Raw genomic sequence first — 144,179 nt, 5'->3', positions numbered from 1 at the left:
TAAAAACGCCGGACGCACCGGTACTAAAACAAAAAAAGGTCGTTATACAGTCCTCTGCTTCCAAGGGGCATTACCAGGATAAAGAAATCCACACCCAGCGTCGCAGTCTTCGTCTCGCGGCCAAGAAGAAGGAGGAGAAGAAAGCACATTAAACCAACATGTAGGAAGAATCCATACGACGACGAGTTGGCCGATGTGTGCATCGTTTGACTGCCATTGACGTTATTGCTTCGTCTCGTCAAGGGACTTTGAAACTGAGATTTTTTAAAATAAAGATTCCCAGAATTGTTTCCAATCAGACACCGTTCATTCGATGTGATCGGGTCGTGCACCAACCAACCTAGCGTCGGGTGTATGTGTTGCTTCCCGGTTGTTCCGGTTCCCGATTCCCCATCGGGGGAATAATTTTACAGAGCAATTGAAATCAAAAGGAAATCAGAATCCAATTCTCATGAACAGGATTATCGATATAAGATGGTCTTACCAGGGCTGATACTGTAACAGCATTCAAAGGTGGATTTCATCACATTAAGGAAGCGTTGAATCTTATAGGTAGGCTGACCAAAATGAAAAAAGGGGACAATTCAGGAAGCAAGCATTGTTAAAAAAATGTCTCAATTTGAAATTTGCTTAATAGCCATAATCTGGATTAGAAATTGCAAAAAATTAAGATATCTAATAAGTGGACATATTACCAATGACTGCAAAAATAAGTTGGCCTGTTCAAAATGCGATGATAAAATTTTTCCTTTCCGAAAAAAAACGCTTTCCTCACGGAAAGCCAGATTTTTGTGAATTTCGGAGCTGAATTCTGTCCTGCTTTTACCGACTACTCAGGAGCTCTATTTAATATTTGACTCAACAGTATTGCCCAGCGGATCAGTATTGCAGGCTCCAGGATTTTACTCTACGCTGATGAACTTAAAATGTGTCTACATTGACAACGTTTCGTCCTGTGAGTAGTGAAAGTGAAACTCGTGAGGTTTACAATCGTTCACAATGGTCTAACTATTAGTCTTATCCCCCCTAACAGACAAGTTCTCTTCTGTTTGGTTTGGAGACACTGGCCAATAGTCGTTACACCCAATGTATATATGAGCACAAGCTAATTTGCATTTATATACATTGCCTTGTCTTACTGGATACGTTAGATGTGTATGCCATAACGCGAGACCTTAGGTCCGGAGCCTTGTGTTGGATCCCGAAGAACTGGCCACTTACTGATAACTTACTGTTTTCAGCTGATGTGGGTGCCTGCTATCCATCGAGGACAATGTGCATCGACGGTCGGACACTTCGACCGGGAAGCGCGATCGTATCGGGCACGGACGAGCCGCGCGTGACGTCCGTTTGAGTTCAGTTGATCCCGTTTGAAAGACCAGTTAAAGAAGAAAAAAAAGATAGACTAATCGGCAGTGAAACAGTTTTTAGTCACGAAAAAAAAGGCTACTGAGGGAGTGTTCTTTAAGAAAGTGAGGAAGACGGAACGATGGGGTGCACGACCCCGGCGGTGGATTGTGAATGAAAGTGAAAGTGACAGAACACCCCACGCCGTCGTGAAAGGCACCGTAAGATGCTTTGATGTACAACATCTGACCGAACAGGAAATCCTCGAAGGTTTAAGAGAACAAAAAGCGTGGCAGGTAACCATCATAAAACTAAAAGACAGTGAGGGGAAGATCGTTAACACGAAAATGGCAATAATAACGTTTAAGGCCTCCAGACTACCAAAATCAATTGACTTTGGGTGGTATCCTCTACAAGTAGAACTTCTTTTTCTTCTTCTTCTTCTTCTTCTTGGCGTAACGACCTCTTGGTCATGTCTGCCGTTTAAGGGCTTACGAGACTTGTTTCCCTGTTGTACATGGATAGTCAGTCCTCTCGTACAGGGGAGGATCCGGTCTCGGTTGGGATTCGAACCCACGCCGTCGAGGTGGTGAGCCCCGGCGCTCATGGGCCGATTTTCTAACCGGCGCTACCGCTCGGCTGTCGCGGACCCGCGTACGACAGTAGAAAAAGTTAAACTGATGGTTCTAGTTAACGAAACACATATCACGGAAGTTGAAGCTTTTGATCAGTTTCACATACCAGGATACCGTGTCGAATCTTGTTTGTCAAACTCGCGACATACTGGAGGAGTTACAATATATGCCAGAGACCCGGTTGTATTCAATGTTTTATCCCCTTTAAGGGGACGGGAAACGAAGCGTAATCGTGGTATTCTGCTGGTCAATCTGTCAAAAAGAATTTTGGCTCACCTACCCTATAATCGCATGCGTAATCTTGTCAGAACGTAAACAAACGAATCAATAGTTCATTCATCCGTGATTAGTTATCAAATTTCTATGATTATTTAGCGTAGTTTTTGTATTTATTACAATAAACAACAAAATAATAGCAGTAGCTTCAACAAATGTTGCCATTTTTACCAAATCGCAAAACATAAACAAAGCAAAGATGACGCTTGGCCTGAATATCGACGATACACGAGAGACCAGCGATTACGCTTCGTTTACCGTGCCCTTTAAATGAAATGAAAGAAGGCAACTGGTTTTTTGGTATTGCGGTTGCTCGCAGTGTGACAGCGGCGAACTATGGAGTTGTTTATCATTCACCTAGTTCTAGTGACTCTGGGTTCGTAGGTGTTTTGGACGGGTGGCTGAACAGATTCATCGATTTCAATAAACGTAATATTGTGGTTGGTGACTTAAATATCGATTGGTTGAACACTGAAAAGTCGGTTCCCTTAACACTAGAATCCAAATTGGGGTCATTTTGACCCCAACGCAATTTTCGATTTTAATATCTCGAAAACGGCTGAATATTTTTACAAAAAAAAAACAAGGCTTTCATAAAATCCAAAATTATATCTAAAACAAAAATTTCAGATTTTTCTGTTCGACCAGTTCCGAGAACCAACTTGACTATACCTAGAATGCTTTTTAGGGGTCATTTTGGCCCCTACTTGTAAAACGCTATAACTTCACTATTTTTGAAGATTTTTCAAATCCGTAAACTGTCACTTTTTAGTATATTTGTTGATTATCTTTTGGCGTTTTTGGTTTTTCGATGCATTTCTTCATAATTCCGCAAGCTCGGTGTATAGCAAAAACGGTCGAAATTGCGTTTTTTTCAGCTTTTATTCAACCAAAATCTTTGAATTAAATCTAGAAAAAAAAGTGTGCGCTAGAAAGTTAGTATGTTGAGCAACATTTAAAAAATAAAATCATATTTTTGCCATTACAAATGACTCCATAAATTGGCCGCAAAGATTAAAAATAACGCCAATTCCCATAGTAACGCATCACGCATAACGCTTCGAAACGCTCGCGTACGGAATAACGAAACAAAGCGCAGAACGGAAACTTCCTATGGAAAATGTTAAAATCCACATCTTTGAGATCAAGTTGTGGCGTTATTTGTTAACTAAAAAATATGATATTATTTTTCAAAGGTGGCCTAATATATCAACATCATAGCGCACACTTTTTTTTCTAAATTTACATGATACATTTTGAAAGAATAAAAGTTGAAAAGGATTAAAATTCGACTCATATCGATCTTTTTTGCTATACACCGAGCCAGCGGAATGGTGAAGTGGTACATCAAAAAACTAAAAACGCCAAAAGATAGTCAACAAATATACTAAAACGTAATAGTTTACGGATTTGAAAAATCTTCAAAAATAGTGAAGTTATAGCGTTTTCAAAAAAGGGCTCAAATGACCCTTTAAAAAGCATTCGGGCAAGTTTCCAAAGCAATGTATTCTAGTGTTAAAAAGAGCAATGGAAGCAGTCAACTTGAAACAACTGGTTAACCAGCCGAATCGCATCACGAGGCTGAGTAGAACCCTGATTGATCTGTGTACTGCAATTTTGAGTCTTTGTCAGTTGCTACGGTGTCGGCTCTCAAGATAACTGACCACGAGACTCTAGGGTTGAGCCTTCGTAATGAGCATTCCAACATAGTCCAAAAACGTATTTCTTATTTGACCGGATAGTCCAAACCATCTCTTTGTAATTTCGTTAGAGAGGGTTTGCAGAGTACAATTTCTGGTTTTAACGAAACGGCTAAAGTATTGTGGGTTACTCTGGAAAACGCCATGAAAACCTTTACAGTGGATCGAACTATGGCCTTTAGGGATTCAAACAAGTGGTATAACACAGATCTAGCAATGCTTAGGAGCAGGAGGGACTGTGCCTATGCAAAGTTCTTAAGGACAAACATTTCTCAGCAGTGGTGGGAATACACCGCTTTGAGGAATGAATATACACAACGTCTGAAAGAAACAAGGCAACAGTTTTTTAGCAACCAGATCAGGAACCACCAAGGTAATAGCAGGGGACTGTGGAAAGTCCTCAAGTCTATGATAAAGCCAGAGGATAAGCCTGGTTTAAGTGTAACATTTGAAGGATGTGCCATTTTTGAGGAAAACACCATTGCTGAAAGATTTAACACTTTTTTTGTTGATAGTGTCAACTCTATTCATCAAAGTATTCCTTCCGTGGCTGAACCTTTGACATTGAGACCAAATAGTAACCCAAGACAACAATTCAAGTTCGAACCAATATCGATTGAAAAGCTCAAATGGATTTGTTTTAGCTTAGAGAACAAGGCTGGAATTAGCAAAGTGAATGCTCAGGTACTGCGTGACTGTTTCCATTTCCATGGATTTAGATGCCTTAGATGGTTGGTTAAAATACAAGAAATTGGCCTTAAACATCAAGAAGACCAAATTCATGGTATTGTCTTCGAGACAAATTACTGACCAATCAGCTATTGTCATCAATCAGGAACCAATCGACAGAGTCTCCCAGATAAAATATCTGGGAGTTATATTAGACGAAAAACTGTCTTTTGGGCCTCATATTGACAATGTTACCTCAAAAGTGGCAAAAAAGTGTGGTGTGATTAGTAGATTGGGCAACAATCTGAATTTTTTCGGAAAAGTTCAGCTCTACAAATCGTTAATAGCACCACACTTTGATTTCTGTGCATCAATTTTATTTCTCGGCAATCAAACACAGTTACAGAGACTGCAGAGGTTCCAAAACAGAGTCATGCGAATGATTTTGAGTTGCGGCTGGTATACTCCTTCGGTTGTTATGCTCGACGTCGTACAGTGGATGTCGGTCAAGCAGCGGATAGTTTTCCAAACTGTAGTCTTTGTGTACAAAATTTTGAAAGGCCTGGTACCAACGTATTTGGGGGAAAGGGTAGTGGTTGGGTCTGACGTGCATCGGTATCATACTCGTAATGCCGGTGAGCCAAGACTTCCCAGCTATCTGTCTGGCAACGCCCGAAATTCGTTGTTTTTTAAAGGAGTACAATGGTACAATAGGATGCCGAGAGAGATTAAACAAGCGAGAAATCTAAGGGAGTTCAAACCCTATGCGCCGTATACGTGAAGCAGGTAGTTTGACGCTGTGCTTGTAATATATTTAGTAAATGTTGTCATAAAAATAGGTTTTAACTATTTACGTGTTCCCTGTTCATATAAATTCACATTTTTTTTTGCCGATTTTTCGACGTGCCATTATTCTAAGGTTGTCTTACAGTGGTACAGGGCCAATAAGATATATTTTGTACCAAAACCAATTTTTTCAGAATTTCGTCCCTATGAAAAATACTGGGCAATCACAAAACTTTGTCTTAGGCAAAGTGGTGTAACAGTTAGAGATGTTCTTGGCAAGAGGAAGTGAACGGAAGTTGCGAAAACGGTGTACCCTTCCACGATACAGGCGCTAATGCAAAACCAAAAACAAAATACGTTAATTTAGAAGAACAGCCACCAAAGAAACATACCTTTCATTTTTTTGTTTTTTTTTTAATGGGTTCCCGGTCTATTCAATTTGCTCAGTTGTCTTCTTGCTAGAGTATTTTGTGCGGATCATTTTTGGTCGTTCAATTTCCATTATACGGCATTTAGCGAAAAACAATAGTACAGGTTTCTCACTTTCACAACTTCATTGTTACTATTTACTAATACTACTAAAAATATTTGTTTTTGGCTGACGCCACTAGAGGCGCCACAGTAGCGCGCTTTCTTTGACTCAATTTACTATGGGACAGGCTTTAAGTGAACTTTTCGTACTAGAGAATGCTTATTATGAACCAAATCAACTAATAAAAGTGTACGAATTGCAACATTAATCGACATGAGCGCCACAACATCCACGAAGCAAGAGATGGGCCCATAAATGGAATCCACGAAAAAAGGCAAACCGCCGCAAGAAAACTCCGGCGTCCAGTTAAAAACGCCGGACGCACCGGTACTAAAACAAAAAAAGGTCATTATACAGTCTTCTGCTTCCAAGGGGCATTACCAGGATAAAGAAATCCACACCCAGCGTCGCAGTCTTCGTCTCGCGGCCAAGAAGAAGGAGGAGAAGAAAGCACATTAAACCAACATGTAGGAAGAATCCATACGACGACGAGTTGGCCGATGTGTGCATCGTTTGACTGCCATTGACGTTATTGCTTCGTCTCGTCAAGGGACTTTGAAACTGAGATTTTTTAAAATAAAGATTCCCAGAATTGTTTCCAATCAGACACCGTTCATTCGATGTGATCGGGTCGTGCACCAACCAACCTAGCGTCGGGTGTATGTGTTGCTTCCCGGTTGTTCCGGTTCCCGATTCCCCATCGGGGGAATAATTTTACAGAGCAATTGAAATCAAAAGGAAATCAGAATCCAATTCTCATGAACAGGATTATCGATATAAGATAGTCTTACCAGGGCTGATACTGTAACAGCATTCAAAGGTGGATTTCATCACATTAAGGAAGCGTTGAATCTTATAGGTAGGATGACCAAAATGAAAAAAGGGGACAATTCAGGAAGCAAGCATTGTTAAAAAAATGTCTCAATTTGAAATTTGCTTAATAGCCATAATCTGGATTAGAAATTGCAAAAAATTAAGATATCTAATAAGTGGACATATTACCAATGACTGCAAAAATAAGTTGGCCTGTTCAAAATGCGGTGATAAATTTTTTCCTTTCCGTAAAAAAACGCTTTCCTTACGGAAAGCCAGATTTTTGTGAATTTCGGAGCTGAATTCTGTCCTGCTTTTACCGACTACTCAGGAGCTCTATTTAATATTTGACTCAACAGTATTGCCCAGCGGATCAGTATTGCAGGCTCCAGGATTTTACTCTACGCTGATGAACTTAAAATGTGTCTACATTGACAACGTTTCGTCCTGTGAGTAGTGAAAGTGAAACTCGTGAGGTTTACAATCGTTCACAATGGTCTAAGTATTAGTCTTATCCCCCCTAACAGACAAGTTCTCTTCTGTTTGGTTTGGAGACACTGGCCAATAGTAGTTACACCCAATGTATATATGAGCACAAGCTAATTTGCATTTATATACATTGCCTTGTCTTACTGGATACGTTAGATGTGTATGCCATAACGCGAGACCTTAGGTCCGGAGCCTTGTGTTGGATCCCGAAGAACTGGCCACTTACTGATAACTTACTGTTTTCAGCTGATGTGGGTGCCTGCTATCCATCGAGGACAATGTGTATCATTCGACGGTCGGACACTTCGACCGGGAAGCGCGATCGTATCGGGCACGGACGAGCCGCGCGTGACGTCCGTTTGCGTAAGGCAGTTTGTACCGTTTAGTTTAAGGTAAAAAATCGGAGTTTTAATGTGTACGTGTTCGTCAAAGAAATATAGTTTGCAAATAGAAGATAATTATGTGTGCCCACTAAAAGCAGCAGTTATGCGAAAGAACATAAAACATATAATGGTTTAGGAAACCTAGTGGACTTCAGTTCATCGGTTCGTAAAGTAAGTGCACTTCCAAGAAATTTTTCCCGTTTTAGTTATGACAGATATGGATAGTAATTGTGATTATCTTAGAGCGGGTTAGTTTTAAATTTAAAAAATCCGCATATACAGGCCAACTTGGAGGGATAAATTAAATAAAATATGTTAATGTACTACACAACAACCTTTTACAGATCAGAAAAAATTCAAAACTGACGCGATAGCGGCTTGGAAAAGAGCGATCAGATCTACTGCTCCAAAGCAGCGTATTCTAGAGTTAAATACATTTTACAAACTAATTACGACGTTTCTTCAAGTACAAGTACTTCATTTCATGGTATATGAATTTAAAGTGACAGTAAATAATTAAATTGTAATATGTATATGCGGACATAACTGCTTCGAAAACAAATGCAGCAATTCGTCTCACATGACAAATAGTAGCAATCGGGAGGAGGATACTCACCATACTTGAAACGATCGATTGCTAAAAAACTCCCATCAACAGTTGTTTTCATCTTCAAAACCATGCAAAACATGCATACTTACTTAGTAACAGAAGAAGCTTAAACTTTGAGACTGACCAAAAGTAGCTCACGACACTTTGTTAGCTCCTTTTCATCTTTGTTTCCTCACAAACATCACTTAAATACACTGAAATGGATAAACGGATACATAAATAAATTAGAAAACTATCTATACAATCATATATACAACAACATTAAAAATTATGAATAAACGCTTATGAGTGCCTTCAATTATCTTTACAACTTTATATAACAGGCATGGGAGATTAATTGTCACTTGTTGACAAAATTGATCAATTGTATAATACTTACTTCCAATTAATCAGAAGACTTATTTAGCATTATGTTCAAACAGATTAACTGTACACAACATACCACACTATGCATTCTTTCTGGAGTATTCAAATGTTCACAAAATACAGCTCCTTTTAATGTTTTCATCATATAGGCACTGCCATCGTGCAGTGGGAATGGAGTAGGTTTTGAAGTATTCATTTTCGCAAATATCTCCATTTTATCTTTTATGCTTTTCACTCTGCGCCAACAATCTCTCTACGCTAGAAATAGAAGGAAAAATATATAATTGAGAATGATTTGTTCACTCACATAGAACTAACTTCTACTGCAAGTTGCTGCATCACTTAATCTCATTCATTCGTTGTTTTTACATGCCATACAGAGGAGTCATACAGTGAACGGGAATAGATCTACGTACCATGGTTTGTCTCATTCTCGATGCGGCAGATTTATTACGGTTTTAATCAACGGCATTCCAGCACTTTGCTTTATAGAAAAAAATTGTTTCACGAAACCGAAAAATGTATCCGGACAAGCTCGCATTTCTTCCCTAGTACGACCAATTGGCGTCTGTTTCACAACCGGAAAGCATCTAAGCTAACTACTTGACAGCTCTCACGGATTCTATTCCTAATGTGACATTTATTTTCATGAAATGGCGTTACACAAATGAACAATCTGACATGCGGTTGTAGAGTTCTGTACTAAAATCACATTCGAACTGCACCTACAACCTGTGGTCACAGCTTTCCGCAACCATGCATATGGTTGCGTTTTTGATCTGTCAAACGAGCACAATTTTTTGGCAAAAATAATACTTTAATGTTTGAATATACCACTTATATGAGCATACAATCTCATTAAAGTCTACTAGGTACAATATTTACTGTTGACATATAAAAACGCAAGAGTCTGCGGCAAGAATCAAACTCGTTTGATTTTTTAGTACAGAAACCGCAAGGTCTTGCGTCTGCGGTGACAGCCCATGACAGCTCCTATCTCTCCCATGGGAAAAAACGCAACCGCATGCGGTTGCGCGAAGCTGCGACCAGGGGTTTACTCTTTTTCGGAGCCGACCGTCGAGCTCCGACAGGTATTTTCGAACGAGTTTAGTTGATCCCGAAGAAATCCTCGAAGGTTTAAGAGAACAAAAAGCGTGGCAGGTAACCATCATAAAACGAAAAGACAGTGAGGAGAAGATCGTTAACACGAAAATGGCAATAATAACGTTTAAGGCCTCCAGACTACCAAAATCAATTGACTTTGGGTGGTATCCTCTACAAGTAGAACTTCTTCTTCTTCTTCTTCTTCTTCTTCTTCTTCTTCTTGGCGTAACGACCTCTTGGTCATGCCTGCCGTTTAAGGGCTTACGAGACTTGTTTCCCTGTTGTACATGGATAGTCAGTCCTCTCGTACAGGGGAGGATCCGGTCTCGGTTGGGATTCGAACCCACGCCGTCGAGGTGTTGAGCCCCGGCGCTCATGGGCCGATTTTCTAACCGGCGCTACCGCTCGGCTTTCGCGGACCCGCGTACGACAGTAGAAAAAGTTAAACTGATGGTTCTAGTTAACGAAACACATATCACGGAAGTTGAAGTTTCACATACCAGGATACCGTGTCGAATCTTGTTTGTCAAACTCGCGACATACTGGAGGAGTTACAATATATGCCAGAGACCCGGTTGTATTCAATGTTTTATCCCCTTAAAGGGGACGGGAAACGAAGCGTAATCGCTAGCGTCATCGTGGTATTCTGCTGGTCAATCTGTCAAAAAGAATTTTGGCTCACCTACCCTATAATCGCATGCGTAATCTTGTCAGAACGTAAACAAACGAATCAATAGTTCATTCATCCGTGATTAGTTATCAAATTTCTATGATTATTTAGCGTAGTTTTTGTATTTATTACAATAAACAACAAAATAATAGCAGTAGCTTCAACAAATGTTGCCATTTTTACCAAATCGCAAAACATAAACAAAGCAAAGATGACGCTTGGCCTGAATATCGACGATACACGAGAGACCAGCGATTACGCTTCGTTTACCGTGCCCTTTAAATGAAATGAAAGAAGGCAACTGGTTTTTTGGTATTGCGGTAGCTCGCAGTGTGACAGCGGCGAACTATGGAGTTGTTTATCATTCACCTAGTTCTAGTGACTCTGGGTTCGTAGGTGTTTTGGACGGGTGGCTGAACAGATTCATCGATTTCAATAAACGTAATATTGTGGTTGGTGACTTAACACGTTGCGTACCAAGCGTTTTAGCACAATTTTTAGTACAATTTTTCTAATTACAATTTGTTTATAATATTTGTTAAACCGATTGTTTTCGAAGGCCAAGCAAAAACTTAGCTTCCCAAAATATTTATATAAAATATTACAATAATTTTTATGTTGCATTTTCATTTATTTATAGGTCAAAAACTTTTTTGTACTAAAACTGCCGTCACCCATATTTGGGTGACGCGGTACGCAACGTGTTAAATATCGATTGGTTGAACACTGAAAAGTCGGTTCCCTTAACACTAGAATCCAAATTGGGATCATTTTGACCCCAACGCAATTTTCGATTTTAATATCTCGTAAACGGCTGAATATTTTTACAAAAAAAAAACAAGGCTTTCATAAAATCCAAAATTATATCTAAAACAAAAATTTCAGATTTTTCTGTTCGACCAGTTCCGAGAACCAACTTGACTATACCTAGAATGCTTTTTAGGGGTCATTTTGACCCCTACTTGTAAAACGCTATAACTTCACTATTTTTGAAGATTTTTCAAATCCGTAAACTGTCACTTTTTAGTATATTTGTTGATTATCTTTTGGCGTTTTTGGTTTTTCGATGCATTTCTTCATAATTCCGCAAGCTCGGTGTATAGCAAAAACGGTCGAAATTGCGTTTTTTTCAGCTTTTATTCAATCAAAATCTTTGAATTAAACCTAGAAAAAAAAGTGTGCGCTAGAAAGTTAGTATGGTGAGCAACATTTAAAAAATAAAATCATATTTTTGCCATTACAAATGACTCCATAAATTGGCCGCAAAGATTAAAAATAACGCCAATTCCCATAGTAACGCATCACGCATAACGCTTCGAAACGCTCGCATACGGAATAACGGAACAAAGCGCAGAACGGAAACTTCCTATGGAAAATGTTAAAATCCACATCTTTAAGATCAAGTTGTGGCGTTATTTGTTAACTAAAAAATATGATATTATTTTTCAAAGGTGGCCTAATATATCAACATCATAGCGCACACTTTGTTTTCTAAATTTACATTATACATTTTGAAAGAATAAAAATTGAAAAGGATTAAAATTCGACTCATATCGATCTTTTTTGCTATACACCGAGCCAGCGGAATGGTGAAGTGGTACATCAAAAAACTAAAAACGCCCAAAGATAGTCAATAAATATACTAAAACGTAACAGTTTACGGATTTGAAAAATCTTCAAAAATAGTGAAGTTATAGCGTTTTCAAAATAGGGCTCAAATGACCCCTAAAAAGCATTCGGGCAAGTTTCCAAAGCAATGTATTCTAGTGTTAAAAAGAGCAATGGAAGCAGTCAACTTGAAACAACTGGTTAACCAGCCGAATCGCATCACGAGGCTGAGTAGAACCCTGATTGATCTGTGTACTGCAATGTTGAGTCTTTGTCAGTTGCTACGGTGTCGGCTCTCAAGATAACTGACCACGAGACTCTAGGGTTGAGCCTTCGTAATGAGCATTCCAACATAGTCCAAAAACGTATTTCTTATTTGACCGGATACTCCAAACCATCTCTTTGTAATTTCGTTAGAGAGGGTTTGCAGAGTACAATTTCTGGTTTTAACGAAACGGCTAAAGCAGTGATGTCAAACTCGTTTCACCTCGCGGGCCGCATTTCCTGCCAAAATAGGTTCGCGGGCCACATTTCCTCCCAAAACAGGTTCGCGGGCCAAACCATATAATTGATTGGATTGATGAAAATATGTTCTTATCAATGTGGTTTTATCTTAACTGTCAATCATGTTTTACATTTTCAATTTTTTTCATATTATATTACTTCTTATAAAATTTACAAATTTTGAGTAAAAGAGAGGGTTTGTCGCTCAATCGTTTGCCAAATTTTAACGAATTCAAATCAAGTTTATTGAAATATATGTTGCACTTCAACACTATTGTGTATTTGTAAAGATTTTAGAAAAGTTAAGGTATATAATTACCATGGCTTATTGATCCGCATCTGTTATTTTGTTTGGAATGGTCTTGTAGTTCATCACATTTGTTTCCTATAAGCACTATTTATCCACTTGCCTAGAAAAATCTGTGTAAAACCTTTGCTGTTGTCAACCGCTACATGTCGGCGTGAAGTGGATCAAAGTTGCTTATAACTTTCTTATTGAAATTGTTTAAATTGACATTCGTTCATTTCTTTTGCAATTCGAAGTTCGTGAAACGATTTACATTAAATAATTTGCTATTGAAAGGAAAGCCAATACTCAAGGATCTAAACTTTCGATGTATTGTTTCAAAGGGGTCGCGGGCCGCACCCAATGTTCTCGCGGGCCGCATGTTTGACATCCCTGGGCTAAAGTATTGTGGGTTACTCTGGAAAACGCCATGAAAACCTTTACAGTGGATCGAACTATGGCCTTTAGGGATTCAAACAAGTGGTATAACACAGATCTAGCAATGCTTAGGAGCAGGAGGGACTGTGCCTATGCAAAGTTCTTAAGGACAAACATTTCTCAGCAGTAGTGGGAATACACCGCTTTGAGGAATGAATATACACAACGTCTGAAAGAAACAAGGCAACAGTTTTTTAGCAACCAGATCAGGGACCACCAAGGTAATAGCAGGGGACTGTGGAAAGTCCTCAAGTCTATGATAAAGCCAGAGGATAAGCCTGGTTTAAGTGTAACATTTGAAGGATGTGCCATTTTTGAGGAAAACACCATTGCTGAAACATTTAACACTTTTTTTGTTGATAGTGTCAACTCTATTCATCAAAGTATTCCTTCCGTGGCTGAACCTTTGACATTGAGACCAAATAGTAACCCAGGACAACAATTCAAGTTCGAACCAATATCGATTGAAAAGCTCAAATCGATTTGTTTTAGCTTAGAGAACAAGGCTGGAATTAGCAAAGTGAATGCTCAGGTACTGCGTGACTGTTTCCATTTCCATGGGGGGGTCCTTCTTTCACTGATCAACCAATTATTGGAGGAGGGTATTTTTCCTGACTCGTGGAGGGAGTCTCCAGTAGTGCCAATTCCTAAAGTGTCAGGAGCCACCAATGCGGAGGAGTTTCGTCCGATTAACATGCTTCATATACTTGAAAAGGTGTTGGAACTTGTTGTCAAACAACAACTTGTCCAGTATCTTGACAGGAATAACATGCTGGTGGAGGAACAGTCGGGAATAGAGAAGGACATTCTTGTGAATGAATGCGCTGTACCTTTTATTAGCTAAGTGGAAGGAGTTAATGGAGCGAAAACAACCGATTGTTGCAGTGTTCTTGGATTTGAAACGGGCGTTTGAAACGATATCGCGACCTTTGTTATTGGAAACAATCAAAAGGTTCGGTATCGATGGAGTTGAGTTCGAATGGTTCGCATCTTATCTCAGTGGAAGAACGCAACGAACAATTTTCATGAACTGTTGTTCAAACCCTATCGAAAACATCCTTAGGGTTCCACAAGGAAGTGTTCTTGGGCCAGTGTTGTTTATTATGTATATAAACGACATGAAAAAGGTGTTACAGTCATGCGAAATCAATCTTTTTGCGGACGATACAGTCTTGTTTGTCTCGCGGAAAGATTTAAAACAGGCCAAGGAACTTTTGAATGTCGATTTAGATGGTTGGTTAAAATACAAGAAATTGGCCTTAAACATCAAGAAGACCAATTCATGGTATTGTCTTCGAGACAAATTACTGATCAATCAGCTATTGTCATCAATTAGGAACCAATCGACAGAATCTCCCAGATAAAATATCTAGGAAAAAAAAATTGACAATGTCACCTCAAAAGTGGCAAAAAAGTGTGGTGTGATTAGTAGATTGGGCAACAATCTTATTTTTTTCGGAACATTTCAGCTCTACAAATCGTTAATAGCACCACACTTTGATTTCTGTGCATTAATTTTATTTCTCGGCAATCAAACACAGTTACAGAGACTGCAGAGGTTCCAAAACAGAGTCATGCGAATGATTTTGAGTTGCGGCTGGTATACTCCTTCGGTTGTTATGCTCGACGTCGTACAGTGGATGTCGGTCAAGCAGCGGATAGTGTTCCAAACTGTAGTCTTTGTGTACAAAATTTTGAAAGGCCTGGTACCAACGTATTTGGGGGAAAGGGTAGTGGTTGGGTCTGACGTGCATCGGTATCATACTCGTAATGCCGGTGAGCCAAGACTTCCCAGCTATCTGTCTGGCAACGCCCGAAATTCGTTGTTTTTTAAAGGAGTACAATGGTACAATAGGATGCCGAGAGAGATTAAACAAGCGAGAAATCTAAGGGAGTTCAAACCCTATGCGCCGTATACGTGAAGCAGGTAGTTTGACGCTGTGCTTGTAATATATTTAGTAAATGTTGTCATAAAAATAGGTTTTAACTATTTACGTGTTCCCTGTTCATATAAATTCACATTTTTTTTTTGCCGATTTTTCGACGTGCCATTATTCTAAGGTTGTCTTACAGTGGTACAGGGCCAATAAGATATATTTTGTACCAAAACCAAATTTTTCAGAATTTCGTCCCTATGAAAAATACTGGGCAATCACAAAACTTTGTCTTAGGCAAAGTGGTGTAACAGTTAGAGATGTTCTTGGCAAGAGGAAGTGAACGGAAGTTGCGAAAACGGTGTACCCTTCCACGATACAGGCGCTAATGCAAAACCAAAAACAAAATACGTTAATTTAGAAGAACAGCCACCAAAGAAACATACTTTTCATTTTTTTGTTTTTTTTTAATGGGTTCCCGGTCTATTCAATTTGCTCAGTTGTCTTGGTGCTAGAGTATTTTGTGCGGATCATTTTTGGTCGTTCAATTTCCATTATACGGCATTTAGCGAAAAACAATAGTACAGGTTTCTCACTTTCACAACTTCATTGTTACTATTTACTAATACTACTAAAAATATTTGTTTTTGGCTGACGCCACTAGAGGCGCCACAGTAGCGCGCTTTCTTTGACTCAATTTACTATGGGACAGGCTTTAAGTGATTTTTTCTTACTAGAGAATGCTTATTATGAACCAAATCAACTAATAAAAGTGTACGAATTGCAACATTAATCGACATGAGCGCCACAACATCCACGAAGCAAGAGATGGGCCCATAAATGGAAAAAAGCCAACCGCCGCAAGAAAACTCCGGCGTCCAGTTAAAAACGCCGGACGCACCGGTACTAAAACAAAAAAAGGTCGTTACAGTCCTCTGCTTCCAAGGGGCATTACCAGGATAAAGAAATCCACACCCAGCGTCGCAGTCTTCGTCTCGCGGCCAAGAAGAAGGAGGAGAAGAAAGCACATTAAACCAACATGTAGGAAGAATCCATACGACGACGAGTTGGCCGATGTGTGCATCGTTTGACTGCCATTGACGTTATTGCTTCGTCTCGTCAAGGGACTTTGAAACTGAGATTTTTTAAAATAAAGATTCCCAGAATTGTTTCCAATCAGACACCGCGTTCATTCGATGTGATCGGGTCGTGCACCAACCAACCTAGCGTCGGGTGTATGCGTTGCTTCCCGGTTGTTCCGGTTCCCGATTCCCCATCGGGGGAATAATTTTACAGAGCAATTGAAATCAAAAGGAAATCAGAATCCAATTCTCATGAACAGGATTATCGATATAAGATGGTCTTACCAGGGCTGATACTGTAACAGCATTCAAAGGTGGATTTCATCACATTAAGGAAGCGTTGAATCTTATAGGTAGGCTGACCAAAATGAAAAAAGGGGACAATTCAGGAAGCAAGCATTGTTAAAAAAATGTCTCAATTTGAAATTTGCTTAATCGCCATAATCTGGATTAGAAATTGCAAAAAATTAAGATATCTAATAAGTGGACATATTACCAATGACTGCAAAAATAAGTTGGCCTGTTCAAAACGCGGTGATAAAATTTTTCCTTTCCGTAAAAAAACGCCAGATTTTTGTGAATTTCGGAGCTGAATTCTGTCCTGCTCTTACCGACTACTCAGGAGCTCTATTTAATATTTGACTCAACAGTATTGCCCAGCGGATCGGCTCCAGGATTTTACTCTACGCTGATGAACTTAAAATGTGTCTACATTGACAACGTTTCGTCCTGTGAGTAGTGAAAGTGAAACTCGTGAGGTTTACAATAGTTCACAATGGTCTAACTATTAGTCTTATCCCCCCTAACAGACAAGTTCTCTTCTGTTTGGTTTGGAGACACCGGCCAATAGTCGTTACACCCAATGTATATATGAGCACAAGCTAATTTGCATTTATATACATTGCCTTGTCTTACTGGATACGTTAGATGTGTATGCCATAACGCGAGACCTTAGGTCCGAAGCCTTGTGTTGGATCCCGAAGAACTGGCCACTGACTGATAACTTACTGTTTTCAGCTGATGTGGGTGCCTGCTATCCATCGAGGACAATGTGTATCATTCGACGGTCGGACACTTCGACCGGGAAGCGCGATCGTATCGGGCACGGACGAGCCGCGCGTGGCGTCCGTTTGCGTAAGGCAGTTTGTACCGTTTAGTTTAAGGTAAATCGGAGTTTTAATGTGTACGTGTTCGTCAAAGAAATATAGTTTGCAATTTTTTTTTTTTTTTTATGTGCCACGACATCCCCTAGTGGGACAAGGCCTCTCTCCGAAGAGAGTTTGTGTGACCGAAAGACGGCATATTATAGATCGGTGGTCAGCCGTTCGTAATACCGGAGGGTGCCAGACTTGAGATTCGATCCCACACCTGTGGTGTGGTGTTTCTTCGCGCTACCGCTGCGCCATGGGCAGTTTGCAAATAGAAGAATAGAAGAATTATGTGTGCCCACTAAAAGCAGCAGTTATGCAAAAGAACATAAAACATATAATGGTTTAGGAAACCTAGTGGACTTCAGTTCCTCGGTTCGTAAAGTAAGTGCACTTCCAAGAAATTTTTCCCATTTTAGTTATGACAGTTATGGATAGTAATTGTGATTATCTTAATGCGGGTTAGTTTTAAATTTAAAAAATCTGCATATACAGGCCAACTTGGAGTGATAAATTAAATAAAATATGTTAATGTACTACACAACAACCTTTTACAGATCAGAATAAATTCAAAACTGACGCGATAGCGGCTTGGAAAAGAGCGATCAGATCTACTGCTCCAAAGCAGCGTATTCTAGAGTTAAATACATTTTACAAACTAATTACGACGTTTCTTCAAGTACAAGTACTTCATTTCATGATATATGAATTTAAAGTGACAGTAAATAATTAAATTGTAATATGTATATGCGGACATAACTGCTTCGAAAACAAATGCAGCAATTCGTCTCACATGACAAATAGTAGCAATCAGCAATCACTCACCATACTTGAAACGATCGATTGCTAAAGAACTCCCATCAACAGTTGTTTTCATCTTCAAAACCATGCAAAACATGCATACTTCCTTAGTAACAGAAGAAGCTTAAACTTTGAGACTGACCAAAAGTAGCTCACGACACTTTGTTATCTCCTTTTCATCTTTGTTTCCTCACAAACATCACTTAAATACACTGAAATGGATCAACGGATACATAAATAAATTAGAAAACTATCTATACAATCATATGTATACAATAACATTAAAAATTATGAATAAACGCTTATGAGTGCCTTCAGTTATCTTTACAACTTTACACTGTTTTCAGGGCCAATTCGTCGGCATCAAGCTGCTCTTTGTTGGTAGTAGGCAGTCAATTGCACGCGCACGGTTTTCGTTTGGCATCGTTAGGAACCAGTTTGGGCTTATTAAGTTTAACTTTACCGTTATCGGTAGCAACATTGGCGCGACGAGAAAAGGTCGCGTTGTTGTCGCGGCACCGGTAAAATAAAACGAAGGTAAAGTAAAACGAAGTGGAAAGAAAGAAACGAAGTGAGTGCATCAAAATGAAGCACACTGGAGGACCGACACTGGCGGACCGACACTCGCGGACCGACACTGGCGGACCGACACTGGCGGACCGACACTGGTGGACCGACGCGACTCATGAATTCGTCAATCCATAGGGGTCAACGTGGCGTGAAGGGAAACTTCACCGTCACTCTGGTCGTCCATGGGACTGATATGGCGGTTAACGTGTTAAGATGTATTCTGGAGTTGTTTGAGATCCGTGACGAAGCCTGAGTAAGCAGTAATCTTTGAGGAAATACATTCATTAATGGTTCCCACCCGAGCAAGCGAAAGAAAGTACTGAAAAGGGATTGAACTGTATGCACTTCCTGTTGGAACATGCATTTGATTCGGATTCCCGCTGAGTCTTGTTCGAATCTCTTATTTGGAAAAATCATCCTTATAAACTACCAAAATTTAGCTCAGGGATAAAATGTGTATGTGTAACAAGCAGAAATTACCAGTAAGTCTGTCCCATATTTTGTTTATGTTTGTTTTATTTCCATAATTACTTGTTCATTTCTTTAAGTGCCATGTCGTTACGAAATACAACAACCTGACATATAAATCAATCGTACCGTTAAAATAGACATCTCTTCCGCTTTTAACTGTAATTTTCTCTCATATGAAATTGCCTTCCAAATATGTCGAATATGCTGCTGGGTTTTACTCGACTTACGTTTATGTATTCTAAATTTTGCAAATATTATTTCTCTTTTTCCTCTCCTTCTCTCCCTGGCTCTCTTTCTTTCTCTTTATCCACTTATCTAACTATCTACCTTGTAAGTCTCATTTGCTGGCACAGTTGGTATTTCGACACGTGCCGCTTTTTTCGCATTGGCCGATGATTTTATTTTGATTTGTTTTGCGTTATTCCGTACATGCTGGTGACCCTGAATTGTCCGGCCGTCTTTGCGTCAGCCGAGACGAGAACAGGGGGTGCCAAAGAAAACGTCCTAACGGGAAGACTTCATTCGTTCATTAAAAAAAAAAAACCACGCCAGTACCCCGACTAACGTCCGCCCCGCGCCAACCAAACCCCACCAAACAAATAGCTACCAAATCCTAAATCGTTCCACCCGGGGTTCGTATACGCGGGAAAGTTAAGCCTAAAGATTAGTTGTTATTGAGAAATGGGCTAAGACACGTGTAGAAAATGTCGGAATTTAGTGTGAAAGGATTTGCGGATGAATCGTGCACGTGTGCGGGGGTGTGTGTGTGCTGGTGGGATAAACAATTGTTATATGCTTCTAAATAATGTAACCATACTGCTCTTTTAAGCTCTGTTCATCAAGCTAACGCTTGCGGCGATGGAAACCGCGGCAGTTTGCTCGGTTGCGAGCTGAAATAGCTCCCCGGATACACTTAGTAAAATATAATAAAAGCAATCGATAAACGGCATTGTTGCTCGTCGTCATCTCGTGAACTAAGAGTGAATATAGTGGTGGAACATGCCAATGTAACAACAGTACATATATTATTCGTTCGTATCACTATAGAAAGGGACCGGGAAGATGGTCGTTGTAAGCGACGAGTGGAAAGGATCTGTTGCTTTCAGCTCAACAGTTGGCTTGCATTCTTAAACATAAGTTACTTGTACCAATTTACGTACCTCGCGAGCTTATATACAAACGTAGAAAAAGCTCTCCAGCTCGGCTTTGCACTACTGGCTGTGGCTACCGGAACTAGGTACGTGCGGAAATGAATCTTAATACCGTCCATGCTGAACATCAGAACAAACACAACCATGGAGGGTGCACTCCAACCAGCCTAGCCAAAACAATATACATTGGGTGTCACTGCTTCGGGGTTTGCCCCCGTAGCGCATGCCACTTTATCGAGTTATTCTACCCATCCATATAATTATAAACTGGTATAAGTAGCCTATGGTTAGTAAACTAATTGTCGTTACTGGCAACAATGCCACGCGCGGCGAAGCTAGCTGGGACATCGACAGACCACGATCGGCCCTTTTTGATTCGAACCTCCGAGCGAGCAGGTCCAGTTAAGCGATTTATTATTCAAAGTTAGATTAAGTTTAGTTTAGGTTAGGTTTAATGAGAGTATAATAAATTTATAACGTTTTTTGAAAACATAATTATATATTAAGATACATTTATGTAGTATTAAAGTTTAATGAAGATGATATTTTACATATAGTATGTACATGACGATCGCTGCGTTATATACATACCACATACATATCGTAGAAAATGTAATGTGTCTATGTCAAAATTGTTTTCTATCGTTTAAAAAATCAGGGGTCACAAATACTTCTCACCTCGCCAGAACGCATTCTGGTCCGATCAATTGCTTTCACCTCACTGCTTCCAATGCGCATAAAAGCAACGGTGATCCGTCCTCCGTCCTATCCTCGATTCTCAGTATCGCAATATATTCGTGCTGTCCCACGCAATTCTTGGCAATGTTTCCTGTCCGGACGGAACTCGGCAAGGGAGGGACACATCCGTCCGCACCCGTTCCCCTGCAGCGTACGAGAGCGGCTTAAGCTTTCACACGCTCTCGGACGCTATCTTCGTCGGCAGCTCGTTGGTGGTGTTGGTGGCGACGAAAAATTGGCGTGTTGGAAACCGGGCGTACTGCGAGAGCCGCTCGAGCACGCAGGAAGATGACAGCCGGGCCTCGGCATCGTGATCCCAGCAGTCCTCCATCGTTTCACAGATTGCATTCAGGCCCTGTGAATTGTGGTACGCGAGATTGAAGGCGTTGATACATAGAATTGAAATGGTATTGCATTGAATTTTACTCACCGCATGGTTTCGCCAGGGATCAAAGATGCTCGGGCGCAATTTCTTCGTCACCACGTTTTCCTGCATTTCCTCCAGCGTCGGGTGGGGGCCAAGCTCGGTTTCGAATGGCAATCGGTACTCGTCGACTGGGCCGCCGTGAACGGTGCAGCGTGATACCAGCTCCCACAGGACGAGCCCACACGCGTACACGTCGATGCGCAGGAATGCGTCCCGGGTGAAATTGATCGCTCCCTCGAGCACCTCCGGTGCCATGTAGCGGCGCGTACCGACCTGTCCGTGCGTATCACCGCACGATTTTCCTACGGGCGACAAATGTTAGAGGAGTAACATGGAGGGGAAAAAGCGTTGAGAACAAACGAAAATATCCAATCCAAGGATTTAAAACATGGCACAAGTTTAAAGTGAAGCGAAAACCGACCACAACGATTCAAACGAGGTTTTGATTGACGTTGGAGATGCAAACACAATAAGGCTTCTTGACCCGAGCTCCGGAAGTGTTTATCATGGAAGTAGTGCAAGGATTGTAAAGGAAATTTAACTAACCTGGTGTGAATACTAGGGCCAAGCCGAAATCAGCGATGCACGCAGTAAGATCCGCCTTGAGCAGCACGTTTTTGCTCTTGAAATCACGGTGGGCTATCGAGGGTTTGAGACCGTCGGTGCGCGTACCCTGTACCTCCTCGTGCAGGTGCGTAAGACCACGCGCCATCGTACTGGCAATCTTGCATAGGTCTGTCCAGCTGACGGTGTGTGCCTTCAGAAAATCACACAACGACCCATTTTCACAGTAGGCCGTGATGAGCCAGAAGTCCGTGCTGGCCATGTCGACACGCTTTTCGCAGCCGATAAACTCCAGAATGTTGGGGTGGTTCATACGAGGCAGCTAGAAACGGGGTGAGGATGCCAATGGCGTTAGCGTGCGTGCGTTTAGGAAAGGTACTGTCCTGAATGATGAAGCTACCTTGAAAATGTCCTGCTCGGTGATCCACGACTGGCGCTCCTGCATGGGGAAAATCTTAACCGCCACCTCCTGGTTACCCAGCTGTGCGCGCCATACCACACCGAATCGTCCACGGGCTTTGATGTCCTTGAGGTCAATCGGCCGGTTGGAAATGTTGGTGGACGAGCTCGAAATGTCCGGTTCAACCTATGTGTGGGAGGGGAAAAGAAAGCGTTAGAAAACGAAAACGGACCATGACGAGATACCAACCGTTGGAATTTCGTTGAACATAGCTTGCTTCTGATGGGTGAAATAGTAGGCCCACAGCAAGATCAGCGCAATCACAAAGGACGTGAGTGAGATGACGGTAATGATTGGCCAGTTGGCCTCCGCGGCAACCGACTCAGCCAACTCCGGTGCCTTCGTTGAGATCGGGACCCATTTTTGCTCCTTGTTGCATAGGTTACCGCGACAGCAGCAGAAGTTGAGATTTTTCCTCATATCGGTTGACGTGTCGACGCACTCGGTATGATTGCAGTCGGTCGGGTGCGTAAAGCAACCTTTCATCGTTACGTTGATCTCGTCTAAAATGATGCAGGTCGAATACAGATTATGGAAACGGTAAATCAAATTAGATCGATCTATGAGCTTAAAGCAGCTCCATAACTTACTGGTCACATTGTTCGTCATCCACACGACGAAACACCCTCCGCACCGTTCGGGCTTCGTCTCGTCACAAACTTCCTCTCCTTCCATGCACTCTCCATCCTTGCACGCGTACGTTACGCACCGAAGTTCATCTGCAAGGCGTGCCCGACTCAGCGAACCCTTTATAACCATCAGCACTGGAAACCGAGAGCACGAGAGGCCCAAGAGGAAAGAAACACATTATGAAACATGTGTATTGCACTATTTTTGGCATACACTTCTATATATGATCGGAGCGATCCGCTCTGCCTCTCCTAGCCCGTGCACGCCTGCCACTATCTGCTTAAAATACAGTCGACTCTCGATAATTCAAACGTTCGATAATTCGAAACTCTCGATAATTCGAAGTATATTAGTAGTCCCTTGGAAAACTCTTACTATTTCGAATAAAAACAATACGATTTGGTACACTCGATAATTCGAAGTAAAATTCAAAGCTAGTTTGCTCTCTTCACGCGGTAATTCGAAGCTGTACCCACTCAACTCGCAACAATTCGAAGTTCTGAGCAAGTTGAAACGTGGTAGAACGCGTCACATTGTGGGTGCCCTGTAACACTCTGTTGAATGGATACGAAAATGTTCGTCCGAATTAGACTACATGGTGTAGACGGGCGGACGGACATATTTGGGGCACAACTGCTTTGTAGGAAGGTGCACAAAGAAAAGTGAAGAAAAAACAGTTAGCGAAAACCGTAGCTGCTTATTTCCTACCACTCTTGATAATTCGAACTCTCGATAAATCGAACTTTTTTCTGGGTCCCTCCAACTTCGAATTATCGAGAGTCGACTGTAATAATATGCGTGAGCAATCGCTTCGTAGACGCAACGGGTAGGCGAACGAAATGCACTCGGTGAATAGAAAAGAATGTTTACTTACGGGAGAGGTAGAAAAGAAAATGCACCAAGCCACACATTGTGCCCTTATGCCTCTGTGGCTTGAGTTTGGAAAAGTTATGCGCAACGATTACGCTTACACGATACACACTGCACTATTGAATATTGGCTTATTGCATGTTAGAGAGGTAAGAGATACCGATCGGTATGTCAAGCCTTTCGCGATAGGTACCAATTGTAGAAGAGATTCTATTCTATTTATTCTTTTCCGCTCCTCAAATAATTTAGTATTGGCAGAATCGGGATTCGGAAGATTTGATCCCTAGACGGATTCTAAAGACTCGGATCCCATCCGACAGATTCTACACATTTGGATCCCATTTGGCGGGCTCCAACTGCCGATAGGTTGGAGTGGTGCCGTTTGATGTTTCTCGGCGTCTTTCTCGATGTAATCGCTGAAGTGCAGGTGGCGGTGACGTAGCGCAGGATAGATTTAACTTAACTTTCACTGTTTTTAACTGTACTGCCACTTCACTATCCGAATGTCCAATCTATTCGGGCGCCAGTTAACGTTCCTGGATTTCGGGGGTGAAATCAATAACAACCAGGTTCTTTGAGTTCTGCGTCTTTACGACGTTTATTATTCGACTGGTGTACTGAGAGTGATCCATACATTGCTTGACTAGCTTTTATATTATTCTATAAGGTATAGTTCATGAATGTGGTAATTAAGCATAAGACATATCGGCTTACCCACCTCATTTATAGGGGCAATGATGCTGTATCACACATACAGAGCATACTACCCATAACAACATTAAGCATACTGCAGATTTTGGCAGTATATACCTGATTGGTAATTAAGCATAAGACATATCGGCTTACCCTCTTTCTCTTCAACAGCTACCACCAATGTAATCACGACCACTGTTAACCACGACCGTGACAGTAAAAAAAAAAAGAAAGAATATCGAATCAAGTGTGCATTACAGGTAGTGGCTAGGTGAGGGAAGAGGAAAGATAGCGGAATGAGGAGGGAAAACAGACCTAGAGTGGATATTATTTTTGAACCTAGATGGATAATTTTTTTCGAACCCACTATTTTGAATTTGAACCCACCATCAAATTTGAATCTGACAGCCCGTCAACATCGCTGTCAAATCGGGTCGAAATTTACTGCGCATCGTGCCCTGGACCGACCCGTTTTCGCCCGACCCGTACGTCAAAATCTTTGCGGTTCGTGTAGCCGCGTTTTGTGGTACCAATTCAGTGAGCCACGCTACACGAGCCGCAAACTCAAAAACTTTGCGGCGCAAAGAGGTTTTTGTTTTTGATTTTTCAGTTAACTCAAAAATCTTCCTTCAAAGCAAACAAGATCTTATTTCAATTCACACAAAAAGTAAAAGATGGATAATCTGTTGATGAGTGAAGTGTGGCTAACTACCCTATCGCGGGTCATCGAGTTGAGTACCCAAAACTTGCAACAACGCAACAGGCGTATTGTGCTGAGGCAAGAAGATGGCAACCGTTTGCTGGACAATACTGTAGCAGAGCAAGCACATGAAAATATAATTAACTTTCTTTGCTTCAAGAAGGAAGATTTTGATGTTCTCAAGTTACATAAAAAGTGGTAGGATAAAATATTTTAATCTTTATCATTAAACTTTTTGAAACTTTTGGATAAAATCAGTTGATGGGCCGGACTTTGCCGACCCCTGATCTATGATGAAGTTATAATTGATATTCTAGCTATAAAATGACAAAATATTACCTTCTTCTTCTTCTTTCGCTATGCGAGTCGGGGTATATCCTCCTACGCTAAGTCGAACGTTTGTTCCCTTACTCGTAATCAGAGGCGTACCGACTCTGTCCGAACTCCTATGAAGGGGCTCGTCCTTTAGGACCGGCTAATAATAGCCATATGTCCACCCGCCGGCCACGGGAGGGATAATTCCTTCCGTTGTCAGGACACAAGAACTCGTGGTCCGCTTGATTGACTCAAACAGAACGAGATGTGCGGCAGCTAGGATTTTTCTGACCTGAGCTCCAGCTCGGGGTGACCACGCGGTCGTGCCGTAACCTTACTTTTCCGCTAACCCTTTCAGGAAACTTATGCACTGCTAACATCCGCTCTGATGCACTACCGAACTGGAACTGAAAAAATATTACCGTAACTACAAAAGAAACACGTAAATTTATCACCATATGTTCGTTTATTTTGTTTTTGAGATTTGTTATGTTTACATTTATTTCTTTTTCGTTTTCTTCTTCTGACGCATTTGAGTTTGCGGTTAGCTGCCAAAAACTTCGCGAGTGCAGTTTTCAGCTCACGGAGCTGAAAAGTTTTTGACGCAAACTTTTCGGTTGTTCCCCTCTTCGCGCCGCAAAGTTTTTGAGTTTGCGGGTCGTGTAGCGGGGCTCTTATTTCGCTCTTGTTAACGTTAAATTCGTTAGTAGCGGATTTACTCGTATCGATTTCATTGGGTTTAATTCGAGATAGAGCATCCGCTACTACGTTTTCCTTTCCCGGTTTGTAGATAATCTCTATGTTATCGTTTGAATTGTTTCTAACTGCTACTATAGCTCTACCTTCCTTACTGTTATAAATGCCGGGAAGGATTGGCAATTCCTTAAGATTTATTTCATCGTTTACAATGAAGTCGCCTTCCGTTTCTGACAGTATTGGAATAAGGTGACTTTCTTGGGCGTTAAGAGTGCATGTTTCTTGTGAGAGGTGCTTTTTCTCGAGATGCAATATTTTCCTTCCTATTTTGATTTATCCTTCCTTTCCTTATATCCAGTGAAGTATGTCTCGTAAAGTTTCATACCCTATTAGGCCGTCAAAAAAAATTATGAAAATCGAAAATATTGAATTTAATCTTCTTATTTATATTGAATACGTCGAAAGATGCTAACTTTGTAATGATGTGTTTGCCTTTGGCGTTTGTCACGAATATATCTTTTTCAGTTTTGCAGTTCTGTAGATTCACGTGAGCAGTTGATATATAATTTTTGTTGGCGCATGTATCAATAAAAAATTTAAGGACTTCCTTAGTTGTGAATATTTCTAAATAGGGAATAAAATTATTGTTTATCAAAGTTCTTCCTTTTTTTCTGATTCATGAGAAAATTTAGCTCATCCAGTTCAGTATCATTTGTGTTTGTAAATTGTTCTATATCATTATTATTTATCTGCATTTTAGAATTCACGGTTCTCATTGAGGCATCACTAGCCGTAATCTGTAGGGGCTCGTACTTTCCAGATAAAGGCTTTGGACTTTGTCCTATCTTACGCGATCCGTACGACGTTGACGGTAGCTCGTATGTATCCGGTTTTTTTTTGTCGATCCTGTATCGGTAAGCGTTCTAACTTTTTTCGGTATGCAGCGTTCGTTTATATATTTTGCGGATATGGAATACGCTTCGTCTATATTTTTCGGTTTGCTACCCCTAACGTATGAGGATAACGATCCCTCAAGGACATCGATGAAGCGTGTGATTGTGATAACTCCAATCAAATTATGGACCCCTTCAATAAAATTTTTATATTCTTCGGTCACTGCGGTGATTGCCCTTATTTTAGATGAAACGCTTTTTAGGTTGTTATAATATTCTAGCAGGGTCTTATTTCCCTGCTTTTCGTAGAAAAGGATTTGTAAATGGGAAGTTCAATCCCTTTTATCGTCAAAGAAGTTTTGCAATACTTCCTTTATCTCGGGCCACGTGCTAACATTCCCGGCGACAATTATTGCTTCTCTAGCTTCCCCGATTATTTTGTTTTTCACTGCCCTAACTATTTGGTCGTAAATTGCACTATTCTTATACTAGTCAAAGAGTTGAAGCGCTCACTCTCTACGTCCTCGATCCACACGCGAGTTTCGTGTTTTTTTTCCTTCGTAGGTGGGTAGGTAGCGGATGATGTCCGGCGTTCTAAAATGTATGATAGACTCGCTTGACCACGCTTTCAGGCTATTCATTTCCCTGACGAGTTCGTTTTGCGCGTTAGTGAGTTGCCGAATGTGTTCCATCAACTCTTCCTGTGTATAGTTTGGTTCCATTGTTTCCACTAAACACACTTTACTCACGGCCAGAATATTTTCTCTGCTTCCTTTGGTGCTGCAGCGCGTGCTCTGGAGCGTTCTGAGTATTACAGCCTTTTACGATGGATAGCATAAGTTGAAACGCGTTGAACGCCTTTGTAAACTCCGTTATCGCATCTGGAAACTGGAATATGACATCTTGCAATCCTTCATCGCGTTTGTCACCTTCATTAATGATTCTTTGAACTCGAATATGACATCCTTAAACTTCATTATCGCCCTGTCAGCTTGCAGGCCAGTTTGTTTTGGGTTTCATAGATGCAAATTGTGTACACATACATATATGGTTAACCATTCGAAAAAGATCATCTCCCACAATTGTGATATCATCTGCCACGATTGTTGTATACATGCCTCACTTGGCTTGTTATCTGTCACGTTTGTGAAATCATCTACTGAGTTTGTGATATCATCTGATTATTTTGTCTAATCAAATGGTAAACCCTGTAAGTAGGTTGAAGCCTTTGCAATGGGTCACAACCTTCATCGCGCCGAAACGATCCTCCACGACCTGTTCCGCTTGCATGTGGAGTGGGTCGTCAAAGAGCAGCAGCAGCAGCAACCCGTCTTTGGAACCCGCCACAAGCTCACCATCGCGCTGCGCACAAATCATTGATAATGACCCCGCATATGCCTGCTTCATGAAGCGGCCGATAACGTTGGAGCACATGGGTTTGCTCTCTTGCGCGAACGAGATCGCCGCCTACGACTTTTCGCTGCCCTCGAACACATCCATTCGCTTGTACTGCATGCCGTGATGTTTCAGCGACCGGAATGTGATATGGTTAATCCCGATCGTGATGATCTGCCCTTCCTCGATCGGATGGAACGTCTCGATGATCTTTCGTTCCCTCTCCGCCGTCTGCTCGTCCCAAGTAGAGATCTTATCCGCAAGTCGTCGATCACAGCCCGAACGTTTCCGCTGTCCGAGCAACTAAACGACAGGCAGCTGATCGTCCCGGTAAACTCCCCGCAACCGATCTGGTTAAGCATGACGTGCGCCACCGAGTTCGAGACGAGAATGTGGGGTAGAGAGTCGTGGCGATCGTTGCCACCGTATTGGCCGCTCGCTTCTAGCAGCTTGACATCGTACGTCTGCCCAAGGTCGGCAGTGCTCGCGATCGGCCGGGCGTTGATGCACATATCGTCGTTTGTGATGCACACATTATGGTTTTTGCGCTGAACGTCGATCAGCCGCACCAAATCCCGATCAACCATCGTCGTTTCCTGGGTGCATGATGACATCGTGATCTCGTCAGTTTCGTTTTTCTGCGATACCTCCAAAGTGCATGTGGTTTCCAGAGTGTGTGCTGTTTCGAAAACAAGTGAGGTTCTAACCTTCATGGGCTCCGTTGGTGGCGCGTCACTCCTCGGTCTCCAGGACGGCAAAGATTTCTTTGTAGGCAATTTTTCCCCGTCAACTCCTGTGCCGTACTCCTCCGCGTGGGCAAACATCCAAGGTTGATGATCTCTCCTTTCAACCTCCACTCTTCTCGCGTCGGCAATTTGCAGATCCAGCATCGCCAAATCAAGGAGCATTTTCCGTCTCCATTCTTCTATACGAGCCATTCGACTCGTCTCACTGCGCGTCGTTGCTTCGGCGGATGTGTCGCTTGACGACAATGTGAAGGATGTTGATGAAACTTGCCAACTGGGCCCCGAACTCGCAGGTTTCGCATCACGCAACGTAATGCATCCGGCGTTGCCCTTTGGAGGCATTACTCCTTCCGCAGCCGAATAAGATGGTCCCGGGCCGAACGGTTTGCTGTGGACGCCATCGCGTTCTGTCGTTGGGCTCCTCGCGTGTGAAACAATGTAACACCTCACTACCTCACTTATTCCCTGCACCGGAGTATTAATTTTCATCTTCACTCCGCTGTACTCGCGAACTTAACGTCGGCTTACTTATAACGCACGCTATCACGAAAAAATGATTCGTCGATATGCAGATTTCTACGCGCACGTACCCGTTTCACGGACGAATTTACGGCGCGAAAGCTCCGACAGAAACTCCCAGAATGTTAGTTCCAGACAGGATTTTTTGAAATGTTAAAGACAGATTGTCTTTAACGGGCTCTACGTGGACCGAAAATAGAAATTACCCAGCTTTTCTTGCCTTTGTGAAAAGATCTTTTTTATTGTAATAGCAATAGCCAAAAAAATCGTCTGGCTTTCTCATTTACGTTCGAAGAGAACGAAGGCGCATCCTTCGATCTCTTTTATACATTTACAAAAATATCGCCGTCGCGGCGACGTTTCCGTTCGGCCAGCTTCGTTGGACCGATACATTACAGCGGTTCCAACAGTCCCCAAATAATTTGTTAATTACATATTTGAATACTGAAAAAGATCTTTCACCTCTAGCAGTAGGAATTGGTATCTATTCTACAGTGACCGGCAGGAAAAAGTGCCCACTTCGAATTTTGTTGATTTTCGCTCAATATTTTTTTCTCAATCCAACTAAATATACTGCAAGTATTTTTCGTATATTGATTAACATATTTCATATAAGATCAGCTAATGAGTAAGCGAAAACAAACATATTTTGATTTTGAGAAAAAATTAATAAAAAAAAGTATCTAAAAAAACAGTGACAAGAAAAAGTGCCGCGACTAGGTAAGACTATTTGCTCAATATACATTTTCCCCTCCAATCCTTCCATCCCCCCGCAAATCACCCTACAAAGTGCAATTAGTGCGACTTAGTCCCCAAATTGGGTGGTCATCCATTAATATCGCCGTGTTCTTTCATGCAAACCTATTCAAACTTAACGTGTTTCAGAGAATTTCGGATTTCTTAAATGATGAATGATCTTGATTTCAATTTCATCAATTTTGTTTTGAAGTTTTTGATGTCAATAATTAAAATTCTTATAAACAGCGGGAACTTCTCGCATCTTAAAATAATGAAGCTTAATTGAAAATTTAACTTAAAAAGGGGTGCGCTTTGTTGCCTGCTTTTTGAAAATGGTAAAAATCGCTTCGAAGGTATTAAAGAAGTTTTAATTAAAATGATTGAATATAAAATAAATGGTATAACATGCCTTAAATATAAAATAGATAGCACTAAACTGTTAGTTTCTAAAAAGGCCTTTTAATATTGATAAATTTACATGGTCTTTGAGTAATAATTAAAAAATACAAAGTGCGGCATTCAACGTTTTCTAATTTTGAAGGAATTCCTCAATCGCCGCTTTGCACTCGCTGGAATGCTCTGCTTCATGCTCTTCAGGTTTCCCAAAAAAAGGTATTTTTTGTGGAATTCGGCAATTTCTCTAGAAAACATTGAAAAAAGTATAGTTTGTAGTTAAATTCACGTTATTTTCAAAAACCTGTGAATTAATTAAACCTACGTTGGTGTAATTTTTCGCTTCGCCAAAACTCCTGATTGTCGTTTTACGCGAGATGTTGATTGTTCGCTTTCCCTACGAAGAAAAATAGAAAGAATCTTAAATGTTATTGTCATTTAAAAAATTATTTATATAACTGAAACATTCTAACTAAACAAATAGAAACATTAGGGCCTATTCCGAACGGAGACGTCAAAGGTAAACGATCGTTAAGCCAAACATAACCCGAGTAACAAAAATAGTCATGTTGCGCTATGAAAAGGGCGCTTTTCATGGTATCATCAGGATCCTGCCCGACAAACAAAGTTGCCCGACGGCGAGGTTAGGTGCAACTTTTTCCATACAAAACGCCCGGGCGATGAAAGGGCTACCCCAGTGCTCCTCTCCGCGAGTCTATACTTGCAAGCGGTAGCACAACCTCGCGAACAAAACACCGCGACGAAGCGATGCATCAGGAGGAATTTCCTCGTCCCACCCCTGATCGACCCATACTTGCAGATGGCACTGCAACACGGACAGGTTCGGACCAAGGCGTGTTAAACAGGGTAGGTTTGGTAAATGTCGTTGAACTTTTCAAACCATAAAAACCCTGCGGTTGAATCGGAAAATTGATTTATTTCATAACTTAGCCATGGCTCAAAAAAAAAATCGATGAAAAAACTCACAAAATGAGTTATATTAAATACCAATGAAATCAGTTTTCTTAAATGCCAGTACTTTCTATGTATTGCTGCGTTAAACGCGGTAAGGGACTTTCTCTCGCGCGTCTCAGGCGACATCACACTTCGCAGGAAGTTCTTGAACTTCTTGCTTCAGCGTATATACTCGATCAATAGGTTAGCAAAAAATTAGCACTGCACTTGTTTTATCTTGAGCAGTTGGGAGAGTAAGAACGATCGCTCGCACAGCCACCTATCGATAACGTAACGCTATGATGTTCTTTGTGTACGGCTGGTCAAAATTATAGTTCATTGATTACTGCGAATGCGAAAAACCAAAACAATCGCTATACATCTCTCATACCATGATTCATCATGATTCATAATGTAAAGAAACAAAATAATATGTCAAAAACATGGGTCTTCTATCGAGCTATTACTTTCAGTCGAAGAAGTGTAGCGGAGAATTAAAAAACACTTTTTTAAGTGACTGAAAGCGAAATAAGTGAACCAGATCCAAATATTGCGCAAAATAGAATCAATGTGTTCAGCTTTATATCAATCATCACTTCAAACATTGCTCATAATTACCAAGCGATGAAGAAAAATAAAATATCATTTTGACAATTAATTATGAATTTGAACCAAATGTCAACAAGACAACGTAAACCAGCCTACAGCTCTATAAGCCTTAGGCAGTTTTGCCTGCTGTCAGCAGAGTTGTTTTGATCTTGCCACCGCTCGCAGAGTAAAATTGCAGTTCACCAAAAATTTGAAGAAAATAGTCATAAAGCGGCAGTTTTCGTTAATAGTCGGTAAGTAAACGTTATTGAGATAAATAAGAATCAGAAAGAATCCAAACTGAGTTAATTTTTGTGCATTTTTTCTTCCAAAGTTCGACGCAAGCAGCAGCGGCGCCAGAAGATCAAGCGCGGTGTCATCGGTGGAATGAAAGTTTGCTGCAAGGAGATGGCTTATTTTTGCGGTCTCAAGATTGCGGCTCCAAGTGAACAAACGGTTTGTAAAGTGGTTAATTATATTTGAATAAAAAATGTTCTTTTAATATAAAATTACGACTCGGGAATTTTCCTTTGTATGTGATGACAATATATTGAAAACATCGCCTCCATTAAAACACCACGCATTATATAAAAAACATCGCGTCACGTCGTTTTTGTCACGCAACCTACATATTTCACGGGTAGCTACCCATACTGGCGAATTTTGTCTCGTTATCATATCGTTATCATCTCATTTGTTAATTTTCGATCTCCATAACGAGACAAAGTGTTGCACCAAAAAAGGGGTGGGCATGCAACATTCAATCGGTTATTTTGTGGTGGTGTTAGTGCCAAACAGAGGTTACGATAATGGCACGCACACAACTATATAATCCATTTCGGATGTCAAATGAGACGAAGAAGACGGTGTTGTATTCTGCTCGAGCCGCCAACGCGGAAATTTTTATTTTTCGTCGAACTCCTCCGCTTCTTCAACATTCTGCTCTCCCAAGGGCGGCTTCTTCCTCCGGTGTTATTTCTATTGAACGAAACAAACCAAGGAATAGAATTAGTGAATCGCTGTTATAAATGGTTATGATTTTGCACTACCACTTTGTTTACTTACCGATTCTAACACATGAGCTGACACTGTTCTCGACTTGTTGATGGATCCTATTAGTTTCCGTTTAGGCGCCATGAACATTGAAAATTCAACACACTTTTGCGGAAGGTACAACACTTAACATTTTTTCACTTTGGAAAAACACTTTACACTTTTCAACACGACTGTTCTGGCGCTGGATGTTTCGAAGACTGAAAACTTCATCGCGTCGCGATTGACAGTTGGTGCGTGATGGCATTCATACAGACGACCTTTTTTATTCTCTACATGATTTGTCCCTGTCGTGGAGTAATAATTGTAAGACACACTGTAACCCACTGAATTAGTTCCTAAGTTAGTTTCGTTAAGCTAGATAGGGAGTACCCGAGCGGGGCACTCACGTTAGGATATTATTTAAGTGCGCATACAGTGGGTTTCCGGCCTCTTTGGCTCTTTGCCTCTTGGCCAATAAGGCTCGTTCACGTACAACAAATAAAAGCACAGTTTGTAACAAACATAACATGGCGATCCTGCCAGGAGCCCTCTTATCAGTAGAGGAACCGCACCGGTGCTAAACCAAAGAAAAAAAAAAGGAGACCAGGAGAAGAGGCAAGTGTTGTAAAAAGCGCAAAACGTCACCATCGCGCTGAGACGAAGTGATCCGGATGCACCGTAACCGATGAAGAGGAGTGAAGACCACATCAACGCGCCGAGCGATACTATCGCGCATTGTCGTCAAGCTGAACCACGATCCTGTTAAACCGCTGCTGAGAAGGAGCAAACCATCGCATCGACCGTCGCCATCGCGAGTCCAGAGCCACAGATCGGAAGAAGAAGAAAGTGCAAGCCGCACCCCACGCATAGCGTCATCATCAAGCTGAGTACGTAGATCCAGCAGCCCTACTACAAAAAAAAAAGGTACGTGAAACCCACCATACACTGATAAATGCGCAAAGAAAGAAACATAAACCGAAAAAACGTGTGTGAAATGAAAGCTAGATAGGAATTAGTTTGTAAGCGTGAAATTTTTTTTAATTTACTGACAGTGAAAATTTTTAAATTGTGTGTCAAATCAAGTGATAGTGAAACGGAATAGTATTACCTCAAACCAAAAAAAAAAAAATTTTAGAATAGAGGCAAAAATCAAGCATCATTCTTGGCCGTGTGTACCCGTGTATTGTGTTTGATAGTGCGTTGATGCCTCGTGTGCGCATCGATAAATAATACTTTCGCGCGACCATAATCGGTCCGACCGGTCATTTGCTTTTTTAAGTGTCAATCAACTCGCTTAAACGTGCAATATTCAGGACAAATAATTCTCAAGTAAAAAAAAAAAAATTAAAATAAAAAAAAAAAAATAAAAAAAATGTTCCATCTATTCGTACATTTACATACATACTAAAAAAAAAAAAAAAAATTATTACCACATTCGTTGAAAAAGATTAATGATTAATTTAAAGTGTCTTTTAGCTATAATTATTTTCTGTTCCTTTAAATTGAATAACTAAAGCCAAAATCATCTGCTCTCTACTTAATTTTCTAAATGATAACTAGACTCCACTCCACTAGAGCTCAAAATACTACTACACATAACGTACCAAAAAACATGGCTACCACTGACCCGGCAAACACCAAGTCAGCTAGGCTAGATATTAATCTGGCATTAAAGCTAGTTAAACCCTTTGATGGAGCAAACACCCTTTTAACGGCATACATCGAAAGTGTTGAACTGCTGTTAGATTATGCTGAAGGCGTCTCAGAAAAAGACATAATAAAATTTTTGAAAACCACCTTGACTGGTACGGCTCATGGTGTGATAGACCCAGCAAATACCATCAAAGAGGCTTACAGCCTACTTCGTACCCGTTTCAGTGTTCATTTAACACCGTTAGCGGTAGAAAAAGAATTAACAGCATTAAAGCAAGGCACTAAATCGATTACCGAATTCGGGCATGAGATGGAAAAAATGGCTACCAAATTAGCTGCAGCACATGTTTCGTCCGGAAATTTTACTACGGAATTTGCCGCACATAACATAGTAAATCCAATAGTAGTGCGAGCATTTATTCAAGGGTTAAACGAGGCCAATACGAGATTTTTCTTACAAGCACGCAATCCGCTTACGTTGAATAAGGCAATATCCGATGCTTTGGAATGTGAACCCATTGAGGATAGGTCAACGGCCCTTTGGTATCAAGCACCTCAACAACCACGTTATCATAACTCGTATTACCCAAGGCAACAATTTAACCAATCGTATAGAACAAGAACATTCCAACGACACCCAAATAATCAAAGGGATAATAACCAGCAACGGCATTTTGTTAACAATAATAGCCAACGTGGAAATAATGGCAGAAATTATACCAATAACCGCTCTGAACATCGTTCGTCGAGCGAAACATACACTAGTCGGAATAATAATAACACTAGAGTGCATTTGGGAAATGTTGATTTGAATGAGGAATGTAACGAACCGGAAACCCCACCAAATGAGGAACATAATGAAATAGTTAATTTATTTCGTTAACTTACAATTTGATACAGGCGTCAAAGCCAAATTTAATTTATTTGGAACTTATCGCGACCTTGTCATTGATACAGGAGCTACCTGTTGCGTGTTAAATGTAAACTACGTCCCTAAAGAAGCAGTCATAGATAAAACTAAAATACTAAATATTCATGGAATTAATGGCAATACTAAATCTTTAGGATGCATTGAAACAAACATTTCAGCTAATACACAAAGTTTTACAATCGTGTTCCATATCATAGACACATTACCCTCACACATTGTAGGATTGTTGGGTTCAAACTTTCTTAGAAAACATAAAGCTATTCTAAACTTTGAAAATATGAATTTGACTTGTGACACCGCTCACAAGCCAACATGTTTAGTAATCCCAGCTAGAACAGAATTCATTACCTACATCGATACTTCACAAACTGATACCTGTGTTGTTCTTAATGAAATTCTACAACCTAATGTGTACATAGCAAATACAATAGCTAATCCACAAAATGGTAAAATACCAATACGTATAGTAAATTTTCAGAATAGAACAGTATCTATTCCACAACTACAACCTACTATTAAACCGGCCGCAGATTTTAATATAATCCAAATCGAAACACCACCACACGATAGCGATCATGCAACCCAATTATTAAAAGAACTTGATTTATCGCATTTACCCGATGATGATAAAGCTGTCATTTCCAAAATTTGTGTCAAATATAATGACATATTTTGTTTACAAAACGACAAACTAAGCACAACTAAAATTTATGAAGCTTCTCTAAAAATTAAAAATAATACCATGCCTATATATTCAAAATCATACAGACTACCATATGCACAAAAAGAAGAGGTGGATAATCAAATCCGCAAAATGCTACAAAATAAAACCATTGAAGAAACACAATCGGAATGGAACAGTCCCATATTATTGGTTCCCAAGAAGACTTGTACTGATAAAAAGAAATGGAGACTTGTAATCGACTATCGCAAGGTAAACACAATACTGCAGGATGATAAATTCCCTCTACCGAATATCGATGAAGTCATAGATACCTTGTCTGGATCGAAATATTTTTCACATCTAGACTTGTCACAAGGGTACTACCAGTGCAAATTAAGAAACAAAGATCGACCTATTACCGCTTTTACCACACCAACTGGTCAATACCAAATGACGAGATTGCCCATGGGACTTAAAATAAGCCCATCTACTTTTTCAAGAATGATGACAGTGGCAATGTCAGGCTTAAACGCAGAACAATGTCTTGTCTACTTAGATGATATTGTCGTGTTTGGTAAAAACATGCAGGAGCATAACAAAAACTTAATGAATGTGTTCGAACGATTACGACAAGTTAACCTCAAATTGAATCCGGAAAAATGCAACTTTTTAAAAAAAGAATTGATTTATTTAGGACATTATATTTCCGCAGAAGGCATAAAACCAGATCCACAAAAACTTAATTGCATTAACAATTGGCAACCGCCAAAATCCGCAGATGAAGTTAAACGTTTTGTTGCTTTTGCAAATTATTACAGAAAACATATACAAAATTTTGCTGAAACATGTATGCCCTTAAACCGTCTAACAAGAAAAGGAATTCCATTTGAATGGACACCCACTTGTCAAGCTGCATTTGATAAACTTAAACAACACTTTGTTAAACCTCCAGTTTTAGATTTTCCCGATTTTAGTAAAAATAATACCTTCATTTTACACACTGACGCCTCTCAGCATGCCCTAGGAGCAGTTCTTAGTAACCAAAACGGGAAATCAATTTCATTTGCAAGTAGAGCCCTCAACAAAGCCGAACTAAATTATGCAACAATTGAGAAAGAATTATTAGCCATTGTTTGGTCTGTCAAACATTATCGCCCATATTTATATGGAAGACATTTTAATATTTTTACCGATCATCGGCCTCTAGTGTATCTGTTCACTATGAACGATCCTTCGAGCCGTTTAACTAAATTTCGACTTGCACTAGAAGAATACAACTTTACTGTGTGCTATAAAAAAGGAACTGAAAATGTAGTAGCTGACACCTTATCAAGATTACCATTATCTGAACTAAAAGCAATGAATGCACAAGAGGAAGTGCTAATATCTACAAGATCCAAAACTGATAGCAACGATACTTGCCAAAATGATAGTAATTCAGCAGTATCTAAAGTAAACTATATTTCGCTGCAGTTTTGTCCTAATATAAAAGATCTTGTTATTTCAAAAGATAAAATCATGTTGCCACAATCCAATACTATTGTTTACTTACGAGGAATAATAGTGAGGATAAAAGCTTATATTAAATCATTAAAAGAAAAAATATTTTTGGTAATAAAGAAACGTGATGAGGCAACCAAAACATTTATGAAACAATTAAAAACCCTCAATGAGAAGGGAATGCCAGAGATAATTGTCCTCGATGAGCATGTAAAAGTGATAGACGACCATGAACAAGCAAAGAAACTAATCATAATGAACGACTATCATACCTTACCGACTGCGGGACACGCAGGTTTTCATCGTACTGTCAATACAATCAAACAAAAGTATACATGGCCAGGAATCGATAAAGACGTTAAAGAAATGATAAGAAAATGCAAACAATGCCAATTGAATAAACCAAATAGACCGCTAAAAATACCCTTAAAAAGAACAGACACAGCAAAAACATGTATGGACAAAATATTCATAGATTTAGTAGGACCTTTAGTCAATTCTCAAGGCTTTGAATATATTTTGACAACCCAATGTGACTTAACCAAGTTTGTAACAGCCACGCCATTAGAAAACAAAAGAACCGAAACTGTCGCAAAAGCATTCGTAGAAAGAGTCATTCTAAAATACGGAGTGCCAGAAACAATTTGTACGGACAGAGGCACCGAATTTTTATCAACATTGTTCACCGAAATATGTAAATTATTAAATATTCAAAAACTACAATCCACCGCTTATCATCACGAAACTATAGGAGCCCTCGAAAACTCACATAAGCAATTGGGCAACTTCTTAAGAATATATAGTGACAAAAAGGCATTAGATTGGAATAAATGGGTAAACTACTATGAGTTCGCTTATAATAATACCGTACACACTGCTACAGGATATACACCGTTTTACCTGATGTACGGGAGACATGCAAATATACCATCTAACATTGTACATGAAAAAATTGATAGAGTGCATTACGATCTTGATAATTATGCAACCATTTTAAAGATAAAATTGAACATAGCGCATGAGGAAGTTAGAAACCGTCTAATGCAAAATAAGTCCAAAAGCAAAGAATATTATGACAGCAGAACGAAACAAAAAGTACTTCAACCCGGCAAGCAAATATTAGTAAGAGAAGAAAACGTAAAGAAATTAGATGCACCATACAGCGGTCCTTTTAAAGTATTAGAAGATAAGGAAGAAAATGTAGTAATTGAAGAAAAGGGTAAACCAGACTTGATACATAAAAATAGAATAAAAGAATGGCACGAATGAAAAAAAAAAAAAAAAAAAAAGATTGGGCGTGTCGTGGAGTAATAATTGTAAGACACACTGTAACTCACTGAATTAGTTCCTAAGTTAGTTTCGTTAAGCTAGATAGGGAGTACCCGAGCGGGGCACTCACGTTAGGATATTATTTAAGTGCGCATACGGTGGGTTTCCGGCCTCTTTGGCTCTTTGCCTCTTGGCCAATAAGGCTCGTTCACGTACAACAAATAAAAGCACAGTTTGTAACAAACATAACAGACCGACATAAAGTGCACCAACACACATTCGGGTTGCTGTGCAGTGTGGGAATGCTACACGATCGGCTCCGCTATTGCAATGTGTCAGACTGAAAGAGAAGATGTGAAAGGGCAGATGTGACTTCTCCCCTAGCACACCGGTTCATCATTAGAACGAGAAGGAAGACAAAGTGTGCAAGAGAAAGCTGACAGTTCTGGACACGCGGGGGTAGGAATCTGTGGAAACGGAGCAATGTTGCATGTCGCCGTCAGTTGGGTAAAGATTAGCCAAAATGTGTTGCGTTGCAAGGCAACCCAACTGACGGTGACATGCAACATTGCCCCGTTTCCCCACATTCCAACCCCCATAAGTCCAGTTCTGTCAGCTTTCTCTTGCACACTTTGTCTTCCCACTCGTTCTAATGATGAACCGGTGTGCTAGGGGGGAAGTCACATCTGCCCTTTCACATCTTCCCTTTCAGTCTGACACATTGCAATAGCGGAGCCGATCGTGTAGCATTCCCATACTGCACAGTAACCCGTGTGTGTGTTGGTGCACTTCATGTCGGTCAATCATGTACAGAATAAAAAAGGGCGTTTGTATGAATGCCATCACGCACCGACTGTCAATCGCGACGCGGTGAAGTTTTCAGTCTTCAAAACAACTAGCGCCAGAACAGTCGTGTTGAAAAGTGTAAAGTGTTTTTCCAAAGTTCATGGTGCCCAATAGGAAACTTAAAGGAGAAAAAGTGCATCCATCAACAATTCCGCGACGGCGTCAGCTCATGGACGATCTGGTCCGTCAAACGGATGAGAAGTTTGATCGTTTGGAAGGATCTTGGAATCGGTGAGTAAACAGTGTGATAGAGCAACATCATGACCGTTAAAACAGCGATTTGTTTGTTTCGTTGATATTTCCTTTGTTTGTTTCGTTCAACAGAAATAACACCGGAGGAAGAAGCCGCCCTTAGTGTTCCGGGAGAGGAGAGTGTAGAAGAAGAGTCCGACTTTAATGAAGAATAGAAATTTCCGCGTCGACGGATTGCGCAGAACACAACACTGTTTTCTCATTTGATATCCGAAACGCATTATATAAATTTGTGCATGCCAGTATGGTGAAATAACACGCACACCTTCATAACCCCCTGTTTGACACTAACACCACCACAAAATAACCGATTGCATGTTGCACCCCACTCCCTTTTTTGGTGCAACACTTTGTCTTGTTATCCATCAAAAAAATTAACTAACAACATTGTTGCAAATGCAACGTGAGTGAGAAAAACAAAGGAATTCTTTAAGAATTTCGCTAGTGGAATAAACTAAAAAATTAGTCCTTTATTGCTATTGCATTTTTTCACACTGAGTCTGCCACGTCTGTGGCCCCCCCCAGGAGGCAGAAAATGTCACGCGTGACATAAAAATGTTGTATACCCCGCGCAATTAGCGCGCAATTGGCGCGCAATGTAACAGCTAATTGCGCGGGTCTGAGTTACCCTCGGGAGCGATTTTGCGCATGCGCATGGATTAGAAATGGCGGCCCCCGAGTACCCTGTATAGTGATGGTCATCATGCAAACATAAGTCCTCCAGTTCCGTAATATTTTTATCAACATATATATTTATTTCGGTTTATTTTTAATTACCTACACCGCTTAAGACTATTCTTAGTCATAAATTTCACTACATATCACTGCACTACACACAACACTTGTACACTAGAGAATATCTTCGGATTCGCATCCGAGCAGCGGAATCCAAAACAAGATTCCGACGAAAGATGCTCTAGAAATGAAAATAGATAGGAAATCAATTACTATTGATGTTTATACACAATCAATGATGGAATACTCATCTTTTTTTGTTTTTTATCGATTAATTCTGCGAGAACGGATCGGACGCCAGCAGCAGCAGTACCTCTCCGTGCGGAAGAGTAGCGATGTAAACAACACTATCTATCGATTAAATATGTCGTTTTCGGGCTGAATATGAGCAGCAAAGCAAGCCCACACACAATTTCTTCACTCTTATCGATAAAGATCACTAAATAACACAGAAAACACCACTAATTTACCCACTTTATTTTCACTGCGCTCGACGCACTCCAAGCCGGTCCCGGCGGCTGCCATCACTGAACGCTCCCTTGACAGCTTGACTGTGAGCGTGGGTTTGAGACTATGGTGGCTAAAAATAAGTGTGATCGTTGAACAAAAATCGCGTGTGACGAAAGTTTATCTGTCCTAAATTTTTTTAAATTTGATAATGTTTTTTTGTACATGGTTGAGGTTTCGCCTATTCAACAATTGCATGAAAAATCGGTGATAAAAATAATTTATCCACCCGCAATAAACTTTGTCCACAGGACAACCAAATCCCACAATAATGTAGGCGGTTTCGCTTGGCATTGAGTGATTGAAAATCTGGTCGAAGTGTGAATTTGATTTTCATTGTTATTTTCAAATACATGGACGTAAATCATATTGAAAATGATGGAATCGAACGCATAATCTCTTTTCTATGTTTATATCCGTTGTAAAATGTGCTGGAATCATTTGAAGTGTATTATGGACATGCTTTTTAACTTTTTTATTCTGTATAGTTACGTACAAAAGTACAAATACTTTTGGAATTTGACAAATTTGTTGATCATTAATCAAATCGACGTTATTTATTTAAGTTTTGCAAAAATGAAAAAGGTTTGAAAAATTGACTAAGTCCCAAAAGAGCGAGTACGAAAATTCGGGGTCGAAGGTGAGAGAAGGATGGCCTGCTGATTGTAGCAATTGACCGTTGACGATGTTGCACATCGTTTGAAAAGTGTGGGCCAATGAGGGGTGGAAACGGGTGGAGACGGGAGAGACGTAGACGTGACACGGAATTTTGAGTTACCGCTGCCAGCAGGGCCCTTTATATCCTTTTGCCCGTGAGTTCCACGGGCAAAATAATCCGTTGGTACTCAGCCCGTTACGTTAAGCTGCTATCGTTACAGGGTTTCTACAAACCATTTGTAACAAACATGATAACAATATGTTAACAAGATAAAATCCGCCAGTTGGGAAATGATGCGCAACAATGCCCGCTGGGGTATACGTTGAAGGTCAACATTCGGTTCCGGGAATGCTGTAGGCTTGCGAAAAGACAGCAGATCGTCTCTTTTTTCGAGCGTCCTATTTTACTTGCAGCAGACTGTAGAGAGATAGCCGACCTTTGAAACCAGTTTTGCCAGTTAATCAACCCACGCAAGAGTCACGATGTTTCTTCTTTTCTCCCAAGATGGCAATAGAAGCTTGGAAATAACATTATAAGCTGTGGGGGACTTTTTGTAAGCTTAAAGATCAACGCTATATCAGTCATAAGTTTGATTTCGACTTGTGCAGATTCGTGTTTAGTGCCAATAAAGAGAGTGAATATTGTGAAAAATGTCGCGTTTTAAAATATCATCGTGCAGCAATTTCAAATTGCTAAACACTCCTGCCTCTTGGAGGCATATTTTATTTGTCATCCTGACACTATGTGCTCGTGTGTTTGAAACTCAAGGCGGTATTGTTCCGCTTATTCATAACGGCGTGGAAGCAAAACCGGGGAAATGGCCGTGGCATGCCACGTTGTTCATCAGAGATGCAATATGTGGAGGAACTTTCGTTGACAACAACACAATCCTGACTGGTAAATAAAAAATATACGGTGGTAAATAAACAGTGGCAGGCAGTCAAAGCCCTGCTTTGACCTCAAAATGGACCAAGCTTTACATTTTTGAAACATTTTTGAGAATAAACATTCTTAACACACTAAAATGTCGCAACACCTCACAAACTCGTTCTTCGTTTGAGAGGATTTTCGCCAGAGTTTCCTATGAGTGCCCCTGGTACCCAAGCAGCTATAAGTTGGAGGCCCCAAAAACATGCAATATTTTCATCATTTAATTCTATATCCCAAAATATATAAAATTTTAAATTAGAATAAACCACATATTTTTAATGAGGAGTCGAATTTATTCTGACATTTTCATATTCTTAATTTACTTTCATTCAAAAGTAAATTCATAACCTCATCACGCATTTGCTAAACAAGCAACTTTGTTGTAAAAGAATAAAAATAATTCCAAAGTTGAAATAAAAAAAAATGAGTCTAAACGACGGGGCCTTTCGAAAGCTCGGGGCCCCAAGCAACAGCTTAGTTTGCTTACCCTATGATCCGCCTCTGTGTATGGACTTCTCGGGTAGTCTGGTTGGACGTTTACGTAGGTAAATTTGGTTGAACGGGTGAAGGTTAAATAGTTGCGCGTGGAGCGTCTAAAATATGAAGAGTTGTCGTTCATAATCGCAAGCGCTCAGTATCATGTTTTGCTCGGAAAAGAGCCACCCCTCGCGCTCCTAGCGAGTTATAGATGATTTTTTCGAACAACTATTCTGGAAATTCAGATAAGAGGAAAGATTGAAGAACTCCAGAGAAGGTAGGTGTCGTTAGCAACTCCGATGATAAAGATAACTTGACTCACAGTAAAACTATTGTCCGATGGTTGAGCGCCCGACTTTGATTACCTGCCACTGTACATTCAGGAACACACCGATCTTATATTATTCATAACTGTTTCAATTCTCAGCCGCTCATTGTGTTGTTAACGGTGATAGTATAAGAAGTAAATATGATATAGAAGTGTACGGTGGCCGTAAATATAGAGATGCAATAACTGAAAACCTACAAGAACTAGATGTGGCAAAAATTATTGTACATCCTGGGTATAACTACTTAGATCTTGTGAACGATATTACAATTCTAAAGTTAACGTCTGATATTAACATTACGAACTTCGTACGACCAGTGTCTACTTGGAATGTGGATAATGACGAAAATCAAATATTTGGATCGCTAGGAACCGTGATTGGATTCGGTTTGAACGAAGATGATGAACCATCTGATACACTTCAAGAGGCAACGATACCTGTATTGGACACACCAACGTGCCTTGCGTGGGACAATGAAACGTACGGAAAGCACTTAACAACTCAAATGTACTGTGCTGGTGGAAAAGACGATGTCAGCGCATGCAACGGAGATAGTGGAGGAGGCATGTTCTTCAAGATTAGTGAAACGTGGTACTTGAGAGGTATTGTGTCATTCAGTCCAATTCGACCGAATGAGACTGAAGATCTATGCGACAGTTCCAAACCTACGGTATTTACGGATGTTACCAAATACCGCAAATGGATTTGGCGGTACACGAACACTACAAAGTGGATAAACGATCTGAAGCCTTGTAAAGACGGTACGATTGAAATAGACACTGAATGCAACGCTGCGACTCGTTTTGATAACGGTTTCTTGTTGTTGGTATTACAATCGGAAGTTAAAAATGTAACCGTCAAGCGCATTTCGTTAAGTGACGAACTAGCCTTCAATGGTCGTGAAATTCTAGGTGTTAATAGTTTATACGGGATAGATAAAGATTGTGTTGAGGGTCGGTTTTACTGGACTGAAAATGAGTCGATTTTTAGTGCAAAGTATGATGGGACGAATAGGAAAGCTGTCATCACTAAGGATCTAGATCCATCAGAATGTGCAGTGGACTGGATCTCGCGTCGTCTATATTGGGTTGATTATGAAAAAGAAACTATCGAGGTTGCCAGTATGGACAATCCGGACTTGCGGACAACGGTGATGCTCAATGTTGAAGGTAACAGTAGAATCGCTGTTGATCCGTTGCAAGGTAAACTATACAGAACAGTTGGGAATCGAGGGATTGGATGGTCCAATCTCGATGGATCAGAATCAGAACTGTTGTTAGAATCTTCAGGGATCAATAGTATAACAGCTTCCATAGCCACCGGAGAACTTTGTTACGTAAACCAACACACATCCGCGATCGAGTGTATTGATACTCGCAGCAAGCGGACCCGTACGATCGTCAGCAATGTTACCGACACCTTCTACTTATCCGCAACCTATGACATAATGTATTGGTCGCATTACAAAACGTAAGTATTATTATGGTTTGTGCACCAACAAACTTTCTAACATTCTTCTGTTCATTTCATAGTGGTACGATCGAAAGCATTAACCAGCAAGGGGTGCGTCAAAAGCCCTTGTCGAACAATGTAACGGAATTAGGAAGTGCCCCAGTGATCCCAGTATCCGATGTCTGCCCAATGCTCTACAGTCCATGTGCCGTGAAAAACGGTGGCTGTACAGAAAACACAATCTGCCTTCCTAGTCCACGTACGCGATTGGGTAAAATCTGCAAAAGCACCATTTTTCATATTGATGACCTACCGGACCCACCAACAATTATACAATCCAAACCTATTAAGTCTATTAGTCATGGCGACGGAAAACAAAGGAAATGGCCATGGCATGTCACGATATATAGTCCGCTGATAAAGAATACTGGCTATTTGTGTGGAGGATCCATCGTTAACGAGAACACTGTAATCACTGGTAACTCTTTACTGTGTACTATATAAACACTATCCCAACATATGCATTAGTCTTATATTTCTTTTATGGTTTCAATTTCAGCTGCTCATTGTTTTTATTATAATACTACTGAGGGTTATCGCGTAATACGTCAAAATGAATTATCTGTTCGCGTTGGAACTGATTATGTTGATGGAATCACTGCCGTTACCCAATTATTGAATGTGGCACAAATTTTAATTCATCCTGATTTTAACCACTCGAGTGTTGTAAACGATATTGCAATCCTGAAACTATCTACCGATATCAAAATAACTAACTCCGTACGACCCGCAAGTATTTGGAATGCAGATAGTGAACAGGATCAACTTGTTGGTATGAATGGAACCGTAATTGGATTCGGTTCGGACAAAGACGGTGAGCCATCTGATAAACTTCGAGAAGCCAACTTAAGCGTAATTGATGCACAGACATGCCTAGCTTACGATAATGCAACGACCAGAAACCGCTTAACAAGTCATAAGTACTGTGCGGATGGAAGTAATAGAAATAATGTTTGCAACAGGGATGGTGGAGTAGGCATGTATTTCAACGTAAATGACACATGGTATTTGCGAGGAATCGTGTCGTTGAACACAATGAGACCCAATGTCAATCCTCTGACATGCGATAGTTTCAAACCTATGGTGTTTACAGATGTTACCAAATACCGCAAATGGATTTTGCGCTACACGGACACGACAGAGTGGTTAAAAGCACTAGAACCTTGCAAGGATGGTGCGATTGGAAAAGACACTGAATGTAATGCTGCGAATCGTTCTGACTCTGGGTTCCTGCTTGCTATACAAAAGGGAAGCATCTTTCGAGTACCAGTGAATGGTGAACCATCATTTAGCATAAGTGAGGGAAACATGGTGTATAACCTGGATTATGATTGTGTTGAGGGCCGTCTTTATTGGGCTGATTTTTCAGTTAAATCGATTTTTAGCGCCAAGTACGATGGGACGGATAAGACAAATTTCATCACGGAGGATCTCGCACATCCAGCGTATGTTTCAGTAGACTGGATCTCACGTCGTCTTTATTGGCTTGACTATGGAAAGGAAACCATTGAGGTGGCGAGCTTGGATTACCCGGACTTGCGGACAACGGTGCACGTTAATGCTGCTCTAACTTATGGCATCGCCATTGACCCCTTACAAGGAAAGCTGTACAGATTACGTGGAGCTAACGCGATCGCGTCGTACAATCTCGATGGATCTGAACAAGAAGCTTTGTCAAAGTTAACCAAATTAAACGACTCGTACACAGATATTAAGATTTTCATGCCCAATGGAGAAGTCTGCTATGCTGACACCTATTTAAGAATTAGTTGTATAGAACCTCGCAGCAAGCGGATCCGCACAGTCGTCGGCAACCTTACCAACACACGTCGTTTAGCCGTGACGGATGATTTTTTTTATTGGACGCAAGAAAAGTGAGTATTTTTCTATTTAAATTATTCTCGCAACAATTCATCTACTTTTTTTTTCTTTTATTATAATTTCATAGCATCATCGAAAGTATTAATTATCAAGCGGTGCGTCAAAAACCTTTAACACTGTTTGATACGACGAGTGACATTAATTTCATCACAGCTGTGACCAATGTGTGCCCCGTATTCTACAGTCCGTGTGCCATCAACAACGGCGATTGCCCGTTGAATACACTCTGCCTTCTAAAGCCAAGCGTCGCGTCGGGCAAGATCTGCAAATGTATTAAAAATTGCACTGAAACACTGTCTGAGGACTAAAACCGTCGAACAATAGAAATAATAATCTTGATTTTGAAATGCTACATCGTTTTCATAATTTATCCCGATTCGATGCTGTGTTATCACACTAAACACCAATGCCAACATGGCGAAATCAAACTGAACTTTCAAAAATGAATCTGAAGAAAGTCTAGTTTTATCAATTTGATCAAACTACTTTTCGTGATACACCAATAAACTATAAAAATAGCAATCCTGTCAAAATTATGACTTGGAATAGGTCATCTTAAACTACTTAAACCTTAATAAACTTAAATGAGTATATGGGGACCGCGACAGCCGAGCAGTAGCGCCAGTTTGCAAATCGGCCCATGAAGCTCACCACCTCGTCGGCGTTATGACAGATATTGTTGATATAAATATAATATTCCAAGACTAAGATTTTTGCGTCATTAACTATACTCACTATGAGCTATAAATAACACAAAAGTTACTATTCTAAATCATCTATCTGAGTCTCTAGTTTGAAATGTAATAACAGATTTGAACAAAATAATATAGAATGTTATGTTACAAACATTTATACAGCACAAATCGGTAGCAAAACTGTAATAGGCAGAAATTTGATTAGAGATATGCAATAAAGTAAGTAAAATCTGTTGCCAGGCATCAACAAACAGTCATAAAAAATTTAAAACTTCTAAAAATAGTTGAGAAAAACAAGTATTAAATATAAAAATTAAGTGTTCTAATTTACGTTTGGCTAACAAAATTGTGACTTTTTGCATTTTCGATCATTGTGCCGCTTGGTGACCAATTTTTAAGTTCTAGTTTTGCACATGCTTCGTAGAAGCATGAAACCACAAGCATCACAAAGAAGATGTGATAAGCGAAATTCACTGTTATCAGTTCAAAGTGTTTTTAAATTGACCTCAAAGGCAGACAAGTATTCATTTCTAAGTGCCCCTCTTACCGATTTGTATTCTGTATAATCGTTCTGTATTTTAGTTCTTAATTGCTGAAAACCATATGAAGCGAAACAAAATCAGCCCCAGTACGGACTTCGATCGAATGAATCCGAGGTATCAATTTTTATATAATACATATTGCGTCAAAGGGTACTCGATTTGATCGAATTCATTCAAACGAAGTCCGTGCTGAGGCTGAGTGAAATAAACTCTCACTCCACCTACCACTCCGTTGGGTGATGGGTCATCTAACGGAATCTTATAATAAATCTTCTTCTGTAAACTGATGTAAAATAATATTAACCACTTTTTTCATATTATACGTCTTATTTGAACAAAACATAGTTGAACACGATGCAACCAGCATTTTTCTAATGAAATTTCTTCGGGATGAAACCACCTTGTCTGATACTCCACATTGAGCGCAACTAGTATGCAGCGTAGGTTGATCTGGCCCCGGTGGCAAAATCATCATGCTTTCTCGTTCTGTTGGTATCAATTGTCAATTGGACAGAACGAGAGAGCATGCTGATTTTGCCACCAGGGGCCAACGTTTTCCTCGCAACGAACGTCCCACGTTAAACGACATTACAAAAAATACCGTTATACGTATGCAACAATTGTCATCGTCGTGTTTTGTTCGACTAGAAGAAGTTTTGATATAGTAAATTAATTTACTTGCGTACTAATTCATGTTTTAGCATTGTGTTCAGATGAAAGAATGAAAATAATAATTTGTATTTGTATTTGTATTTAATGTAGTTACCGTAGAGCATTTTTTGGGGAATAATAATTACATTTTTCGATATGTCCGTTATCGATAAAAAATAAATTCTTTAAGTAAATTTTGTTACTTCAATAGTCAATGGGGGGTGCCCATGGCGCAGCGGTAGCGCGAGGAAACACCACGCCACAGGTGTGGGATCGAATCTCGAGTCTGGCACCCTCCGGTATTACGAACGGCTGACCACCGATCTATAATATACCGTCTTTCGGTCACACAAACTCTCTTCGGATAGAGGCCTTGTCCCACTAGGGGATGTCGTGCCACATAAAAAAAAAATAGTCAATGAGCCTCAGAAAATGTTTCTTCATTAATGGTCCAGGGAGATTGGTTCTGTTCATATGCTATCAACGTAGTTCCCTATCGGTGTGATAGTGGGGTTTCCCTCCTCGTCAGTTGTTTTGAATCCGTGCTGGGCGAGTTAATCAGGCAGTTGATAAGCCGTTCGACTGCCAGCAGCTCGCAGCATCCCCTGTATATTGACCATTGGTGCTTGTGAATCGCGTAGTGGTGTCTCGGGAAGCTTGGTGCCAAACTTTAAGCCTTCATCATGAAACTGTGCATAGTGCTCGCTGGGGGACTGGCGTTCTTGTTGCACGCCTTAACCTTTGTCGATTGTAACGTCCCCAGAACGGCCCAGGGTAAGGTTTCAAGCAAGCAGACTGAAATGAACTGTGCCCGCCACTGAACAATCTCACACTGATTGATTTGCAGAAATGCTGACCCAGAACTTGTGCATCTGTCCTTGCGGCAATCCGAAAGGGGGAAAACTTTACCAAGTTTCGTATGATGTGGTGGTAAGTATATTCAATGTTTCGGAATTGGTAGGATCCTCTCATCGACATCGTTCTTCTTGCCACTCCTCACCGGACCGAACCTCACGAATGTAGGAGAACTGGTACGATGCCGTGGCGCACTGTAACGCGTTGGGAATGTCGATTGCGTCGATCGAGGACGCTAGTCAGCACGTGCAACTTCAGCAATACTTGTTCACACACCGCTACAACCGCAACGTGCAGTACTGGATCGGTGCAAACAACCTGGTCTCGGGTCGCAAGCTCCGGTGGGGTCTCACCGACCGGGAGGTGCATAACGCAAACTGGGTCGGCGCCAGGGAACCGCGTTTCGGTCCTTCGCATGCGCTTTGTGCCACCATCAATGGATATAGCATGTTATGGTCCGGATCGGACTGTGAAGCGAAATCAAGGCAGGTGATTTGTGAATATTGAACAAAGCAATAAAATAGAATAAATGTGTGGCTGCTGATTCTTTATTCGTTCGATCTATTTTGGAAGGCGCGTAGTGTATCGTGCTCGTCCATGCTCCTACCAATCGTTCCGAAACCGTTGGCAAACGAATCTCTTTTCCTGTTTGCACAAGAAGTCGTTCCACTCGAGGGTACTCTTTTCAACTGCAACGCATCTCTCCATGGGTCCGTCCTCCCCTTCTACGCGCGCATTGTTCGGTTCCCCGGAGGCCCAGTTTGTGTAGGTAACGGTACGTGTTGTCAGAGACCAGTCGTACCGTCCTGGCTGGACGAGATCGTTTGCACCGATCCAGTAGAATTCCAAATCGGAATCGGAGTCCTCTTCAGCAAGCGTTTCGCGCAGCAGTTCCGCCTCAGCCTCGTTCAACACTTCGGCCATTTCCATCTCGGACGAACGGCAGTAGGACACCGCTCCAAACCAGTCGCTTGTCTGCAAATGTAAACATTCCACCAGTTCAAAGGAAGCCCACTAGACCCTGGCGTGATAACAATATACTCACACGGCTAATCGGGATGTAATATTCCTTAACAGAAAACGGTTTGCATGGACAGAGGCATTTATTCGACATAAGGATATCTATAAACAATTGGGAGAACAGTTTAAGAATAACTTCCGTTTTAATTTAAAAACAATGTCCTAAAATGCTTCCAAATACCTACCGTTTACGTTTCGTGGGCCAGAACTTTGGCCGCACACAAGGGCGATCAGTAGAGCAGGAATCAGTAAAACACTTGTCGAAGCCATTGCACTTGACTCTGATTGGCGTGGTTAAGAACAACTGCTGCCTACTGTAATAAACTAAGTAACGCAAATTGTATGTGATTCGTAGCAATGTCGTGAAGGATCTGCCCTCGGGACTTTTCTGTGTGATTGCGCGGAATGATTGAATGGTAAGAATGGTGATAATGGAACGTAGATGTTCGGCATACGCTCGAGTGGTCAGCCTACCTTCATTCGTAGATAACGATTCCAGAGTGTGCTTTTTTGCCAGTAATATTAAAATATTCTTCCGTTTCAGTGAAAGATAGGAAGAAAACTTTTGAAATCACGCACGAAGCAAAAATTAAAATTATATTTCATTTTTCTATTTGCAATTTGTACCTAAGCACAAAGCTACTATCAAAATCTTTATTGCGTTAACTAAAACCCAAATCCTAAAAAAATATTCAGTTTTTTTAATCGTATTTAATAAAAAAATTTCAGGTTTTTGTATTGTATTTAGTTATTTTTATTGTTTTTTTTTCTTTTAAATACTTCTTTTTTAGATAATTAATTAATAACATAGTAGAAATACAGTTTATGTTGTTTAAGAGTTCAGTTACTGTTCATCTCCACATAGCGAACTGTCCTCCGACGAACTGTCGAACTCAGTTCCCGCAACAGCTGGGAAACTCGTAGGAAACTGGTAGGAAACTCTTGACAGCACTAGCAAAGCCCCTCGTTCTGACGTTTAATAACTGACGGATTAAGAAGAAGCGAAGAAGACCGAAACAAATGCGTGTCCACTTAGCGCACTCGGGAAACTCGAAACTCCATACAACTTTGACAGGAGTTTCACCAGAGTTTCCTATGAGTTCGCTATGTGGAGATGAACAGTAACTGTTACGGAATAAAATAAAACTTGGAGCATGTAACATTTTATGCAACGTTTCCGCTATTGCTTATATTTGAAATTAAACGATTTCTTTAAGAACAATGACAATAGATTTCTTTCACGTTATAGCTTTGTATGTACCCATCAATATTACCCGGTGGATTGATTTTTTTATGAGTATGACAATTTATTCGTATATAATTAATCTACACATTTCTGGCCAGCAATGCGCAACCTTATTTACACATACTCCATTGAACACGATAGTAGAACACGACACAGCGATAAGGGAGATAAACCTAACCGTGGCATGAGGGAAAGATTCCGCGGATGAAAAATAACAAACTAGCTGTGAATGTAAATAGCGTCAAGAAATAGTCTACTAACAACACAAAACTTATCGTACGTACGAGTGATCTTAGCTCGCTAGGTGTAGTTGTGCTTCAGTATTTGTCTGTTTGCTTGTTTTCCACGCCCTCGGACGGATCCAGACGATTGAATCCGCATGTTGTATGTTTGAACTACATATTATAAATACTACACGATAGAAGGGAAAGAAGTTGCATCGAGAAAGTGGGAAGCAGGGAGTGAAACAGTGGGAACAGATGGGATGAGCGGATGAGGGTGCTTCACTCTCATTCTGATGACACGGATTTGATGAACACGTGGTCGGTAGAACGCCGATGTCCGCTGGTACGGAACTGTCCGGCGGATAACGGCAAAAGATCTGCAGGATTGAGTTTGGCATTCGGAAGAAACGCTGCTTCCTTCAACGACTGCTGTTCATACTCATCTACACCTCGCAGATGAAATACGTCTCGAAACTACACGGTGTGTCGTTCCACTTCAAGCCCTTGCCGTCCCGATTCCACAGCTCCAGGCAGTGCTCCTCTTCGCCATTTTCGTAGCGGAAGTTGTTCGGCTCACCGGCGTTCCAGTTGGTGAATGAAAGTGGCCGCCCGTTCGAGACCCAAAAGAAGCTTCCCTCCTCGGCTAAATCAGTACCGGACGTCCAGAAGTGTTCCGTTGCCAACCCTAAAGCGAAATGGAATCGTTAGAAGGGACCATTACTCGCCTTAGGCGCAAATGTTTTTTTACCGTAATCCTTCACGTATTTTTCCAGTCGATCGTTTTCCTCTTGTGTCTGTATGCTGGCTAGCTGCATTCCATGGAACCGGCAGTACTGTAGAGCCTTGAACCAATTTGCCTGCGATGTAACGTATTTCCAAAAAGAATTAATCATATTAATTGATTCAGACAACACAAATGGCATACCTTGAAAAAAATGCTAAGGTAGTAACGCTTTTCTCCAAGTTTTAGCAACGGCATCGTCCACCGTGTCGGTGCAGAGGACTCTTCGACGCAGTTCGGGCAATCTATAATTTAAAAAAAAAATGGGTAATTAGAATATTTGTTAGGAAATTGAAAACCATACTCGAAGTCAACACAAGCAAACGATTTCTGTTTTTGTCTAATTGATTCGTACTATCCGTATGTACTATCTATCTTTGTTGAAGGAACACGAATAAAACCTTATGCGATGAGGAGTCTGTCCATGAATACAAAAAGCTCCAAAAACAAATAGTATACTGTATACAAACATTATTGATTCCTTTAATTTCATACAAACGTATCCGTGCTAGGCCATAGTGTCTTCAAATCTCAGGTAAATAATTTGGTTCTTTATTTAATTTCTCTTCCGTTTTACGTTTTTAATGGTCTATGGTTTTTTTTTATTTTTTGAGAAAAGAATACAAATATATATTCAAAATATGTATCGTTTAGACAACGTTAATTTAATGTATTTCTTTTTTACATTTCCTTTTGAACTATTCCACACATGCGGCTCTAAGTCCCTCTAATTAGGACGTTAAGTTTATTGTTGGTTCTCCATCCAGGCGATAGAAAAGGCTACGAAATGTCGATCTGAAGCTAACGAATGCCATGGCAAAGAAACCTCGAACGAAGCAGTAATTTAAGACCATGAAAAAGAAAAGGTAAAAAAAAAACAAAAAGTAGCTAATCTGAGCACAAAATTTGAATAGAATTCCTATAATTTGGCATTATATCTCGAGAGATACGAGGCTAAATTCGTGCGCTGGAATGTGTTGCAAGCGCGCGTGCGCTCCAAAAACCAGAATCCCAACTAGCGAATTATTTAAAAAGTGCCATCAAGATGGAGGATACTGCCACGGAATTTACGACCAAGAGCCTGTCATCTGTGGATCCTCTGAAAGATCAAGTGAATGTGATCGATGATCATGACACTTTGTGCCACTTGGATGTCAGAACTAACCAGTGGTCAATCAGAGACATGAAGCATGCAAAGAGCGGGAGATAGAAGACAGATTAAAGAGACTTCTGCATTGAACACGCAGGTGCATTAAGGTTAAGGTCACTAGCATTCCTGCGAACTGACGTGAAGGAAGAAGTTCCTGTGATGGTTGGAGAATATCGACATGCTTTAATGAAATGATTTCTTGAAGCAACCATGCGGGAAAGGAAGCTGGACAAATCAGCATGAACCAGCGTTCATTTGCCTTCGGAGCAATAAAACCGAAGAAACAAAGCTGTTCACTGTTGTTACTTGCTCGTTTCAAGCCAATCAGCGGCGATCATGACAAGTTTTGATTTATAACCTTGCGACGGAGATTTATTAAGGTTTCAAAATTTTACGTCTTATACCTTTTAATAATAATTATGAATACTATTTCATAACGCTTCAGATGTCAAATAATTCACGTCTAAATTAAAATCTGGTAGAAACGTTATTAAATATTAAGTAATGTTTTTTTAAATAGAGGTTATATTAAAATACGGTCTATTAATGGAACTTCCTCTAATTTTCCGTTGTTATTTTGTTCTGAATAGGAATGTATCCAACAAATGTAATTACAGTATAAGGTAAAACTTGTAAAAACTATTTAAAAATTTGATTATAATATATTCTGCATCCCTTAAGGCCATATTTATTCTACTGGTTGAGGCTCAAATTCAAATCCTGGCAATTTATATGTTCAACCCAGGATTTGCAAGTATCGCAAGATAAATTGACTTAATATCCCGAGGATGAGCTCAATATTTTTGTTTCTTTTCTGCGTTGCGTCCAGATAGAGCCGAGCATGCTGCACCCTCTTTGGGTTCGTGTTTTCCGTCCATAAAAGCAACCAACCGCCCTTATGTAAGCAGGGTTCGTACCAAGGCGTCGGATCGCCGGAATGGACACCTCGTAACGCCAGCCACCGACGAAAGCGCTTGCGCAACGCGTCGCGGTATGGAGATAATTCAATTTTGACATCTTCTCGCGAGGACGGAACCCTGCGCAGCATGTGATGGTAATCGTGGTGCGAGTGTCGCTCATTTAATGTTCAGGTATATTTTGTCAATTTTAATCGTACCTTCTTCTCCCCCCCACGATGGCCTCCGCGACAGCATGATGGCTTCTGGCGACGCGCTGCATCCTCCGCCGATTTTCGGTGGCTTTTAATGCAAGATTAATTATGTGGTAACGCCTTGACATTCATTCCGTACCCCGAAAGTGCCACTCATCACCTACCGCTGCAATGCTCAAACCGGCCTTGGGTTCGGCGTCGGCAATTGCGGAGAGTAAAACGCTTCTGCGAAACGTATGTAAACACCGACAAGTGCGCATCCCGAGTCAACAAAATCGAGGATGCGACACGTTGGGTTGAGAAGGCTTCACCCGGTGCTTTTACTTCTCAGGGATCGCCTTGACACAAACAAAGAAAAAAGTTTGAAATGTTGGTAAAGACTCGTTTTAGGGTGTGTTCAAAATTATCGGATTAAGAGATGTCATTAGGTGGTGCTTTAGTGTACACATCTTAACTAAGGTTCTAATTAAATGCTGCTTGTCTAACTTAAGTTTATAATGAGCCAGAAAATTATTTTAAATAGAACTTATATTGACATTACTATAAAGGAATGCAAAAATTGACTGAGAGAAATTAGATGTTTGTTTTGACTCAAACAGGTACTACTTAGAATAAAATATTTTGAAGTTCATTTGAAAATGATGTGTATGCTGCAACGGAAATACGGGAAAATTTTGAAAACTACACCTGGTTTTCCAATCCAATTTACTTTTTTTGTTGTTTGGCAGTCTTGTTGTGGCAGTCTGTGTGAAGTTTAATTTTTCTCTGACTGCGGTACAAAGCTTGATACTAAAAACAGTAAATGATAGCTCACAAAAAAAAACATACCAGCTTGCGATCTTTAGTGCCAAAGCTTTAGTGCTTGTAGTGGCAAACTACAATCTACGTCGAAAACCGGAGGCCGAACATCTAATGACCGTAGTAAAGAAGATCTATCATCGTCACCGCGGTAGCTTTCAGATGGCTTTCCGACTACATTTCCCACATTGTGTTCCCCTCTCCAGAAACAGCCGTGGTAATCCGTCCCATCTCGGTTGCCTTGCCCGCGGGCAGAAGCAATGACGACCGTGAAGCATCGGTTTTGATTTCATGGGTCTTTTCATCGGGCCAGCTGGAAAATTGTCGGCGGTCCCCGATTGCACCAAAGGAGGACCGCGAAAGATGTTTATCAAACAACCCTCTTAGCGTTTGTCTCTGTTCGATCTTGAGCTAAAGGGGCTTGAGGTCGACTCGACTCGGTCAAGAATGTGCAAGCGTTGCAAGCGAGAGAAACGTATCGGTCACTATAAAACGAAAGCACTGCTAGAGATCTGATGAACCGTCCGACGCATGATGACTTTTTGAAGACTCAAGCTGATGAAAAACAACAAAAACACGGATCGAAATGTCATTTAATTCACATGGACGCACCGAAAGAGGAGAAGGTTAGTTCCTAGGGAAAAATTAACTTTAAACCCTGACCCAACCTTTGGCGGCCTGCGGATCGACTCGGCGTGAAGTTTTTCGTAATTCGTGCATTCGAGGCCCGAGAAGCGAGAAGCGAAAAGAAAAACCAAACCAAAGCAAAAGTACCAGCGGGGGCCGGAGGAAGAAATCAAACGAAACAATCGTCGTCCATTTGTCAATGGATCGGCTGGGACTTCATGATCTTGGGCTGGCAGGCTTGATCGTTTCGAAACAATTGTGTACCCGATTGGTCACATGTCTTCCGCCAGCGTTGTGCTCGTTTGGCATCCATTGGAAACATCATTATGATCACCTTCGAATGCCTCAATTGAAACACGTGTCTTGCTTGGTAAGAATGCGGTCCGGTTTCCTCGTGCAGCCTCCACCGTGCGTGCGTGCAATGGGGCAATGGCGGTGGTGCGTGTTAAGTGATGGCTGAGCACGAGATTCCGCACGCACACGCGTACCGAGTTCGCTGCAGCTGGTTCGATTTGAATACAATCCATCGTTAACGCTACCCCTTATGAGCTGCAACGCCGGCATGCGAGTGCTGAAGTGTCACAATGTGCACAATATGAAGTGTAACGCGCAGCGTGTGATTTATTCGAAACATTTCTGGTTCATTTAAAGCCACGCGACTGAGCTTGGCTCAGAGCCGAGGGAAGGACGCATTCATTCTGCGCTAGAGTGAACTGCCAAAAATGGACCTGCTGCTTGATGGAACCATGACACGAGAGGCTGTGATAGATTCGTGCCTTGGGTGTGATTGATTTGAGTAAACATCATTACCCCCGAAATAGGACCGAACCCCCGATTGGAAACGTACGTGAAGTATGGTCACAATTTCGAATCGAATCATCGCCTTTCTAGGCTGGCTTAAGCTGCATGGTATTTAGATTTAGGGAAGTGAAAGGTTAAACCAATTTATTTGCAATCACGCTGCTATTGATGAGTTTCGTTAACTTGATTGGGTAGATGACGTTTGCCTGTTTCTTCTAGTTTTATTCCATCCAACAGCAAATGTCAATCGTAAAACTCTTCCCATACGATCCAGGTCGAATTAATGAGGAACATTATTCATCCTGAGATGATGAATAGCTTTCACAGTCTTTACATCCTTTAACTTGATAGTTGTTATACACCAAAACATCTACAAGTACGTTTTAAATCAATCTCATCGTACCATTTTTTCCATTTTACTGTTGTCTATTCAGTTCAATAGAAGTGACAACTTATTTTCTTAATTTTTAGGAGTGCTTGTGGAAAGAGATTAAATATATTTGGCATAATTATTCGGTTTCGTCTCACGAACAACAAATCTCGAATTTTGATTGCATATAGAAGAATGCAACAATCTCGTGTTAATCTTACGTTTTTAACACGTTTCCTGCTACGTCCCTCATTAACTGCTTTGCTCTTTGCTTTCTTAAAACGTTGGTTTATTAAATGTTATGAAATGTTCTAAAACAGTGTTTAGTAGCAAAACTAAATCAAGTAAATAAAAATTGTTGCAATCTTAAATTTAAAACTTTTTGACAAACTTTTTGAAACCGAATTTGTTATGAAAGCTAGACTATAATAAGACATATAATAAGATTGTGTATTCTTACATAAGTTGGTAAAACCAAATTATGGATAGTATATGAAAATGTAATTTAAGAAAAAGCAATAATTCGGGATGATAGCAATACAGTGCCTTACTCATTAATACTAAATACAGGTTATGCATGAATATTGTTTAAGTTGAAGATAGAATTCATACCAAATAATTATTAGCGGGACGTTGGAGAAATCCGAAACACAGACGAACTATCATTGCCATGAATGAATTAGCTAAATGATTTGCCAGCAAATTCGTATACTTTATAGCAGGCAAATTCATCCAAGCACCCTCCCTCCGAAGCGCCTTTGTTGGCCTACGAAAGGGCCCGCGTTTTCCGATGGTGAAAATCTCCATCTCAACGCACCGGCGCCAATCAAACCGGAAGCTTACGACATACGCGTCGCACGGTTTACTTCACGCGCCGTGAAGCCGTTAAAGGCACGCACGCCGTATCGATCGCAGCTGGTGCGAGGGAGACACTGAAAACAGAAACGAAACCCCAAACCCGAATGCGTTTTACGTGAGGCTAAGGTGAGAAAAAATCGCTGCACCATGGAAGTCATTGCGCGATCGGGTTTCTAGTGTGTACGTATTTGTTGACTGGATCTCTCTCTATCGCCTCGTGCTGGCACGCATGTGTGTGCGTATATAATTAAGGTCATTATTGCGAAAGGACATGTAAGCGAAGTAGCATAACATTGAATCGATCTCGTCCATTGATGGATGGATCAACCGTCTCCGGCCGCTCGGTAACGTAATCTGCACCGTAATCCTGGAGCTTGTTTCGGCTTGGCACTGGAAACGAGGGGCCGGGAAAGGCTTCACCCCTCTTGCCATCCCCAAAGCAAACCGGGTCCAAAAGTCAGTCGAACCGAAAGGGTTACTTTCTTCGGGCGCAATTATGCTAATCGAGCGATTCCCTTTCGTCCCGCGTTCATCCCTCTTATCCTGGCCGTAAGTTCATCTGTTATGTGGTACGCACCAGGAGAAAGGTCCAGTTTTGCCTACGAGTTTAGCATTAAATAATTTTGGGAGGCATTTCGTCTGCATACAGAAATTGTTGTACCTATTTTTGGAATTTTATGAAACATCATTGTCAGTAATATTTATTTTGTTCTAATTTCCAATCGTTTGCATTTCATTGGTGGTACGAAGTATTTGATGTTTCAATGTGAGAATATTTCCATTGAAAAGGAACGAGAACCACTAAACTGAAAACGATTTTATATGAAAATCACAAACACCGTGCAAAGAAGATAAATAATTACAAACAGTAAACTAAAACTGCATTTAAAAAAGGTTTAAGATACAATACAACAAGGAGCAAGCATTTTTACACTAGAACAGTCATTACTAGTACCGTGGGAGTTGCCTGCGAGAGCCTTTGGGGTCGCGCATCGAACAACACTTTCACTGAATATCACGAGCAGCACGGCCAGGATGAACCCCATTCGGTTCCACTGAGCGCCGGGAAGCAGCTTCTGTTGCACCATCGTGCCTTAGGTTTGATTTCAATCGCAAATTGCCCCTTCCGAATCCAGAACACCGATCGTCCGAGGGACGAAAGCTCAAAAGGAACAATGCACTTCAGGACAGGGATGCTCGGATCCCACGCACGCATGCGAATATAAACCCACTGGGAGGCGGACGACTATTAGGAAAAATACACTGCACGATCACACACGGGGAAAATCGGATGGAAAAGAAAAAGAAACACTCTGCACTCGCGAGCTTCGTGACGTGACGACTGCCAAACCGCAACTAAACACGCACGCGCTCGGCCAAAGACGCGCGCGACCGGTCGGTGCATGTGCGAGCCTTTCCCCCACCAAACGCCGCGACCGACAACAAAGCCACCCCCGGGCGAAAGGAAGGGGTTGAAGAAGTGATTGAGAAGGGGGCATTGGGGAGAGAAAAAATACCCGACAACTGGGTCTTTACCGCGTTGAAAACGATCCACAGCAAAGGCGAGCGTCTTCGGTCACCTTCCTCGAGGTTCGTCGCTTCGATCGAGCGCGGTTGAAGTCTTTCGTTTTGTTTGCGCGCCCCCAAAGCGGCGGACGGGTGACGGCAAATGGTGCGACGGAAAATCGAACCACGAACGCGAAACAAGCTTTAACTAGCCAATCCGCCGAGGATCTCCCCGCGCGCGCGCGCCGTTATGCTAATCGGTTTTGCCGTCGAAGGATTTGCAACAACACAAACAAAACCAGGGGGTCTTAGAACCGAATGGCCTTGGAGTGGGCAAGGTGTCTGCGGTCGCTACCGTTCGAGGCTGGGCATGAGGATGGGTGAGCAGAGGGCGAGATCCACCGGGCACTAGGAATGCAGTTTCGGTTTCACCATCGCGTCAGAAAGCGCGAGCGGATTCTATGCTCCCCAACAAGTTGGCCCCGCGCGAAGGACACGTCGGGCGTCAAAATTGAATAACGTTGTCGTGCAAACTGTAAACATCTCCTGTGAGCAGCCTGAGGCCGGTTGACGTTGTTTGGGATGTGCCTTTCGTAGCGACATTTCACTCTGGTTTTGGTTCGTGCGTAACCGCGCGATCCCTTTTATGGGTGGGAAGTAAGGGAGGGAGAGAAATCTGGACCTCGAAGAAACGGATAAAAAAAAGCTCACCAGGTGACTTTACATCATCACAGCCGTCGATTTGGGGAGGTGGCGCTTTCGGGTTGTACGTAACGTTGGAGTGATCGTGCGCATCGTTCCTGGAAATGTGGCGCATGTTAACATATCGTGGCCAGACCTGGCGTCTCCAATCCGGTCGATCTGGGGCTGCACAAACATACAGAAATATTACGAGCCTAACGTCCAGCAAAGGAGTTCCAGTCAAGTTCGCATATTGCTCGCCAATCCCATCTGAAAATCAACGTTTTCTTTGATCGAATGATTTCCATCTGACCGCTGTTGTTGGAAACGCTGCAATATTATCAGTTTTGAAAGACATTTTTCTGACTATGAACTGCTGCTGATCTTTGCATTGTTAGTTTCTTTAGTTAATTTCCATGTATCGAAAAGTAAAACTATTAGCCTGTGCCATAGAAAACAAATACTTTAAACGCTATTCAAAAATAAGCTTATTTTATATTTTAATGATTAAAAATTACGCCAATAATTGAGTTCAAAGTGGCGAATTCCACAATCGTCCATAGTTTGTTTCCGTTTAATGGTTTGCTCCATAATTTCGTACGCAAGCGTCTCAATGCGTGATGTGGGATGCGGTACTATGTTAATTTGTATATCTTTTGATCTTTGACGACTATTCAAGGCGCAATTATTCATCTTAAATATATTGAACTAGTTTTGGACTAGTGGTTTTTTCAAATATTGTTTTATTATTGGTGCTTTAAAGAGAACTTTTTTTCTGGGTTAATATTTATTCTATAAAAAAAAAGATTGAAAACATGTTTTTAAATGTTGAGACCCGATTGTATCCCTATATTGATCCCTGAAAAGCATATGGACATGCCGCAATTTCAAAACTTGACTGCTTTCGTTGTCTAGCGTTAAAGAAAGGAAAGAACAGAAAAAAGAAAACTTTACAGACTAACCAAAGATGCACGTGTTGCCAAATAAAACATTGTTATGGAATTTGCTAAGTGCATCCTCAAATAGCGAAAAATATGGAATTGTTACGCAATCTCCATGTAGGGTATGTTTGACAAATTCATAAGATATTTTTCTCTCAGTACGAGTTGATAATTTGTTCGATCGCTTTTTCTCTCTAGTACAAACAATACGTTGGTGCGAATTTTGGGCGTCAATTCAGTCACCCAATCGTCATGGCGTTCCGCTGTTTTTGGTATGGAAAGAATGTTTACCGAGCGCCAAGCCGTGATTGGCCCATAAGTCACTCTTACTCCTTCCGTGCGACTGCCAGTTGTCCTCGAACAGCTAAATGTTATTGCATATAAAATACCGCACCGGTTGTCCGATAATGGACTGCAAACGCTGCTACGTACGTACGGAAAGCAAAAGCCGCGCGTTATGTACGATGCGAGGGGTCATTTTGAGGTTTTCTCCCCTCGTGGCTTTAGTTTTCTTTCGCCAAATTTCTGGCCGATTGGGGACAGCCTTGGGACTTGTTTTGAGACCACGACATGCGGAGGTTAGTTGGGTAGTCGGTTTGATTGGTCCTGATTAAAATTTTTGTTCAACAACACCGGTCAGACAGCCGGCCTTACAGCAGGTGAATGGGTTGAGGTTTCATTCAGTCGGACTCGAAAGAGAGTAAAATGGTAGCATTCGGGTTTTACTTTCTACGTTCGGTGGAATGATTTTGCTCGGTGACAGTCTCCCTGTACCATTTATTCGAAAGAATAAGTATCTAGAAGAGAAAGACAAAATTCAATTAAAGCTTGTGCTATTTTACTCCGTCTGGAATTCAACAACGAATGGATTTACTTATTTTTTTTTTCTTTATGCGTTGATTTTAGTACGCCTTCAAGCACACCGACTTTTATACTTCGCTTTGTTTCGCGCTTCTTGATGTCAAATGAATATCATTTGCCCATTGCACTCACTTGTTTATACTACCCAATCCAGGTTAATTAATTTCGATTTTGATGTGGATCCACATGTGAAAATATACTTTTCAAGTTAACTTAAAAATTGCTCAACCTATTTCGTCTGGATCCAAATAGGAATGACTTCTATTGCGTGTTACACAACCAAAAATACAAAATCTGAGTGATCGAAGTCTTTGGCACGCGCTTCGAGCGTAAACAATAATTAATCCTAATTAATTGGCACCTTCTTGGCACGTTACATAACCACCGGAGCATTCTTGGGCTTGTTTAATAGAGCAATATGCATACACAATTCACTTGTCCACTCTGTACGGCGCGAACCAGATCATAACAATTAGAGGATATGGATTATTCATAAAGCAATCATCGGATCAGCATTCTGTACGGTTTTACGATAGCTTTGCTATATGTTCTACTCTGTTATGTTTTCTATAGACCATCCAGCTTGACATGCACTAATTGAAATTCCTTCGAAATGGAATTTAGGAGGCATCTAGTGCTACGAGGTAACGATATTGTTGGTTTGCAGAATTGTTTGGGCTCGAGAGGAGCTGTAAATGAGTTCGACATTCCGGTTTCGGAACGTGGCGATCCGTTTTCTGTTTGTTTTTTTTTTTGTCTTTTTCCCATTCTAGTCTAAAGTTGCAACTGATGAAAGGTGACGACGTCCGGTTGTTGTGTTGTTTTGTGCTGGGGTTCTCCCCCTTCTTTAATTCTTGTATATTCTAGAACCTCAACCGCCATGGCGTGTGGAGATAAAAATAGCGTTCAGCCTTGCGATGGTAATTGAGAAGTGGGCTCGCGCGCCTGGTCTGCCGCTCGCCGGTAATTCTAGAGCGCCTGCGGCTGGAACCATTCCGGTCGATCTGATTCGCGACGCATCGACGATCAGCGCCGGGCGCGGAGGTCAATGTGTTCTGGTGGCATTTCGAAACCGGTAGAGGCGGTAGGTGCGGTTCGGGTTTCCGCTTCGAATCGACTTCGCGTGATTTGGTGCGAAGATACGCAAAATTTACATATTAGTCTCAGCACAGTCGGGAAGACAAGTAGAAGCGACCGCGGTGACGGTCAGAATTTAACAGGAATTATTCATTTCAGTTTATTTTTTCACCACAGTTTGAAGTGTGAAAGTTCAAACAGCACCGGGAGGATTTGTTGGAGCACAATGAATTCCGGAGCATCTTCGTAGTTTTTTTTACATACCCTAAATTGGCTGTTAGCAACGAATGTAAAATGTTTGGTATCATTCTATCTGCTTCGCAACCAAATGTCATCCGGGAGAGCGTTTGATCTTTAAAAGGATCTTTGCAATAAATTACTCTGCGGCATTTGGGAAAGAACTAAAGAGCATCCTGTTCATCGGTTTCCTCTCGACAACACGAGTAGGACATTATCCTGGTTTGAAGTTTACGACCGTGGTATTCTAAATTGTACATAATGCATAATTTCACTTGAAAATTTAATTTAAAATACAGAAGATGTTAAGATTTTAAATCAGGGATTTTCACGAAGTAAAAAGTATTCAGGAACAAAGGGATGAAAAAGAAGGTGGAGGTTTAATAGGTGAAGTAAAATGAGTCCATGAAGCATAGATGTGCATTTAGTTTTGATTTATCAAATTCTTATCATGCTCTAACTATTGCCATTTACGCTTTGGTGTTCCAATATATCTGACGATTAGCTTTAAATTCACCCTCGTTCATCCGGCGTACTTTTTGAATGGTTTGTTCAAGAGCAAGGCCAAATACTTGTAACGGAAAATACTTTATCATTTATTCATTTCAATAAAAACAAAACAAATCATAATCGTAAAATTCGTACACGTGAGCAACATATTCTTGTCCTAAATTTAAACACCAATATTTTTCTCAAAAGAACGGTTATGTAAAACAAAGAGTTTACAGAGAATTGATTAAAATGGAATGATTATAACATATTACCTGGCAAAAAATGAATGGAATTCAAAAGATTAAAAGAATGTTCTTCAGAATAGTAGTAACGCCACCAGGAACTCTAATATACACACTCTCCAACAACATAGCCTCAAAGCTAATCCCAACTAAATCTACAAGCGCAAACAAAACACCCGAAGCAAAACTGGTTAGCACGATCGATTAAACGAAGAGAAGTGGTTTAGAGTGAGGAATTACCTTCTTACTAGGTTCCGCTCATCAGCGCTACCTCCGCAGATCTCCACTGTGTCCAATACTCACCTTCGACGAGTTTTCCAAACCACCGGAACGCCAACGAACAGGCCGCAGAGACACCTGGCGGTCAACACAGCGCTACTACTAAAGACCTACAAAGGAAACCAACTTCCATTCCATCTTCACAGATTTCACTTGTTTTATTTATTACAAAAAAACGGCACACCAGGTAATACTTGTGTGTGCATGTGTGTTTACCATCTACTCAACATTCGATCTCGGCCTGTTTTTGAAAGTCATCTTGGGTACCGAGTATGGTTCGTGTCGATTTACAAAACTAAAACTAGCTCGTAGGGTGGGACTCTCAATAAACAATCTCCCTTGGAATAGTGGAAAACAAAGTCAACGATGGCGTGGTGGTGTTGATGGGAACTACCTTCAGTGGTCGTCGGTGCGTCGGGGCGGGTGATAGTTTGGTTCGCGGTCCAAAGTTAGTCTACTTTAATCTGGAATAGTAAACGAAAAGTGCGGGGAGTAGTAACACCGGGAACTCTTCGTTTGCTGGGCCAGGAAGAGGTTACCCTAAGGGTTTGAATGATGCTAAGTACTGGTGTGCGGGGAGTGGACTCGCACCACTACGTGCTGAAGATGGTGGTGAACGATACACTGAACTCGCCGGGATGCTGCCCAGAGACGTACACCTTCGACACGGCACTGGTGGCGGTTGGCGTTGGAGCTATGGTTGGGGGCGTCGTGGAGACGAGCGGTAGGGAGGGCTCGATGGCGGACAGTAGTCGGTTCTGGCGTTCGCGTTCCTCGAGCAGTGGCAACAGGAGGCTCAGCTTGTTGGACAGATCATCCGCAGGGTTTGCCGTGGGCTGGACACGAATGGTGGAGGTGGTCGGAATGGTCAACGTTTCGGTGATGAAGGATGTGATGACGGTGCTGGTGACATCACTTTCGTATACGGTCGTAAGTATCTCGCGCCCCTGGAAGGTGATAGGCAGCACGATCGACTTGGTTTGAGTGAGCGTCTGGACGACTTCTTTAACGTGCGTCCGGTAGTCGGTGGCAGTCGTCACCACGAGCTGGTAGCGGTTCGGGTCCGGAAGGAGCTCTGTCGGGCGTGGGATATAGTTCGGTTCCGGACCGACGCCCAGATTTCCGAGGAGCAGCTGCGACAGGAGGATATTCGCCAGTGGAGCATTAGATAGCACGGAGTTCGGATCGGCGGCCGGTTTGCCACGCGTCTGCACGAAAGGCGTAGCCTCGTAGATGGTGGTGGAGATGGTAGCCGAATAGGCGGTGGAGCGACCACGGAACGTGTTCTGTGACACCGAGACGGTCGTGGTCGGTGTGGAGCTCAAGATGAACTTGGTGATCTCGAATAGGCCGTCGTTATTGAAGGACGTGATCTCCTTATTGAGCACATGCACTGGAAGTCCATTGGGACCCTGGGTTAGGGAGAAGCAGGAGGTGCAGATCTCCTCGATACTCGTCGTGGTCGTTTTGATAAGGCTGATCTCGGTCTTGGAGTTCGCCACCACCGACACGGTCGTGTCCGTGGGCAGGAAGAATGTCACCGTGAGGGCGGCCGTACTTGGTTGAATGTTCGAACTGCCCATGCTCACCGTCTTCCGACGCCAGTCCTGTGCCGTCGCGCCCGCCTGTCCGAAGCGGTTCCACTTGCGGCCCTGCGGTGCCTGCTGCTGCTCTTCCTCGTCTTTATAGCTGCCCCGGGAATTTCCGGTACGGCGTGTAGTTCCCGGTCGAGTCGGTCCCTTATTGTAGGCGGACAGTGTGAACGTCGTCCGGCGGCTGTTGGCATTGTACACGTTCGGTTTGTAGGCGAGCGACTTCAGTGTGTTGCGATTGCGAGATCGAGCTGCGTTCCGCGCCAGAGTGGTCTGCGTCGAGGTGGGACGTGGCCGGCTCGGTTTGACCGGCTCATTCACCGAGGCACGGCTCTTTGAGAGCAACCGATACTCGGAGTAGTTGTCCCGGAGATTCTTGTTCAGTCGTGGTGTCGTCGGGTAGTCGACATAGTCGTCCGACGTGTAATATCGAGCATCGACCCGATTAGTGATGGTCGGTGTTTCGCGGAACGTGACGCGCCCTCGGCGGGACGTGCGACTGTTGACGGCTTGTCGCTTCACTCTGCCACCGTCGGCATGCCCCTTTGCTGCCTCCTGTCGCAGCCGGATCTCGTTGGTGATCTCACTCAACACACTCAACTCCGGATAGTCCTCGAAGTCTTCGTCTAGGGCGTTCTCGTCAAACTCACCCGAATCGGGCACTAGGTCCGCCAGAATCACCAGCAATCATCAGCACGGAATGTGATCATGCACACGTTCGCGACCATATTAGACATCGCGTGCCCAAGAAGGCACAGGAAAAAGGAAGAAAAGGAAGAGAGAGAGAGAGAAAGAAAGAGAAAAGAGAAAAGAAAACACATAATTAGGCTAAAGATGACCACCAACGGAGCGAGTGTGCGGCGGATGGCGTGTAGTGACGGTGTTGTTCTAGATCGGTGTACGAGTCGAGTCCGTGTGGGTGGTGGTGCTGCACGCATAGGGTCTGTTGTATGTCTCTGGTGTAAGTTTGAAAATGTCAAAAAACCCGTGCCAGTGGTTCCGAGAGCGCGAGCAGTGGAACGTGACCAACCGAATGTATATACAAAAATCCCAATATATATTCCCAACGTCCTTGCTGTACATATGAGTTAGCTTCAACCAATCAATCGTACTGGGTAAAGGATGGCGTGAGGTAGTGTGGTAATGTGGGTTGGAGTAGTGTGTTAAATGTGTGAATTACCATTATTCTAAACATATAAATACAAAAACAGGTTGAAATCATAACAATTACATAAACAAGGTTGTTGGATTTTGGATATGGCATGCGGGAGGGAGAGGATTTGAACAAAGGAAAATGGTAGAGTTAGTCAACAACACAATTCGGAGAAAGGAAATCATCTGAGAAATTTAAACGGTAGAACATTACAGGAACTAAAATAATCCGTTGATATTTTATTACACTTACAAGGGTGCAATCGAATGTGAAAAATTAATATCTAAATTACTATAAGAAAATAGTTTGAACTAATTTAAAGTTTGTGGGTTGATTACCATTGGATAATCTAATTAATTAGTTATTAATCTGAATGACTCTCTACTTTGATTTTGAGATTTACGAATCATTGAATGAGAGATTCATGCATCCCAAATATTCATGATTCATTAAACATTCATTGAACAGATCAATGAAGCCGAAAAGTCACTAAAATGGAAAGAGAAGACCCCCTTCTTCATTCCCTCGATCCACACTCTCGCTTATCACTTAGGTTTGTACAATTCGAGAACGAAGCAAGGCATTTGTTGGAGTGAGAAATTTTGCCAAAATCCACGAACATTTGTCATAAGAAGGATAATGAATTATATAATGATCGAAAATACGACGGGCCTGGTTTGAGGTTAAATTAACAATTTATTAATGATCTTACTTGTCCTGCCTCTACTAAAAAAGGTTTCTCAACAAGAGTAAGAGATCCCTCCTTCCTGTTTGGCGTACTCATTTAGGCTAGACTTTTTCTATTTGCGTGCGAGTATCCTCACCTCTCTTGTACTGGGGTCATAATAATATGAAATCAATATAATTTACTTCTCGTCTGGTATGTGATTTTTCGTCGATGCCTTTTCAATTAAGAGAGTGGTCCTTGATTGACCCTGATTTTAACATCTGATAATACTGTGTTGGCATGTATAATCGCAAAATAAGTGAAAAATAACAACACCTTTTGGAAGTTTTCCATTCTCAGCGGTAATGTTTTTGAAAACGCTCATAATCGGATGTCAAGCGGTGCTAATGATACTCACGCGCCATTATTGACCTTCTTTTTAACGGTTCAAGTACGGCTGCTCTATAATCGGTGTCGTAAACTGGTTCTAGTTATCGGACACGCGGCAAGTAACCGGTAATATCGTACGTCCTTGAACTTGATAAGCGTATGCATTTCCTTCCTGTTCGTGAAAAACGAGACCCCAGGTGCCGGAACAGGGAAACAGTAAATGAACGCGAGCTCCAATTAGAGGCCGCTGAGGAAAACTTGATCCTAACCGTGAGGGTATTGCTGTGGAAATCCGGAATTGCAACGGAACAAGTACGATGTCAGCCAACGGTGCCCCCTATGGGCGTCGTATTATTTTTATGTCGTCATTTACTCCCCACTGAGGATCGGCAAAGTCCGGGGACTAGTATGGGACGAGTTGAGTAAAATAAGTAAAACATCTTAAACCCGTCCTCAGCCCAGCCAACCAGTTCGGACGACCTTTAAGTCGACGAAGCATTCCGCGACTCCGGTTCCGAGCGCCCGGGTCGATTGCAGACGCCCGGAGAAGTGATGTCTGCCAGAGGCTAATTGGCGCGGAATGATAATTGCGATCTCCCGTCGGGGATGTCGCTCTACGTACTAGCGCTCTGAAGGCGTCGCCTGTCGATCATCGATGCGTCCAGCCTCGAAAGGCCGCCACACCGGCCGACTATGTAAACGTAGCGATAGGTTCGAAAGGAACTCATCGGCGACACCGTGTACCACTCGTGTGAAGAGGGATGCAAATGTCAAGGACATATTGTAGGTTTACCATCCGGCGAATCTGCTTCGAGAGATGTTTGCTTTTAGCCTCGGAGACGTACCTTCTGGAATCCGACCAATTTATTAGAGGCAACCAAGTGGCGCAACCTAACCATTACCGATAGGGCGCTTCCGTCCGTAGACCACAGAAGGTTGTAAAAAGTCCAACCACTACGGACGTCTTTGGCTAATGAAGTCACCCTTGAAGAGTAATTTCCGACCGAAACAGGTGGATAAGGGCGGATTGATAGCTTCACAAATTAATGAAGAAGCCTTGAATGGTCTTTTGGGCAACTGTTTGAACCAGTGAGACCAGTAAAGGGTCATACTCCGATTGATGTGAACTAAAAGACCACTGTTTTTTAGCGCTTTGATTATTCAATGGCAATTCATTGCAATCTGGCATATATTCAGCGTGATGGATTCAAGAGACGGAAATAAAATTTCGAATTTTATGTCTCCAGACCAATTGGTTTCTGTTCTGTTGAACTTACGAACCAAAAGCATAAGAATCCCTACCTGAATGCTATTTACGTGAGACAATCGTAAAACAGAGTAAAACGCTGTTCACAACTAAAGCCATAGTCAAGAATTGAACTCGTAATCAAGATTTGGGCTGATCGAGACGATGCTGTGATCATACTAAATAGCATATATAATATCTGATGTGATAAAGTACAATTAAATATAATTCTATAAGATAATAAACAACTCTTCTCGCTAACGAACCTGCTCGCTAAGTGATGAAAATAAAATTGAACCCAAGCGAATTCTATAAACTTGATTGAAGGTTGAACTAAATCTTGCATAACTCTTTGAGAAAACGTTAGATTTTCTTCGCGTGCCAATCGGTACACCTTTCACGTGCAATTACCAATTAGTCTTGTGTTGCATAAAACTATTCAAAAACAGGTGGCTAAATCTAAGCGGTACCGTTTTGCTAAATTGATCCTCTCCGAACAATCCACTTAGTAGTTACTACTTATGCTTCGGAAAATGGTAGACCACGGCATGATACTGCAGCAAACCCATAACCTGCAACCATTGTGCGGGGTTAACTATGCAGCACAGTGGCTTCTAATCATAGCGTCTCATCATCTGCCCATCCCCTCCCCCTCGCCGATACTCCCACGAAACTGGAGGGCCATTATCCGGTGGTTGGAAATGTTCAGGAAGCCAACACTCAATTAGCCTGGGAACTCGAGCGATTGCGGCCTTCAGCCTTGGATTTCATAGCGTCTGCGCCACGGTGGTGGTTTCGATCGATGCCTCAACCGATCTGATGGATCAAGTACCTTCTCCCATTTCTCCCACCTAGCGGCTGCAACGCGTGCCGAACGCAGGCATCTTGAGCAGAGATCTCCGGCGACGTCTCGACTCATCGCTGCAAGAGGCTACACGCTTGCCAAAGCGGGCTTAAAGGTTAATTACTGTTTTGTTAACGGCTGTGATGTTGTTCGCACCATGTACTCTTATTTCGGAGAGTGTGTGTATGTGGGGATCACTTGCGGGGATGATTTTGGGGTTTGATGCTTTATTTTTTTCACAACGGTTGTACCATTCGAAGTTTTCTTCTCTTCTTCGCGTAGCACGTCCGTATTTCTTGAAGGCTCTTAAGAAGTCATACTTTCTTTAAAAAACTATCTAGCGGTGTTCAATGAAAAAGAGCTGAACCGTGTAAGCATATTTCAACGCACCCCGCAGTGGCTCAATCAAAACCGCACAAGGCTCCCATGAAAAACGAGTCTCGGCAATGCAGGCAAAACGCATTAAATACCGGCCGACGGGCTGCGGCATTCGCGGAGAAGGCGTTCCGGATGCATGCAGGAGATGCTCGTAAAATAAAATTGTGCCCTCCAAAGGTCACGTCCGAGCGGTGGCGAGCTTTCTCTGTTGCGAGAAGAAGTTTGAGGTTCATTCCACAACCACGTTATGCAAACGAGTGAATCTCGTAGTAAAAAATATATGCATAATTTAAAACGCATCCTACAATGGTGTGGAAGGTAGTAATTTTCTGACATTACTCGACGACAACTACCCCTTCAGATTAAAGTATTTTTGTTTTTCAATTTCAATTTGTGCACCACTAGAAGCTCCCAAATAATGGGCTTCGGTGCCGGGTGAAGGAGCTCTTGAACTTTACACGTGTTTTGTTGGTGCGATTCTGCGTACGCGTAGATAATGTCACAACGTGGTAAGCGGATCGGGGCTTTACTTGTCGTTGAGATACACTTGAAGTTCACCCGTGGGTTGCTTCACGGTGACGTTATCCTTAGCGGCGATCAAGGATGCCTAAAGTTCACTTTTGATCAAAGGTTACGGTGGAACATTGCCTTTCTTAGAAGACTAACCAAAAATAATGTGCGGCTTTCCTTAGTCTTCAATCGTAGTGACGTTCGATTTGGAAGTAAATTTTGCATTGTTCGAAATAAAAAGAGTGTAATTTAGGTAAATTTGAAGAAAATGTTTTCATAAAAAATTCATCGCAACGTTCATCGATCGATCGCTCGAAGCCATAATTCTTATTCATTTGCACAAATGCTGTGAAAAACGGATCAAAATGAATACTAAAAATAAAAGAAAACCATGATAGTGGTAGAATTAATTTAAAACAGAAAACATTTGCCTGCATTTACAAACAATCTTCATTTCTACGTACCCGAGAGCTGGGAAGCTGTAAAGAGAGGTAAAGCAAGAGAAAGAAACATTGTAGTTGCGAAGAGTTTTCCGTGTAGAAGAAAATTTGTAAAAATAAACCTCAAAGTAACAAAGTAAAAATAAAATTCTGCATTAACCTACCCCGTTAGTGTGCAATTGTTAGGACACTTTCTTCCATACAAGCAAATATGACCTAAATTTCGCTTCCATTCCCGTTGCGGTTAGGTGCTACAAAGTAGCGAGCGCTGCTAGAGATAGCCTGCCGGTCCCAAAATGCATTAGTCCTTCTCCCCGTAAGCAGCTACTAATTGTTGCCCCGGTTTGCTGTCGTCGCCGGTCCATCATTGCCTTTTCGAACGCTTTGCGCGAACCACCATTGCGTAACTGATCATTAGCGCCTATCAGCTGCCACTTATCTTGTGCACTCTCCGCTGTCGCGTTCCTGTGGGGAGGTGGCAGGCGACGAAACTGTTTCACCCAACACCGACATGCTATATTTGATTAGTTGTCAAACTTTTCATCCATCAAATCATAACCCCCGTCCGCTGGTGGTAAAATGGTGAACGAATGCATTCCGAACTGTTGCGTCGCCCGAAGCTGCGAATGGAGTGCGATCGGTTTCGTCGCTACATTCCTGGTGCAATTGGCAAACGATCCTGCCGTCTGGGACAACTTCGGAGGCACAGATCTGTACAAGACACGCCGCAGCAGTGACTATAATTACCTCCATCTATCGATCGTTCGGTTGTTGGACCAACGCTCCAACGGACCGGTGGGTGAACCGGCGGAAATGGCGATGAAAAGATCGCAAAAGAGCATTCAGCAAAATTGACTCACTTCGAGCTGGTCGATAAATAATGTCTAATCGAAAAGCTTAACTGCCCAGGATCGTACAAATGAACACTTGCTGCAATCGGTTCGCTCGTAGGCTCGTCACTAAAGCTCCCCGGGAGTGGGTACAACGAATCGGGAAGGCTTTAAACTTGCGGAAGTCAGCACATTTCCTGGTTGCCAGATGGATAATATAATTTTTCACTGTTGTAATTGCATTATGTTACATCAAAACGTTCCTTGGCTGTTCCTTGGCTGTTCCTTGCATTGCATATTACACGGACTTGACACGGAAAATATTAATGTTACTTTTTTCCAAGTCTCGTATAAATAACCAATTGTAGCTGATTTAAATGTTATTTTGTTATACCAAACAAACATGAAATATTCAAGTTCATCTTAATTAGTTTTACAGATGAAAACTTTTATAATTCAAACTTAATAATTTATAGTAGCATAAAAATTTAATCTTTATAGCTTTTTTAAGCTTTTTTAACAGTAAACATCACCCGTTTAACTGGTAACAGAAGCATCCCTTTGCACTAATAAAGTAGTTCAGTTATGCAGAAGTAAGCTACAGTAATCACACACAAATATTCTTTAGAACGCTTAGTTTCCCAAAAAGAGTTTTTATTAAAAATTTCAACCAAATTTCGTCAAAAATGATTGTAATAAAAAACTGTACTATAATAGGTTGGCAGTTAACAAATTAATGTCATGGTCCGTAATTTTTCCGGACTTACAATATTATAATGAGTTGTTTAGGCTTAAAAAGCACATATTTTTGTATAAGCTGATTTTTGTCTTTCAGCTTCGCTTTTATTTTGCTTATTTATTTTGTTTATAAAAACTAAAACAGTGTCCATCAGCTGCTGGGCATTGTATATGTCAATATTTTTACACAAGATTTTCCACCACGATTCCCATGCCGAAACTAATAAAATCATTTGCATCTCTCATCGCTTGTTTCTTATTCGTGGAAGATAGACAAATCACTGAAGATTCGACCTAACCTCGTAACTTGTCTCGCTAACCTTCTCGGGACGTAACCGATCGTTAAGCTCGACTCTCATTTCCTGTTTATGTTTTAATTTATCGATCATTCACCGATGGCCGGTCTGGGTTGCGTTTGGTCTACGAGATTTCGTACGTCGCGTTCGTGGGGACAGTTTCGTTTAACGCATCTCGAAGCAAGATGTTAAACTTTTAACCGTTCACGCCAATCTGTTCGCCACGGATTCGGTGGTGGACATGAAACTTTCACATCATGCTTCTTCTCCACCTGCTATTGTTGGCTTCATGCTGGGCCAAAGTATACCAGCCGCATCGAAACGGGTGACTTAGAGTTGAATGCACCTGGAATGGGTGATCGGGCTCTTCGATACATCGTTTGCATAATCAGTACACTTTTTGTGGCAAGATTTTCTACTCCCACCTGACCTGACTGATCGAAAAAGTTGAAATTGATTTTAATTCTATTGCAATGGCATTGTGACAAGTTCCTATCAACACCTAAGAGATCAGATCTCCGTTCACCTTAACATTCGTCTAACATGTTCCAGACCTCCGGCGACTCGTTATGCAGAGAGCGTTTGAAGGAACATTTCTGAGCTCTGATCTCTGAGGCTAATAGATCACGATCGTAAAAGACTGGACGAGCTTGTTTTATATGCCTCTCAATGGATATCCTAAGGATATTTCGTTAGAGACCTTGCTAGAAGTTTGGTCAGTCAGGTTCTACGGTTTCTACCATTGCGTAGCTATTCTCCCTCTTTCTCTCTTTATTTCCGTCTTTTGCATACCTCTTGTAATTTGATTTCCACTTTTATTGTAATCGAAATGGAGCTTGTTAGGTAACGCTGCTAGAGACCAGGCGCGCTCGTGTGTCCTTGGCAAAGAATGTGCAGTGTAAAGGTCCGTCACCACCGTCACCGGCGTCGATGATATCACGATCGCTCTCGATATTCGACTGCCACGAGCCACGAGGTGGCCAAGGAACCGGACCTCCCTCGACAATCTATTTGCTCGCACCAACGCTGTTAGCCGTTTGTTGTTTGCTTGGGGTAAATTATGGGTCAAGATCAGAAAGCATGTGGTGAGTTGTTCGCGAGTCCTATGCCACTGCCGGAGCTACCACCATCACCACCACCACCACCACCACTACCATCCAAATCCACCCCCAAAGTCGACGCATGCTGTTAAAGTGAGGTTAGGTCCACTGAGGGTTGGCATGCACAGAGAACTAAATCACCGAACCGATCACCGGCGGAGAACACGGGAAATGGAAACTAAGGTTGCAACTGGGCACTGGCATTGGGATCGGGGAATCGGCGGGGACACTGCGTGATAATTACCTCTCTGACGGTGGTAGTGCTTGTCGCGGTAGAACGAGTCCACGTGCTCCGACTCGCCCGATTGCAGCGACTCGATGTCGAATCGTGCGCTGTCGAACCGAGCGGACGAACCGAGCTCGTCATCGTCGTCGTACTGGTCCAGATCGAGCCGGCCCTCCCGGTAGTCACCGCCGCCCTCCTCGTCCTCGTCGTCCCCGTCGTAGTCCTGCTCCTCTTGCTCCTCGCCGTACTTGCGTCCCTGCCGGCCGTCGAACAGATCATACCGGGATCCGCCGCCACTACTGTTACTATTACTACTACTACTACTACTACTAGCGTCGCTACTGTTTCTGCTTTGGTTCTGCTGCCGGACGTCCCGCACGGACGGCAGGGTGGCGAAGGGCTTCGGTAAGATTTCCTCCACCGATGGCACGCGGATCTGTGGCTTGCGGCCCGGATGCAGCCGCCGCTCCAGGTAGCGCTGGAGGATCTTCTGCGTGATCAGGTTCTGCCGCTGGATCTCCAGCACCTGCGGGTCTATGTCTGCGAGTGTACGCATGTGTGTGTGTTTGTGTGTGTTTATGTTTGTTTAGCAGGGACACGGTCCAGCAGGGTGATTATTCGGTTCGGTATTCGTGGTGGTGGTGGTAGTAGTAGTAGGCCGGTTGGTGGGGTGTTCAGGTTTTTCGGGCATTAAATTCGGAATGCAAGCAAGTTGGAACATCCGATGCGATTGGAGGAAGGAAGAAAACACAGATGAGAAAAGGAAAAATAGGGGAAAGAAAAAGAAAAAAAAAGCGGAAATAGAGATAGAGAGAGAAAAACAAGAGGAACCAACTGTAAGTTGCGTAACTTAGGGAAAACAGAGGATACGCCCCGAAACCCTCCAATATCTAGTATAAGTTGGTTGAAACGAACGTCTCTAAACAACGTTTTTCAAAAGGAAAAAACGAGTGGTCAGATGTGAGGTCAATGGATGACTTTCGTCTGCTCCTGGGGAGAAACACATTTCAGACGGATTCCACCCTACATTGGACGACACATGCGTAACATGGGATTGGTTTGGAACTCAGGGCGATAACGACACGCACTGCGTGTGGAGTTATTGGACAGCTATGAATAAAATTAATATTTGATTTGTGCAGCGCACCCAATGGGTGGATGATGGCGTTAAAATGAGGATAATGGTGAGCATTTGTATGCCTCCGGAGATGGTTCCAAACACCGTAACTCATCCAGTGCGGGGTTTATCTTACACAAATAGGTTCATAATCCTTGAGGCACAGGTGAATGTATCAGTCGTAAGCATAATTAAACCCTTACCCTAGCAAAAAGGAAGCTATGAAGAACAGTTTAGGAACTATTTGATGCTGCTTTTGAATATTAAGTGGAAAATGTAAACATTCCATTCAAAATAGCATAGTATCCATAGAATTATTTATTAAATCCATTTCACTTACAGTAGATCTCCAGTTACCAAACACAATGATTTACAGCCATTGCCATTACAATTTATGTCGACAGCAGATGGTGTTGTCTATAAGGCACCAAGATTAGAAATAGCTGAACAGCTTCTGTCTCTAATGCATCTGAGTTTGTCTCTAACTCGTTAGTTTTTGTCTCTTTCCGAAAACATGAAAACTAAATGGGTTATTGTAGTTTTTTTAGATAATTATACTGTAAAATAAAAAAAAAATTCATTCATTTATGCTTTTAAATTAACATGTGCCTGAATGAATTGTTTATCAATTTTTATGTACGAAACCCCACAAGGCGTTAAATTCAAAGGAATAAATTTATAATATATAATATAAATAAATAAATAAAATAATTATATAAATTTATAATCATTCCAAATAACAAAATTTTTAAATAGAGAAAACATTTACATCAGGAGACAATACCCGAAAGTTGAAGTTGAAAGTTGTAAGTTGAAGACAAACTCAGAAATCTAACCCAAACGATAACGAAGGCGCTATATAAATCATGGGTGGGTTAAGAGTAAATATAAATGGATACGTCCATATAATGGAGAGTCTTAGTTAGTTAAAAGGTGTTATTTTCAACTTCCTGAAAATTACGATTTCTGGTTTGTTATCATCTGGTTTAGATAAGAAGATTTAAACATTCAATTGCACTTCACAAACTCATCGTTGCCTTGATGGAAATATGCATATTTTATCGTCTTGTCTAGGGTTTTTAACAATCTTATTCGAGTTTTTACTATAAAATTTTTTTACCAAGTTTCTTGATGTCCCATAAAGATGTTTTAAATCTATTTCAGTGAATATTCTATCTACTTGAGCAAATCACTCGATATAAAATAACTTTACTGATCGATACCAATTGTTTCGAAAATGTATCATGATTGAGGTCAAGGTGCAAACATTTAAATTAATTGAATGTACAAAGTTTTCTCTGATATATTTTTTCATAATTCTAACGAAAACGGGGGCTGTTGAAATTCTTTGTGTTTAAAAATATCACACGATCGTTGGATACTTTTCACACCAATTTTTGCTGTGAGTCGTATACAAAGTGGTCTATTGAAAGATAAAACTCACCATAATTATGCCCGCTTTTGAAACCTGTAAACAGTGAAAACAAACAACAAGATTTTCATTACCAACAGGCCAATAGCTGGGCACGGGGTATGAGGAGGAGGAAAAACAAGAGGCAAAGCTTGGCAAACTACAGGAGGAGGGAGTACTACGGTGGAGGTAAAAGCGAACAGGAGGGGCAGAAGCGTGAAGAAACACATTCTTTCGCCAAAGCATTAGCGTAAAAGCGCGCCCAGCTTCCCAAACCGCCAGCGTTGCGGGCGTGGAGCCGTCGGAGGGGCGGGTTTGCGGGTCAAGTTAGCAATAATTTCACCGTCGGATGTCGTGTGTGTGCGCATATTCGATCGATTTCAATTTGTTTGTAGGACATGGTCAAGTGGTGAATTCGCTGTGGCGTCGGCGTAAAATTATTCGGAACGCGACAGAGGAAAAGGTGGCAAAGGCGCTGGGTCTGACGATAATGACAAGAAAATTGTGTTTTTTGTCTTGCGTTTGCGGACACTGATTGGACAAAAAGATGGTCAGTGAATGCAGATGCTCGACAGTGACCTTGCAGGGATTACGCAAGCCGTGTGTGAGATTACGAATTCATCTAATGGGTGTGTTGCGAGCATGTAGTTTTTTTTGCATGTATATTGATGAAGTAAAGGCATCTGCATGGCAATTTGTTTGACGAACGTTCGAGTTTGCCAGTTTAAGATAATGTTTGATTTTCATTGATTAAGCTTGTTTGAACAAATGAGAAATTGAATTGCTTGCCTCATTTGTCGAGTTAAAATCATTAGAGTACTAGATGCATATCGTGCTTCTTTAACCTTAAAATATCTTCAAAATTTATCCTTTCAAATATCTACGACCATCCATTACAAATCATTATACATGAGGGTGAATACTGCATTCTTCTTCTTGGCGTTAACGGCTTACGAGACTTGTTTCCCTGTTGTACATGGATAGTCAGTCCTCTCGTATAGGGGAGGGTCCGGTCACGGTTGGGATTCGAACCCACGCCGTCGAGGTGGTGACCCTCGGCGCTCATGGGCCGATATTCTAACCGGCGCTACTACTCGGCTGTCGCAGACCCCTAATACTGCATGCGGCAAGTATTACCCATTTCATCAATTTTTTGTCAGGAAATATTATGAAGGTGTAGTTGAAAAGCAATTAATACTAAACAAATAATTCATCTCAACTTGACAGTTAATAACGTAAGTGAGATAGATTTTTTTAGTGAGATAGATTATAACAGCTTACTTTATAAATTCTTTATCATATAGCTTGTCTGCAAACTTTGTTTTATAAACGTCAAAAAAAATCAAAAAAATTGAGATTAGAGACCGATCCAACTGGTTTATTTAAATAGTGTTTATTGCACGACGAAGAATGAAATTTTCCATGGTCCTGCTCAGCGGGTTTTCGACGATCTTTGAGAAAAAACTTTGCTGAAGAAGAAACAAATGCACGTTGCTCAACAGACACTTTTGGGACAGCTTTGTCGTTTCTTGCCTCATAGGCAGCTGAGAAACTTGTGCAGTCTTAAGCAAGCCGTAGACGTTACATATTAATCTGCTCAGATGTTTGACGTCTACAGCCTTTCCTTAGCTATTTCCAACATCCCTCGAGATATTCGGGATATCTGGAGGGATGTTTGACAGACGATGGGTACGAGAGAACAAAGGAAATCTGTAGACGTCAAAGATCTGCACAGATTAATATGTGACGTCTACAGCCAGCTTTACAGCGTTTTACATTTCACCTAGCAACCGCGGCAGTGTATGTAGAACAGCAAGAATGATAGCCTACTGTAGAGTATTTGATGTTGAATCGCAAAACCCACAAGTGGCAACACAAACGGGTAAGTAGAAAATTCATCACTTTCTAGGATCTACCAGAATGAAAGTTGTCGCGGGGATGTTTGTAGTAGGCACGAGTTGCTAGGTGAGATGTAAAACGCTGTATTGATCTGGATTAAATTCGCTCGTTTCATCATTATTTTCAGAACGAAAGAATAAGATTGGCCATATGAAAATGCACCCATTTTGCAAACATCATTTGATGAGATGCTCACGAAGAACCATAAAACGACTATATGCTATTAACTGTAATAAACTATAAATTATTAACTTCGTATGGCGCATGAACGAACGAAACAGTAGTCAGTAAATAGTGCTGCAATTTCAGTATTAACATAACCGACCTAAAAACTGTTATTAATCCAAGTCTGACTTGTGGAATTGTTACATGTGTTCAGACTAAGTCAGCTACGCATAAACCCTTGGCTAAGGGTGCAAAATTCAAATAGAGATGCAACATTGCATTTTGGTTGCATTTTCTTCACGCTTCTCGATGAACGCTAATATCTCTTGATTTGTCATATATCGTATCTTATGTGAATGTTCTGCCAGTTTTCTAAGGAACGATACTGCATGAATCATATTTCAGTATTATAAACTGTGCAGCATTCGTTACTTAGCAAGTTAGATGAGTAATAATAAAAATTAGATAATTGTTTCCTATGGAGTGCTATCCATTGATGATTATATCAGCTTTGTTTACTTTGGAGTGTTTTACCACTTCTGCAATCAGAACACCCGTCGAGTTAGCGGCCAATTAGATAACGGATGTGCCAAAAATGGAGCGTTTTCTCCACGCCGTTTCACCCATTCACTTATCGGGCATAATAAGAACAATTCCTAGCAATTTCTTATTGTAGTCGGTGTTTTGGCTTTCAAAGTTTTGTAGCAACCTTTTACTAATTTTTTTTCTAACCTATGCTGGTTACGAAAACATACATTGATAAACAACTTTATTGAAATAATGGCATAGAATGTGAAACGTTTATATTCCAGATGCCTGAATAAAAAGTACAGATCAAATCAACAAGCAACAATAATAAGTGGCTTGGAAAATTATCCGTACCAAAACAAAGAAAATTGTATTGCTTTTGGGTAAGAAACAAAGATTCAATTTTGACGAAACTAAACTAAACAAGGAAAAAACACATGATATGTGTGTAAATATAAATTTAAAATTTGTGCATTCTAAATACAGATGTTTAAAAAATAGTTTAAAATCAAGTATCATCACAATAATTAAAGAAGATTCAAACCTTAATAGCATAAAAAAAGCTTTTGGCATTTTTATGAGGTGCGGAGGGCTAAACAAAGATATTTCTCTAGTGATTTTTTTTTCTTCTTGAATGAATGATACTTCACAGGTAATCGACATTAATTTAACAACAGTTACTTCAGATGTAACATTATTATCTTTCATGAACCCCTTTGCTTCGATTAACATTCTTGTAAAAGTCATTAATTACAGGCCTTGTTTAACTGAGGTTAGATCTAAAGATGTTTATTTTTAGGATCTGGAACATTACTCAACTCCTTGTAACCGCAAATCAGCAAACCACAGAATGCCATTTACCGACTACTTCCGCCATAGGATGCCTTTCAATGCGCACACCGATATTAAAAAGGCATTCCTAAAAGCGTTCCCCCACCTCCACCCTTGGTCACTATGTTGTGCTAAATAATAATAATAATAAGTCATCGGTTGCTGCAGAAGGCTTATTTCTTGTGTCCCCCGGGAAGTTTTGTGATTTCCGGATGTGGGCTCAACCAAACGGTCGGGTAGTCCGCCGATAGACTCGATCCCGAGCAGGAAGTGAAACGATTTTTCTCCCCCTTTATTGTGTTGCACAATTGCTTCGAAGCAGTGCGATTGTGGGCCGCCCTGGCACTTTCTCCCATTGGGCGTCTGGTCGGTAATGAATCGTGCAACGGTATGGATTAAACGGAACTGAGTACAAGCGCCACCATCCCCCGTCAACGTGGCGGAGGATGGAAAATCCTTTCAACGGTCGGACGTGGGGTTGGTTACTGAATTTCCATCGAAGCCCTGGACTGAAACATAAGACTGCTAACTCGAGTGCGAAGGAAGAAAGCCGAATGGTTCGAAGCGCGCGCGTCTCGAGTTCCATTGGTTCGCTACAGCGTGTCCAAAATCAAGCCTCCCGATAAGGAAAACGGGTTTCCCGAACGCTCGAAACGTCGCTCGGAACGGACTTTTGCTGCCCACAACCCTCGCCGTTTTTCTCCTCGCCATCAGGTGTCATTGCCATTAAGATTTAGCTCAGTGGTTGGCGAACGGTAGGAGATAAAAAAAATGGCAACACTTGAGCAAAAAGCTATTGGTAACAAGCTTCACAAAGTTCCGTAGCGACCGACACAACGTTCGTTTAGCTTCGATCGGTAGTGGAGTTGACCTTGTACACCTCTCTGGTGACGCGTATGACGATGTGGTCATTGAGCTGTTCGAGAGCAGTAGATTGCGATCAGGTATCTGATCGTAGAGAACACCAGTTAAAGAAGAAGTTGATACGAGATCATTTCGCTAATAAATCGAGTTTGCTATATTTTTGAGAGCACTCTGCAGCATGATCAGCACCTATTTTATCTCTTCGAGTTTGCTAAAAAATCAATTTGAACCACGTTTGCTATCGTCATCGAAACTATTGCGGCAAACAGAATGAATAAGATTCGAAATCTGACCATCAGGCATCTTTTTTTATGTCCACTTGTTTGTTGTTGTCATATTCATAGCGGATCCGACTCGATTACGATAGGAGAGGATGGCATTTCATGGCTCGCCACGTACGAAAAAGTCGGACCGGCTCCGAACCGGTGATCTAGAAGGACGACCAGTGTTCCGGAGACCACCCCCCAAAAGACGCACATTCTTGAAGCTATCAGGGAGGCAACGCTTGGGGCGTCTTGCATGGCGATTCTTTTTTTATGTATCGTGCGTCAAAAGGAAGCTAATAAGTAGTAATGTTACTCGTCAGTTTAGGCTTCCAATAGTTTGAATCATTTGTTTTTAATCTTGATTCCTTACCCGTTTTATTTTTGAGGATTGTAGGAATCAAAACCATTTCAAATATCACACTAAAGTAGCAATAACATTCCAATTTAAAAAACGTCGTAGAAGAATAACAAATATGAACTATTGAAGAGAGAAATTTTATTAAATTTTCAATAGCTGCGGAATAACTTTGGGAGTTGTAGGGTTGTAGAAGTGGTTTTACAATCAAGTGTGAGACGTATTTAAATTTTGTATGAACACACTATGTGAAGGCATAAGTAAATAAGTAAAACACTCAAGTACTATTTTAAGTTTTATCACGATTCTAAATTTCTATTTCTAAATCCCGTCTTAAAATTAATCATTATTACATTATGTGATAAAACCTTTATAAACCCGTTTTCATTGTAAGAAGTAACATTCTACAGAACGTTATCAACACAATCCCTTACAACTATTTCTAAACTATGGTTTGAATACGTTATTATTGTTATTGAATGATTCGCACAGAAATGAGAATTAATGGTCGGTTTTATGGCTTTCTTTAAAAGGTTTTATAGATGTTGATATTATTAAAACAGTTTTGCATCATAAGAAATCTACTTAGTAAACCCAACATGAAACATTGATAAAACTTGTTTAAGCCTGATAGGTATTGTAAACGTTGCTTGGGCGAATGTTTTTATTTAGAAAAACCTTATCTAAGTGTTTATTTCTTTTATCTGATCAGCGTTTATCTGTTTTAGAAACTCACTTTGAAATTCCAGCTATGCAAATTAGTGTGAAAATTATGGTGAAAACATTCTAACCGGATTAATATTGTATCAATCCACAAACTGGTTTCCACAGATCTTAAGCAAAGAAGAGAAATAGAGCAACACTAGCTATGGTAAAAGTTGCTGAAATTTTCCCTTCCAATTGGCTGTTCCTTGGAAACCAAAAGATGTATGACATATTTGACTTAATTCTCCTGTGTGAGATCAAACCATTCTCTTGAACTTACTTTCACTATAGTAACAAAGTATCCCGTCGACCATGATGTTAAATTCGAGCAGTCTAGAGGTTTTTTTGTTGACTTTTGTTCACGCCACAACGTGTGTGCATTTTTCACCATTCATTCGCTTACCGGTGCAGTCGGTCAGTGCAAAACGTCATATATGCAGTTCGGAGAAACTGCCAGATCTTCGGGAAGCACCTTCACTTTTTCGAAATGGACCCGCTCACTGTGGGCAACAAGCCGGTTTACTTGCTTGTCTGCTTGGTTTGGCACCTTCGGAATCCCGGAATTGAAATCCTTTGCTCGAGAAAAATGGTTATTTCCATGATACTTTCTTTTATCCTGTGCGGTGCAAGAGCGCGATTTAGAAGATCTAAAATTTAACAACCACCAGAGTAACGGAAACCAGTTTTTGCTCGAGGCAGTAACGAGGCTTACCATGTCCACCCGCGTTATGCAGACATTGTGCACAAGTTTCACGAAATTAAACGATCGGTTACTTAACGAACGGTTGGTCGAGGAGCAGTTGCTCTGACGTTGAACACGATCAAAGCTGTCTTCTGGTTGACTTGCAGTGCAAATTCCTGCATCCCTTTCACTATTGTTTCAACCTTAATATGCTCCATTTTCTTATTTTTATATTCTCCAAACCGCTCAGTTTTGAGCTGCGATGAAGGAAGCAGGCAACTGCTGTAGCTTTTCAATATTTCTGATCTTTCGAATTATGCGAATGTAGATTGAGCGTATCGAAAATAGTTTGTACATAAACACTTATTCAATTGGAACATCTAATTTATATGAAGATTTTGTTTTAATTTTCTTTAAAATTTATAAATAACAAAGATGAAAATAAAATGGATGGTTATTTATGCTGCCAAAACAACCAAACATATAAGGGGTTATCATGAAATCGTCGTTTCGTTTTAGCGGTCGCTAAAGGTGCTCATTTGTTCATTTCAGTCGCTAAAAGTTCATTATAATGAACAAATGAGCACCCTTAGCGACGAATGAGCGCCGTTAGCGACCGCTAAAACGAAACGACGATTTCATGATAACCCCTATAGTGTGTATGAGCAATATAACGTTTTTCCTGCATTATTCTCTTTGATTTTCGTATTTTGAGCAATTTTTCAAAAATGGAATACTCTTTTCGACATAATAATGTATCAACACCTAAACATTTTGTTTGCCAATTGCTTAACATTTTCTATTGAGAATATAATCTTCCATCCACAGACAACATCATTTGAATTTAACCAAAGGCATTTGCTGTTTAATTGTTGTTAAAGACAACAACTTCAAGAACCACTGACTAATCCTTTAGCAATTTATGTGGCAAACTATTGCTGCAGGTTTCCAAAAGAATGTACAAAAAGACCATAAAAATAAAAATGTCTACGTTTAGTTCCATTGTCTAGTTTATTATTTACTTTCCCTTAGTGCTCGCGTAAATAATTTTGTTTATCAATTGATGTAGCTGTAAACGCTTTCAAATATGTTTTTTTATTTTGGAATTATATTATTCTACCAGCCTTTATAGTCTAGGACTGTCAAACTGGTGTAAAGAGCAAGCTCATTTCACCAAAGGTTGACAGTACAGTGGCTTTACCACCCCTTCTTGGCAGTACAGTGGCTCTACCAATGCCATCATTGTGACCAATGTGATAAGGCCATTAGAGTTTAGTAGATTCAGATTAGAGTTTTGATGGAGAATTTTTCTAACCTTGAAGGTTTTTGATAAGAAAAAAAATCTTCTTGCAAGATGGCATTCGTCTTCTAGCACCTTTATATCGACCCTTTAGATTATCCTTTACAGTCATCAACATTCCAGCAATAGCGTCACATAACAAAACCGGCTACAAAAACATACTTAACCGATCAATTACATGTTCCCATACCATGCATTAGGGTTTATTGCGTTTATTTCACATGTTTTGTGTCGATTAGTTTGTTTGCGTGATTGTGCCACTCTTTTCGCGATCCAGCATTGCCTATAAAGATGTAATTGCATACCTTAGCGTATGCAGACAGCTATGTACAGATGCGTGCCAGCAGCTAAAGGCCAAACGGCTGGGAATATTTTCCTCCCATCTCGTTGCTAAACTACCTCACTGGTTTTCTTGGCATTAAATATCGGAATCTTGTAACAACCATCTGTCTTTTTTTTCTCCTCTCGCGGGAAGGTAAATCATTCTACGGTATAGCATAATCTTTTAATTCCATTGGCCCTAGTTAAGGACCGCCTCGAGTGTTTTGATTCAGGTGCGAGTTCGAGGGTGAGCATTAATGCATCTACACAGCCTGGCACGGAAATCTTAGGTGAATTGATTCGCGTGTGAAAATCGTCCCCGTATCGTCGCAGCCTCCGCAAGCAACCGGCGAGGAGCGCAATCAATTTGCAGACCTTCTCCACTGACAGCAAGCACATTTTCCTCCACCTTCTCATCGGTCGTCTCACCGATGTTGACTTCTTCGTGCTTCTCCACAAAATTAGTTACCAATCTAGTTCGAAAGGCACGTTTGCCGGCTTCGTTTCCGAGCATCTGCGTGTTACCGACGATCGCGTGCCTGTTTCATGCTCCAACACATTGTGCACAACATAAAGCACAACACGGGCTTGTGAAGGTTCCGCCATCGCGGGCTTTGGCCGGCAACAATGGTGGCTAGCCGCCGGTAGATGGGTAAACGATCGGTGGCAATCCGCTCGGTAGCTGTTCGGTTGTGCAAGTGGCAATTGTCAAAGTTTGCCGACAAGCCGAGAATCTCGCTTTTGACGCCCACTTCGTCCGCCCCGCGGGGCAATTGTTCTTCGTCGACCAGGGGAGGGGTTAGAGCAGAGGTGAACAGGGTTTCTTCCTTCCAGCTCCAGCTCGGTGGCTCCTCCGATGGTGGTCTGGCGTGTGCGCGATAATTATTGGGAACCTTGAACTGATCACTTCGGTTGGTAGTGCACCATTGGAGAGCAGAGTGCGCGAATGGTTTTGCACAACGCCACAAAGCCATATGTGCAGTATTGCAGCGACGTGTTCATGTTGAAAGCAGCATAATTGTGGGCATTTGACCAGGCGTGTTCACATGTTTATAATAAGAAAGTGAACTACTGAAAAGGGTAGGCATTGTAGCTTGTTGAGAAATCTATTAAACATCTTTCCATTGTTGCGCGAACGGTTTAGATAAGATAAGATAACATGCATCAGATAAGGTAAACGCGTAATGGAAGGGCTTGCTTGCTAGTGCTTTACATAAACGACGGGCTTTTCTCTGAATATCGACTAAAAGTACATGCTCATTTTCTAATTCCGGTTTTGATTGGATTTAAATCGGTTTAAAAATCATCAATCAACCGTGCGATATTTTTGAATGTTAATTTTGGATTAATTATTGGCTTTTAAATGATCAAATAAATTGAAGAATAATAACTTAGAATTTTTTGTTCAGTGCAACTGAAGAAAAGTTAATAAACATTATTTTCAAAACATATGGATATTTTAGATATAGAACAGGCATTTAATTATGTTATGGAGTAAAATTTTATAATCTGCACATGTTTACTATTTGTAAACAAATACAAACTACCTCCAAGTATATGAGCAAACCGGCTTAGACATATAAGTTTGAGATTCTGTTAGAAATAAAATATTCAAAAAAATATTCATGTCGGCTAAATCAACTTAATGAAAGCATTAACGCACTCTTTTTTAAAGTTTGCAATAGCGCTAGCGGTAGACTCCACGACAACCGGCACAAAAATAGACCCCACGTTCAACGGCCATCGCCAGACATCCATTTCGTCAGAGTCACCGCGAGAAGTTGTTTTTTCTTGCGCTGCTCGGAAAGCAGAAACAAAAACCGCACGGGGATCACCGATTCGCGGACATTTGTTGCCCAACGGTTTGGCCATCGTCGAAGGTTCTCTCCGGCGGATGCAATGCAGATCATGCCGAGCTTGTTGCGTTCGATCGACGGCCGCGGCGAAATGTTACGCCACATCTCGTGGTGGTGCTCGTGGGCCACCAAAGGAAGCATCTTGCGGCAAAGTGAGAAGCGGCGTAAGGTAGCTGCATTGCGACCGGCTTCGATCGTCCAGGCCAACCATCAGCCGGATGGCCTCCGCAGAATCTGGTTCTTCGCCGGTTCTGTCCGCGACGAGTCGAGACGAAACCGAAACCGGGTCTTCGAAGCGACTCGAATCCTATCTGACCTCATCTTCTTCGGGTGGATCGAGGTACACCATTCGATTGGCGCCCCTGGCCCGCTCGCGCTCTGTTCCTAACTACGAACCGAGAACTCAGTGCCATTAATCACCCGGAATGGATTAATTGAAATTCAAATTCCCACCGCCACAACCTCCCGGAGCAGCATGTTTTTTTTTTGTGTGGGCTGCTTTTCACTCGCCGCCTTCGCCGTCTCGGGTTACAGTGAAAGGTCTTCAGAGGCTATGCCTCTGACTCGTGAAGACACCCGTTGCAAGCATCGGTGCCGCTACTGGCGCGTGCGATTATTGACGACCGTTGCGGACGCGTCAAGTGGCGAAACATAAATTCTTCTCACATCGCTACCCATCTATAGAATTTGCTGAAGAATATATATGAAAACAAACGGTGTATGGCGCAGACAAGCAAAACAAGCAGAAATCAAGACCATCTCACGACCGGTCCGAAGAACAATGGCTGCGTATGCTAATGATGGGCACATGCGCGTCTACCAACCGGTTGCAAACATACATAGGATGAGCTAATAATAGAAACCCTACGGAATCGCGATAAGATTGCTCTTCCTATGCTGCCCGTCATCGCTGATATAATCTTTTTCTACCGGGTAGTAACAATGTGCCGTACGGGTAGGAGATGAGATTGTAGAGAAAAGAAAATAAATGCTGTAACATACAAACAACAAACAAGAAAAATGTTTTACTTAGTAGCTTCAAAATTCCTTCGAAAACTGATCTTGGATGTTTAATTTATGCAGACTGTGGCGATCATTTCTTCAAGAATTAGAATTGAAGCTGTAAAACATTTTCTTAAATAGTTAGTCAATTTTTCTTGTTATTGTTTTTCCAAACGATTATGTTTATGCTGCTCACTTAATTTATTTTGGTTATAAAAATCATAAAAATTTCGACATGTGTCTGAAACCAAGACATGCCAATCCAACAAGCATCATTTAAAGTTACCGAATCAAGTCAATGCCTGCATAGTAATGTTCAACTGCATCCATCTGCTATCGATGACTTTCAAGTGTTTGGGATTCATCAGTGATTTGATACAATAACGATGGTTCAAAATTCACTTTCCCTCTCTGTTCGTGATCCATCGTTCGTGCATGCTGATGCAACATAAGCATCATTCAAGGTTGTCAGGTGTAGGCTGGAACCGCCTGCATCATTTCCCTTTCATCCGTAGTGCGGAAATTTCCCCTCCCGAAAGTACAATCAGTAGGAGGCTGCGGGAGCGGCAGCTTGGAACGGGGGACTGAAAGATGGCCTGGGGAATGCCCAAGATGCGGCGCTACATCCAATCCGTGAAAAAGAAAACAAACCGGTTCACAACTCTCACCTGATCGCGAACCACGCTCTTCGACCAGCGGCGTTCCTGCAGTCCCAAATCCGTGGTGCATGCGCCTTTTTGGCTGGTACTCCACATTCGAATGCCCGGTATTTGGGTCACCCACGGGTGTGCGTGCGATCGTGGCGGTGTACGCGAGCATTTCTGTGCTTTATATAAAACCGATTACGTCAGGACGGGTTCGTCACTTCGTCACCGTTTAAGTCTTTCGTTCGATGGTACGAGACTTTCGCTCGAGTCTCTTGTTTCCATCGGGATGAACACAAATGGGCCGTCGATATTAAAATAATAAGCAAAACACATACCCACAGCGATATGCCTAAATCTGCACATTGTCATGACATAAATCTAATATTATTCATCCCAAAACCAAAATAGCAAAAAATCTCAAAATTACCAAACCCGGCTTGTATCGCTTCTCTATCAGTTAATAATGTAAAATTGAATCTTTAAGAGATACTTGTCGGTATAAATCTTTTTGAAAAAAAAGATATTATTCATACGCAGATCTTTGTTTTCCTAATCTGAATAACCTTTCTTTGCGTGGTTGCAAACCGCTAACCGGTTTCTCCTGTGCACTAACGTCTTGCATCAATGCATACGATAATAGTGATATGCAACAGGGTCTGTATTGCTATTGGGTCGGCATCATCGTTCACGACACGCGTGACATTTTTTACGTTTGGCAAGTGTTTTCGTTACAGAGATGGAAAGCATGTTGGAAATGCTAGCCAATCAATGTAATGCTTCTATGTTTAGACGTCCAAGCGCTCTAAATCTATCGAGACGTGGCGTGTTTAAATTGGCATGCTGGTGTACTGGATTCTTATGGTTGACGAACTAAGATCGCTTACGTAACTGGTCAGTAAATACTACGTATAGATTAAGCAACACAGTGATCGAGAGTCGCTCCATCGTAGAAGGTATTGAGCGCTTATTATGCATAATATGAATTAAACTTTGTCATGAAATTTTATTTTCATTCATTCAACATTCAAAAGTCGCTTTATGGAACTTTTTAACGGGGTTTTTTATCATTTGTGTTATACTTTCATCAAAACTAAAACATCAAAGAAACGGAACGAATGGATTTTTAGTATAGTGTAATCTAACAATAAATAAAAGAAAAGAGCTTTTTAGGATGGAATGGATTTTTAGTATAATCTAACAATAAATTAGAAAAGAGCACCTACTGATAAACCCATTAGCTACCGTTTGCCAGAAAAAGCCATTTAAATTAATTTTGACGTTGATTTGCGGCAATTAAAATGACACAAGTGCCGATTATGTGCTCTTTAGCGTGCCATAACATAATTCGCCAACTGGCAGCGATCTCGTCAACGGGTCATTTCATTTGCATACGGCCACACTCTCAGAAATTAGAAATAAAAAACCCCTTCGACCTGCATCATCAATTTGCGGGACTTTTGGGATTTCTGCCATTGCAAAATCATATGGATTTATTTTTTTATATTTTCATTTGTTTGGAAAACTTTCAATCTTTGACCGAAACGAATCAGCAAAACACTCCCATTTCGGATTTAGCAATATTATGAAAGAGATCCCCAAAGAAAGGACGTGAACTTGTGAGGAACAATGTATGAAGAAAACTCTCCCTTTTCGTCATCTTTCGCCTTGTACGCTTCTTGACGGAGTTCTTCCATGGTTCACCTCCGTTTTTTCGTCCTCATTATCACCGTTGTCGTCGTAGTCTCCGTCATAATCATCTAGCCGGTGTTGAATCAGTGTCCCCCGACGGGATTATGTAAACAGACCCGATCTCATACCAAACGGCAAGCCTTCGCGCACGCATACATAATAGATGTGCGAGACATAGCGCCATTCGCCGCCAAACTGCGAAGCTCCACCCTTTACCATATGATTGGGGTCATCGACGACTTATGTTAACTGTCGTTTGTTTGTTGGTGAGCGTTACGGCCGGGTCGGGTCAGGTCAGGACTTTTGCAAACGAAAACGATACAGGATGGGGACGGTTCGGTAAAGGAAGAGTGCAAAAACGGTTCCGTCACGTGGTTATGTGTTAGTCATTAGCAGCGGGGCAGTGGTGGTCGCTCGAACGATGCTTTCACGGTTAGCAAACCACAGGAATGGGGGGCAGAGATAACGGTGCAAGGTGCTTGCAAGGATAACAAGGATATACGAGAGTAAAAGTGAAGGCCACGATCAATGCGAGATGTGAATGTGCAAAAGCAAAACGACGATCTGCTAAACCGGTTTGGTGGTTGGGTTTTACCACAAATGTGTCTTCATAAATTCTTCAAATTTTGAATTTTGAATTTTCATATTATTTAAATTAATGATAGATTGTACTACATGAAAAAGCATAAACAACTAAATTTAATCAAATCCACAATAGTCTCCTACTTGAGTCTTCAATCTTTTAGATTACAAAGTAAATAAATAAAAATTAACACAATAATTTGTTATTACTGAGTATACTGGAATGTACATCTAGCCAAAGTTAGTATATGGAATCAACATTGGAAGAGCGGCAACTAAACCGCCAAGTTGGCACAAGCGTACTGTGTGTTTCTCCTGGGGAGGACACATTATGCAACGCTTATGTCTGGAATCCACAACACCAACTACGACCATAGGAGCCCCGGGAGACACCAAACTAGATGTAAATATGATTTCGGCTCCGGTACACGGTGCAGCACTCACCTTTCTCTTTGAAGTTGAAATTGCTCGGTTTTTGCGTCGTCGCCATCGACACGCACAGCAACAGAACCACCAGACGCACCATGTTCGCAATTTTTGTCACCGACTGACTCGAAAGGTCCTCGGAAAGCAATCGCACTGATGCTGGTGGTGGTGGGGCTGGGTACTGGTTGGGAAAGTGTCACTATGGCTGATACACTTTGTGATCCACACAAACAAACACTTCGAACCACACCAAATTCACGCTTTTCGTTCACCGTTTAGTCTGTATCACAAGTTGTTATTGACCTACAGAAGGAAGCAAAACCGTTATATCACTAGCCGAATAAAAAATAATTAAAAGAAGAAGTCTAAACCCTCCAGCACGACAGCGTTCATTTGATTATTTAATTTCAAGTGAAAGTCAAATGCACATGAACTGCACACGGTGTAATGTAATCAAAAGTCCGCGAAAATAAGCTTTCATCATTCGATCACGATCAAGGGTGAATTCGATCGAAATATCTCACATATAATAATTGTATTTTAATTGCTTGTAAAATAAAAATATTAATAAATACAGAAAGCATATTTAAATAACGATAAAAAAGGTGTTTTAAACCAGGTAAATACAATTACAAATTAAATCAATTGAGCTAAACGACATTCACAAAATATAAAACTTGGGAATTTTTTATGAACACCTGAATTAAACATTCGTAGTCCTTTTAAAAATCTAGACCATTGTTTCTACCACAAGAACTTTCAAAGGACACACGGTTCTGAAAATGTCTACGATCACAAACACACATGAACACATGCGCTTCCGGAATCGTACGTTTGCGCGTTATGCCGAAATGTGAGCCCGACGTAAAACAAAAAATACGGTTTGAATAACGGAAGAGGTGCAAAAGAAAACAAAAAGTATCCCCAAACCACTCGACTCGGATTCGCGCTCTCCACTCTGCAACAGCTACTCGACGGCGCCAGCGAACTATGACTACTGAGCACGATCTTAGCCCGCGGATCGCTGAAGATCGATCTGGCGAATGCTGCCCTGGGTGGGCTGCGGAGGCTGTACCACTACCAGCACCATGCTGCTAAGAAAGCTGGCCGCGGGAAAGGGAAAGAGAACATGAGCAGCACCTCGCAGTCGGTGTGCCGTTTTGCACCGGTTTTCCTTTTCGGACGTGATGAAACTGAACTGACCAAGAGGTGCTGCTGTTGAGGCTCGATGATCGAGTATTTGTTCCTCTGTTGGGGCCAGTATGCATCTGACTTTTGCTGCTGTCAAACCGGGCCGTTGCACAACGGACACCAACCGGCGGCGTCCGACACACGGTGTGTGCCTGTGTGACCACAAACAAGGCTCGATCGAGGATAAGCTTGCAATCGCACGAACCTTCCGTTTCGCCGGGGCGATGCTGCACTAAAGAAGGTCGAACGGCGACTGGACCTGAGGCTGCAGGAATTGAATCACTTTCGATTTTGAATAAACGTACCCGTACAAACCGGAGATACCTGAGACTCGACCAGCTTCGTGCTCCCGGTGTCGCCCAGCTTCGTGCTCTACGTTCATGCCACACATGTCGATCAGGCTTGTTTTACCAGTTTGAGGGTGTTTTTTTTTCCTTGACTCACTGTATAACATTCCGTCTCGAGATCACACACAAACATACGAGGAACAAAGTGGATTCGAAACGGGATGCTGGACCTCAAATATCCACCATTGCAAGCCACCTACGCACTCTAATCTTGCTTAGGAAGCATTGATGATGATGAAGGTCTAAATTCTGTAAAGTTACACGAAACTCGGATTCTTTCCAGTCAGCTTTCGTTTACCGACTAAAAATCGATAGGGTCTACTAAAATAACAACACAACAAAACGAATAATTCCACCACCATGTCTCATTTGGGTGCACATTAGAGCGGGTTTATAAATTTAATGAAAACTTGAAAATGTTGCAGATATTGCATTGAAACTTGTATCTCAATTATTATAAACTGTGAAAATGAAGGTGATCATGTATTTTCTAGTGAAGTTATATTGATTTAAAGATAAGATTGTGTCTTTTACCAATTATATTAATTTTTTCAAAAACGGTTCGAGGTTCAAAATAAATGTTTGAATAGTTATCGCATAACTGAAATCAGACTGTTGAATACATATACAAAATTTTGCTCTAAAATTTTAGTTATAACTTTTCTATAATAAATTGAGAAAAATATTTAAAAACGATTTATTTGATTCATTTTACTTTTTAAAGATTTATTCGACTGTATACTCTTTAACGGTTTTTTCGATTTCTCTTCCTTTTGAATATTGAGTTTGCTGAATAACGAATTGAGGTAATGCAGCAGCCCTGATTATTATGCTGGTAAACAAGGTTCTTGTATCCTCAGGTAGAATAGTGCTAGCCAACTTGACATTTTTGGGGGAATGTCCCGGCGTAGGTGTGCGGAATTCATACTTCAAACGTTTTTCACAGCCTTAAACAAATCATGTGTTCTTTTAAATCTACATATACAGGTCAAATTTACATACAACATATTCAGGCAAAATATGCTGGCATAGCGTTCTTTCGCAATGCCGGGCACGAAAGGCAACTTAGTCTCACCTTGTTTTTTATATGCTCCTTGACTTTGAATGTTTTCATTGCGACTGTCATGTTTGTTTTGGTGGACTTGGAAAGACGAAATCAACAGGGACGCCCAAGTGAGAATTGTTTTGTTGAATTACACACCATATTTCTAACGTTAAAATCATCCTAAACATACGCCACTAAGGTTTTACCTTACCATAGTATCGGGGAACAGAAGTGCTCGTTGGTTGGTAGCACCCGTAACGATTGGAAGTGTTCCGTCAGCATGTCTTCGTTTACCGAGACGGGGTTGGTTAAGAAACTTCTCGATCTCAACAGCAGCCAGCAGAGCATCCAGACCCTTTCCCTTTGGTTGATACATCATCGCAAGCATCATTCAATTATCGTCAAAACATGGTTAAAAGAACTGCAACGAGGTGAGAACGGGAAATGGTTGAGCACGTGTGCAGTAACCGGAAGTTAATTTGTTGACTTACCGTACCTACTTACAGCACCCTCGGCGAAAAAGCTTACGTTTATGTATCTAGCTAACGATGTGATACAAAATAGCAAAAAGAAAGGGCCGGAGTATGGGCGTGAGTTCGAGCATTACCTACCAAAGGCGTTCAAATACATAGCGCAATCTTCGCCGGAACCAAAAACCATCAACAACCTCAACCGGATCCTCGGCATTTGGGGCGAGCGCGGTGTATACGAAGAGGTCAAAATCAAAGAATACTCGTTGGCGCTGAATGGGACCGAGGCCATCCCGAAGGTGGAAGCAAATGGAAACGACAAGAAACGAAAAGTTTCTGAACCACCCGCCAGCACCAACGAGACTGAGCCATCGAAAAAGGTTAGCCCGTCGGTTGTGCCAGAGAAGAAAGCCAAAAGTGAAGTGGTAGAAGTCAACGGTAAGGTGGAAACCCATATCACCTTAAGTCCGCATCAACCAGACGGTGATCCACCGGAACCGGAGGAACTCATCAAGGTGATAATGGAGCTGGAAAACTCCGCGTCCAGCGACGGTGATGTTCGGGCGAAGATAGCAAAGTATGATGAGGCAGTGATGAAACTGGCGGCACTAGACCGGATGGAAGATAAACAGACCGCGATACAGCTCGCAGCTGACGTGAGTTTTCTGACAAAGGTAATTGTACCAGTATTGGCGCTAGTACCAGTATTGGCAACTAATTTCTGTATTACTGTAGCAAAGGTGAAACACCGGTGTGAATACTTATAAACTTACATTTTTTTACGATTTAAATTTTTAAACAATTTAACTTGATTTCTAACAATAATTTTCAGGTAAGACAATAAGGTCAGATATAAAATCCTAAACATGCTGATACTGGTACACGTACCCTTATGCCACTGTACATCCCTTTGCTTATTAATTGGTTTTTATTTTTTTAACGAAAGGTAAATAATGCAATAAAAATGATAAACGATTACAACTCCCGGCTTGCAACGGAAATGGACGACCGCAAGAAGCTAACGACCATGCTTAGAGATTTTCACCGGGAGCAGCAGGAGTTGCTTTTGCAAGCTGAAAATCGGCTCGAGGTTTGTACGCCACGTGTTCAGCTATAGTTCACGATTGCACATGCCATAAGTTTTTTGTTTGTTTAATTATAGGAATATCAAAATAAGCTCGCCAAAATCAAAGAAGTACAAAAAGAAGTGAGAAACCATCTGAACAAACTCCCAGACCTTACCTCCCTGCCGGATGCACCCGGCGGATTAGCTCCGCTCCCTTCCGCCGGAGATCTGTTCAACGTACATCATCACTAGGGACAGATGAAGCTGCTGAACGTTTGATTTTCTGCCTCGTAGCACTAATACAATGTGTTTGTACGATATCGTTTTTCACGGTTTTCTGTAGTCCGTGCAGGCAAATTGTTCTTTTAGGAATGAAGCTATAGCAAAAACTTACGGTAGTTGAAAAACAAGCTTAAGTATCAGGTATTTTTTTTACGTACTGCAGACTATGAAAACAAGCTGAAGCAATCCAAACAATAACGCGTATTGGAGGAAACAAACTAATTGTAGGATTACATCCTCACCTGTATCCGTACTGGATGTGTTACAAAATGACTAATAAATAGTATTGTGTTTGATGAACACAATGTTGTATATATTGTTTCACATGACTTACGATGACCACAATTTGAATCGCGTCTGCGTGAATTTGAATAAAAATGGGAAAATTTGTAGCTTTTGGTCAATTTTGATTACTAGCGATGAAAGCCAAAGCGTGTGAGAAAATTGCAATTTTTTAAGTGTTCAATGGACACATAAAAATGAAATATTGACATAAAGCTAGCATTAAATTTTGCCAAAACGCATGGCTAATAACATTATCCTCAACGATTCGCTAGCTCATGCGCATCGCGGGCCAACAAAATGAACTTCCCCAGCTGCAACCTGTTGATGCATAGCGGTTGGCGTCAGCATGTTTTGAATGACCACGTGTTGCAAAACCATGCTTTTATGGTAACCACGGCAACGGTCGCTAGGTAGTTGTACACAACAATCAATTGTAAAATCGATACGTCAAAGGAATGGTCGTGAAAAAACAATAAATGTGTTTTCTGAGGCTCAATATAATCGCGGAAGAATAAAAATGCAGTTAAAGTTTATGAAAACCATCGTCGAAGCACAGGTAAGGAAAAATGGATGCCAATCGCATCCAATTATAGTTATTGATCGTTATACTCTTCGGTTAAACGCAGGACCACCTGTACCGTATTGCGGGGTTAAGCTGGTCGGCAAACAATCAGAAGCTGGCGGTGGCCACGGCTGACCGTACCATCCTGCTGTTCGACGAGAATGGCGAGCGGCGGGACAAGTTCTCGACCAAGGCAGCCGATCCGAATGCGGTCAAAAACTCGTACGTTATACGCGGGATTACGTTCAGTCCGGACTCGAGCCGGCTGGCGGTAGCCCAGAGCGACAGCATCGTGTACGTGTACAAACTGGGCGAGCAGTGGAACGAGAAGAAGGTGATCTGCAACAAGTTCCCGCAGGGTGCGGCCGTCACCTGCATCACTTGGCTGGCGGGAGGGTTGATCGTAGCCGGACTGGAGGACGGTAAGGTGCGCTCACTGTACTGTAAGAACAACAAGTCCAAGACGCTGTACGGTACGGACAGTATGGTGGTGACGCTGGCGCAGAACACCAAGGGTACGGGTGTTCTGTCGGGGCACGAGGACGGCTCGGTGGTGCGCTTTCTGCTGGTGGAAGAACCGGGCGAACCGACGGGCCGTCTACTGCAACATCCGGTCGCACCGGTCGCACTGGCCTGGCCGCAGGGAGGCATAGTTGTTGCCGGCTGTGACAAGAAAATTTGCTTCTACGACCTACAGGGTCGCCCAATGCGTACGTTCGACTATGGGCGGGACGAGGCAGAGCGAGAGTTCACGGTGGCAGCAGCTAGTCCCAACGGGCAGGCCGTCGCGGTTGGAAGCTATGACCGGCTGCGCATCTTCAGTTGGAGTCCCCGTCAGAACGCCTGGACGGAGTCGTTGTGCAAGACCATTCCGAATCTCTACAGCGTGACGGCCCTTTGCTGGCGTAAGGACGGTTCCCGGTTGGCCGTTGGCTCCCTGTGCGGGGCAGTGTTGGCTTACGAGTCCGTCCTACGGCGCACCATCTGGCAGGACAAGTTTGAGCTCACGTTTGTCGCCCCCAGTCAGGTTCTGCTGAAGTCACTTCATGAACCAATCACGACCATGCTGGTAGAGTCGCAGCTTGGGCTGGAAATCGATGACATCCGGATCATGGGTAAGGATAACTATCTTGTCGGACGCACCGAGGACTCACTGATCCTGTGTGATCTGACGCGTTCGTTGACGAGTGAGATACCCTGGATCGCCACGGGCCGACACGAACGATTCTACTTCGAGAATCCCACGGTGGTGCTTATCTTCAACGCCGGCGAACTGTCACTGGTGGAGTACGGCGAGAACTACATCCTTGGCTCGGTGCGGACCGAATTTGTCAATCCACATGTCATCTCGGTGCGGCTGAACGAGCGTGGCAACACACGCAACAACAAGAAGCTGGCCTATCTACTGGACATGAAGACCGTGTGCGTTGTTGACCTGATGCTTCAGTCAACGATCGCACAGATTTCACACGACTCCAAGATCGATTGGCTCGAGCTGAGCGAGACGGGCCATAAGTTGTTGTTCCGCGATCGCAAGATGCGTCTGGTGCTGGTGGATGTTGGCAGTGGCCAGAAGCAAACACTCCTGTCAAAGGTGGCGTTCGTTCAGTGGGTCCCATCAAGCGATGTGGCCGTCGCGCAGAGCGACACCAACCTGGCCGTGTGGTACAATATCGACCTGCCCGAGCACGTTACCATTATGCCGGTTCGGGGCGATGTGGTCGATGTGTTGCGTGAGGATGGCCGAACGGAGATCGTGACCCGTGAAGCGGCCTCCGAGCACGTGTACCCGCTCGATGAGGGTCTGGTTGAGTTCGGGACGGCTGTGAACGACAGCGACTTTGGTCGCGCCATATTCTACCTAGAATCGCTTGGCGACCGGCCAGCGGCGAAGGCAATGTGGCACAATCTGGCCAACATTGCGCTGGCCCAACAAAATCTTCGAGTGGCCCAACGCTGCTTCGCCGCCCTCGGGAATGCCTCGAAAACGTTCTACATCGGAGAGATGATCAAGATCGCCGAACGGTACGAGGAAACGACGGGCCCTGGTATGAGCTGTCCGGAGGTGCGCGCGATGATGGCACTTCTCGGTGGAGATTTAAGGTAAAGCGAGCGAAATTCTTATGAGCTTCCACACTTCGATGTTCTTATGGTTGACGATTTCCATTCAACAGAACCGCTGAACGGATCTACATTGAGCAGGGAGATATCGAGGCCGCACTGGCGATGTACACCAAGTTACGCCGCTGGGACGACGCGATCAAGCTGGCGGAGCGTCGAGGATATCACGGGCTGTCGGAGCTGAAGGAGGCCCAAATGGAGTTCCTACTGGGCACGAGTCAGGAGGAGAAGGCGGGCGAGGTGCTGGAAGAACGCGGCGAAAAGGATAAAGCAATGACACTATACATGAAGGCGAACAAGCCAGTGAAAGCGGTCAAGCTCGCCCTTAAGACACCGCACCTGCTGTCTGATGAAAATCTCGTGACACGAGTGTCGGCATCGTTGATCAAAGCTGGTAAGTTTTGGATGTTAATGTTTGATAATCATAATTCAAATCAATCCAGTTGCTGCTAGATCAAATTAATTTTTGTGAGTTTTAATGAATATATTTGATTCGTTGATATAATTGATAGTCGTTTTTTTAACCTAGAAAGTTTTGAAAATTATTGTAATACGGCGCCAGTATATATATATATTTTCACACTTTGCACATTATCTTTAGCAAACTTCACAAGAATTTCATGCATAGCTTGGGCAGCGTTTTGTCCGTTGGTAAAATTCGGTGTTTTTCATCAGTTTCAGTTAAAATAACTGGCGTTTCTACCCTCTGTAATTAGTTGTAAAGATCTCATTGATACGCTAAATATATGTTAGTTACACGTTATGCATGGTTTTTTACATTCAAACTCCACTGCGATAGAGTGTTGTTATACAAACTGGACTGCTGTATAGGTATTCTAAAAAGAAATTTGATTACTATGTATCCACTATGAAATCGATATACTAAGGTTTAAACTACTTCACTATATGAGATACAATCGATAGATGTTTGTTTTGTTAAAATTCGTTTGTGTTTGTTCGTGTAGTACTGCATGTGTAGCCAGTTTATTAATCTAAATAGAAGTGTGTGTATTTATGCTTTTTATGATGTAAAATTTCACCTTCAAACTGTTGGCCCATTGCAGAGCTCTTTGAACTGGCGGCGGAACTCGCCAATCGTACCGGTCAACAGCAGAGCGCCATCGCGCTCTACCGGAAGGGAGGTGCCTATGCTCGAGCGATCGAGCTCGCTCGGTATGTGGCACCGGACGAGGTGACCAGCCTAGAGGAAGAGTGGGGAGACTGGTTGGTGGGCAAACGGCAGCTGGATGCCTCCATCAGCCACTATATCGAAGCCGGCTGCACGGTGAAGGCACTCGAGGCGGCCGTTGGTGCGAAACAGTGGCGCAAAGCGGTACAGATCGCGAAGGTCGTGGACGATCCGGAAGAGATTCAGAAGTACGCCGTCGAGCTAGCGGAGCATCTGTGCCAGGTGGGTGACGTGAGGACGGCCGAAGAGTTGCTAGTGCGTGCCGAGATGTACCGGGAGGCGGTACAGATGCTGAATCGGCACGGCCAGTGGGAGAAGGCTTTCGATATCGCCGACCGCTGGCTGCCTTCTGCGGACGTCCGGGAGATGTTTATCGAGCAGGCGAAGGGCCTCGAACGGGAAGGCAAGTATAGGGATGCGGAGAAGGTGCTGGTGACGGTGGGTGAGCCGGATCTAGCGATCACGATGTACAAAGAGCTAGAACTGTACGATTCCATGATTCGGCTGGTGGAGCGCCACCACAAGAATCTGCTCGAGCAGACTCACCTAAATCTGGGCCGCCAGCTAGAATCGAAGGGCCGGTTGAAGAACGCCGAAGTGCACTTCCTGGCCGCGGGTGACTGGAAGGCGGCAGTCCACATGTACTGCACCGCCGGGAAGTGGGAGGAAGCGCACCGGGTGGCCAAGCAGAAAGGAGGCAAACCGGCCTCGGAACAGGTCGCCTTCATGTGGGCCAAATCACTGCCAATCGAGGGTGCCGCCAGGCTGTTGGCAAAGATGGCGCTGCTGGAAAGCTGTGTAGCGTATGCGTGCGAAGCTGGTCAGTTCGATTTCGCACTCGAGCTTTGCCGGGCTAGTGGGCGACCGGCGGACGAGGTCCATCTGAAGATAGCGATGGCACTGGAGGACGACGGTAAGTTTACCGAAGCCGAGGCGGAGTTCTTGCTTGCGGGAAAACCCCGCGAAGCCATCATGATGCACACACACAGTGGTGACTGGAAGGCGGCTCTGCGGGTCGCCGAGCAGTACCTACCAGAGGCGGTCCATGAAGTGCTGTTGAGTCAGGCCAATGCTGCGCTCGAAGCGCGCAACTACCCGGAGTACGAGGCACTGATGATCCGGGCTGACCGGCCAGATCTAATTCTGGAACACTACCGTGAGTACAACATGGTGGCCGATGCACTGAGAATTGCGAAGGAGTTCGTGCCGGGAGCGGTTGCGGAGCTGCAAAAGTTGTACGCCCGGGTGAATCGAGTGGGCGAATCCACCGACTCCCGCTATCTGCTTCAGAAAGCGTCCGAACATGCGCGGAACGAAGAATTCCGTCGTGCCACCGAGTGTCTACTGCAGATCAACGAGGGTAACGCCGACGAACCGACGGTAGCTCGGGCGTTACTCCGGGCGGCCGAAATCTGCAATCAGTTTCTCGAAGGCCCGGAAGCGGTCGAAATTGCACGTGAACTCGGCCCCAGGTTGATCGATATCGGTCAGGTGGGGCCTGCCGCACAGCTCTATCTAGCGGCCGAACTACCCCAGGAAGCGGTGGACGTGTTCATTCGCACCGACAACTGGGGTAAGGCACGTCGACTTGCGAAAGAGATCGATCCACAGCTGGTGGCGTACGTTGAGGTACAGCAGAAGGCACGGCTTCGCCACCAGGGTAATGTGGAACAGTTGGCAGACATCGACATTGTAGGCGCCCTGGACCTGCTGGCCGAGCAAGGCCAATGGACGCGCTGCATCGAGAAGGCCAAGCAGCACAGTGTTCCGGTGCTGCAGAAGTACTTGGCGCAGTACGCGGCCCAACTGCTCCGCGACGGAGACTGCATGGCAGCACTCGGACTCTACCTCGAGCACGGAGGTCCACCGGTGGCCGCCAATTTCAACATCTACAGCCGCATAGCTCTGGAGTGCTTTGCATTGCGCGAACCAGATGGGGCGCCCATGTGGAAGAACCTGCGAAACTTCTTGCTCGGACTGGTTCAGGCCCTGCGAGGATCCGACCATTCCGACGCGGAAGTGATCGACCGGTTCGAACAGCTGCTCGTGATCGCGCACTATTATGCGACACGCGCCGCCTGCCGTCAGGCACCGGCTCTTCAGTCACTTGGGGTAAAGATTTCGGTGGCCATGCTGCGTTACACGGACGTGATCCCCTGCGACAAAGGATACTACGAGGCGGGCATGGATCTGCGCTCGCAGGGAAGGGAAGCCGAGGCGTTCGTCATCCTCAACCACTATCTAGACGTGTGTGAGGCGATCGAGGAAGGCTCTGGGCAGCTGGTAGACCATTCCGATCTGGCCGCTACCGACTTTCCCAGCTCAGTGCCGATCCCGGCCGAGCTGCATCTGAAGGGTGAACCACAGTTGCACGAAGAGATCCGCGAGTGGGTCCTTGCCGTCAGCATGGATCAGAAGGTCGACCAGGTGCTACCGACGGACGACCGCAACCAGTACGAGAGTAGCCTGGGGCTGGCCGATCAGGCCTGTCTGGTGAGCGCCTATCCGGTGATGGGTCGCCAGCCGGTGGTGTTCCAGCGTACCCATCGTCTGGCCAATAGGGACGCTTGGAGCAAATTGACGGTGGCCGCTCGTATGGCACCCCAGACCGATATTCCGAACGTGATCGAGTTCATCGAAAAGTGGTGCGGGCCAGCCAACTTTCTTTCTGGTTAGATATGACAACCTTGGGTTCTCAAAACGTTGGAACAACAGTGCTGTTTTATCAACAACTTAACGAGTTTGATGATTCATAGCGCGAATAATAAGTACTATTTGTTTCCATTTTTCATTTGTTCGGCAAAACTGCTCAACACAGACATTAAATTTGTACATGAAACATGTTGCAAAGTACACTTACTGTACTGAATTGCAAAGTAAAACACCTCTTTATTTTTATTTTTAAGCTTTGAAATATCGCCTTTGGGAAATGACTAGACACATAAATTTTAACATTTTTTTGCTTTTTTGCTAGCAGATAGCCGTTTCAGTGATCAGTGACCCACAACTGGATTCGGCCCACAACCGTAGACAGTCTCTTACATATGAAGATTAAAACATTTTTAATCTAGGCAATATGTAAAATTAATCCATAATCCATATTTTTTATTCGATTGAATTGTTTAAGGATACATCGAAAAAATATATTATTTAAAAAAATTTAAAGCATTTTTTGTTCATTTTAAGTATCATCGGAATGATTGAACATTGTTTCAATTTACAATTTAATAATCATGCTGGTTACTTCATTTAAAAATGCTAAACTTATTTTTTATTCCTTCGCAAAATGCCTAGACATTTTGACCTTAATAGACTGTTTACCTACTTATCCTGTGTAAGAGAGGGTTCGGTCTTGGTTGTGACTCGAACCAATGCCGGTAATCGATTCTTGAACACAACATTTCATAAAGTTACTGCTCAAACTTCACGAAAGAACACCCAATAGGAAAATTCTTAAATATAGAATAAAACACTTTCCTGTCTAATGTATTTCTATGCTGCATGTGTAGTGTTGACTGGTTTGATGTATTTAAAATAAGTGAATAAATGAAATTTAATAGTCTAGATATCAAATATTTAGTTAAATTAATTTAGCTAGTGATTTCCTATCGATAAACTTTTTCGGGTGTCAACCATTTCTGCTACCATCGACACAGTTTGTTTTTGTCTTTTTCTTCCACCCTCACGGAGAACTTTTAAAGCCATTGACCGTTTCATGCATTGACCATCCACTCCACCCATCTTGGTGGTCCGGCTTAGTAAACCGTTGTATCCCGCTTTCAGCTAAATAGTATATACTGACCTACTCTCGCATAGTAAACCATAAAGCTAAATGAAAAGAGCATAGGTGCAGAGAAAGAGTGAGTGTTGTGTTTGGGCCAGAAATTGAAAACAAAAGTGACAAAACATGAGTGCGACGTCCGGGCAGGATATGCGCGCATGGCACCTGTTGCGAGCGTCGGAAACCTGTTACGGGTCAACTTTTGCTTTCGCCGAGTTCATGCGTTCCTTCACTCACTCTCTCTCTCTCTCCTTGGGATGCTGTAGATGATTCCCGAATCCGGCCCAAGAGATCGCAGAGCTTTAGCGAGCGAGATACCGAATGCTCGAATAAAGAGAACGATATACTAGAATGGAGAACAGACAAATGTCCACACGAGGGACTCATTTTTGATTTATATTTTTGTACGCGCGCGAAACACCAGAAATGCAGTCATAACGCAAACTAGCTTCATGCTACCTTGTGCAACTTTTGCCAATATTAACCATTCAAATCTGGCAGTAATTCCAAAACGGGTTTGTTATACCAATTGTCTCTTGTTGCAATTGTCTGTATGCATATAAAAAAAATAACTAAGAAAACCAGTACTTTATCTTTGACAATCCGAAGACCATGGTCTTCAATTTACGTTTTTTGTTTGTTTTCCTCTTGACTTAGACTTTGCAAGTGGTTGTATGCGAATACAAGGTGCGACTTTTTTTTTTACAAAAACTTACTCCTTCCATGAAGCGCGTGACTGGCTAAACTTGAAGCAGACTTCACTCTCGTACTCGAACTCCAGCTATCCGCGTGTGCCTTGAAATCCTCCACCCTTCCAAGCAACATGGCCAAAAGCAACTTGAAACGACTCTGTGTGTATTTAAGAAATGTTCAAAATCAACCTAAACCAATGGTACCACTGGATGAGCATCGACGTTACAATTCCAGTACCAGTGGTCAATTTCAAGCCAAGCTGGTCATCAAGAACGTCCCGGGACCGGACTGGATCCGCACGATTCGCGGAGCAGAAAATCTTGTCGGTTATGAAACATCCTTCCTGAGCCTCCGAGAGTTTTTCAACAACGAGAACGAAATCGTGGGCCTCCAGCTTCAAGAACGCATTAGCTGCATGCATCCCCTGTTTAACGTTTTCAAGTAAGCTAAAAGTTTTATATATAAGAGATTAATTTTATGGTTTGTTTTATTTATTTCGACTAAATTTCACTTTGCGTTGATTTGCAGCTAGAAACAGACAAAGATAAATGTAAATTAAATTTAATACATATTTTTAGCATTTAGTGCATATATTGTAACCTTTTATGTTGCATATATATGAAGCCAACAAAACAAAGTTTGTAAACAAACATTAAAAAAAATCAGTCAAGATATGATATTCTTACCTTGGATGTTGTTCATGCTTATTTAGAATTTTACACTTATTTAGAAACATGTGATATGGTTATTGATAAGTTATGAGATATTAACAAAAGAAGAAATTAGAAACGAAAGTGATTCATTTGGAATGTGATTTATTTTAAGAATAAGTTTTATAAGTGTTAAGTGAACCGGGACATAATTTTTGTGTAATCATATGATCTACTTTTTGTGCCAAGCTGGTGTTGAATGTGTACTTCCCTTCACTCTGAAACAAAGATTCCATTTGTATTAAGAATTAGATATTAAGCTGATTGCATTATTTCAGATGCATGAGTATTGATATTATTTCTATGATCATCAAAATTACTTTACCATGACAGCATAAGCAAAGGAAGTACAAAAGCAAACGTTTCAAACTTGAATCTGCATTTGTTTTTTTTTTAATTGATACATGCCTGCATTGCGACATTCCACCAAAGCACCTCAAGCTTGTTCTAATCTGTTTTTATGAAAGCATGTTCTTGTCGCGAAAGTGAACGCAAATTACCTTCTATCTAACCGAAAAAGAAAACCTGTTTCTTTCATGTCTTCCGTGTGCCCAATTCTTCCGCGTTGTTCGAAGAAATTTGCATAACTCGTAAACACATTCATCAAAGATAATCTTTAGTTGGTTTCGTCACACACTGATGACTTATTTGCAGGTCTCTTCAATCGTTTCACTAATTCGTTACGTAAGCGACTTGTTTGGTACGATCTGCAAGAACTAATTCCAGAGGGTTATGTCATTCCCAAGGAGACAACAAAAAAACATTCTTGAATTTAACACAACAGCATTAATTGTTTCTAAATTATTTGCAGTAGTATTACCTACCTGGATGAAAAACTACTCGCTTGGGGATTAGTTATGCTGCTTGTGTCAAAAGCCACCGCTAATGGATCGGACGTTCAGATCGCGGATCACAAACGAGGAAATGCGGGAGTTCTTCAATCTCAACGGACTTTGGCAGAAGTTACCGAGACGGTTCGAACTTCTCAGCTCGTCCATCAAGCAATCCAAAACCTTCCGCCATGCGGCAACGCAGGAAATGATCTGAGCGGGGAGAGTGCCATGGTTTACGGCAACAAGATCGCCCTGCTCGGTGGAGACCATCTACTTGCTAGAGCGTTTCAGCAGCTGTCTACTTTAAGGTAAGGTGATAAGTAGAGGTTCTCTTGTGGACGGTTGTCAAGCCGAAAGTCCTGTATTTTGTTTCATCCCATCTATAGAAATCAGGAATTGATCCTGCTTATGTCATCCGCATTCCGTGACCTTACCGAGTCCAACTTCATCGGCGAACGTGACGATCAAAACAATCCACTCCCTGGTAAACCGCTGTCTGGAGCAAAAGTTTACACTGAAGAAGTTGGCAGTTGGGATAAGCAGGACTTTGGAGACCTAGACGATAATATAGCTCCACTGCAGGTGGCAGGGAACCTCGGAAGTGCCGAGATGGAGTGGTCTCTACGCAACTTACTTGCCGGTGGCAGTTTGCTCGGGAAAGGATGCCAAGGTGCGATACTGCTCGGTGGCCATCCAGAGCATTTGCAAAGACGAGGATATCTGTTTGGAAGACATTTAGCACTGGCATGGCAGGCCAGTCTCGATTTGCAGCCATTTTTGCCGACCAAGCTTCAAGAGGGTAAACTTATCCGATAGTGTGACAGGTGTTTTGACTGATCCTGTTTAAATCTCTCTGCAGGATCCAAGTTCAGCCTAGTTTCCGCACCGATACTATTCCATCTGGAGCACGAGAAAACGCTTTACGATGAAATTGAAAAGGGCCTTGAAACAGTCGACAACATTGACTACACCAAAGTCCATCGGATGGTAGCCCAGGGGCCCGGAGTCGAGAAAACGAAAGTTCTACAACGCAAGCACAGCGCGATGGCGACGAGCATCCTGCACGAGTTGCCGCTCACCGACGCCAGGGTGGCGCTGCAAAATATTTTACTCGCCATGCAGGAGCTTTAGTGCGACGCTGGTGTATAGATGGGTGATGGAAATTCTTTTAATTAGGCTAATACTACCATTTACCATATGCGTATACACTTCTTCTAATCAACGGTTGAAGTTTCCCCAACTTCCCGCCTATTCGTATGCGTTTCTCTTACACTTCCAACTGAGACATTGTGTGGAATCGTAATGGCGCGCTTGGAACCTCCAATTGCCAACATCTCAACATCTACCAAACTGGCTACAAGTGGTTTATCAAAACAAACCTCTCACAAAATGTGCGTCCCAAGCTCCTGAGAGCGTCGGAGAAGAACTGAGAAGGGAAACATCCTGATGTGCATTCTCAGTTTCCAGCTTGCTCTCGGCTTGTACCATAATACTCTGGATGCTGGAGGTAGCATTTTATCCTGTTATCAGGATGCTGAACTCTTTACTCATATGGTTTGGGAAATTTGCGGAGAGACTCTAGGCGAGCAAAGTTATCAGTTTCCACACGCACCAGATCACCAGTTATCAATTTCCAGTGGTCGCGAACGGTCCGTAAGGGTGTCGGTCGGAGTGATGTTAAATATAGAGACGGTCTCTTAAGGTGCTTTTTCTCAAAGTTATCAAAATGTCTTGTTTATTCATCCGACAGAGGTTTTTCCAAGGAGCTAGAATATCAGAATTAATCAGAATATGTCTTCTTTCACCGTGTTTGATGTTGTGTAGTAGCTCAGGGCGCAACAGTTGCTTTCTCCCACTTCAGCGTCCAATGTGCTGTGAATGAAGGAGTGAAAATTATATTCAATCCACATCAATTATCGAGGAGCATGGTGATTTATCGTCGTTGGGAGCATAAATCTATCAGTACATTGGCCTTCGATCGGTAAGGAAAGAAATAATGAGCCATCAGACAGTGATTGGAGTTGTGTGTGAGTTTGAGTGAGTTTTCCTTGTGTGTCGATAGTCATACTGTGCTGATCTATGAGGTGTGTAATTGATAAAAAGCGTGTCCGGGTTCGTTAATCCTTCGACCAAGTTTTTCAAACAAGCAATAATTGTAAATTCCAATACACAGTGTGTGTGAGTGTGTCTTTTTGTATGTGAAAATAAATCAGATAAATGCTCGCAAGCTATATTGCTATGTGGAATGCTCTACGATGTTGTAGCAAATCTTGAGCTGTCGGATAAATAGGAAGGAATCCGAAAGCTATCCCTTGTGAGCGGGAAGATAAATATTTCACCGACTTTGGGGCGGTAAAGAAAGCACAAGGAAGAAAAAATGGTTCCCCAGGAGTACCATGGGTCGTGTTTGCAAACTCCCAGTGTTTGCGCCAGCTAAATAGAAACGTTTTTGGTGGATTGTTACGTGATTTCGCAGGAAATCCACAGGCTTTCTTTTGGTGCTATTAAGTGCTAATTGCGGTCGGGTGTGCGCTAGCCGCATGTCATGGTGGTGAAAGTTGTACCCAGAAGAAGGGGAATTTGTGTGAGGGAAAAGTGAATTAACGAAGCAACAAGTTCGTACAACCGAATTCACAGTATTCGATTGAAGTGATCTTCTTGAATAAAGTAATTTTTGTTGTAGTAATCTTCTTGAATTTTGTGAAAATTTAATAAATTTAAGTAAAGTGCACCAGTGATATTAGCTTCATTGAACAAAGAAACGCACTGTAAGTTTATTTCAAACATATTTAGATTAAGGTTATTTATAAAAAAGGGGTGGCGTTAGTTTTTAAGATATCTTAAAATTTATGAAAACTTAACAACTTATATCCAAGGTAAATGGAAAAAATAATTACTGTATTCTTTATTAAGAAACTGTTAATTTTTTTCTGATATGTACGCCTCTGATGCATTGATTAATTAATCAATCAAATGAAAAGGGTTTGACTGTATTTTTATTTCGTTTTAGAATGTTACTGATTTTATTGCTTTGAAGAATGTCTTCTTTGGAAAACTTCAAAATTTAGCTTAAGATAAAAGTTTGTTGTCCAATGAAAGTGCACCAATGTTGCAAATCGGTTCAATGTAGGCCACAGAACCGACCTCTTCGAGTGGGAAAGGTCGTTCCTTAGCAAACATATTCTCATCACCCATCAGAGTCTATTGGTTGTATCATTTGTAACATTCGCTCAGTTCAGTGCATGCAGCTTTCATGGAAAATTAATACACACCCCCGGGCAACCGCCTGCCGCACAACGAAATTACATTTCGCCCATGGAATCTCCTGCAATATGTTTCGCTACTTTTCCTTTATTATGTCGCTCATTGTTGTGCCTGAGTAATTCTGGGCTACAGTTGAGTTCATCGGAAAACGCTAATGTTTCCTGTGCGGAAAAATGTACACAAAAAAAAACGATACGAAAATCCAGAACAGCGACTTTGCTCGAAACCATACACCACCTAGAACACCAACACAAACACAATAACACTCCTGCACACCTGGTTCGGCGAAGAACGCGAACGAGAGGAAAAATGAAAAATCCACAACAGACTACAAGCACCTCGGGGGTGCTTGCTCTTCATCAGGGTAGGTTGAAGAGTTTTTCCCTACCAAAACAAGCGAAGTACAGAAAAAACAAAAAAAAATTGAGGGAAAATACGCAAACTCCACCATCGCTGGAAATGACACCCGACTGAGTCCGTGCCGGCGTGGCGTGGAAATGACGGAAAGCTAACTTTTGCTTTGCTACTGAAAACGGCTTATTTCGTTACAGGATGACTGATGGGGGAAAAAAATCATCCATTTTTCGTTTATAATTTCTGCCAATTCATGCACCATACGTTCCAAGAAACATTAATGTTCCGGTCATGAACAAATTAGATCTCTATGAACAAATATTTAGGAGACAACAGCAATTATAGCAGTTCTTATTAATGTATTCATATACTTTTGTGAATTATTTTCAATGGCACGGAAACTAAAAATTTGTTCTATTGTTGCTAAACAAATAACCACCCAGATCAATCAAAGCGCAGATCGTGAAACCGTGGCGATGAAGTACGGTGGGATGGATGGGAAAACATCGTACTAATTGGGTGATCCGAGGAGGAAAAATCAACAGTTCCCCGCTCGGTCGTCAGCCGAGGCGCTATCGCCCACCTGTCTAATAGGGATGTCAAAAGTCCTGTCGTTTCAACTTCAGGAACCGCGTTGACCTTTCGCTCCCACGCAGGATTGCAGGGAGTGGAAGTGCAGGCGAAAGCGTTTCCACCAAATGGTGGTAAGGAAAATTAAAGCTGGTTTAATGTCCCGCAGGTGGCTATAAAATAGCCTGCATTCCACCAGCGAGACTAATTTATCTCCATTTTTATCAGGCTATGGTACGCATTGTTCAACACCGTTCTCTTTGTTTTGGAATAAGCAGTGTTTTCGCCATAGGATTGAAAAATTATCATAACGATATAGTGGAAAATGAATATTCTTCTATGTATTGTAGAGTTTTGAATACTACCTTGGAGTTGGACGCTACAGTTGTGTTAAAAAAATATGATTATTTTTATTCTTTCATTAAACTACTGTTGAGGAACGTCCTCACTCGTTGAGTTCTACAATAAAAATAATCTTCTGCCCGACCTACTCGGTTGACTGTCCTAACCAGCTACTATTTCGTTCACGCTCGCTAGCATTCTTTCCCACGCTCACGCTGGAATCTGCTGATGCGATGGGGTGTATGCGGGCTGGCTGGGTCACTGTCATAACTATATATATATATGCCTAATATATGTATGTACCTATGTATCAGATTGAGTAGTTATTTTGCAATGAAAAGAAAATTTGTTTGCAAATATTTAAATACATAAAAAACAGCTTTATAACCATGCAATTTAACTCTTGGCTTGTACATTCTTTAAATTTTTTCATGTCATGTCTTTATCTTTAATTTCGTTTAATATCAATATCAGTAATATACCTATTCTAAACAGTATTTTATACATAATTCAAAGGGGATAGAATTTATGTTCAATGCAATTAGATATAATGAAAAATACATCTATAGACCCTTGCTTAATTCGTGATGTTTAAAAGCCTGGATTTTCTTACGGCAAATAAAGACTCTAATCTAAACATTCAACAAAGCGTCGCATCTCCCGAAGCCGCACTTCGGCGAGTTGCTGGGGTTTCTTCAACGCTCCATTGTAGCCATTATCGTCTCATTATCTCTATTACTCCAGCGTACGCTCGGCAGGTAATTTTCACCGATTCGATGCTCCAGGCTAAACGTCGCTTACAGCGTCTCACACACAGTTAAGCGCCATCGCACGCTTTAGTTGCAATAAATATTTCATGACCCGGCCATGTGTAGGCAGCCTACCGTGTGCCTTCTGCGTTTGGCAGCATCCGATCCAGCTCACACCTTTAAAAACTGTTATAATTCAATTAACTTTCCTCCATCCGAGATTTCACCACTTGCTCGAGGTTCGCATGAGTCCGCAAGGATTGCTTCTCTGCCCACTGTTTATTTCATCGTGGTAAGTAAAATGTCGGCTGAAATGAAGTTGTTCAGAATCGAAATATCATTTTGTGGTAATTAAACGACGGGTCATCGTCAGGACGTGCAAGGATGAACCACTGCACTCTACGTTGTGGTTCTATTCGGTCGTCCTACGAGATCCACTTCGGAAAACCGTTGACATTTTAGGAGTACATTAAGGAAAATGATTGCATTCCAACTTCAAGTTCGAAGAACGAAGCTAACCAATCCTTCCCCCCCTCCCCCTTCCCCCTCTCAACCGCATTCTTGCGTGGCTGGAATGTACAAGTCGGACAACGTGGAGGTTGTATGTGCCACAAATCTTGTCTCCTGCTGAATGGTTTGTTGAAAGCACTGGCCAACGAAGACCTTTGTCATCGAGTTTTAATACCATGGCAAACGTTTTCCACTTTCAAGTCACGTTTGGGAAGCCGGATAAAGCAAACAAGAGATTTGCGAACGAAATGGAGTTGAAAATAAACTGCTTTTTGCAACATTGCTGAAACGTAGCAACTTTTGGGACAGCACTTGGTATATGTTGGGATTTTTTTAAAGAAAATCCAAGATTGAGATACTTTAAACTAAAATAGGAATTAACTTAAAGCACATGGCACAAAATACATTCAAAAAGATACTTTTATTATGAAAATGCCAAAAAGATGCAAAATGTCTCGCCATAAACCGGAGTCAACATTTCTCATCGCGTGGTAACAACAGTCCCAGAACAATCATCATTTTATATTTGCATTCTTTTTTTCATTTCTATCGGTGCAAAACGTAACCACGGAACGTGTGAAACATTCAGCTGTCCCTCTAGTGATAACTTAAGTTTTTTTTAAATGGCAAAAGACGACGAGAATGAAATAACACAAATAAAGTATGGAATTGAGCGACATTATTGTTTAGATTTTTCTAACATTAACTATTTCATAAATTTCATAACGAAGTCCTATACTTCTTATACTACAAGTTTGGTGTTGAACATACTTTTAAATTTTGAATATCCTTCCATAACTTCTAGGTAATTTTTTAGAGCATAAATAACTTTTTAACATCTTTTTCTATTTACTAAATGTTATTCATTATGCGTTAATACTCATACTGTTTGTAGATTAAATTACTCGATTTGCCATTATTAAGAGAGAAAATGTTTTCATAGCTTAGAATAAACTAGTTTTCTTTTAACAAAACAACTCTTTTTTTATCACTTCTTGGATTATCTTAATAAGAGAAGTCAACGCATCAAAATATTTGTTAAATAATAGCAGGATGGTCTAACACGAACGCGTATTATATTTTATTTGTGTTATTCAATCAATTCAACCTGGTTAAAATATAACAATACAGTTGTTCTGAAATCCCAGTCCGGTAGAAAGCCAGTCTAATCTACGATTGTTTGTTGGAAAATAAACTGGCTCTTTGCGTCATAAAAATCTTTTGCTAATCGGTCTAACAACCACAAGGGATGTAAAAATTGGTAGTCTACACACCAAAAACCAAACCCACCCAAAACCGCACCACTAACCATCGTTATGAGCGTTTCTGATTTTTATGGTAAGGTTTCAATTGATGTGGCACCGCAAATGGCCAAGTTGCTCGCCCGCAATGGTTTGCGTGGGCGGAGAGTTGAGTAAGAAATGGCCACTAGATCGTTATGGTCGCGGGATGGATGCGGGGGTTCATCCAAGGCGATGATTGAAGGGGCGTCGAGGGTTTGCCAATTGGTGGTTGAATGTTTTGCTCCAACTCCAGCAGTGGCGGTCAGAGTGATAAAGTTTTCCCATTTTCCGCACGGGTGGAATATTCATGAGGCACAGATTTTTGGATTTCCCAACGGAAGGGCATCCGTTAGTGGTCGTTTGTCGAGGTTTGTTGATTTTCACTTTAACACTTTCCACTATGCTCTACTTGCTTAGAGCTGGTAGTTTCAATTTGAGAAGCTTTTTCCGGCATTCACCCAAACTCTCTCGTTAGTCCTTGTTCATCGTTCTTTTGCATTTATCTTGTTATGCGGTGCTTGTAGTTTTGCTAGGAATTTTTGCTTTTGAAGTTATTCTAATTTACTATATTTTTTTAAAGACACAAACCACATAGATATACCTACATCATTGCTTAGAATTAAACATCTGACATCTCTGGAATGGTATGCACTAACTTACATTTTTCCCGCTAGAAAAAAGGTGGATCGTTCCATGCCACAAATAATCAAGGACCCTCCAAATCGTGCTTTTGCCTTAAATGTTTCTATACGAAAGTCCGACTTATTTGTTTGATTAGACTTATTTTTTAATTTGTCATATGATTTCATATTTTTCTTAAAATTCTGCCACTTGTGACTCGAACTACGAAAAATCTGCCTGGATGACAGTAAGAGTTAACCCTATACGTTTTTCCGTTATGTTTTCTAACTCCGCTACATATCTTTTAACGAATGTTAACAGTTTCACATGCGAAATATCAACTAAAGAGTCTAAAATAATGCCACAGGAAGAAACCGCTTTGATTTATTTTACAATTTCCGATTCAAATTCGATTCAGATTCGTTTTTCAATTATTCCAATAAATTCAACATTCGAGGGTCCGCGACAGCCGAGCAGTAGCGCTGGTTAGAAAATCGGCCCATGAGCGCCTAGGCTCACCACCTCGATGGCGTTGGTTCGAATCCCAATAGACACCGGACCCTCCCCTGTACGAGAGGACTGACTATCCACGTACAGATAGGGAAAAAGTTCTATATGGGGCAGGCATGACCAAACACGGTCGTTACGCCAAGAAGAAGAAGAAGAATAAATTCAATAACAATATTATAAAACAGGTAACTTACATTCCCTTTTCTACTATTTGTATGTTGTTGTAAATGAGACTTAAGAAGTTCCTAGCATTCAGTTAAGCAATCAAAACAAGTTAAAAGGCGTCGTTAAATCGTTAACCGAACGGGCCGCCACTCTTTTAAATACTTTTGATCAATAAATGTTATGCTTTTATTTTGCTATTAATACATTCAAATCCATTCTATTGTTAAAAGAGATATTTTTTTATAAAGTACAAATTGTATGTGATATATTGATTTTTCACCGTTGGAATCGTTTTCAAATTATTAAATCATTTGGTCAATTTCAAAATGGGTAACAATGAAAACCTGGATCAAAGACACTTCGGGTCAAACGAAAAGTTCGGACGGAAACAATACGAACGAAAACATATTCTACCAAAGCTTTGAAGATGAAAATTAATAATGATAAAACAATATCAAAGTAAAATACTTTGTTCAAAGTATACCAAAGCGAGATAAAAATAATAGCGGTGGTGACTTAAGCTCGGGACTCCCCGTCGGTCGCTCGGTCCACTCATAGGTAAACCCACCTCTGCGCTAGAATGTAGCAAATGAACATGAGTTTGAAAAAATTGCGGTTTCTAATGCACATATTTTCATGTTTTTGCCTTTCACCTCCCACTTCCGTGTGATTAACTAATGATCTGACTTTGCTCGCTATCATTCACAGCTTCCCAGTGATAAATCATCTTCCGCCGCATCGGATGACGTGTGTACGTGCGCGGAAGTCGTCGCGGTGCGGCGTCTTGTCGTTCCGGCGCTGCTAAGACACTCGCCCCTCCGCTGTGGTCCCTTCCCGCAGTGAGTCCTTGCCATTGGCTATGCTATGCACGCTCGTGGCGGTTCGCAATGGCAGAGCCGTCGGAAAACGTCGCTCGGGCCGCTGCGGCGCGCCCATCCAGCCTCCGGGGCGACCTGGAACGTGCAGGTGGTGCGGGGGAAAATGACTTCGCGCTGCCTTTGGCACGCCTGCCGCGCCCTCGTCCTCGGAATGGTGCTGATGTTCGTCGGAGGCGCGATGGCGACCGTAGGTACGTGTGCGGGAGTGTGTATGTGTGTGTGTATGTGAGGACCCGCAATCCCACCCGCTAACTATCTCTCCCGCGCAGGATACTACGCAAACAACTTTCCCTCGCTGTCCGACGTCCGGAGCAACAGCACGTCAACCATTCGCGTCAAGAATGAACACCGAGGATTACACCTGAATAATCTGTCGTACGTTGGACCTATTATCATGGGCGTTGGCGGTAAGTATTTTGGAGGTACTTTATTTCATTTTAAGCTCCCTAGCTGACAACATAAATTATAAGTGTGGAATTATAATCAGTGAGTAACGAACGTCCTCTTAATTAAAGTGTTGTCAAAAGGTTAAAAACCATAAAGCAGTGACGAGCGGGAAATAACACTTCGGTCATTGTTATTCTGAGCAACACTTATTTGTAGATTGTTTGAAAGTTTGTTGTTTATTATTCACTCCTCGATCATTCATTCCTTCAAAGGTGTGTTTAACAAATACACACCTTCAAACGTGTGTTTCAAAACAACAGCAACAGTACCCCCACTAGAGCCCACTCTCCAAATCGCACACCGTATGTTCTACATTTTAGATCGAGAATCACGACAGAGAAATAGAATGATAACTTCGATCTAATAGAATTTGAAGCCGTGTTTTAATTTTTTTTTCAAACAGGATTGCATATTTAATACTTTTACTGTGTACCGTTTTTATAATATTTTTTACCCTAACGATAAATTTTACAACTACACTAGGCTACTTCTATGGTAGTGTAATCTACTACATATTTTAGCTTTTTTTATGTATGAAGTTCTGTGTACACTAAAAACTCGACCAATACTGAACCGTCGCTTCTGAAACTTTGCACACATTAAGTTTAAGTACTGCAGATTTTGTTGCAGGTTTGATCGCTATTTTTGATAAATCATCTAAATTTTACTATTTAAACTCAGCTTTACTAACACAAACAAAACAAGCATGTAAACAAATGTCAAGGTGTATCCAACATAGTAACCCTAAGGTTTATACATTACGGGGATATTGATGAAATATCGAACATTTTAAATATGTCGTTATTGTAACTATTAAATTCAAACATATTTTTCAAGTATAATTTAAAACCAAAATTCTTTTCTCAATCCCTTCGTCACCAAGCAACGCCGGGGCGTCAAGCTAGTGCTAAATATTTTAGTATCTGGGTAAAACAAAAATTTTATACCACCCAAAATGTATGTCAAAAGAACTTTTTCATCGCTATCATTTATATATGACCGGTAGTGATAGCTTCGCCATATATTGTCAAAGAAGATCCGTGAAGGAAAACGTACAAAATAATCTTTTGCCTTATTTAATTGATAACCACTGTTGCCTTATTTAATTATTTCATGGGATTAAATTATGGTCTTGAAATTTGAAGGAGTAAAATCGTGTTCTCTGAAAGCAAAACAATGGTTGTGTTTGACTTAAGATTGTTGTATGATTATAGTAAACCAACACCGTTGATACAAATGGATGGATACCTTGGAATTATATTATTCACCTTAATATACGAACCAACGTAGGAATCACTTCTTATTTTAATAGTACAAATTTTAACAAATGAGCGTAAATTATACATGCATTATGAATAACATATTTCATTCCTTTGCCCCAGTTGAGCTTTTATCGATTCATGAGTTGATGAATGGAAACGAATTTAATTTTATCGTCACTATGAATTGCACATTTCGGGCGGTTCAGCCTCGAATTCGTTGCTCAAAAGCTGCAACATTCATCGAATAATATCGCGTTACATGCTAGAGGTAGCGCAATCCCTTCAGACAGCTGCCACGAGCAAGTTCCGCTACTCCATTTGCAGGCTCCATGATTAATAACGATGCCAGACAGGGAAACGGGAATAAAATATGGACCCTGGTAAGCGTAAAACCTCGCAAGGGACAATTCTCACGGGAGCCACTGTTACTTTTGGGAAAACGTGCCGGAACGAGAAAAATATCCATGTTTAATGAAGTGCCGACTGTTCACGACGAACTCAGCGGACACGGCTGGTAGGCTGCTGCATGCAGCATGAGGCTTGTCGCATGTTGATGTGGTTTACATGAAGAAGGATCGTCGTCACGATTACGATAAAAGGAGGGAAAGGCTAGAAGCAACGGAAGACCAAGGTACGCAGTCCGGAGCGGGGCAGAGGCGAGAGAGCACACAATTTGTCTTGATGATATTATCAAAGTCGTACCACGGTGTTGAAAGTGAATCCAAATGATAAAAGAAAATAAACAGTCCGTATATTAATATAACGTTAGTATATTCATGCATTTCATTTCTTAAAGGAATGGAATAGATAAAAGTCTTTCATTCGTCTACACTCAGTCTTTGGCTTGTTTTTGTTGAATTTATTACTTGACATTAAATTACATGCAAATTTCAAGCTTACACATAACGTAAATTCTTTCGCTGTCCTGTTTGCTTCTTAATTACTGTCGGTCTGAAGCTTCCAACGATTGTTCAGCGTCAGCCTTGGACTAATTCATACTGATCCTTCAAAAGGAACAATACAGAAGAGCAAAACAGTTTATTCGCATCCGTCTCCCAGCACCAGGTTTTAGCCGAGGGTTAAAAGCATGCCGTATTATGCTCGTTCCGGCTAAACTTTCATCCCGAGCCACAAGGGCCTGCAAACAGAACCTCTACAATAGAAATTCCACCTCATTCATCCGTTGTCGTTGTTGGATCCAAACACCAAACAAGATAACGATACTAAACAAATTTCAGACATGAATCGGAGAGCCTTTCGGTCGTTGTTGCGATGAAATGAAAATTCTACTCAAGCGACCCAGTGTTGCCCAGGGAAAAAGAAAAAAGCTTGAATGCCGAATACCCTTCGTGAGGATCGTCAACAAGAAGAAGGAAAACCGAAGTGTACACCGTTTACCAACTACCCCACCTCCACAAAACAAGGACACGAAACGACATTGGGGCATTGAATGGAAAATAATACGTTTGAATTGAAAGCACCCACACGACATTTTTTTCGGAGCCGCGTTCGACGAGCATGTGATAGCGAACACGGATTCAAACGCATCTGAAATTTTGGATCTTCGTCTTTCCCCATGCCATCTACACTGGAACCTGGAGATGCAGAACCGCTATAAAGCATATGCGATACGTCTGACAAGTTTATTCAAATTAGTTCCACTTGTCATCTGTGTCTGCCACTCCACGGGGACGAACTGTTCGTGAAAACATGGATGAGTTCCATCATCACAAAAACACAATTTTGTCGAGTCGCAATTTTTTCCGCCGGAATTTATTGATGTGTGAAAACTGATGGATTTCGATTCTGCCCTCATGCTCTCCTTCGTGCAATTTTCCTCGTCTGTACTACCAGCTGACACTGGGTTCCATTGCATGAGTGACGTGGTATCTGCTAGAAGTGGTATTGAAAATTAAATCATACCTTCCTTCTCTACTTATATCGTTTATTGAATAACCCTCGAAGATGTGTTACCACATGTAAATTATGTGGTGTTGTGTGAATATGCAATAAAGCGAAGAAAATGGTAAAAAGAAAGATTCCTTTTGATTGAATCACATTGTACTATACCATCAAGTTTAAGAAAATCTCACTCATTGAATCTTCAAGCATTGGAAGCGGGATAAGATGAATAGACAAACATATCCTTGCTATTGTATGAATCCATGGAATTCATGGAATGTTCTTAAAACGCAAGTCCGTTATCAATTATGTGCATACACTGTATCACAACATGTCAAAAATATAATGTTTTATCAGTTTTGATCAAACGTCAAGTTCAAAAACTTGGAGGAGTAGTAGTAGTAGTCATATTTGTGTTTCCAAATTACGTTGCAATTGTGGTTTTCTTACAATTTTGAATGAACGGCATTTATGATTTGTAAAATTTAAGTGGTAACTGTAACTGTAAAAAACCTTCGATGAAGAACACAATGTTTGATTAAAATACATGTCGATCATCCACATTTTAAATTCATCTTATTTACAACAAGCTTCAAAAATCTAATTTCCGACACCTTTGAAGTTTTCACTTACATAATAACTACATACTTGGTCATGAAAATTTCACCCTTTTAAGAGAATATCTCTGTACGAATAAGATGCCGTTCATTGAACTAACTGAAAATGAAATTTGTTGGTTTTGATATGATATTTTCATCAACTAAAACAAACTGTTGCTTCCTTTTGTCAGGACAAAAAATTGACAAAATATGCAGCCTATTGAAGGAGCGTACAACTCAATATATCAAAAGATTTGAAAAAAGTTTGTCTGAGGTATACCAAATTTAATCAAGCATATTTTTGGAAAGGAGAAAAAACATATATTACAGTTATAGGCTATTATTACATCAACATAAGTAAAAGAATGACATAATATATATTTAGAGAAGAAAGTCAACTTCAAACGGTGCGTCGCTCATAATCCTTCATTTCAGTCGACCAATTCCCTCTGTTACACCCAGTGGATACGCTTTTCCGGTTGCGTTCGCTAATTGCGTTTTCCTTTTTACAGCAAGGCAAAATGGTTGTCATTTGGCGTACAACATTATCTCACGCATCCACGCGTTGGCATCTCTGGTCTGTAGATATAACCATTCGGCGTGGAATTTCAATGTATGTTGTCGTTGCTTTTTCTTACCCAAAACCTCCTGGCAAGACAAAATACACGGTTTTAGCATTTTCCGGAAAGGAGCGAAGGTGCACGTTCAACCAGACACGCGATGTAAAATAAAACGGGAAAAGAGTGCACAAGAAAAAATAGACATAGAACAAAGCGCTGAGAAGCATATCAAAGGAATGAAAAATACACGACATCAAATGGAAAAGATTTGTCTGACATTCAAGCAAAATTGAAATATTAAAGGGATTGGCTAGTAAACCATGGTGAAAACGGTTGGCCTCGAAGCTTCCCTAAGAAGCAATTGTCTTGTGAAGGTCATCTGGAATGGTGAATTTTCGGTTGTTTGTTAAAATATATAGCGTACAAAATTCGGTTCAGTTACCGGTATTGGGTGAATATTATTATCAAGAATTCAATTACGCTGCAATTGTTTGTACCATATATTTTCAGTACGTAAATAAAAAACTAAATTCATATTATTTGACAAACTCTAATTTGCTTTAAAATGCTTCTTTGCAGGATTCATCGTAGTGGCATCATGCGTGATGACCTTCGAGGCTCGTGATTCGGCAGCCAAAGTGGTGCCGGCCCGGTTCAAAATTACTGGACAGAGTTCGGCCCGGAACCCAAACAGCCGGAACAATACCTCTCGACGATCCACAGGTAATCCTCACCTCTGAACTTTATTCCAGTTCTAGAAAAGCGCAATATGTCGAAAATTCCTTATCCAAAATCCTGCCTCCTAGAAAGGTGTCAGTGTCAATTTGGCAGAAACCTACCAATCATCTGCTCTAGATGGTAAAAGGATGCCTGCTTTCTGTATGCCCCAAGAGAGGTTTTACGTCAGCCACCTCCATCTTGAGTACGGTCAGACGAATCGAATCAAGTGTCTTCGTGGCAGGGCATCTCACGCAAGACGAAGAACGTGGAGAAGCATTTGCTCTTCGAAGGATTTTGACGTATGAGTTTTGAGTTTTCACTAAACAGGAAATTAATGATTCCCTAACTGTTTTGATGATTGCCTCTGTGAAGGTTTTGTTTCACAGCTACACAATGACTTTTGAAGCGTTTTGAATTACAGTTTCAAATCATAAAGAAGTATCCAAAACGAATCATTCCACCACAGAAAACGGTATTTTCTCGCATTTTCTTTTTTGCTGTCGACAATTTCCATCTAAAAACAAAGGAAAACCTTATATCAACAGCCCAGAAGCAATGGAAGCAGCGCAAACCATCGCACGATATTTAAAGAAAGCAAAAAAAATCCACCAGGGTATTCCGGTAGAAAACACAGGAAGCATCTAGCATACGCCGGACATTGGGCCGGAAGGAAATGCACTAGTGACACTGCTACAACCATCGGAGGCTCGTGTTGGACTGCGAGTTTCATTACTTGCTATCACAGAGGATGCTGTCGCCGTTACTAGACTAGATGGAAATAAATAGAATCCTTCAGTCCTGACGTGTTTGTATAGCAAACTAGACGTGAATATAGTTTCCAGGCTGCTTCTGGTTGCATCTGACTGTGGGATGCCAGATCCATGGAAGTATAAATAGAAAAATAAATAGAGACCAATAGAAAAATGAGAACCAATGTGAAGAAGGATTTTGCCATGGAAATTTACTTGTACGTTAAATCTGATAGAAAGCGCTTTAATAATGATGCAACAACCAAGTTAAGATGCTACACAATAAAAATAGATACCAAACTATGTTTATCTTTTTTGTTTTTTAAGCACACAAACATTTTCAACATTGAGCAAATCGCAACTCGGAAGCTACAATTTGCTAAAAAGTCTTGAAACACAGTTCAGTTTTCAAGAATTGTAGAACTTTTTTTCATTCTTTCCATCGGTAATCGGTGACGACATTTCTTTCGAGTAAGGTTTGTTCTAGGTTGATGATGACTTTATAGTTCAACTAAACTCATCTAACCCAAAATAAAATGAGTTTTAGAAAAAAAAAACTTGAGTTTTAAGTTGAATTCCTTAAAGTGCATGAACAAGTTTAATGATCGGTGCAAAAACTTTAAAGATTGAATACTACCTTAATTTATCTGTAGAATATTAAACATCATAAATCAAATCCACATCACATCACACAAATTTTAAAATTAGAACCATTAAAAAGGTTAGATTTAACGATTTGAAATCTCATCGCATGTAAAATGTCATAAACAGGCTGGCCCTAGTTTTCGTCAGCCTCAGTTTTCGTCGTTTGACAAATCGTTCGAAGCTGGTTTATAATAGCGTGCTTTGTTCGTTACTCATATGGTTCAATGCATTTTGTATGACACAAGATTCGAACATGGACTCATAAACGAGTGGTACAGGTTTTCTGCTTCAGACTACTTTGCTCAATTAAAAATATCTTCCAATTGAAGCACTGAATGTATTATTGTAAACCTACACGGCATGGAACCCAAAAAGGTATAACGGAATATAAAACGGTTGATGGCCATTAAATTGATGATAAAATACACAAACTTTGTTATAGTTTGAAGAACACCTTCATATCAACCTCTGAAAATTCAGACGAGAAGAATATACACAACCAACGTTTGTTTTGTGTTAGCCAAGTCTTGAGTAGGTATTATAAACGTAAGAAATTTAGTCCGCTAGCCCCGGTTTTCGTCGCTGTCAAAGTCCCGTTTGGTGACGAAAACCGGGGCCAGCCTGTATTCACACAAAGCTCTGAAAATTTTAAAGAAATAATAATTATTGTAGCGTGAAATTTTAAAATACCATTCATAGTTCATCAAGTGTGCATACTGTATAAATTTTGTACATTTCCTGTCGGAAACACAGAATGTACAAATATTATGTACATGGTTTCTTGGCATCACAATTACTACAATATCTTTATCAAGAACAACGGCTGTTTAACTCATCAACTCCTTTTCAATGTCATCATTTCCATGGCATCACTTTTTCAACTACTTTCTCAATCAAAGTTTTCTTATTTGCGGTCATACCGTACTTACCACCGAGACTCATCTAAGTTGATAGAAAATTGCATCATTACGCCGACGTTCTGTTCTGTACACCGTCCTCGGTGGCTGAACAATGCCAAACACACACGCGCACAAACTCCCCGTTGCTTGTTGCATCTTCGTATTGTGGACCTGGAAAAGACTATAAACGGTATAAAGTTGAGCAAACCGCAACCCAAAATTCACAAGTCGTGGCGCTTGGTGTCGCCGTGACATGGCTATTAACTGGCATGACCGAGGTTGGCCAGCTTAGCGAACATCTGCACTGGAAGGAAAAGTTGGAGGAACTGCTATCAACGAAGGACTCGAAGCCTCCACGGTGAACAAAATTGTGTTGCACTACGGCTGTGTATCGAGAATAGCACAAAGTTGTTGAAAACTTCACTTAGCCCTCGAAGTATGGGGAGGAACTAGTTATCGTCCACCTTTGAACCAAGACGCTGTTATTAAGGCTAACAGTCGCTCGAAAGCAATTGAGTTTCATGGCTTCGGCCATGGCTGTAATTGTCACACTTATTTATCTTTTAGCAGAAAATACCAAATACTCTAGGCAAATGTACAGTAAAAAGCGTAATGTTTCTAGTAAACAGTACATCTTAAAAATACCTCTCGCTCTAAGAAGAAAAAAGTTCAACGGTTTAAGAAATCAGACGTGCCGGGAAACAGTCGTAATACTTGCTTCCTTCGGTATTGTTTACCTCCGTTTACTTTTGCTCCTATTTCAGGTATCTCAAACGGGCCGACAAGCCTCGTCCCGGGATCGCAAAACGCCCGCTGGGAGCAACACATGGGAGTCTTCCGAACATCGCCCGCGACCGAACAGGTGCCGGACCGCAAGGCACTTACAGCAGCCCTGGTACACTTCTCCAAAGCCTTAGGGTAAGTACGTGCTTCGTTGCGATGCCGGCCACGGCTCAAGGGCTGTTGAAAATAGTTTACTCTACGTCCGCTGTCACAGGACCACTTCGACGTTTACTACAACGCATTCGTTGTTCAACAATTACTGGAAATTTTCAGCAAAAGGATCAAGTTGGTTTTTACAAAACAATACGGAACAAGACGAATAAAAGACTAAATCGCATATGGAAACATTTTATTTCATTCAACTACCTTATTAAGGATTATAGTGTGTCTGTTTAAAGATAAAAATAGTTAAATTAAAAATATAGACACATACTCAATCATTTGATTTCTATAGAAAATATCCTTTGCCAGAGATATTTATGCAAAATTTTGGTATGTAAATTAATTTTTTTTAGCTTACACTCAATTTGCGCGTACGATAGCTCTTCCATTATTTCACCTTCCATATTTTTTGCTATGTAATAGAATATGTTTTATGGCGATTTTAAACGCCGTTTACCACCATTCCAGTAGCGATATTTTCTTACAATTTCTAACTTGTTGTATGGTTCCTCGGCAAGACTACGGCTTCTTGCAAGATAATCCTTGATTTGTTTCCTGTTTAAACTTAGAAGCATGCAGCAGGTAACAAGTGAACCTCAAAAACTCCTTCTTACAAGTTGAAATATCAATCGCCAATGATATCGATAAAACAAAAGAATAATCCACATGATAACCGCGAGCATAACATTGCAATATGGGAAACTATGTATTGAACTATTGAATGGTTGCATGATTGGAAGATCTCATCAATTTCAAATATATTTCAATTAAATAATATGCAATTGTCATTATAACAGTGCAAGTTGCATTTAAATTTCACGCAAATGTTACTCTTACGTTTCAATTAAAATGTATTAGCCAGTTCCAATAATTTTAAATTAAAAAAAAATTAATAGTGATTAAAGACAAAACATTTTAAAGATGAATTGCTAAATCGATTTACCTTATAAATATATTGAAAATTAAGCGTCCACTTTTAACAATGTATTTATTATATTTTACGTAACAGTTGCTAACAAACCTAAAAACATAACATTAAACATTAGCTAAAGGATACCATTTATTCACTTTCGATAAATAGAAATATGCCGCAACGCTACGCACTTGAAACGTCTTACCCATCCATCGAGAGATGGGGCTATTTTTGGACGCAAATCGATACTACTTTCCTCCAAGCAGACAAATTGATGAAAGTCTACTCCAAACCATTGGCCATCCAGTATTACGTTACTGCTTGGAAGCGGGTTGTGGTTGTATATACATTTTGTTCTTTTTTCTTGTGAAAAAGTTTTTCATCTTCTCGACCGACGGATACGGAGGAGCGGTCCTGATTATTTACTGTCCACAAACATCTTTCTGTGCAGCTGTCTACAGCTATAAAGAGTGCCATACGTGGAATGAATACTGGTGTTTTGTGAAATATAATAAAAATTCTAAATTAAATGTTTTTTTTAATGTTTAGCAAATTGAAATAGAACTGTAAAACTATTTTACATCAAAAAGAAATTGATTAAAGTGATGTTTTTAATTTAAGATGAAAAATGTATAAATTTTAGTAGACGAGTACCCGTTTTTGAACCCGTCCTATAATTACCATATTCTATAAAACTTTACTATAGTGCATAGTAAAAAATAAATTATCGCTATCTTCTCCATCGCAGTATCATTGAGGTTAACTCTAATAGTTGCTGTTCCCATTCGCCTTCTGTATACTCTCCCTTTCTCAAAACAACTCGTACCGGATCCGACCGTATCGAACAGAACCATCTCCACCTAACAGCAGCTTATCAAGTGCAGTATCATCAAGCATTAACCTCACTACGATTATTATCGTGACCAAAGTGGCCCCGCTCCGAAGTTCCCCTGGGGTGATACCGCCGGTTATGCCGCAAATGCCGTGCAAGCGAGAAAATCATTTGTTATATCCTGCCCGATTTCATCTCCACCACCTGCCTCCTTTCTATCATCGGGCGAGTGATCCCTGCCCCCAGGATGGAGTGCCAAAATGAAACGAAGTAGAAAAACCGACCGTTTCTTTCATGCAGCCTAAAGTCCAGTTTGTACAAATGACAAGAAATCACAACATTTCACGTTAGACTCAGCGGTGCTTACCCGTTCGACCACTTACCCGACGGTATGGTTTGGGTTGGGTAGGGTGCTGTTCCAATTTCGCACCCCACCAGCGTCGGAGTCAACAACCAGCTAAGACCTCGTGGGTGGGGGATAATTTTCGCCACGAAAAAAACATGCACAGCAACAGCAGGCCATTTCGGCCACGCCATGTGATTTGTGCCTGACGTTATGGATGTCAGCGTACAGCGAATCACCGAATTGGGGAAGGATCCCGGGAGGTGGCGTGCGGTGACTGTAATTTGGCCATGTTTCTCGGTCGCGGTGTTCCGCCACCATTCCGGCACCACTTGTCGGCGTTGTGGAAATCAGGTTACGAGACTGTTATTCCTTTGTGGACACGCTGTTAAGGATAATTCAATCTGCCGGTGGAGGAAAACTTTCTCCGAGACTGGTGTCGGCTAAAGGATTACAGCTGCTGCTGCTGCTGCTGCTACTGCTGTAACAAGGAAACAGATCTCCGGGAAACAACACTGCCAGCCGGAGCTGTGAAAGTTGAGCATAAATTCAGTTCTCGGTATTGAATCGCAGAATACAACACATTATTCTCACATTGCAAGACAGATTGGGGTGAAAGTTTTAATAACATTAATGATGAGCGTCTTATGTTCAAGGAATAGCAGATGTGAAAGAATTAAAATAATAATACCGATGCACAAAATCTAAAGCCAATCCAATGCATGCGTAAGATATAGAAATCGGGCAAGAGTTTTTTTAGGCTCCTTCATGTAGATTGTGTTTTAATGTATAGTCATAGTGGGTTCTGCATACAGTTCAATTAACATAAGAAGTGTGTACCCTATTCGCAACCAAAACTACATTCATCCTGGCTTTCAATACCGATATAATGCAACCAATTGCAGAAAGGAAAATGAAGTTTCATGCTGAACGAATTTGTGAAAGACAGCTTCGATGGTAATTGAATTTTATTTCCTGCACCAATCCAACTGGGTTGATAGTGTAGTCCTCCGTTTGTGGTGTAGGGAAACAGGGGGTGAAAATATACTCTTAGGAAAAGCAATCGGTTAGATATACTCTACACATCAGTGGTTTTTTTGTATTAAAAAATACGTTGATATCAGTTCAAACTATTTGTGATCACTTTTTTCAAATGATGCACACAAAAATTTCTGGCACAATACGACACAAGACAAATGTCTCGAAGTCCATGTCACGAGGGTTCTACACCGTGTCCAGTGTCTGTAAAGCCACTTAGTAAAGTATCACATACACACTACAATATATTCTGCGAGATTCAAGGCCATAATCTAACGTAAATGAACAAAAAAGTGTTCGGATGCCATGAAAAATACCCAATAATAAACAGAATAAATACCGAATCAAATCCTACTTAAAAGTATCCTTAACCAAATATTACAAACTACAGACAACAAAGATAAGTTTCTTATCAATAAAACATTTTAATTAAACAGAAAAAGTTGCTAAAAGTAGTTTTATGGAGCAAAATATTGTGAGATTGTAAGTGGCTCTATAGAAAGTGGACAGTAGTTTTAAAGCAATATTCAGTAAATGAGTTTAATGTTACAGATTTAGTTGAAACAACTACTAGGAGTTGTTACAAATATGAACCTCTTTACATAATTTAAATAATTCTTAATTGATAAAATAGATAATATTGATCAAAATAAGGTTGGCTCTAGAGAAACTAGACACCATGTTTTTAAAATACAAATAAATAACAGGCATATTCAATAGCACCAACATAGGCAATCGATTCGGAACTTCACTTACCGATATGTTACCTATCAGCAAAACTAGCTTTACGCATTGTTGTGAATACCTGATACACGAAATGGTATTTTATTAATACTCAAAATGCCCATTAGCCCAGGCGAGAATATTGCCCCTTGTTCCCCTACAATCATTACCAAGGGCAAACAATTTGTCTTGTTATAGAGGTGCTATTCCTAGCTGTAATCAAGGTTCACATAGGCGAGGCTTTCGTCGGAAGCAGGTTGTATTTTGAGTACAGAAATGAGTAAAAGAGCAAACAAATCGATTGCTGCCTTATGCTAGGCAGTACTCCATCCTTGGTTGTCTTTCTTCTCGCAATCAACAACTTTGTTCCACTTCGGTCCATGTTTAGATACCCGCTTGCATTTGCAGGAGCAACGAGTCAATGCAGAAAATGTGTTGCGAAGAAATTTACAATTCATACATTTGTTTGCTTGCTATCCATAAAGCTAAACATGCTTGCAGCGAGCAACACATGCTTGCATCTTTATAAGCTTTAAATTTATGTTTAAATTAACGTCATATAAGGTTTGTTTAATGTTTGCCGACCTTTCTTAACTATCTTCTGAGGTGGATGTTTTTTAACCCCTTTACAGATTTTTGTCGCTCGTTTTGTTTCTATTTCTACTTGTTTTTGCGCATCGTTTATTGCGAGTGTACTAATTGAACCATTGTTTTGCTTATTATGGATAAATTATTACTGATCACAGTCACAATGCATGTGCAAACTGACCATGATTTAATAAAAAATTTCTTCGTTTCTACATAAAAACCTGTACAAAAATGCAAAAAACAATGTGACAATTTTTTGAACCATTTTCTCAACTTGGCAGGACTGTGAAGGGGTTATTTCAGTCTATAGTTACTTCATCCACAGTTTTGAAGTCCCTAACCTTTTGGTAAATACATTGAATATCTAAAATAATAAAAACTGACATATTCCGCCTGTTTGGAAATCATCAATACAATTATAGGAGGCCGTAAATATCTTGGCTGCAAGTAAATACGAACCCTTTCCTCGGTTGTCGATTAATCATTTTGAATTATGTTAGCTAATCATAATGTAATAAAAATGATAATAATAATAATAATAATAGTAATGCGGTTGCTATTTCTAACGAAACGGGATCAAAATGGCTTCCTCTTCAGTTGAACGAGTGTGTTTTATCTTTCACAACTCCAAACTCCTCCCAGCCAACGGATAGAAATTTCTAAAATTGCACAATTTATCATGAACACTCGAGTGCGTCCTAGTCGAGTCATGGCTTTCGACAGATAAGCACGACTCTCAAGCACGACACGGCGTCGAGTTAAGAAGTTCGGAAAGAAACGGAGTACTTGCCTCGTTTAAGGCGTCGCTGATGATGAATCGCTGTTGGTTGTCTGGAGGGATTTCGCAATGCGACTCATATTTTTTCCGCTCTCATTCATATCCGTACCTTTCCACAGGACTCCAAAGACGTCCCCGCACCGACGGCCAAGCGAAAGCCAAAGTCGCCGCGTGTCGCGCAGTGGCTCGGTTCCCAATCTGTACGCCGAAAAGCTGAGCGTGCCCTCGCTGACCTCCGGTTCGCCCGCCAACATCCGGTCCGAAACGGTGGGCCATCGGCATCATCGGGGGTCGCGGGTTAGCAGCATGGTGCAGCGATCGACGCGGGACGCCTGCGGTAGCAGCGGTGGATTGCTGCATCCGGGAATGCTTCAGTTTCACCGGCACGCGCTGTCCGTGGATGAACCGGAACCGTTTGCCAGGTAAGCGAATGGGGTTAATCTTAAAAGTCTTGTAAGCTGTAGATTTTCAAACTTGAGGAATATCAGCTTTGTATCCTTATATTTACCTCTATTATACCCATGGTAATGAAGAATGTTTAAAGAATCAATGAAGAAAAATTAATGGAGTTGAATTTGCAAATTAATATATGCTTAATCACACTATTGGTTTTATTTTTTTTTAAATCGTTGTTGTTTCTTCGCATTCAATTATGTTTATATTTTCATAGATATTTATTTGTTCATTTTATTTAAATCTCCGTATTCAAGAAACCAAAATTAGCTAAAACATGGGAAATTTGGAAATACACAAACAGGATTGTGCCGGGGACATGAAAAGTCCAACTGCATAAACTATTAGTTTTGAAAATGTTTAGAATACTGAGATTCTTAAAAAAACGTGCATTAAATACGAATGATTTATAAAAATTAAAAACAACAAGAAAATAGTTTTTAAAAAAATACTTATATCAACCAAACTGCTGTGTGAAAAATTTGTTAAATTTTGTTTCGTTTTTACCATTTTGCAAAATTAATTCCAAAAAGAAATTTATTATTTTTAAATAACTTATTTACAACTGTAAACTTGAGATGCTAAATGTTTGACGATTATATTCAAATAACATAAAACGAAATATAAAACCCCTTCACAGTTTTGCCCGAGCCAGATGGGATTTGTATTATTTTGCTCGTTTTTTGCCACACGTTTTGTTTCTACTTTCGTTGCGTGGCGTTTATTTCGAGTGCACCTGCTTCGAAAACACGATCTTATGTGTTTGTAAATTTTCACTGACTAATTTTGTTGCAATTGAACCACATACTTGCTTGCTATTACCAAATTATAACAAATCCTTAGCACATAAATACTTGCAATTGCTTAATTGCATTCATTAATTGTTTGCATGATTGCAAACTGACCATCATTTAATTAAAAGCAATCCAAAATAATTTGAGGAACATGAAATGTATCAAAAGCTATACAAAAATGATAAAATCATTAACAATCAACTAGAGAGCAATAATCGTAACTGAATAGCTGATGATCCCCATTTAAAGTTATTCGATTTTCTATTTCTGAAGCTTTACAACCTCAGTAAGGCAAGGCTCTTTTTTATCGAACCGTAGAGACATCTCAAGCATCAATATTTCAAAGCAGCATTATTACGCTGTTTGCAAAAAGTAGTTGTAGCTTCTAATTGAAAAGTTATACTTGACTGGTAGCCTGTAACCATTACTGTGCTGTTTTTGCGCCCATCTCACGTCAGGACACTGAAGCAGGCCGGCTCGCACGGTTCGGTGCAGTACGGGTATGGTGGAGAGATCGTGCCGGTGCACAAAATGCGGGACCGCAACAAACGCTCCGACACGGCTCGACGGCACGTGCTGTCGCGTCAGACGAAGATCGAGAAGGACGAATCACTCGGGAGCCCGAAGCATGGCCACATCAGTCGCCGGGCCTCCACCATCTCCAACACGTCCGTCTCCTCCAAACTCAACCGGAGTAGCCGGCGTGCCTCGACCATTTCCAAGACGCCGAGTGTGGATTCGCGGGGTGCCGCCTCCACGGTAGATATCAATAGCCTGGATCGATCTCTGCTAGTGGGTCTCACGCCTCCCCGAAAAGGGGCCCCGTCTGCCACACCTGGACCCATCTCGACGCCGTCAGTGGACAAGGAGTACCGGTAAGTGTTGCACTGTTTAAAAACGATCACTTGAAATTTCCAGTGAATATTTTTCGTAGTTAGCAAGGTCGTCAACGTTCTGTATTTCTGACTATTTAAAGGTAGCTCGGAATTTTACCTCTAAGGAAAATTACTCCAAGTACGAACTTCTATATTTGATATAGCAATTAAAATTTGATTTCAAACCATTTAAAGAAGTCATTAAGTTGATAGGAAAATATTACATTTTGTCGTAAGTTCTATTAAATAAAATGTGATAGCTTTATCACTAGAACATCAATTCTTTACTTTTAATTTTGCGTTTCGAATATATTGAAAACGGTTAAATATTCCAGCAGCATACGGATAAATATAATGAAAGCGTTTCATATCGATGCGTAAAAAAATGTCGTGTAAATCCCTATTTTTTCATAAATGCTATTTAATTGGGCTTCATTTCCCGAGACTGAGCTTGCCTATAGAATACCCCGCTGTGGAAACCTTCCAAACAAGGTCAATCTCCCGGAAGAAAAACTATGATTGACAATCTAATCTAATGCCACACTAATAACACACAATGAGACAAGAAAATCGGGCGATAATCATAACTCCCACATAGCGCAGAACGGGAAGACCATACCAATTCAATCGATAGAGCCTACCACAAATGTCCATCATCTGTTGAGCTGCCGCACGCACCGGGCAAACATTCTTGCTTGACCTCATAACAAAAACAAAACAAAAAAACCCAAACCCACCCCTAACGGGAGGGAACTTTTGAAAGGCGGAATAAAAAGCAAGCTTCCCATTCCATTTTTTTTTCGATCGCCTTTGTTTCTGAACGCCAACAAAGAGTTTCACTGCAAAGTGTTTGTGCCTTCGTATCCATCTTGTAACGTCACATTTCCACTCCACCCACAGTGGCAACCTCAAGCGCCACTCCGAGTCTGCTCAACCTTCGCTGGATGGAAAAGTTCAATGTCTCGGGATTAATTCTTTTGTCCCTGCTTTCTCTCGCTCTCCACAACGGTGTATGTATCGATTTCGGTGGACATTTTCCTTTACCCTAACGCCCCTCCGGGGTTTTGGATTACACGTGTGCCTCACGCGGGTTTCCAGCGCCTCCTTCGGAAAAGGGGTTTTCGAAGATTCGGCGGACTCACAGCAAAAAGGAAAAAGAAAAACATAAAAATCAGAATTCCACAGTTGACTGACCCGAGCGACCCACGTGGCGGGTGGTAACCGTCTGTGGAATGTGTGGCTGCGTGTGATTTTCCTGAATTTTCTCCAAACTTTGATTTGAAGTTCGTTACTGGGTGGCTTATAAATATCGCGCAACAGGGGTACGACGCACCGGGTTTGCCTTACGTTTTCGGACGCACGTTAAATGATGTGCTATTCTTCGCCGTATGCGTCACGCCAAATTCCGTTCCGTCACGACACGATGCTAATGACCGGCCGTTGGGTTTTCACTTTGTTTTGTTTTGGTCGGTTTTTACGAAATAGTGTAACGTTCTTCTTTAGCACTTTGCTGAGCACTTTGCCGTGATACAATTCGTGAAGGGAGAACGCACTGAATTATAAAAAGAACGTTACTTTCATCACCTTACGTTGCACAGTGGGAAAAGGTAGAACAATCAAGCGGGCATTTAAAATGAATGATCGATTTCCCGACCTTTTTGATTGCTTTTTATTCGTAACCCTGAACCTGCAAAGGACAATCTTTCAGTGATGCACAGGAGTGAACTCCTTTTAGAGATTTGAATCAATAATCATCAGACTGATCAATTATTATGATCATTAAAATGTTAACACTTTGACGTTCGCACAATTCATGGTGTCACAACGCTTTACGACCGGCTCGTTTGCACCAGCATCTGGCCGCCCCCTATGTCCCCTTTATTTAAATACACGTACTTACAGCAATGGGGGTCCGCGACAGCCGAGCGGTAGCGCCGGTTTGAAAATCGGCCCATGAGCGCCGGGGCTCACCACCTCGACGGCGTGGGTTCGAATCCCAACCGAGACCGGACCCTCCCCTGTACGAGAGGACTGACTATCCACGTACAACAGGGAAACAAGTCTCGTAAGCCCTTAACGGTCAGGCATGACCAACAAGGTCGTTACGCCAAGAAGAAGACTTACAGCAATACGCCCCGTGAAGTTTGTTTACATTCTATTAGATGTTTGTTTACTTCAAGATAAATACAATATAAGGTAGCGGAATGTAGAGCATTTTGACATTTTTTGCAAAAAATCGAAAAATAGCTTTTGACAATATTCTGATACTCAAATTTGGCATGATTCCTTAGAAGAGGGACAAACAACAATGCTCGAGAACCAAACAAACCGGTTTTTCAATTTCTTTAATTTTTTTCGCATGGCAAATGTTTAATGCTTAGTCTACACGAGGCGGCAAACTCTGAATCCCATCTAGATTATTTTCACCATTTTTATATTAAAAACGTGTATTTTATATAAAATGTCATTCTCAGCGAATTGTTTATGTTACAATACAATAGTTGTGATCAACCAATAATGTGTTTTGTATCACTAATAACAGCAAAACAATATCTAACGTAAAAATGTTCAACCGTTATTTTCTCAAACTGGTGTTTTTGCAAATGGGACTCATATGCGAGTATGGGCAGTATAGCGGTTGCTGATAATATTTCAGTGTACACAATACCTCTGTGCTGTTTTTTTACAGTTAAACAATCAAAACAACACTGAACGCGCTTACATCTGCATCGGCGCACGAATAGGAACGTCTACACGAAGCGAAGAAAAGTGACAGAAAAAATGATATTTTCGCCTGTGTTTTAAGAGTTTTGCGCGTCGTGTAAACTAAGCATAATGCTTAGTTAGCCCCCCCTACCACTTTTTCAACTTTCACGTAGCACACATTTTGGTTAAAATACTATTTAACAGTCACAACTAACAATTTAAGGTTGTCATAATTTCCTAACAAACATTTTGATTTTTCCAGAAATGACCGCTTTTTATCCCATTGTGTGTTATTTTAATTTTGGTTGCTTTTCTTTTTCTTCCCTCTTGCTGCCTCCATCGACCAGGAGTCAGCTGTCCATCTGCTCGGAGCCGGCGGCGATCAGTCAGCGCAATCTGTCCTGTCAATCGAGCCTGGAACCGTGCGTGCCGGAAGAGGAAAGCTCTCCCGAGCAGGAGCACGGCCACCGGGACGAGGCTGGGGAGCGGGAGGACGACCGACCGGCGATGCCACGGGAGCCCCTCTCGGTGACAAATCCTCCGCTGCGGCCCGACTCTCTCATCCTCGAGCCGGACAGTGACGAGCGGACGGCACCGAACCGGTTCCTCTACCGGAGCAACTCGAGTAAAAGCTTCCGCAAGCCGAAGCCGAAGGCGGCGAGCAAAAAGCGCAGCAACGAGTACGACCAAATCTACGTGATTAGCAGTGGCAGTGGTGCTGGTGGTGGTGCAGGTTGCGGTGGGGGTGGTAGCGGAGGCAGCATTTCCGGTGCCAATGGGACGACCGCCACCGGAAGTGGCCGATACCCGAACTTCCACCATGCAACGATGATGGCGCGGAACAACGACGACGACCATTACGACTCGATCGAAGTTATTCACGAGCGGAGGAGCAAAAACTTCAGTAAGTTCTCGGCCTCAGGTGGAGGAGGTGTTGGCCACGATGGAAGGCAGGACGCGGTGGCCGATTCGGTGGACGGCGAATACCGGAAGATGGGCTCGAACACAATTAGCGTGGTGGCGGATATTTCTCCCGCGCCTCCGAACGCACTAGCACCGGAATTGACTGCGGACAAGGATACACGGACTGGAAATGAGGTTTTAGCTGCTAATGGTTCACCCGAACGAACTGAACATACATGCACCCAAAACATCATCCTAAACTCCCAGCCACCAGAAGGTGTATCAGGAGGATCAGAGAAAAGCCATTCTCCAGCCAAGGAGGACGCCACACCGTGTCAGTGATGACAACCGCTTGACCATTCGACCTCACTTCCTGCAGCACGAACGATGAGTACTGGTGACAAGTGAGAAAATCGCTCAAAAAGCGACGAAAAGTAGCTCGAGACTTCTCGCCTGTGGCATCTCTTGCCAATAGCTTCTTCCAATAACCCCAATGTTTACTTCGTCAATGGCCGTCGTCGCCCGTGGATGGCGTTTCTAGAATCTATATTGCATCGTGTCGTTCGTTGGCAACATACACACACACTTACAAATAACCCACACAGAATACTCTGGAACATTTGAACGCCAAGCTCGCCCTGCGGGTCACCAAAGGAACGCTAGTTCTTATACCTTTTCTTTCAACCGGCTCCTCAATAGCAAAGAAGAGATAGATGCCGTTAGTGCATCTTTTCGATTACGTAAAAGAGGATGTGACTGGAATTTCAAGCAGATGCGCTTGCTCTTGCAAAGAAATCGACGATAACTTGCACGCTGTCGTGCTTTGGTGGAATTTTTACTATTCTACGATTGGGTTTCACTTGACCTGACGGTGTTGCTCGTCAGATTATTAGGTTTTAAGTACTGCAGTATATTAAGTTGACCTGCTTGTAATACTTAATGCAGCACATGATAGTATTTTTAAATTTATGCTCTTACAAAGTTTTTACTTTTACCAAGAATGTAGTATTTCATCTAAACCACGATTTTACCAAGAATATAGTATTTCATGTATGGTTGAGTAGTCGGTTGAATTTTCTTCTCTAGATTTTTAAAAACTCCATTTGAGCCATTTTTGATTACTTTTCCATCGATTTCATCTGACATTCTATCGTCAACTGGCGTGAGGATGGTCACTGTCTTCAGACTACTTGCTATAAATGTTTTACTTTACAAAAGACTCATACAACTTTCAGAAGTTTGTAACAAATGTTCAAACCCAGAGGATCTTTTTGAGGCTTCAAGTTTCGTTTTCAATCAATTCAACGGACAAAAGGGGGTTCACAGAAAAAAAAGTTGCACAATGCCTCGATGTCCAACCATGTTTGCTTTTTTCCAATCGGAAACATGCACTTCTTTTTGTGCACACAAAAGGTCGAGTCTCTGTTGTCGCTCGGGTTAGTACTACAAAAACTTTCATTCACAAAAATCTTTCATGCACTACGAATTCTTTGAAATTCTTCACTTCTATTCTCTGATGCTTAAAGATGCTGACATAAGATAAAACTGCTGGCTTCTTAATTCTCTGTTAGCATTAGCCCCGAAAACTGTTAAAAAGATACGACTTTCAAAATACCGGTACACAACTCTAGTGGAAGGTTCAGTTCTACGGAGTGCTGATGCCTGTTATTTAGCGTTGGGAGATCAGCTTCTAAAATAGTTCCTACCCTTGGGCAACAGCTCCATGGTGCTATGGTGGCGCGTATCCAGCAATTTTGTCCCTGTGACAACCATATCACCCTCCTGTTCCCAAACGGCAATCCCTGAACTTTCGATCATCATTTTCACCAGGGTCACCCGGACAGATGATAGAAGACTTTCTTGTGGTCGTTAAAAGAATGGCAGACATTTATCCTAAAGCAAGACGAAAAATACCCCAACAGATTCAACGACGACCACCGATTGGTCGAATTGTTCCGAATGGGCGAACTTTGCCCTGGAAGGGACAGAGACAGGGTATTTTTTGATGAAACTGATCTTATCTGCGACGGTAGTTTTTGTGGAAACGGAACTGTGTTACCGAACCGAGCTTTTCGACCACCGTAGTGTGAACTGAGGAACTATCGGGAAGGACAATGGGTTAACTTGGGATGTAGGAATAAAGGCATCGTTGTGTCGTCGTGTTTGTTTTAGTTCTCGGAGGGGAATGCTTGATGGACGGTGGTTGAAAGCAGGAAACCACATCAAATTAGAAGTTATATCTTCCCAGGGATTGGAAATCATTATTTATATCTCGACCACACTTACTTGGTTACACAAAAAGTAATCTTATAAAATGATCTATTAAGGGAAAAGAAACATTTGTAATTGTTTGTTCCTTCCATGCATTCAGATTCAAATGTTTGATAATTTAATTTTTAGCTTTTTCGTATCATATTATTTGTTTCAAATACTTTACAAAACTCTCAGAATTTACTCTAAGAATATTACCCTCGAGGTGTATACGAATAGTCAATTACAATGACACGTAGCTTACCATCTCTACTGTGCGAATCTGAAATTCCGTTTCCCAACGTGTGCTTGAACTAAAGATTCTACGATACATGTAAGAACAAGAACAGCTGAGCTAACGAGAAAATGAAACCGAAAGAATCATTCGATTGGGTAAGAATGGGCTCATCAAGTGGAATTGAAATTGTCTCTACCGACGTTCGCAAGCTATCGTAGTCGTATCTCGCACTGACTGATAAATAGAAACACCCAAGACAGCGGAGGAGAGTCTAGCAGCAAGGGAGGACAACAGAAACGCTGAACACGGTAAGCATAAATTCCACATCTAACGAATGTTTATACTCGACGCAGGCAGACTTAGAGTGAAAAAACGAAAATGAACCAAATAGGAAAACACAGGCAGAGGAGAAAAGGTCGTGATAAAAGTAATTGCATGCCAATGCGATACCGATTGTATTATCAGATAGAAGATTAAAGAAGCGTGCAGCACACGGAAAGAAACAAATGAACAAAAAGGTACGCGAAGGTGAACAGATCCTAGATACTATGCAATGCAAACAGTAATCATAAGTCGAAGGGATGTAGCAAAACAAAATTTGTTCCCATGTCGTATCCCTGGGCTACGATGAAAAGTGAATGTGGGAAAGGTATAATATGGAAATTATATGTGTTTCTTATCCTCCCTAAGTTCCACGGTACGCACATTTCAAGGTAGTGCTATGCGGTATCCGAAGGGTTTGGCAAAACTCTGTTAGGCGTAAATTCGATGTGAAAGTGTTTGTATTTTGTTTTTATTCTTTCGAGTACGTGTTATTTTGTGCAAGCTCCCATAGTGGTAAGTAGCGAAACAAATGTATGCTATCAAATTACGAACCATACGGCGTAAGGGCACCTTCGGAAAAGCCCACATCCCAGGCTTTCCCCGGCCCCGGAAGCTGTTAAAATGTGCGATAATGCTGGTCGGAGTGGAGTATTCATAAAGAAGGAAGCAGAGGATAGGCGAACATGCAAGAGGAAGGAATTGATCGAAACATGACTATTGAAGACGTGGAAACGAATAAACAGTTTAAGAAAGCACAAAACGATTGCGACAGAACTGAAGTGCATCTCTAGGTTTCTGCAATGTGAAAATGCAATGGAGCAAACACAAAACTCATTCACATCGATAGTCACGTCACGCGAAGAATCACTAGGATTCCGAAGCTCACATCGTAAAGAATAGATACCACTTGTCCAAACCGATTACACACTTTAGAATCAAATACGTCACCAGTCACCACAATTCAGTCTCGAAACACGATAACTAGAACTAACCTGGTGAATGAAGAGTACGAATGTGTTTGTGTAGATGTTTGTCTATATATTTATCGAACCGCGGTTGCGGATCTGGGTACAGAACAAAAATCAAAAAAACGATGGAAACAACCCAAAACTATTTCCCAGCGTTGCTGAAGAGCTTGAAGTATTTGTTGTCTGTTACTTGCTCGACGATAGAGATACGTGTGTGGCGTGCGTTTTTCATCCGCCTTTTGAGGATCTACAGGTTTTAACAGCAAAGACGTTGTTAGGCAATGCTTCAAGGCAAAATTTCAACTAATTCATTTGATAATAAATGTAATCTTCTTAATTATTTACCTAGTCATGGATAAGAAACAAACAAACATTTAAGTTGGAATTCCTTACAGCGAGTTAATCGTAAAAACTTGTCTTTGGTTAACATTTGAAAACGCACCCAAAGCAACGTTCAGTAGAAGAGCAAAAACACAATTGTTACCCGACGAAGTAAAAACTCACGCAAACTGTTCTAGATTGTTTATACAAAGCGTGGAAACGTGCTGGTTCAGTGCAAAAGTTGACTAACGCTGCACCGGAACGTAAATAAATGTGGTTTTGATGTACGAAGTGGTGAAATTTTTACTCCCATTCCTCCTTCTTCCATTCCTCCTGAGAATCGCTAGGAAGCTGTTTCGGCAGCAGCGAATGAAAATTTTCCCAGCAGTGTGTAACGGTAAGTAATGAAAATCCACGCTTTAACATTAGAACTGAGCATAAGTCTAAAGCTTAGTTTACACGAGGCGCAAAAGACTGAAAATACACGCGCAAATATCAGTTTTGCTGTCATTTTTGTTCGCGTCGTTCGCTTCGTAGACGTTGCTATTCGTGAGCCGTTGCAAATGAAAGCGCATTTAGTGCTGATTTGAGCATTTAACTGTAAAAAACCAGCAGAGAAGTAGTGTATTCCGCGAAATATTATCAACAACCATTGTACATCACCACAAACAACTATTTTTCATCCGCCGGCACTCTATACCAGGTGCGCAAAGTTTTGCAAATCTGTTTTTCACTCGCCGACCGAAAAACACATTTGCACACATTTTGACAGTTCACTGACCAACTGACAGCATTTTAGCGTTTGCAAAGGTTGCTTTGTGTCCCGTGTAAACTAAGCATAAGGTATATATTTTTCATAAAACATGTTTACGATGGAGGCGCCTGGTTGTTTTGAATTTATTGTTCATCCCCCGATAATTGGATTAAGAATCGAGAAAATGTTAGTGCATCCACGATCGTTTGATAGCATCACTCAAAAAAAATAAAAAAACTGCCAGACAAATACTAAACGAAATAAATAAATAAATAAATCACTTTGTGTACGGTGGTTCAGGCAATCGTCTTCAAATATGCACATTTTAATAGACTAAGAATTGATATTCAAAAAATATTTAGAACCACACGAAAATACCTACTTTTATTTCTCTCCATTTCCTGCTCCAATCTTTTACTCCATTGTGCAACTAATATTTCAACACCACTTTTAGTGAAATCTCATAGTACAATAAATTATCAAATGTATCGGCTCTTTTATTATCTGCCGACCAAAACTTTGATATAAAATCAAAACATTCTCGCATGTTGTCATCGCTGCACAATGTTTTTCCTTCTAGCTTACCTGTCCAACTCTTACAGATTTAGATGGAATAAATAATTATTTCTTTATCTCTGGATCGCAATGTGGAGTATCAAACAATCTATGATATTGTTGTACACCGACAAAGCTGATTTGTTTTGATACTTTGATTTGAATTTTTACTCGACTTGTGGTATTGTTTATGATTGAATTTCTATAGAACAATTCCAGCTATATTCATCCTGAAAAGTTTTCCCATTGTTATGTTTCTAACTAACTTTTTTTTTAAATTTTACATGAAATAGCTGTTATAAACCCAAGCGCTCAAATTTATGTTTAAATGAATGTCTATTCACTTTATGAGTGTCTTTACTTTCGTTTTATGCTTAAATTTTATACTAAAGTAAAACGCATCCCCCTTGAACCTAGAAAATGAAAAAGTCATACGAGAAAACACACCAACATCATCATTAGCCGCAAAGTGATGCTAATATTCAAAACACGGTGCTTTACCGGCTGTTTCGTTTTCATGTATGCTAATAAAAAATATGAGTCGTTACTGAAATACTTAAAACGCACACACCCACATTACATTCAACTAACCCCGTATGTGCGCGCACATACGTTTGGGTGTTATTGAAAAGCATCGGTTCTCGGTGGACTCCTCCAGGTAATGTCGTCTGTCGTGAAAGCCACGCCAACGATAAGACGGGCAGCACTTGGATGATTAGAAGGATGAGAGCCTGCAGCAACCGACCATTTCTACCAGCTGTCGGCGAATGTAAATACATAAGAGCGTACGACGTAATCAAGCACCAGCAACGCGTCGAGTTTTCCACAGAATCGTAAAATGGGACCCACTAAAACCGCTTTCGAGTGTGCTGGGGCGAAAAGCTGTCCCCGCTCACCGTGGCGTAACTTAGACAATGGGAAAACATTCCGCGTGCCTTTCCGCTGAACGGAACAATCTCTTATTTCTCTGTCATGTTTGTTCCTCTTTGGGATGGTTCTGTTTTTCACACTACCACTTCCTGTGGCTAACGAGCGCCCGCAAAGGATGATGTACAATGGAAACATTCGGAAAACCACGCACCGCATGGAAAGAACAGAATGATCTAGAGCAGGAGGAAAAGGCATGCTAGATAAAGCTAAAGGATGTTTTTTCGTCCCTTTTAGTATGGTCTGCATCAGCAGCTACAATTATGCACAAAAGCTCCTTCCGGGAGCTAGCTTATGCTTTTGGATCATTCATTCCGTTTGATTAATGTTTTTGCATCCCTATCTATGTTTGAGATTTTTTGTCTCACACTCTAAGATGAGTGTAAAGCTCTTTTATAGTTTGCAACTTTGTATTGGTTTTCATACCTTGGAGACTTCTAATTTAATTACATCTACAGCAAGAGGCGCTAAAATAAAAGATTTTCTGTCATCCATGAAGATGGTTTTCAGTAAACGAAACATAGCTTGAAACAAACAAAATAGTTCGAAAAATAATTCTGAAGAAGAAAACAAAGTTTTGTCATGAAGTTATTCATTAAATTCTGTTCGGATGCTTCGCGTGACCGGAAGCATCGCCACCATGCCCTGAACCACCCTCTTCAACGAGTTCTGTCTTTGTCTAAGTTATACATTTTCTTTGTGCTCAACGCGTGAGAAGTGATTCAGAAGCCAACGCCATTGACCTTTTCAAGGTTTGGAAATTTTTCCCACCCGAAAGGGTACGAAGCTACATGTAACTTTTCATCATAATCTCGAAGCAAGTGTTCTACATGACCTTAATTGAATCTTTTCTTTTTCACAACGTCAGACAATAGCAGCGCAAAAGTGTGAATTACAAAATTCGAGCCATAAGGTGCAGTAAAATTTGATTGTTATATTTGGTAGAACTAGGGAAACTCTTTTTTAACCGTATCGATTTTCCCTTGATTTCCCGTGGCAAAGCTCAAGGGCATGGGCTCGACGGAGAAAAGAAAAACTTTCATTATTTCCAGTGAAACGCTTAAAAGCAGACCACTTCGAGCTTTTCCTGAAGCTAAAGGAAAATCTGCTACGGAGGGGGATTGAGCAAAAACTGAAAGGCAAAACACGCCTGCGAGGTCCTTTGATTGGACGCGGTGTATAATTATTCCATCGTCCGCACATAAATATAGCGCGACATGCAGAAATACCCTGCCTCATCCCGAAGCATGCCTCACACTTAGGCCGCGAAGCGAGCGACAATGGTGACGACGGACGGACATAAAACCGATTAGGGTATAGGCCGGGGAGTGGTTGAAGAAATGCGAACGCGAACAAAAATAGGTACAACTTCGTCATCAACTTCGGTGACGGCACAACTTCGGACCCAAACCGCAAACGGACATTTTGTTACGCA

The 144,179-nt window shown here is 41.5% G+C and overlaps 9 protein-coding genes and 1 long non-coding RNA gene across 12 annotated transcripts; 5 read left to right on the top strand and 5 right to left on the bottom strand.

Moving 5' to 3' along the window:
- Positions 1-6,840: 6,840 nt before the first annotated feature.
- LOC131265580 (uncharacterized) lies at positions 6,841-9,175 on the bottom strand. The gene is made up of 3 exons (XR_009178284.1): positions 9,023-9,175; positions 8,620-8,864; positions 6,841-8,434 (listed from the first exon to the last, which is right to left on the bottom strand). It is a non-coding gene; the product is annotated as an uncharacterized LOC131265580 (long non-coding RNA).
- An 11,625-nt stretch (positions 9,176-20,800) lies between these two features.
- LOC131263557 (activin receptor type-2A-like) lies at positions 20,801-24,141 on the bottom strand. Its single transcript, XM_058265770.1, has 7 exons — positions 24,007-24,141; positions 23,093-23,266; positions 22,692-23,005; positions 22,443-22,628; positions 22,025-22,364; positions 21,482-21,780; positions 20,801-21,406 (listed from the first exon to the last, which is right to left on the bottom strand). The coding sequence occupies exons 1-7, from the start codon at positions 24,041-24,043 to the stop codon at positions 21,224-21,226; spliced, it is 1,533 nt and encodes a 510-aa protein (XP_058121753.1). The 5' UTR covers positions 24,044-24,141; the 3' UTR covers positions 20,801-21,223.
- Positions 24,142-50,339: 26,198 nt separating this feature from the next.
- Positions 50,340-51,091, top strand: LOC131267646 (uncharacterized). Its single transcript, XM_058270571.1, has 3 exons — positions 50,340-50,473; positions 50,547-50,629; positions 50,723-51,091. The coding sequence occupies exons 1-3, from the start codon at positions 50,383-50,385 to the stop codon at positions 51,059-51,061; spliced, it is 513 nt and encodes a 170-aa protein (XP_058126554.1). The 5' UTR covers positions 50,340-50,382; the 3' UTR covers positions 51,062-51,091.
- A 1-nt stretch (position 51,092) lies between these two features.
- LOC131267645 (perlucin-like) lies at positions 51,093-51,938 on the bottom strand. The gene is made up of 3 exons (XM_058270570.1): positions 51,760-51,938; positions 51,600-51,676; positions 51,093-51,529 (listed from the first exon to the last, which is right to left on the bottom strand). Exons 1-3 carry the CDS (start codon positions 51,842-51,844, stop codon positions 51,158-51,160), a joined length of 534 nt encoding a protein of 177 aa, XP_058126553.1. The 5' UTR covers positions 51,845-51,938; the 3' UTR covers positions 51,093-51,157.
- A 936-nt stretch (positions 51,939-52,874) lies between these two features.
- Positions 52,875-60,628, bottom strand: LOC131264615 (C-type lectin 37Db-like). Its single transcript, XM_058266890.1, has 4 exons — positions 60,490-60,628; positions 53,970-54,070; positions 53,793-53,901; positions 52,875-53,729 (listed from the first exon to the last, which is right to left on the bottom strand). Exons 1-4 carry the CDS (start codon positions 60,626-60,628, stop codon positions 53,488-53,490), a joined length of 591 nt encoding a protein of 196 aa, XP_058122873.1. The 3' UTR covers positions 52,875-53,487.
- A 5,558-nt stretch (positions 60,629-66,186) lies between these two features.
- On the bottom strand, positions 66,187-94,400 carry LOC131264305 (mucin-2-like). Its single transcript, XM_058266594.1, has 6 exons — positions 94,309-94,400; positions 92,931-93,215; positions 78,828-78,851; positions 76,285-76,806; positions 73,101-73,115; positions 66,187-68,110 (listed from the first exon to the last, which is right to left on the bottom strand). Exons 2-6 carry the CDS (start codon positions 93,010-93,012, stop codon positions 66,450-66,452), a joined length of 2,304 nt encoding a protein of 767 aa, XP_058122577.1. The 5' UTR covers positions 93,013-93,215; positions 94,309-94,400; the 3' UTR covers positions 66,187-66,449.
- A 1,192-nt stretch (positions 94,401-95,592) lies between these two features.
- On the top strand, positions 95,593-97,625 carry LOC131264323 (regulation of nuclear pre-mRNA domain-containing protein 1B). Of its 3 annotated transcripts, XM_058266621.1 has the most exons (5): positions 95,593-95,623; positions 95,695-95,926; positions 96,002-96,639; positions 96,912-97,055; positions 97,128-97,625. In XM_058266621.1, the coding sequence occupies exons 2-5, from the start codon at positions 95,776-95,778 to the stop codon at positions 97,281-97,283; spliced, it is 1,089 nt and encodes a 362-aa protein (XP_058122604.1). In that variant the 5' UTR covers positions 95,593-95,623; positions 95,695-95,775; the 3' UTR covers positions 97,284-97,625. The 3 variants fall into 3 exon arrangements, with proteins under 3 accessions (XP_058122604.1, XP_058122605.1, XP_058122603.1); XM_058266622.1 differs by having other exon boundaries at positions 95,598-95,926; positions 96,002-96,621; XM_058266620.1 differs by having other exon boundaries at positions 95,598-95,926.
- A 490-nt stretch (positions 97,626-98,115) lies between these two features.
- Positions 98,116-104,146, top strand: LOC131264295 (intraflagellar transport protein 172 homolog). The gene is made up of 4 exons (XM_058266577.1): positions 98,116-98,154; positions 98,225-100,263; positions 100,335-100,675; positions 101,346-104,146. Exons 1-4 carry the CDS (start codon positions 98,116-98,118, stop codon positions 104,144-104,146), a joined length of 5,220 nt encoding a protein of 1,739 aa, XP_058122560.1.
- A 1,994-nt stretch (positions 104,147-106,140) lies between these two features.
- Positions 106,141-108,618, top strand: LOC131264614 (all trans-polyprenyl-diphosphate synthase PDSS2-like). The gene is made up of 4 exons (XM_058266889.1): positions 106,141-106,385; positions 107,466-107,795; positions 107,874-108,286; positions 108,347-108,618. Exons 1-4 carry the CDS (start codon positions 106,141-106,143, stop codon positions 108,616-108,618), a joined length of 1,260 nt encoding a protein of 419 aa, XP_058122872.1.
- Positions 108,619-116,719: 8,101 nt separating this feature from the next.
- On the top strand, positions 116,720-136,749 carry LOC131264613 (uncharacterized). The gene is made up of 7 exons (XM_058266887.1): positions 116,720-116,924; positions 117,003-117,140; positions 122,083-122,226; positions 125,281-125,434; positions 130,796-131,098; positions 132,382-132,798; positions 135,852-136,749. The coding sequence occupies exons 1-7, from the start codon at positions 116,720-116,722 to the stop codon at positions 136,747-136,749; spliced, it is 2,259 nt and encodes a 752-aa protein (XP_058122870.1).
- Positions 136,750-144,179: the final 7,430 nt, after the last annotated feature.

This window comes from Anopheles coustani, chromosome 2 (assembly GCF_943734705.1).
Source record: "Anopheles coustani chromosome 2, idAnoCousDA_361_x.2, whole genome shotgun sequence".
NCBI classification, from domain to species: domain Eukaryota; kingdom Metazoa; phylum Arthropoda; class Insecta; order Diptera; family Culicidae; genus Anopheles; species Anopheles coustani.
This window is presented reverse-complemented; position numbering and strand designations above follow the sequence as displayed.

Bases quoted from the DNA above. Each gene is read 5' to 3' on its own strand.
- LOC131263557 (XM_058265770.1), bottom strand. From the start codon at position 24,043: ATGTGTGGCTTGGTGCATTTTCTTTTCTACCTCTCCC. The intron at 23,006-23,092 runs GTAAGTTATGGA...GCATCATTTTAG, and splicing joins GATGACGAACAATGTGACCA to ACGAGATCAACGTAACGATG. The intron at 21,781-22,024 runs GTTAGTTAAATT...TGTCGCCCGTAG, and splicing joins GGCCCTAGTATTCACACCAG to GAAAATCGTGCGGTGATACG.
- LOC131267646 (XM_058270571.1), top strand. From the start codon at position 50,383: ATGAAACTGTGCATAGTGCTCGCTGGGGGACTGGCGTTCTTGTTGCAC. The intron at 50,474-50,546 runs GTAAGGTTTCAA...ATTGATTTGCAG, and splicing joins CGTCCCCAGAACGGCCCAGG to AAATGCTGACCCAGAACTTG. The intron at 50,630-50,722 runs GTAAGTATATTC...TCACGAATGTAG, and splicing joins AAGTTTCGTATGATGTGGTG to GAGAACTGGTACGATGCCGT.
- LOC131267645 (XM_058270570.1), bottom strand. From the start codon at position 51,844: ATGGCTTCGACAAGTGTTTTACTGATTCCTGCTCTACTGATCGCCCTT. The intron at 51,677-51,759 runs GTAGGTATTTGG...AATTGTTTATAG, and splicing joins TGGCCCACGAAACGTAAACG to ATATCCTTATGTCGAATAAA. The intron at 51,530-51,599 runs GTGAGTATATTG...TTACATTTGCAG, and splicing joins ATTACATCCCGATTAGCCGT to ACAAGCGACTGGTTTGGAGC.
- LOC131264615 (XM_058266890.1), bottom strand. From the start codon at position 60,628: ATGGTGCAACAGAAGCTGCTTCCCGGCGCTCAGTGGAACCGAATGGGG. The intron at 54,071-60,489 runs GTAATGACTGTT...TTTAAATTATAG, and splicing joins AGGCAACTCCCACGGTACTA to ATTGCCCGAACTGCGTCGAA. The intron at 53,730-53,792 runs GTAAAAAAACAT...ATTTCGCTTTAG, and splicing joins AAAATACGTGAAGGATTACG to GGTTGGCAACGGAACACTTC.
- LOC131264305 (XM_058266594.1), bottom strand. From the start codon at position 93,012: ATGGTGCGTCTGGTGGTTCTGTTGCTGTGCGTGTCGATGGCGACGACG. The intron at 78,852-92,930 runs GTGAGTGCTGCA...CACTGTTTACAG, and splicing joins TTTCAACTTCAAAGAGAAAG to GTTTCAAAAGCGGGCATAAT. The intron at 76,807-78,827 runs GTGAGTTTTATC...GTACACTCGCAG, and splicing joins CAAAAGCGGGCATAATTATG to ACATAGACCCGCAGGTGCTG.
- LOC131264323 (XM_058266621.1), top strand. From the start codon at position 95,776: ATGTCTTCGTTTACCGAGACGGGGTTGGTTAAGAAACTTCTCGATCTC. The intron at 95,927-96,001 runs GTGAGAACGGGA...ACCTACTTACAG, and splicing joins GTTAAAAGAACTGCAACGAG to CACCCTCGGCGAAAAAGCTT. The intron at 97,056-97,127 runs GTTTGTACGCCA...GTTTAATTATAG, and splicing joins AAGCTGAAAATCGGCTCGAG to GAATATCAAAATAAGCTCGC.
- LOC131264295 (XM_058266577.1), top strand. From the start codon at position 98,116: ATGCAGTTAAAGTTTATGAAAACCATCGTCGAAGCACAG. The intron at 100,264-100,334 runs GTAAAGCGAGCG...TCCATTCAACAG, and splicing joins CTTCTCGGTGGAGATTTAAG to AACCGCTGAACGGATCTACA. The intron at 100,676-101,345 runs GTAAGTTTTGGA...GGCCCATTGCAG, and splicing joins GGCATCGTTGATCAAAGCTG to AGCTCTTTGAACTGGCGGCG.
- LOC131264614 (XM_058266889.1), top strand. From the start codon at position 106,141: ATGGTACCACTGGATGAGCATCGACGTTACAATTCCAGTACCAGTGGT. The intron at 107,796-107,873 runs GTAAGGTGATAA...TCCCATCTATAG, and splicing joins CAGCAGCTGTCTACTTTAAG to AAATCAGGAATTGATCCTGC. The intron at 108,287-108,346 runs GTAAACTTATCC...ATCTCTCTGCAG, and splicing joins GCCGACCAAGCTTCAAGAGG to GATCCAAGTTCAGCCTAGTT.
- LOC131264613 (XM_058266887.1), top strand. From the start codon at position 116,720: ATGCACGCTCGTGGCGGTTCGCAATGGCAGAGCCGTCGGAAAACGTCG. The intron at 122,227-125,280 runs GTAATCCTCACC...CTCCTATTTCAG, and splicing joins TACCTCTCGACGATCCACAG to GTATCTCAAACGGGCCGACA. The intron at 132,799-135,851 runs GTAAGTGTTGCA...TCCATCGACCAG, and splicing joins TCAGTGGACAAGGAGTACCG to GAGTCAGCTGTCCATCTGCT.